The 114,870-nt window shown below is 43.1% G+C and overlaps 5 protein-coding genes and 1 long non-coding RNA gene across 13 annotated transcripts; 2 read left to right on the top strand and 4 right to left on the bottom strand.

Moving 5' to 3' along the window:
• Positions 1 to 11,113: 11,113 nt before the first annotated feature.
• On the bottom strand, positions 11,114 to 26,857 carry LOC134301127 (cilia- and flagella-associated protein 44). 2 transcript variants are annotated; one of them, XM_062985695.1, is made up of 33 exons: positions 26,826 to 26,857; positions 26,034 to 26,147; positions 25,772 to 25,949; positions 25,419 to 25,581; positions 25,151 to 25,253; positions 24,703 to 24,919; positions 24,509 to 24,623; positions 24,258 to 24,422; positions 23,672 to 23,827; positions 23,225 to 23,272; positions 23,016 to 23,115; positions 22,736 to 22,830; positions 22,406 to 22,615; positions 21,939 to 22,049; positions 21,426 to 21,578; positions 20,896 to 21,126; positions 20,162 to 20,304; positions 19,716 to 20,051; positions 19,311 to 19,473; positions 18,987 to 19,117; positions 18,685 to 18,890; positions 18,166 to 18,331; positions 17,910 to 18,087; positions 16,846 to 17,313; positions 16,470 to 16,673; positions 16,192 to 16,387; positions 15,824 to 15,940; positions 15,407 to 15,537; positions 14,462 to 14,578; positions 14,019 to 14,220; positions 13,762 to 13,922; positions 13,316 to 13,450; positions 11,114 to 13,223 (listed from the first exon to the last, which is right to left on the bottom strand). In XM_062985695.1, exons 1-33 carry the CDS (start codon positions 26,845 to 26,847, stop codon positions 12,975 to 12,977), a joined length of 5,484 nt encoding a protein of 1,827 aa, XP_062841765.1. In that variant the 5' UTR covers positions 26,848 to 26,857; the 3' UTR covers positions 11,114 to 12,974. The 2 variants fall into 2 exon arrangements, with proteins under 2 accessions (XP_062841765.1, XP_062841766.1); XM_062985696.1 differs by having other exon boundaries at positions 18,166 to 18,328.
• Positions 26,858 to 29,316: 2,459 nt separating this feature from the next.
• LOC134301366 (uncharacterized) lies at positions 29,317 to 30,013 on the top strand. The gene is made up of 3 exons (XR_010007444.1): positions 29,317 to 29,404; positions 29,683 to 29,790; positions 29,899 to 30,013. It is a non-coding gene; the product is annotated as an uncharacterized LOC134301366 (long non-coding RNA).
• Positions 30,014 to 32,999: 2,986 nt separating this feature from the next.
• On the bottom strand, positions 33,000 to 39,666 carry spice1 (spindle and centriole associated protein 1). Of its 4 annotated transcripts, none has more exons than XM_062985924.1 (18): positions 39,600 to 39,666; positions 38,664 to 38,738; positions 38,536 to 38,583; positions 38,302 to 38,442; positions 37,933 to 38,035; positions 37,698 to 37,816; positions 37,389 to 37,474; positions 37,160 to 37,278; positions 36,951 to 37,064; positions 36,595 to 36,866; positions 36,367 to 36,498; positions 35,846 to 35,969; positions 35,371 to 35,466; positions 34,948 to 35,261; positions 34,558 to 34,741; positions 34,197 to 34,278; positions 33,932 to 33,989; positions 33,000 to 33,189 (listed from the first exon to the last, which is right to left on the bottom strand). In XM_062985924.1, the coding sequence occupies exons 2-18, from the start codon at positions 38,733 to 38,735 to the stop codon at positions 33,136 to 33,138; spliced, it is 2,118 nt and encodes a 705-aa protein (XP_062841994.1). In that variant the 5' UTR covers positions 38,736 to 38,738; positions 39,600 to 39,666; the 3' UTR covers positions 33,000 to 33,135. The 4 variants fall into 4 exon arrangements, with proteins under 4 accessions (XP_062841994.1, XP_062841995.1, XP_062841997.1 ...); XM_062985925.1 differs by lacking the exon at positions 39,600 to 39,666 and adding an exon at positions 38,836 to 39,048; XM_062985926.1 differs by having other exon boundaries at positions 33,152 to 33,189; positions 33,932 to 33,984.
• A 2,130-nt stretch (positions 39,667 to 41,796) lies between these two features.
• Positions 41,797 to 48,776, top strand: LOC134301319 (protein shisa-2). Its single transcript, XM_062985977.1, has 2 exons — positions 41,797 to 42,100; positions 48,226 to 48,776. The coding sequence occupies exons 1-2, from the start codon at positions 41,797 to 41,799 to the stop codon at positions 48,774 to 48,776; spliced, it is 855 nt and encodes a 284-aa protein (XP_062842047.1).
• A 5,284-nt stretch (positions 48,777 to 54,060) lies between these two features.
• atp8a2 (ATPase phospholipid transporting 8A2) lies at positions 54,061 to 102,828 on the bottom strand. Of its 4 annotated transcripts, XM_062985721.1 has the most exons (38): positions 102,632 to 102,828; positions 96,610 to 96,711; positions 89,201 to 89,345; positions 82,366 to 82,465; positions 80,855 to 80,953; positions 80,564 to 80,609; positions 80,438 to 80,478; positions 80,062 to 80,135; positions 79,657 to 79,726; positions 78,909 to 79,036; positions 78,504 to 78,615; positions 78,223 to 78,391; positions 78,022 to 78,149; positions 77,288 to 77,365; positions 77,083 to 77,171; positions 76,881 to 76,925; positions 76,684 to 76,759; positions 76,476 to 76,581; positions 76,156 to 76,238; positions 76,012 to 76,061; positions 75,853 to 75,922; positions 75,462 to 75,546; positions 74,991 to 75,130; positions 73,672 to 73,810; positions 73,379 to 73,443; positions 69,469 to 69,641; positions 66,767 to 66,950; positions 66,500 to 66,610; positions 64,787 to 64,861; positions 63,534 to 63,656; positions 62,809 to 62,887; positions 62,097 to 62,158; positions 61,187 to 61,243; positions 60,351 to 60,458; positions 57,838 to 57,926; positions 57,647 to 57,751; positions 55,125 to 55,216; positions 54,061 to 54,726 (listed from the first exon to the last, which is right to left on the bottom strand). In XM_062985721.1, the coding sequence occupies exons 1-38, from the start codon at positions 102,672 to 102,674 to the stop codon at positions 54,632 to 54,634; spliced, it is 3,636 nt and encodes a 1,211-aa protein (XP_062841791.1). In that variant the 5' UTR covers positions 102,675 to 102,828; the 3' UTR covers positions 54,061 to 54,631. The 4 variants fall into 4 exon arrangements, with proteins under 4 accessions (XP_062841791.1, XP_062841792.1, XP_062841793.1 ...); XM_062985722.1 differs by lacking the exon at positions 96,610 to 96,711 and having other exon boundaries at positions 102,632 to 102,827; XM_062985723.1 differs by lacking the exons at positions 96,610 to 96,711; positions 102,632 to 102,828 and adding an exon at positions 91,915 to 91,977.
• Positions 102,829 to 104,253: 1,425 nt separating this feature from the next.
• Positions 104,254 to 113,895, bottom strand: rnf6 (ring finger protein (C3H2C3 type) 6). Its single transcript, XM_062985713.1, has 4 exons — positions 113,855 to 113,895; positions 110,556 to 110,711; positions 109,785 to 109,904; positions 104,254 to 109,478 (listed from the first exon to the last, which is right to left on the bottom strand). The coding sequence occupies exons 2-4, from the start codon at positions 110,695 to 110,697 to the stop codon at positions 107,767 to 107,769; spliced, it is 1,974 nt and encodes a 657-aa protein (XP_062841783.1). The 5' UTR covers positions 110,698 to 110,711; positions 113,855 to 113,895; the 3' UTR covers positions 104,254 to 107,766.
• Between the last annotated feature and the right edge of the window lie 975 nt (positions 113,896 to 114,870).

Raw genomic sequence — 114,870 nt, 5'->3', positions numbered from 1 at the left:
GGAATCTGACCCACCATCTTCCTTTTACAGCACCTCTCGGGGTTGGGCATGGGGGGAAATAGCTCCCTCCTTTCCAAAAGTCCACCATCAAGACAAAATGAACTCATCGGTATGTAAACAAACATTATGGAAAACAAGTGAATCGACTTGTGACACTGAAATACAAAATTAATTAGTTACTGCAGGTTGTTTGTTAATTTTAGTTAAAAATAAAATCTAAAACTGCTACCTAGTTAACAGTTCATCAACAATCTCACATAAAGCAAGAACTATGCTACAAACTTAAAGGTCTATGCTAAATATGCTAAATACGTTAAATAGTTTATCTGTGTTTAATATTGAAAATAAACACTATTTTGCTTGCTTTATGAATGCAAACAGATTTATCAGGATAAAACAGATACTTAATTAAGTCCTACACACATAAACACAGAGTTTTGTTTACATTAGCCTTGCTGCTGAGGTAACCTGAGTTAGCTGCGAGCTAACACAGCAACCACAGACAATAACAAAGCACAGAAATAACAACATACAGCTTTCAATTCAGTCTCTTCTAAAGTCAGATAATGTATTCAAACCTTTTAACCTCTTTGTATGAAAAAAAAAACACTTTTAGTCAAGTATGAAGAATATAAAATATTAAACTGGCACATTGCTTCAGTTAGCATACCCTCAAGTCTGGTGGCTGTTTGTAGTTAGCACTGTGCTAAGATATTAGCGTGAGCAGCAAATTGTCAGTAAAGTATGTTTACATATATTTTTAATTCGAATTAAATCCATATTTTCAGTAGATTTAAGAAAGTGTCAAACTATCACAACACACACCAGAACACACACACACACACACACACACACACACACACACACACACACACACACACACACACACACACACACACAAAACACTCCTAACAAAAGACCTTTGTAAAAAAGATTTAAAAAAAAGGTGTGCAGAAGTATTGGGATGTCGCTTAAAAGTTCAGAGCGGCACAGAAGTGCTACAACAAATCCCAACTAAACTAAATCTAAATCTGTTTAGAAGCTACATTTTAAAATTCTGTGTATGTGTTTATGTCTGAAATCCATCAATAAATATTAGGTTTATAATGCCGTCCGTATTCTCTGTGTTACGGAACTCATACAGACAAACTAACTGTTTGTTTGTTTATTAGGATTTTACCGTCATGTTTTACACTTTTGGTTATGTTCATGACAGGAAACGGTAGTTACTCATTACACAAGTTTAATATGAAACACAGTCATGGACAATTTAGTGTCTCCAATTCACCTCACTTGTATGTCTTTGGAAACCGGAGCACCCGAAGGAAACCCACGCAGACACGGGGAGAACATGCAAACCCCACACAGAAAGGACCCGGACCGCCCCGCCTGGGGATCGAACCCTGGACCTTCTTGCTGTGAGGCGACAGTGCTACCCACTAAGCCACCGTGCCGCCCGGAGTTGCAGCAGGTAGGAAAGAGCAATGCAGCAAGGGATGCAAAATACTGCAATAATTAAGCATAGATTTGTATAAAACAGTACATGATGGGTATCACCAGTAAAAACCAGAAGGGATGTGGGACGCAATTTGCTTCTTGTGCCCCCCAATTAAACAAACAGAGTAAATACATTAAAACTTGCATTTATTTGTGTTATTTGTTATGTTGGACACCATTTCGATTTAAGCTTGTAAGTATCAGAACGCTGCACCGCCTCACTTGTCATGTTTTAAGTAAGCAATTAGACAGTCATATGTTTTTCTTACCAAATATAGATTCAGCATGAGCTAATAGGGTGTGAGACCGTAGTCGTAATTTAAAAATGTTAAATATTGTAATAATTATAAATGTCTGCTGGGCACAAAGGGCTCTAGCATTGTCAGGGCTCTCTGTATGATGGGCTGACCACTTGTCTGTTGTGCTATTCATTCTGAAAAAAGGAGGGGAAATAAAATACCTGGTACATAAATATATTTCAGTAAGAAGGAATGGAGATAAAAAGCTGTGAAACCTGATGATAATCTTAACTGATCATAATAAATAGTATATCATGATATATTGTTATATCGAGCAGTCCTAAATAGCAAGCACGTACAGACATGAGATTACTCTGGACGGGTATGCAGTTGTTCCTAAAGGTGAGGGAGTAATTACACGAGGTGCGAGCAGGTTAATAATGGTAGGTGTGGGTGCAGTACGGACATGCAGAAGTTGGAAGATGTGCATATCCATGACTGTGCATGCATAAACCTGTGTGTGTGTGTGTGTGTGGTTGAATAAGACGTGGAGAGCATAAAGGCAGTAAACGTGTCTCTCTCATGAGGCCCAGAGATGAGATTTCATCTGTATGAAATTATTCGCTGGTGAGCCGAGGTGACTAAGGGCACACGGAGACGCATGAGTGTGTGCAGAACCGACGTGAGCATGTGCACACGGGGCTGCATCTCGTTAGTCACGATCGTTAAAAGCTCGCCTGTTTTACTGTTTCGCTGGCACGGCCTTCAAAGCCCGACAGCGCCTTTCATCTCGCCCTCACCTGCTCCGCCCACGAGGAAGAGGAGGACGAGGAAGAATGCTACCCCCCTCTCCAAACCCTGCACGTGCTGGCTTATACACCTCGGCCCGGCTTTGACAGCACCGAGTGTGTGTGTGTGACCCCTGACTTCTCTCTGGCTAACCCCGGTCTGTACGTGCGGACCCGGGAGAACCCGGGAGACGAGCCGCAGACCGAGATAAGAACCAGATGTGCGAGAGCGAGTATTAGCATGAGTGTGCTAGTGGAGTGGGCTGCGGGGCGTGAGTGAAGCACCGTGACCCCTGTTCACCCCTCTCAGCCCTGCAGGCAGGAAGGACTCACAATTGGCACCGGCTGTGACCCGCAGCCGCACCGTTCAGCAAGACAAACTGTTTTTGAACAGCATACGAGTGTTATTGCAGGTCTGATTTTTTAAATTGGATTAGGTTGTTTTACTTCCAGACAATGTGGTACAACATAGTAAGGGCACAAATCTAAATCTAAGACCTATGAGAATAAAAGTCTTCTTAGTAAATACGAGTGTTCTTTAAAAAGTTTCCTCACTTTTTAAAACTCTATGTATTAAGAATTTCAAAAACGTATGATTTTCAGTTGACTGCGTAGCCAGTGAGACGCCGCTGATTTCACATCATCATCACATGAAAATCTTCTTCCCCTTAAAGCTCCTTTGAGTGTCCAAAAGGGTGGAAATCAGATGGAGCTAAATCCGGACTATAAGCGTCTCTCAGTCTCTCAGACATGACCGATTACTACTCCTCCCACCCTCACCGTTTCTAACGTCTATGACGCCTGGACTCAATAAGTAAAAGTCCACATACTTTTGGCCATATGATTTAGATTGTAAAGTAGTTAAATTGGGGCGGCTTGGTGGTAGCACTGTCGCCTCACAGCAAGAAGGTCCTGGGTTTGATCCCTAGGCGGGGCGGTCCGGGTCCTTTCTGTGTGGAGATGGCATGTTCTCCCCGTGTCTGCGTGGGTTTCCTCCGGGCGCTCCGGTGTCCTTCCACAGCCCAAAAACATGCAGTCAGGTTCATTGGAGACACTAAATTGCCCTATAAGTGAATGGGTGTGTGTATGTGTATGTGTGTGTGTGTGTCTGCTCTGCGATGGACTGGCGCCCCGTCCAGGGTGTTACTGTGTGCCTTGCGCCCATTGAAAAGCTGGGATAGGCTCCAGCCCCCCGCGCGCGAGCCTAACTGGATAAGCGGTTAAGACAGTGAGTGAGTGAGTAGTTAAATTGTTGTTTTCTGCACAGCAGCACAGCAATATGAATAAATAATGTATTAATAACGTTTTTAACCTAAACAAATGATCCTTTAAACTAAAATTTTGTGTCAACCCATCAAGTCGCCATTATAGTTAAAAAAGACAAGCAATAAACTTTGATTGTACAAATGTTTTATTTATTTAGGACAGAAAAAAGTGCATCAGTGAGTAAATTCTGTTCCCAATTTGTCAGCCCCGGCTAGTTCACTTATGAACTGATTAGATCAGTAGGTCAGTAAATGTCTAGGAATGTTTTTCCTGCAGCAGAGTCCATTAAAATAAATGTACTGGGTCTTTAATTTTAATAGCAACTCTGCCACACAGCTTTCTCTGCCTTTAGGTCAAACTCAATATAAGGGGAAAAAGAGGAGGAGGAAAAAAGGGAGGAAAGGTTTCGGGGGGTTAAGGTTAAGGTGAGAAGGTAGGTGAGACGAAGGAATGAAGTGAGCGAGAACAAAGCGAATCGTAAATCAGAGAAACACCCGGAGCTTCTGGATCTGCTTATGCTGCATATTTCCTGAAATTTTTCAATAATGAACGTCTATCAAAGTCTCTCGGATGCAATAAACACGCCGCCATGGCGCCTGCGAGGACGGTTAGCGTAGCGTTACTTAGATTTTATAAAGTCCAGATCAGATCGATATGAAGTGAGCAGGCGTCTCCCGGGTCCGCCTGGTACAGCGCCCGACTGTGAGTTCACATCCCTGTCGAGGTGCCAAGCTCCCGTCTGTTCCACCATCACCAGTTTTTAGCGTCAAACTAAGCCCTGCTTTTCACCCGCCTTTCATATGTCCTCTCACTTTATTCTGCGCCCCCCTGTTCCTAATTTAGGCTGAGAAGCAGTCCAGGAGCGGGAGGATGAGTGTGTGAGTGCCAGCGTTTTGAGTGTGGAAGAGCCTGCTGGGCCAGATTAATACCGAGCGCCCGGAGGGGGGCTCCCCACCATTCACAACTGACTGATGTCCGTCCCGAATTGATTTATGGGAACGGCCCTTAATCAATTATGTGCAGAGAGAGAGAGAATGAAGAGGCAGAACAAGAGAACAGGGGGAGAGGAGAGGAATAGAGGAGAGGGAATTTTTGGCGGGGAGCTGCTGGAGGTTACAGTGGACGCTGTGGTGGGCTGAGCTGGCATGTCAGACTGCGTGTTGTACAACACTTTAACTGTGTTGTATTTGTGTGAGAGTGACACTTTATATACAAGAGTGAGTGATCTGTGCAGATAAACAAACCGCGTTTCCGGAAAAGTTGGGACGTTTTTGTAAAATCCAGTAAAAACAAGAATCTCTGATTAGTTCATTTATTTCAACATTTAACTGAAAAAAATACAGAAAAGATTTCCAGTGTTTTCACTGACCAACTTAATTGTAGTCTGTAAACATAAATAAATGTAGAATCTGATGCCAGCAACACTTTCAAAAAAGTTTGGACAAGGGCGTGTTTAACTCCTGAATGCTTTGGGAACTAAGGATCCTAAGTTTTCACTTTTGCCAGTAAATTTTGCCCATTGTTGCATGAAACAGACCTTCAGCAGTCCATGCTCATCAGGTCTGATTCTCCTATTCATGCTTCACCATACATTTTCACTAAGAGACAGATCTGGACTGCAGGCAGACCAGTCAAGCAAACGCACTCTGTGTTTATAAAGCCACGCTGTTGTAGTGCGTGCAAAATGAGACCTAAAGTAATCATGGACTTCCCAGAAAAAGATTTGTTTCTCTAAAATCTGATATAGGTCTCAACGTCAGTGGTACCTTCACACACCTGCAGATCGGGCATCATGGTGGCTCAATGGGTAGCACTGCACCTCACAGCACACCACTCCTGGGTTCGATTTCCAGGCGGAGCGGTCCGAGTCCTTTCTGTGCGGAGTTTGCATGTTCTCCCCGTGTCTGTGTGGGTCTCCTCCCACAGTCCAAAGACTTGCAAGTGAGTTGAATTGGAGATACAAAAATTGTCCATGACTGTGTTTGACATTAAAAACTTAAAGTGATGAATCTTGTGTAACCAGTAACTACCTGCGCTGTCATTAATGTAATATTTAAATGTTTATAATTACAAAATTGTTCTAAATAAAGATATTACATTTTATAACTATATATGAAGTTGAAGTTATACATCTATACAAATCTTATGCATAATATTAATAATAATAATAATAATAATAATAATGAGCTTACTAAAATTTATTTAAGGATATTGTGACATTCATGTAAATACGACTGGCCCAGTTAGGTGTCACATAGACTAGTCGACTAATACGTGGAGTAGTTGGTGCTGTGGGTTGCTGTCAGCTACTGTGGGATGTCAGCTCATGTTAGCACAAGGGAATATGCAGTGGGAAAAAACAGGAAGAGCGTTTAGGAAAACATTCCTCCATTTTCCGTTAGGTTTACTTCATTAGACGTGAAGCTTGTTTACAGCCTGTCGGGACCGACGCTGAAATACAGTCACGGATTTGAATACGTAATTCTCAAAACAACACGAGCCTGCTAGCGATTATGATTCACTGAACACGGCGGAAACGGGCTGGTCAGCATCACAGACTCCTCAGAGATGATGGATGTTCGTTTGAAAAAGATGTTTTATTAATGTCAGAGTTTGTTTTTCCTGTAACCAGGGAAAACAACTTCACTACTAGTCAAAAGTGAAGGTTTTGCAATCCATATTTTACATGCAATTACATAAAGTTCATGCTCGAAAACGCTCCAGTGTGGCTGAATTATCTGCACAGCGATGTATTGCAAATGCTTAAATGCAGTTGTTACTGTCAAGGGTGGCACAACCAGTTATAACATAACGTGGTTGGAGTTTGCATGTTCTCTCCATGTATGTGTGGGTTTCCTCCGGGAACTCCGGTTTCCTCCCACAGTACAAAGACGTGCAAGTGAGATGATTTGGAGATACAAAATTGTCCATGACGGTGTTTGATATTAAACTTATGACCTGATGAGTCTTGTGTAATGAGCAACTACCGTTTCTGTCATGAACGTAACCAAAGTGTGTAAAAGTCTCTTCATGACCCATCCATGAGATAAAGGCCGCTCTCTACACACTCTTGTGATCTGGGAGTGATACTTCAGTGACGGTGTTGTGCGGTGGGGTGTAGAGTTAAACGCCGCCGCGTTAGCCGTGAGTGATATGATACGACCGCGGCGCTTTTAGCTTTAGGACGAGGCGCTTCACAAAGCTCTTGTCAAGCCGTCTCTATTGTGTGCGCTATGATGTAGTTATGCTGTGTGTGTGAGACAGAGAGTATGGAGTGTTTTAAAAAGCTCTTGTCATGCCGGCTCTATTGTGTGCTCGACGTGGCGGGGGGTGCGAGTGTGTGTCAGTATGTGCGCCTGCGGGAGGGGTCACGCTGTGCGCTCATTTCTTCAGCCTGTCAGAACTCGATCCCAGATTCAGCCGGAACTAATCAACTCCAATAGGCCTACCCACAATGCCCTGCACCGGGCTGTAGGCTGGAATGTGGGAACAGAAGGGCGAGAGAACTCCCCCCATGACACACACACACACACACACACACACACACACTCACTCTGCAGGTCTAAACCTCTTGTGCTCGCCCGCACCACATACAACGCTCCCACTGTTTCATGCTGCCATAATAATAAACACTTGCAATAATATTTTCGTAGCAAGTAACAGCCTGTCTCAGATCAGAGCACCTCACAGCTGCACAGTCACTCACTCCATCGCCCTCAAACACATCTGCACCAAAAACACACACGTACAAACTATATCTGTATATTTCTTTTACATTATACACTTCCAAACGTCCAGACATCTCATTCCAAAAGCATGTACATTAACATGAAGTCCCTCATTCTCTACTCTAATACCCTTCACTTTTCTGAAAGGACTTTGTTTTGGAACATGACTGCAGGGATTTACTAAGGCACTGATGTTACGCAATAAGGCCGAGCCTGAAGGTACAGTAATGTTTCTGGGAAGCACTGGACCCACTGTTACCTTGATCACGATAAATTAATAATCTTGGTAAGAGTGGGTCAGGTGTTACCCAGGAGTTTGGCATGTTCCTTTTGTACAGGTACTCCAGATTCCTCTTATTTAAAAAATGCTTAATTGTCTGTATGATGACCTGTAATGGGTTGGCAATCTGTCCAGGACCTGAACTGTTTCCCAGCCCTAAACCCAGTGTTTCTATGTTATGCTCTGGACCCACTGCAACCCTTGTTAGAATAAAATATTTACTGGAGATAAATAACACACACAAACTCAATACATTTACACCATTCAGCTGATGCTTTTATCCAAAGTGACTTACAGTACTGTGACAGTATCTTGTCTAAGCAATTGAGGGCTTTGCTCAAGGGCCCAACAGTGGCAGCCTGGCAGTGGTAAGGCTTCAACCAGTGACCTTAACCACTAGGCTACAACTAAGAACTCCTACTAGAACACTTGGAACGCTCTCCTTGACCCAGACTTTGGTGTATCTTGTCTTAGCAACATGACTGCTCACCATCAACAATCATGTCGTCCATAAATCTACTTTCAAACAAGATTACTGTAGTATTTACTTCAGCCAATCAAAATACAGATTTAGTTAGTTACATCCATAACATGTGAACTATAGATCTATCTATACATTTATAAAAACAAGCTTCATCTGATGCAGCCATGATTTCCCTCTGGAATGCACGAAGATACTAAATGACGTAAATTTAGGTTCCTACTTCCGAATTCCGAGATAAGCAAATTACAGCATCCATACTTATGTGTGGTTTGGAATGCAGGATATACAACACTGTTATACGTAGAATTCAGTTATTTCACATATTCAAAATACGTAGTAAACAATAGGTGCAGCCAAGAACACCAGTCAACCGCATAAATACAACTCACCCTAGGAGTAAACTTCTATTATTTCTGCCAGTGCAAAATCTTGTTTTTGTGATATTGTGGCAAATACGTAACAACTACGAAGAAAAATCCTTTCCAGAGGTAAAAGTCAACATTAACAGCAGACTGAGCAATGCTGAACTGAGGATACAGAACCACATTTTTTCTCCTCGAGTCAGAGATGCTAAAATCAATTGTCTGGAGATGTTGTATGAAGGTGTGACATTGTTTCACAGTGTTTTGGAAATACCCTGTGAAATGCACAAGAACTGACAGCTGTCTTAAATGACCAATGTTGGATGGATGTGCACACATAGTATTTTGCATGATAAATCCTCTCAATAATAGTTTTAAACCACATTTCAAGTATCTAAGAGACTTTTTAGGTAAAACACCTCTAGTCTTTGCCTGTGGTATTTACAGACAGAAAAAAAAAACATTTAATCCCAATAATTCTTTAAAATTGTAAATTAGCAAACTGGCGCCCCCTTGTGCACCGGCGCTGCTCTGTCTTGTCTGCTACTGTTCAAATTTCAGCCTCGTTCATATAAATAACCTAGAAACATTTCCACGATTTTATTTTAATCCCTGATGAAAAAGTTATGTATGATATGATATGATATGATAAATCGTCAGAACACCGACCCTGACTCACATCTACCTCAGCTCATATACATACACACATACACGTATACACATGCAGTACTTGTTTACATCAATAATATGTGGATAATAAATCTACTTAAGAAATTTCAGTGTCTGGACAAACCAAATTAAGCTTCAATTTAAGCATCATGTGTTTATACTTGTAGATTAAGCTTGGTGTTTGTTAATGAGGCTAAAACCAAAAACTTCTACCTGAGTCAAACGTTCCTGTACTTTGGGGAGCAAGTAAACAATGACATTATAAATAATAATAATAATAATAATAAATCACAAAAATTAAAAACACTCCAAATAAGGCAGCTAAAGGAACTAAATTAATAAAGGAATTTTGATTTATAGGTTGTTATTGTTTAGGGCTAAACGCTGAATGGAAATAAATAAGGTTATCTGGCCATAAAGTCATTTGTTAATTGTCTTGTTAAAGAGTAGCTGTTTATTTATTACAGTTCAGTAACATACCCACATACAATAGTTGCATGATTATTGAGGCATTTGTCAAATATTTAACCTTTACCCCATTCACATTGCCCTGGTTCCACCAATGACATGAAATCCCCCCTCCCCTCCTTGGACCAAGTGTCCTCTTTTGTAAAAAAAAAATCCAAAAACAAAATATGGTTACCCTACTTAAATAATATCATATATTTGATTGCAGTTTGTTCATTGTTTACTGCAGAGTCAGTTCATGCAGTTGTTGTCATTTTTGGATGTATGTTAGCCGAGAACGAGACGAAAGAAATTCGAACGTCAGGCGAATGTCCAATTTAAAACTAACTAACCCACCTGTTTTCATAACCCAGCTCTATTCATAACCCACCTGTCTTCATAACCCACCTGTATTCATAGCCCGAAAACTGCAGCAAACCAGAGTTTTTGCATTTCACACCAGTAAGATGAATAGACTGCAGCACGTCTGCCTTGTTAAAAGTCTTTCCCTGATTCTGAAACAGCGTAAACAGTTCCAAATGCACATACTAACATAGAGCTACTTATCAATGCTGTGACAGAGTTTGCCTTTAATTGTTGCACTGGCTACCTGAAATTTAAGACATAAAGGCTTAAAATAGAGGTAAGATATTATTGCTGCTGTGCTGGGACACAAACATAATGACACTGAAGTTGTGTCAAAGTGTGTGGAATATTAATAACAGTCTAACCTTATCAGTGAAGTTATATCATGTCTACTCTGAAATACTGACAACAAAAGGTCAGAGTTGCCCTAAGTGCAGTTCATCAGGTCAGTGTCCACTCTTCATGAGTATTTGTTTACAATGCTCAATTGCAATCAAGTGGAGAGGGTTCCAACAGAGAGAGAGAGAGAGCAAGAGGGAGGAGGTCTGATTATATGGTCCTTCATAAAGTGGGGGCCATTTTTAAGAAAAGCTGAGCTCCCCCTCACAATGAGCTGCTTGTTGTGTTTCAATGAGTGTGTGTTTAAGTCTGTGTGAATGAACGAGGGTACACGGTGATGAGGAGCAGCATATGAGCAAAGTTTGAATGAAACAAACAAGGAGAAAGTGTTTCACAACAAGCAAAATGCTTTCATATAGTAACCACAAACTGAGGAAGTTGAATGAAACAGCTCTTATGGAGAAAAATTGTGAAAAAGTCGGTATTTTAAATGTGTATGGGATGATATTTAGCTCTTTTACTAGGCCTGCACAGTGTATCCTTGATTGAACCAGTCCTCCCAGATCCCGCTGCACCTGTAGTGTACGTATTCCATCAATAAACATTCATGTAGACGGTTTTTGCAAAACAGTTTGAGGCAAACGCCAGTTAGAGGTATTTGTAAATGAAGCTTTATTTTGTCAGGTGAAAGAATGTGTGGTTAAACATTACCAGCATAGTTGGGTGGGTCTGATCATGCATGGGTACCACAAAACTTCCCAGTATGTATTGTTACGAAACAATTCCTTATTTTAACAGACTGAGTCGGGGTGGTACAGCCCTGTAGTTCAGTGCTGGTATTTGTTTAAGGCACAGCTTGGCAATGCTATACTGGCAGCACTGGGATCATGAGCTGTTAATGTGAGACGCCACTGCAGACAGGTGTAAAAATAGACAAATTACATTGAAAATTAATTGTAAGCAAATGTGGGACTTGATCATCCTTTACACTTGTGTTGTGTTCTTTAGGATTTTTTTCCAGTCAATCAAACAAACTGAAGTGTTATTGAAGACCGTTGTTTGAACTGGTCAGGACCCACTGAGCACTGAGGGTCGACACTGTGCCAGCACTACAGGGCATCTGCACTAAGTGAAACAGAGCAGGGGCGGGACAAGACGTATAAATATCATGAATACAGAATGCTATGAAAACACAGCCAAGCCAAACGGTTTTGTAAGTTTGCGTAACCTTTAGGCGGGCCTTGGCATGGACCAGGGTTTTTCCAAACTATTTTTCAAGCAACCCAGACAACACAAAAATGCATCTAATTCTCAAGGTTAACTTTATATCCCTGTTAAAATCTGTTTATTATTATTATTATCTTTCTCTGAAAACCCTGGCACTGACCAAACCCTTATGTCTATTGTGTTCATTTTGTCTAGTCATGGTCAGTAGCCCTAGTTGTGTTCGGGTTTATTTAGTTTTGCGTGGGCTAGGCTGACCCATATTACTCTTGCTGGATTAAGGTTAGCATTAGTTTTAGGTCTAGTCGCCTCATTGCTTAGTTTCATAGAACACAGCACATAGAAATACCCATAAAGCTGGTAGTACAACACCGAGTGCGTCTGTTAAAGAGAAGCTGCCTATTGACTCTTGAATAGCCGAATTAAAGGCCAGCACATGGGAATGGGCTCTTGGCTCCTGGCAGGGGGCCACATTTAGAGCCAGTGGGATGGGGTTAATCCCCTATTCAGCCGATCCTCCACTCAACAGGGCGAGTTTCCCTGGTGACCCGAACTCACCAATTTGTGTCGTAATTCGGAGGCATTTTATAAAAGCACACAGTTGATTTGTTTATGTTTAATATTTAGCGCTTGTGATTGACTGGCGGCTCTTTGTGCAGGCTGAGTAAACTCAAGGGCTCTCACTTAGAACCATAGATCTCCCTCATCTTCAGAGGGAAAATCAATAAGTGAGACGGGTCTCTGTAAAGCAGGGTTTTTCAAAATGCATATTATCAATCAATTTTATTTAATTAGAATATTAATCTATCAATAACATCAATAACAATCTTCACTATTTGTGATGCAATATGTACGTGTGTGTATTTTAGTAAACATATAGTTTGTTAAAGTTAGTGATATTTCCTATGTGTCCAGACTTTAGGGACACCCTGTGCAATCTGGTCCCTCTGTGGTTTGTAACGTAAAGCCTCCACAAAAGGGCGTCCGCATACAAGTTTATTATTATATTATTAATATTTTTCTCTCTGTGCGACCCATTTTCAGCTTTTGAAAAACCCTGCTGTAAAGGACACCACATTTAACTAACAACAATAAGAGGAGAGAATAATAAAAGTCAATGCTGATCCAGGAATGTGCTGTAGTTAAAGACGTCACGCTCACTAAAGTAATTGTAGGAATGCATGTATAATTATTCAAGGGAATCGTGGGTGTATTTGTCTTGGAACTGGGATTTGTGTTCCAAACTGAAATGTAAACAGTTGTGTGAGACGTGAGGCGATGTAATCTACTCTACAACGTGAGTGTTGCGTCTATGGCCCAAGCTATAGTGGGTGTGTGTATGCCTGTGGGGTGCGTGCGTTGGCTTGGGTGGCAGGCAGGGCTCGCCTGGTGGCTCCACGTGACCGCCTTTGCGAGACAGTTTGCCGATCTCCTGCCGATGAGACTCGATTTTCACGGCCTGGTTGTGAACGAGCTGTTGCAGCCTTCGGTGTTCGTCTTTATCAGTCTGCTGTCGACCAGGGAACTGAGAGACCTGACACACACACACACACACACACACATACACACTTTAAATTAAATGACACACGATTTCACATCTGTGCTTTGCTCGCACACATTCATTACCATTTTCTTCTGCCTGGTGTTGAGCTTTTCCTCCAGCAGCTTCTGCTCGGTTAGCAGGCTGTTGATGACGAGCAGCCGCTCCGTTTGCTCTCTGGTCACTTTGGTCACCTCCAGCTTGGCAGCAGCCACCCTCTCCTAAACCACACACACACACACACACACTCACATCTTTAATAGCAACCAAGAACGACGTTCCCCCGGCCCTAAACAGCACATTTATTCTTGAATGATAGTACTATTGTGAACTGGTTATATTTATTTACATTTCATTGGAGTTAGATTGAATTACTCAACACCAAATGATCAACACCTGTCTTATTATGAGCAACAACCAATGGAATGCATGTCTTTACTGACACTTGCACCATTTACAGTAAGTATGCACAAATGAATAAGTGTGTCATCAGTAGGGCTCCAATATGCACCCATGTGCTTTAAGTGTGTACCTGCCAGACCCTCAGCTCCCGAGCGTGCTCGTTCTCCCGTACTTGACCCTCATGCCTCATCTCCTCCAGAGTCCTACTGCCGCTCAGAGTCTGCAGTGACTCAAGATCCACCAGCTTCCCGAACTTCATCACCATCAGCTGTTTACAGCGTTCGTCCAACTCTGTACCCAGGCACGACACACAACACAGACACAACTTCATCAAGAGCTACTGACACAGCACCACTCACACACTGAAATGGGATAAGCGAGTCGGACCCTGAATCCTGGCCTCCATGTTGGTGAGGTCATTGCTGAGCTGGACGTGCTGTTGGCGTGATTGTTTGTACAGCTCCCTCTGCTCGTTCTTCTCCTGCTGCAGCTCCTTAATGCGCTCGCCCAGGCGGTTTAGGGACGCCATGTTTAGGACCAGTGCTGCACCCATCTTAGCTGGCACCAAGCCGTTATTCAAATACTCGATCTAGTCAAAGAGAAATATAAGAAGGGCCTAGGATCAGTATACAAGGTACCAGACCCTAATTCCATCCAGAGAGTTGTGAAGAAAGTAGGATCTAGTAATAATCAGCAAGAAGCTTGTTAAAGAGAAACAGACTAAAAGCTTATATACATTATAAAAAATAATATAGCTACCACACACACACACACCCACACACACACACACCTACCCACACACACACACACACACGCACACACCCACACACCTGATGAAGTCTGAGTGGGACCACCACATCCAGCTCATTGAGTTTCTGCTGCTTCTCTCTGTTGAAGAGCTCCAGGTCGCTCTCTGCTGCTTTAAGACTGCACTGCACAATCTTTTCCTAAAGGAGGAAAACACACACACACACACACACACACACACACACACACAGACACACACGAATATAATGTAATTGTATGTACATTTTTACAAAATAATCACGACTTTCACAGCATTATGTTGCACATTAATATGTTTGTAGTTTAAAATGTAACTTAATTCCTTAAAGGTGTAAAGGTGTATATATATATATATATATATATATATATATATATATATATATATATATATATATATATATATATATATAATGTTCAAATGTGTGTATATAAATATCTCTCGGAGGAAACCCACACAGACACGGGGAGAACACACACAGAAAGGACCCAGATTGCCCCACCTGGGGATCAAACCCAGGACCTTCTTGCTGTGAGGCGACAGTGCTACCCACCGTGCCCCCCTGTTTGTAGTATAAACTGTAACTTAATTCCTTAAAGGTATATATATATATATAGACATAGACACAACATAGGTATATATATATATATATATATATATATATATAGACACAACATAATAATCACAACTTTCACAGCATTATGTTGCACATTAATATGTTCAGTTCTTTTTCTACTTTAAATTGCTATTGTGTAGTGATATTTTTTGTCAGTTCTGTATCTGTGTAAAAGTGGCTGAGCAGTCACAAAACCATTTCACTGCCAGTTGTACTGTGTATGTCTGTGTATGTGACAAATAAACCTTGATTTGATTGATTTGATGAAATCTTTTGATTGTGTGTTTGAGGCAGGGTGCAGCTGATCATGCACTGAGATTCACAGCACTACTCTACAGTAGATACAGCAAACGAGATGAGGACGAGTTCTCTCACTTTCTTGGCTAATGAGTCGCACTCTTTCTTCAGGTTGTCTGCGCTCTTCTTCTCCTCCACCAGCAGCTCCTCCACATCGAGACGATACTCTCTCAACCTCACAGTGTTCTCGAACAGCTCTGGATCACAGTCTTACACACACACACACACCTCCGCCTCAGACAAGTGATCCATAATATTATATTATATTATATTATATACATAATGCTTAAATCGATCATGTACAAAGTTGTGATGCTAAAGTTGTTTTTAATATGACAAAGTAACACCGCCGCCAGTTCCTGGTCTGAACACAAGCTGGCATAAACAATTGGCTTCATTACAGTGAAAAAAGCAAAGGTTTCAAAATACACACCAGCAGCTTATCAGTAGAAAAAGGACTATGAGACTATGTGCTCCAAATATGGTCCAACTTACTAGGTGGACACACGGTATCATCAAAAGCTCCGGCACCATTATCTGATTCTTCATCGTCCTCATCGTCCTCCCAGTCTGACTCCTCATCTGAGTCTGAGGCACTGTTTTCTGCTTCCACTGTTACAAGACAAAGAAACAAAGATTAGAGGGCGGGAGGAGGAGTAATCGGTCGTGTCTGAGAGACTGAGAGACGCATATAGTCCGGATTTAGCTCCATCTGATTTCCACCTTTTTGGACGCTCAGAGAAGTTTTAAGAGGGAGAAGATTTTCATGTGATGATGATGTGAAAGCAGCGCTGCATCAGTGGCTACACGCTCAACCCAAAACATTCATGCATTCACAAAACCCCCCAATAAACCCCCCTCACCGTCAGCTTCGGGCGATTCTTTCTTTTTCACTCGTTTGATCTTCTTTTTAAAAACTCTAGTGAGAAAATCTGCAAACTTGTTGTTTTCCCCGAGTGAAGCCTGGAAGGTGGCGCCTAGAGCTTTCTCTCTCTCATCCAGTTGAGATATTTCTCTCCTCTTCATCTCCAACTGCTGCTTACACTCCTCCAGCTTCAACTACACACACACACACACACACACATAAATACAGCTGATCTGGATTAGTGAAACTGATAGAACACACGACCCGCCGTCTCACTTTGAGCTCTCTCTCTTCCTGCTGGTGAGTGTTGAGTCTCTCCATCAGACTGTTCTCTCTCTTCTCAAACTCCTTCAGCAGCAAGAGCTCCTCAAACAGGGTGACGTGCTTGAGGTCAGCCAGCTTCATGTGGACGTCCAGGACCTGCTTGTCATGGCGCAGGATATGCAGCTCGGCATCGAAACGCCACACAGACTCCTCCATCTCCATCAGACAGACAGAGAGAGAGAGAGAGATGCAAACGTAAGAGAAAGAGACAGAAAGACTAAGAGATTAGAACCCGGGAGCTTAGAATCTCGGCGCTGGTGTGCTAGTGGATTATCCCACTGCGCCACCTAGTCGCCCTTTAGATTAATCATTCTGTTTCTACACACACCTGCTTCAGCAGTGAGTCCTGCAGGTGGAGGTTACGAATCTCCTCCACCTCTTTAATCTCCTGCTCCAGCTCACTCAGCGGCTCCGGTGTGTGTGTTCCGTTCTCCGAACTGTCACCGCAGGGTGCACGTTCCTCCTCATCACGTTTATCCTCCTCGCTCTCCTGCTGCACCAGCCTCAGCAGGTCCGGCGCCTCCTCGTGTTCGTCATACTGACCGGCGGGCATCATTTTGGCCCGGATGGCGGCGTAACGCTGTAGGGTGGGGGGGTCGTACCGTAACTTTTTCTCAGGCGTCTCCTCAGGGGCCAGGGTGGGCACGGTCGGCAAGGGGCGACGCTTTTCCGGGGGTAGACGCTCCTGAAGGGTCACCAGCTGCCGCATGTGAGAGTGAAGCTGGGTGATGAGGGCCGACTTGGAGTCACGCAGGGCGAGCACACGTGCGTTCATGTGACTTTTCTTCTGGTAGATCTGCAACAGTGTGAGCAGAAGAACACAACCACACAATAAAACCATCAAGATAAAAAGGTACAGCGCTGAGATCAAAGGGTTACATGAGATTTAGGGGACGTGTTCGTCACAAACTGTTCTTTTTTGGTCAAGATTTAAGGGTTTAGAATGTTTCATAATGTTATTGAATTATGGCGTGGCCTCCTAATTCTTCATTAGTGACTTCTCTGTGCCCATATAAACAGGGCAAGTGTAACCACACTAGTTACACAAAGCCACAAACAGTACAATGAAAACATTAAACATTTTCAACATTTCCATTCACATCATTTTACATTGACCTTATTTACAGTTTATACATTATATAAACATTGGGTCTGTCCAAAAACCTAGTGAGCCGCCTTGCTGCCTACTTCCTACCTAGGCAGCCTAAGTAGAGAGGATTCTAACGTCTCCCTCCGTGTACTGAATCTAAGAATCTAAAGAATTTAGACATGCCGTTTTCTCGGGAGCGCATGTAGTATGACGTGAAATGCATTTATGTAGAGAGATCACTAGGTTTTCGGACAGACCCATGGACTAATGAAGGACACATAAGCGCTTCGGTGCGTGCTAACCTGCTCTTCTAGCTGAACTAGCTGAGCCGTCTTCTTTTCCACGTTGCTCCTCAGATGCTCCGGCACGGTGAAGTCCTTCGCGGTCTTTAATTTAAAGTCACCGACGTTCTCCCGGGCCAGCTGGATGGCACGCACGTCCTCCTGGTCCTCACAGTCCTCGCTGGGTTTGGCAGCATAGCTGAGAGTGGAGAGAGTCTGATTGGTCTCTAGACAAGAATAGAGATAGTCTCCAGACTATGTAAGGGTAAGGACTCACAGTTCGGCCCACTCTCTCTTCCTCTTCTCTATTTTGGCTCGAGCTTTCTCTGCTTTCTCAGCTGCCTTTCGGAGTTTCTCTGCCTGCCTGCTGGCTAGTTTGCCGCCCTTCGCATGTGCCAACCGAGGCTGCAAGACTGCTGGTGATGGCAAAACCCCCTGTCCTGCTGAAAACACACACACACACACACAGCACACAATATGAGCTTACATGTCAAAGCACATTCAGTCCTAACTGGAGTCAGACCTTGACTTCCACGTGGGCCTTAAGTGTATTTTAAACAGTTCAGAAGCCGAATAACTAGCTTGTACTTCTTGTACATTAAAATATGAAGACGAATGTGACAAAAAAGGGGGGTAGAGGGGCTGCGCACACGTTGGAAGGGGCATGAAGCAGGCGAATGTACCCCCCTCGGAATCCCCAGCAGGGGAAGACTAATTGGCTGCAATAAATCGTGAGAAAAAGCATAAATAAAATGTTTAAAAAAGTACACTTTCTTCTTGTAGCAGGATATCTGACCTGTCCTGACATCAGTAAGAGGATCCTTCGGTTCTTTAAAGAGTGACGGCTCCTGAACACCACTGCCGGACTCCTGTGCTGCTTGACTCTGATCCTTCAGTTGATGGAACTTACTGGACAGAGCCAGAAGTCTGTAGGTGGAAACTTTATGATCGCTTTCAATAGCGACCACCATCACTGTATCACACACGACTGCATCCCGAAACCTACATACAACATAAAAATAGGGATGATGGGGTCCTCATGGGCTTTAAAATTTTCTATTTTATTTCAATTAAGTGGGAAAAATAAATGTAAAGCACCTCGCCTGAAGCTTACGGAGACCAATACGGTGTTTCTCTTCCTCCCAGGCCAATTCTTTCCTCACCTCTTCTACTTTCTCAGCGGTCATTCTTTCTGCATCCTCTCGGAACCGATGGTCCAACTCCAACTCCTAACCACACACACACACTTCTTTATGATAGATCACAGCTTTCAGTTCCATTCACACATAACCCCCAAGTGTTTGGGAATATTTTGTGACTTAATGACTGGAACACATGCTTCTTTGTACAAAAATACATTGTTAAGTTTTTTATCTTATTTTATTTAAAATATTGGATGTCGATGTTGTAAACTGCATGTACCGTGCGCTGCAGGCGAACATGTTCTGGCAGACTCTCGTTTTCCTGCAGCACCACTTGGAAACGACTTCGCAGTTCAGCAAGCGTCTTCCGCCGCTCCTGCTTGCGTACCTCAGCCTCCCGAAGCATCCGGTCCGATTCCAGCTTCTGCTTAGCCGTCTCTATACTGCACACACAAACACACACATATACACACACATACAAAACTAAATACCTGGAGAATACCCCTAATGGACATGGAAATAAGAACTATTGACAAAATGCACACATGAATTGGTAAATACTCCCATACCTACGCAATGGAACATGGGATGGAGTGTGTGACTGCAAATAATGCAGGACCTCAAGCATTCTATATCTATATCATTTTAAAAAGTAATAATTTTACATATCATCATCCACACTGACCTGTATGCAGCAGGGTCCTCTATATCCCGGGCTGCTGGCTCCGTGTCGAGCTCGTAACGTGGCGAGGGCACTTTGGCGCGTATCGTCCGCAGTGCCTCCTCCATCTCCTCCCGCTCCAGTAGCTTAAATGAAAAGATGTTACCGTCTGCCCCGGCGCTAAGCACATAGCTGGCATCGTGGCTGACGCGGAGGTGCTGGACGTGCCCACGCTGGTTATCGTGGGCACCGAGTGCGCAGTAGTCCTGCATTGTGCCCGGGTGAGGGTCTTCTGATTCCAAAGGATACACCTGGATACTGCCGTCCTGCATGCCACACAGCATCAGCTTCCTTGCTGAGCTGATACAGGACAAGAACAGAAAAAATATGTACACAGGACACACACACATATGTGTACAAATATATGCATTGAGTATTAATATGTATGTGTGTGTGTGTGTGTGTGTTACCTGAAGTAAACTGTGATTACAGGGTTGTGATCTGTGTGCTGAACAGGGATGTAGGCGAAAGGCTCGTCTCTCCTTTCTGAAGGGACCGAGATCTCTGCCTCCGAAAACTTACAGTGGTACAGATAACCCGAATCATATCCTCCCTGATACACAGAGAGAAGGAGAGCGTGAGAAAAGAGACGGAAGGATAAAGTAAAAGCAGAAAGAAAGGAAAAAGTAAGTAAGGAAAGAGAACGAGACAGAAAGAGAAAGTAAGAGAGGAGAGAGAATGAGACAGAAAGAGAAAGTGAGAGAGGAGAGAGAATGAGACAGAAAGAGAAAGTGAGAGAGGAGAGAATGAGACAGAAAGAGAAAGTGAGAGAGGAGAGAGAATGAGAAAGAAAGAGAACGTGAGAGAGGAGAGAGAACGAGACAGAAAGAGAAAGTGAGAGAGGAGAGAGAATGAGACAGAAAGTGAGAGAGGAGAGAAGAAGACAGAAAGAGAAAGTAACTAAGAAGAGAAAATGAGAGAAATAGAGATTGAGAGAGGAAAAAGAGACATGCTGGTGCTGGAAAGGACCTTCCCCAAACTGTGCCACAAAGTTAGAAGCAAAATATTTACTTCATATTATTGAACATGTAGTAATTCATGCGTTTGTAAAACCAGAACTAAATAATAGGGGTGTCCACATACTTTTGGTGCACAGTGTAAATCATTGTTGAGGTGAAGTGTGTGTGTGTGTGTGTGTGTGTACCACAGAGAGCCAGAAGGCTCCAGGCTGACTGGAGTAAAAGGCGTAGTGTAGAGGACTGGGAGGATCCGGGATGAAGATGGGTGGCAGCTTCTCCTCCTCCTCCTCCTCTTCCTCCTGCAGTTCTTCCTCCGTGGGCTCTCGCTCCTGCTCTCTTATCTTCTGCAGCCTGGCTTCTCGCTCCTGCTTCTTCTTCTCCTTTACTGCCTGCCTGCGTCTGATTTCTGCATCCCTCTGTACGACACACACACACACACACACACACACACACATCAAAAACTATAGAGGAGCTTTACCAAACACCCAGTACCACCCAAATGCATTGATTTTTAATCATTACTATTTTTCTACAGCAGTCTATGGTGATGGGGAGCATAAGTCTTATAGTTCTAGTCAAACTAGCCCTATTTATATGGTACACGTTGCTGTGTCTATATTGTACATGTATGTACATTGGTTCTGTTTCTGTCTGTAATGCTAGCAGGCCAAACTGAATTACAGTCAGAAGAAATGAAACGCATCCACTTTCTGACCTTAATGCGTGATTTGATGCTGTAGAAGCAGAAGTGTCTGATGGGAAGGTTTTGGAGCTGGTAGGTGCTGCCTGCATTCACACCAGTCGGGTCAGGAGCCAGAACCTCCACCACATGGCCTGTCTGACACGTCACCAACACACTGTGTCTTTCCTGTAAACACACACACACACACTAATTCCTGACCACTCATTACAAAAAACGAGTTCATTATAGAATCAAATGCATAAATGTGCAACATCTCTAAAAATTGCTCTAAAAGTGGGACGTGTCGTTAGAAAAAACAATTACAATAAAAAGGAAATGAGGATTAGGACAAAAGCAGGACAACGTTTGGCAAAATGATTAATGAATTAAGTAAAAGCTGATCATTTTTCTATACTGACTTCTATATAACACTGTAGCTTGTCAATAATTATATACATTTATTTACTGCTGCTACAGAAAAACGTTATTAATACACAGTATTAGCATTTAAAATCCATAGATCATGACTGAAAGCTTCTCACTCACTTGTGATGGAGGGGCCCACTGGAGACCCTGCACTGGCCCTGGTACTGTTACGAATCCGATGGGCTCATACCTGTCCCCGACTGCGAAGAAGAACACGGTGCAGTCCACACTCTGTCCAGATAGAACATGCACATAAAGTCAAAAGTTGAAGTTACAACTTTTAAGAGTCTTAGCATTTCTGCAACTGTTCTGATTCTGTGAATGATTGACTGGAACACACACGTCTTTATAAATTAAATCTAGGTTTTTTAAGCATACACAGAAACAAAACTAAAAGATTAAAAACAAGCAAATAATATTATAAATCTTGTGGTGCGTATAGGCATGTAACGAAACTTGCTCACTTGAAAGTGGACACAAATGTACAGTTCTAATTATTCAGTAACAGTAAAAATCACTAAAATCCCAAAACCTTTTAATTCAACTACAGAATTCATGATTCACATAAGCATAAAAACAGCTCATACCCCAGTAGCCAAAATCTGTCCATTGGGATCATAGGAGATGGCTTTGACAGGTGCATTGTGGGGTTTGAAGGCCTGTTTGAGTCTGAGCTCAGCGTCTTCAGCACGACCGCGCCCAGCCACCAGACGCAAACTTTTAGGATTATAAAGCTCTAACAGACGCACCACGCCGTCCTCAAAACCCACCGCCAGGAGACCCTCACCTTTATCCACCTACAGAGAGTAAGTACAGCAGACAGAGACACAATCTGACATTCCATACAGAAACTCCAGATAAATAGTATCAAGAGATTTTCTAGGGTTTTGGGACTTCTGCCACACAAGTGCCCGTACCACACAAGGCGCCCAGGTGAGGCAGGTTCCACCTTGTTTGTAGCAGCTGACTGTGAGCTCTTTCTTGGAGAGGAAGTCAAAAATCCTGACAGAACCTGAAGACAGAGTGAATGTAGGTGCAGCAGGATCAACTTTGCATGTTCTCATTTACAGGTCTGTAATTCAAGACTATTCAATAGTTTATATATTGACGTTTCACAACTTTAAAGCAGCTCCTCTGGCCCATATTTGCTATAATTTTACGTGGTCTTTGTTACAATATAGGTGCGATAGCTCTTACAGTCCAGTGAGGTAGTGGCCATCAGGTGACTGCTCCCAGACACGTCCATTCCCTCGATGGCACCGGCATGGAAGGAGAACAGACACTCAGGATCCTGAGTCTGTACAGACACACAAACACACACATTCAATACGGTACGACTGCAGTCAACATACGGTACTTAGAACGCTTAGCCACTTGGTTGGGACAGGAGGGCTTGTGGAACTCACAATATTAGAGAACGACAGGTCCAGTTTCCAGATTCCTCCATTAGAATCCTACATAATTACACACAGAACGTCAGACATGTTATTTACTTGCAGTAACATTGATTAGAATATGGGCTCAGTAGTGCCAACATGATAGCTGCCAAATGCCATTTGCCATTAAACTGTGGTTTACAAGGTGACCTCAAGGTAACATAAAGCCTCCACAAGTTTTTTTTTTTGATGTGCCTGTTAAAATTTGTTTATTTAATTATTATTATTTTTCTCTGTGACCCATTTTTTGGCTTTTCCCTTATATGTACATGAGTTAACAGAGGTCTGTGTTTGGTATATTCCTGGGGACAGACGATGCAGGAATTGCAGCAATAAGCCAAAACCATTCATACTGGTAATGAGTTCTTGTACTGTATGTACCCAATGGCAATCAAGAGCATTTAAATGTATGCTTACCTGTGCATACCAGATGGTAGAGTCGGGGATGGAGCTCCTGACCATGGAGGAGAGGCTCACGTTGCGGCTGATTATCAGCTCATTCATTGGCTCGAGCTCAAACAGGCCGCTGTCATCTACACAATCTGCTGTATCGATGCTCTCAAAGTCCCAACACTGTAACAGTACAGAGAGGAAGAGGCGATTACAACATTAAACGTGTGTTTTCTAAACTGCTATACACAGTAGTCGAGTGTATAAGTCAACTATTCAAGCTTTATTGCTAAAACACAGTCAATTACTCCAGTTATTATTTTCCTCCTTTTCTCTTAATTTGGTCATTTTTTAGTTTTGTTTACCATAAAGGGCTGAATGGTGGCACATGCCTCATCAAATAGCTGCCAACTGCTTAATTCAGTCAGCTGGGGTTTGTACAAAAACATACAGAGGATCACACTATGCTGTGTGTATTCCTCCACCACTACATACAGTATAAGCAAGGATGTAAATTCCGTCCAGCCTTGTGTCCCTCAGACACACTTCAATGCAAGTTGTTTCCACTGAGCGCTTGACCAGACCCAACAGCAGCTTGCGCTGATTGACTTACCCTGACTGCACCATCTGCACCAACGGTCATCAGCTCTCCTTCGTCCAAAGCAAACTGCTGGATCGGTCCGGCGTGACAGGTTCGACCCTCTTTCCGGCAGATCTCAACCTTTATCAAACCCCCGTCCCACAGCAGCATGTTCCCCCACTCTGAACCCGAGACCACCTGAAATACAGAGAAAACAAGGCGCAGTAGGAATGAGAGGGTGTATCAGAAACAATATGTGGTTATTACATGTGGTTATTACACACTTTGCCATCTGGAAGTTCCACGTATCCCTCTATGTCTGTCAGGGCTGTTTTTCCAAACCTTCCCAGTATGCCTTGCAGCTTCAAGCCAGTAAAAGTGTTTTCCATTTTCCAGAACCTGTAAACCGAATTAGTTTAGAGTTTAGAGAATGTACATTTGCATCATCCATAATATTCATTAACATATCAATACTGACTTGATGTGGCCAGAGCCGGAGGAGGTGAGCTGTCCCGGGTTATCAGGAGAGAAGGTGACCCGGTACACATCCTGAGAAAAAGCTTTATAGCGCAGCATCACCTGCTCCTGTTTCCAGTCCCACAGGGTCAGCATGTAATCCGGGGCACTGCCAACGCTCGCCAGGAGTGTGCCCTCACGGTTAAAATCCACACAGCTGTATGCATGACCTGTGCCTCCTTTATAATAAATATGACTATATTAGGAGTCTGAAGTCATGTTTACTTACAGTGACATAAAAATGTAACTTTTTGATTATCCTAAATATGTTCTTTTCTATGCTGCTGACTGATTAATAACATAAATGTTAATAAAAACATAAAGAACTGTCTCTTCTGGGCTGTGTGACCAGACATACAGAACAATAATAATACATTTCCAATAGAATATAAATACTAATGAGACTTTACCCCTGAGGATGCGGTAGGGCCTTAGTGATGGGTATTCATAAATGATTATGCTGGGCTGCTCGCCTTTCTCTGCCACTGCAAAATATCTCCTACTGGGATGAGGCTTTAAAAGCAGACACAGAGAGAAATAAATAAACCAGCACCAGTCGTTTTTAATACAAAAAAACAAAGTCAACATATGGGTGATCATGTTACTGCATTTTATGTTACTTATCTTACTCCATATTACACTATAAGTGCTTATTATTTCAGGCCTATCGTTGAGTACCATAATGGTGCCGATGCCAACTCCACTGCAGCTACGGATGTAGCGCTGCTCTTTAGTGTGGATGTCCAGGAGGACTAGCACATTTCCAGCCGCGAACGTCAGCGTACGTTCGTCCAGTAGCTGCAGGTTGGCCCGTCTCCTGCAGTCATATCCGAATGAATGCCTGGCTTCTGGTCAAGGATTATTTCTCATGGTTATTAATTGCTAGTTTAGCAAAGTGATTGTTAAAAACAACAAAATCAGTTTTCGAGTTTCATTATGGGCCACTTTTAATATGTAATCTACACACTGTGGATGAAGTTACAGCAAATTTGACATCAATAAAGTGGATCAGAATTGTTGATGAAGGATACGAGAGCTGCAGTAGATTCTGTGGGATATTGGAACCTGGTGTAGTGAATGCTCTGGAGCAGAGCTCCTCATACTCATAATACAGATCTTCCGGGATTCTGTTCTTCTGATTTTCCTCTTCTTCCCCTCCTTTGGTACTTTCATTTGTATCAACAGCTTCTGATGATGTGTACTCCAAAACTAACAAATAAAAACAACTGTGGGTCAAATCCTTCATGACATGAAATAAAGAAAATTAGAAAAATAACTAGAATAAAAACTGACCTTTACTGTTAGTTTCTTGGGGCTCCACATGCTCGTCCACAGCCTCATTCTTAGGGTTTGGATCTGCTGGTTCATCTATTTTATCAGGAGAATCCAGATATTCTGTTTCGTTACCTAAATTAAAGAATAAAGAAGTAAAGAATAGGGCCCAACAGCAGCAACCAGGTAGTGGTGGGGTTTGAACCAGCAACCTTCTGATTATTAGTCCAGTACTTTAACCATTAGTCTATGACTTGCTATTTTCCAGTACTGGTTTTTACTGGTTTAAGCTATTGCATTATCCATTATTTACTTGTCCAGACTGACATCTAGTCCAAGCAAAGGTTCTTTAAAAGCACCTTATTTAAAGTTGTTCAGGCGGCACGGTGGCTAAATGGAAGAAGGTCCTGAATTCGATCCCCAAATGGGGCGGTCCGGGGCCTTTATGTGTGGAGTTTGCATGTTCTCCCCGTGTCTGCGTGGGTTTCCTCCGGGTGCTCCGGTTTCCTCCCACAGTCCAAAGACCTGCAAGTGAGGTGAATTGGAGACACTAAATTGTCCATGACTGTGTTTGATATAATCTTGTGTAATGAGTAACTACCGTTCCTGTCATGAATGTGACCAAAGTGTAAAACATGACGTTAAAATCCTAATAAACAAAAAAATTTTAAATTGTTCAATTAATGTAGCACCTAAATTTTAGCGGCAAATAATGCATATTTTACTCAAATGTAAATTAAAGTAAACTAAGAACATTTATAGAAACTTTGATCACAGAAACGAGATTTAAAACACTTTTACAAACGATTCTACCTCGTAAGGATTCCTCTGTCATTTCTTCTAAAGGGTCCATTTTCGTTTGGACTGTTACCTTAGCAACCATAATGAGCCGACGTGCCTCGCAATGCAGTCTGGGAACTGTAGTTTATGGCTTTACCAGATAGAAACCGGTAGCCGAGAAGGAACTACAAATGTTTTTAGCGAACTTGGGTAAGTAAGAGTATCGCGGGTTCGTCGGATATGCAGGATGTCCTAAAGCTGGTCCGATAATCGGTGAGTCTGGAATTATTTACGCGAATAAACTTTTGTTCTTTCTTGTTGTTGAGCTGAAACTGGCAGGAAGTGACACTGTGAAGTTTATCGGTTGGTAAACGGCAGTAGCAGCTGGCTAATAAAGTTACAATTGCTAATAAACTGAAAATTACTGTATAAAACTGTTATTAATGTATAACAACTATAGAAACAATCATGAAATAAAACAGTCTAAACTACTTTTGTGAACTTAAGTCAATTATTTTTTTACCCTTGTAAGGGACGTGCATGTCATTTTAAGAATTCAATCATATATAGATAGATAGATAGATTATATATATATATATATATATATATATATATGTATATATATATATATATATATAGAGAGAGAGAGAGAGAGAGAGAGAGAGAGAGATAGATTATAGATAGATAGATAGATAGATAGAGAGAGATAGATTATAGATAGATAGATAGATAGATAGATAGATAGATAGATAGATAGATAGATAGATTATATATATATATATATATATATATATATATATATATATATATATATACAGAGAGAGAGAGATAGATTATAGATAGAGAGAGATAGATAGATAGACAGACAGACAGACAGATAGATAGATAGATAGATAGATAGATAGATAGATAGATAGATAGATATTTTGCTGAGCTTGAGATGGAAGAACTTGACTAGTTTGTCTTAACCTTACCTTTACCTGGTCATGGTTATCTCTGGTGCTCAAAATCTTTTGAAAATCTGACGATTTTCTGATGCCTCTCCAGAAATGAAATATAGCAGGTTTATTAAAATTCTCTCCTCATCTTGGATTTCTGTTTTTCTTATATATTTATATTGAAGCTGAACTGCTCAGATGTCCATGATGGCATCACATTCAGAGATGTGTCTTGAGTTAGGTGGGTGCTAAGACAACATGGTTAATCATTTATAATTTCCATACATTTAGGCATTTTAAAGTTTAATCAGCCAACCTTTATACGTGACTGATGTTCCACACCAGAATCAGGAGCGAGACGGACTGTAAAGACACACCTTCTGAGGTCGCAGAATCTTCTGGTGGAATCTTTGTACAATTTGGCGCCGCTGCTGGACTGCATCCTGGCTGCAGGTCTGCTGTCTCAGGATAATTACTACGAAGTGAAGGCTGAAAAGACGCCGCAGAAAAGCGCCCGAAAACTGCTGGAGATCGTTCAGGGGCAGATGGATGAAATCGGGGCCATGGGATTCTTGGCGTGCCTACGGAAATGCAAGCAGCACTACCCACGCCTGCACACCTGGCTGATTGCTGAACCAGGTACAGTATGAAAGTATTAAAGGATGATTCTTTAAGTGTTGAGTGGGGTGGCAGGGGGTAATTGTACAATGGCTGACCGTGCGCTCTTACCCCAAGCTTTCAAACAAGCTCGGATATGCGGAAAAAGAACTTCACTGTACTGTACCCATGTATGACGAATAAAGGCGTTCATCTAAGATAAGAGCATAAGCATCTGATGAATGTGTTGATTTGGTTAAGAATGTTTGCACTTTTAGTTTTAATTAAATTCCTGTAGTGTTTTACCATAGTGCACCTTTAATAAAGCCAAAGTTAAACTGTTACCAAGGTGTGCAGTTCTAGTATATGTGCATGTGCTAATTAAGACCAGGTACTTTCATTAGTTCAGGTTGCCTACTTGGTGCAGATTGCTGATTTGGAAAAGGTTCAGAATGTCGATCATTATTTTAATTGGTAATGATTGTGACTCTACGGTGTGCAGTCATGCTAGGCCTGTTAATATGAGCACAGAGAAGTCAGCAGCCATAGTCTGTCATAACCTCTACAGATGGAGAGATCAGCTTGTTTGACCTGTACATGTGTTACATGTGTTTTAAAAAAAAAATTAAACTTAATTCATTTCTTTTCTTTCAACAGGCATCTCACGTGGACCAACAGGTTTGTGTCTTTCCTAATACTTTATTAATACAATAAAGGCAACTACTATTGCTTTAAATACAGACTCTCTAGGTATAGCAAAATGTTGCATCTGTTGGCATGAACGTATAACGGTTGCATTTCTCACCCCCTTCTCACCCCCTTCAGAGCGGCGTTTACAGACCCAGTTCTCTTGCCTGTGTGGCCGGCTTGGCTCGACCGTGACGCCCGTGTCTCTGGCACTCTTCTCCAGCAGCACCATCACGCAGTTCGAGCTGGAGCAAGTTCAGGCAGCGACGACGCCCACTCAGCAAACCCAGACTCTGCTGTCTATCTGCCTTTCTAAAGGGGAGGTGGCCTGCACGAGCTTCTATACAGCTCTGTACAACGAGGACCAGCTGTTAGCTGAGGAGCTAAACGGTAGGAAGAACGATAGTCAATCCAGTACGGATTAAAGCGCAATGATGTGGCAAATTCATTCAGTCAGCTTTTATATTTTAGTATTTTTGCAAAGATGTGAAAACGTATGGACCTGTTTCCTCCTTTAACAGTTAATGATAATAAGGAAGCACATGTTCGCCTTTACTCTTGTTGACTGGTATCTGCTGTTGCGATATCGAAGACTAAACCAGTTGTTGGGAATAAATGTATCTATAGTCATCTATTGTAATGTTTTAACTCAGTATTCTGGTTTTCAGTCACTAGTTCGGTGGAGGGTCTGTCGCTGAACTGTGATGCGGTTGGCAGTGTTCCCATGGCAATAGAGGAGACAACAGACACAGCCATAGACGGCCAGCCTTATTCAGGTAACCTTATCTAAGTTCACATTCTCATAACGTAACCTGTTTTTACTTATGGATGCCGGTTCATGCTGGCCTACGAGTGTGATTTTTCTTTACCCGTTTTTTTTTTAGGAGTGTTGCAGCAGGTAAGAACCCGGCTGGGCGTGTCTGTGGGCGATGCAACCAAGCTAAATGTGTGCAAGCTAGGGGTGGCACTGGGCTTGCCACGCCGCACTGTCAGGGAGTGTCTGCTGGAGGGGGTGGGCATAAACGACTCCGCCCAGCTGGAAGCTCTGGTGAACCTGTTCATGGAAAAGACGAAGGATGCAGAACGGCTCCTGGGCAGAGTGGCCGAGCTTGAAATTCAAAGTAAGTAGGTGGTTGACGTGTAGCAGATGTTACCTCTAAGCCCACTGCACACAAACTGTATAATTGTCCCAAAGTTTGTATGAGCTTAACCCTATAACGCCAAGCGTATCACATTTGATACATAAGATTTAAAGACCTCTACATTATGTATTTTTTTCTATAGGTGTGTGGCTCTCTAAACGGGGCTGCTTACTGCTGAAGCTTCTACAGGAGGCTGAATATCTTCTGTTGAGTAGAAGCACCCCGGTTCAACTGCACGATCAAGATCAGCCTCATGGTGACAACTGTGGTGACCAATGTACACTGTGCACCATCTTTAGGTTCCTGGTGAGGGACTGCCTGGCTGAAACTGAGGAGGAGCTTGATTTGAAGCCCAGCAGTAGTATAGCTGGGATGCTGCAGCAGCTGCAGGGCTGTGCCCATGTGGAGCCGGTGCTTCTGCAGGAACTGGATCAGTGTTGGACTGAAGGAGGAGCCGAGAACCTGCTTCAGTGCGTCAGAGTTCTGGCACAGATCCTGCGAGACCTCCGTCCGTTGGAGGATCACCTCTGTGTGTCGTCACCTGTTCAGGGTTTGTATTCCTGCAGGCCTGGCAAGCTTCACAGGGTCACACAGTTTCAGGGTGTGCCTGTTAGGGTCCTCCGCAAAGCCCTACAGGACAGAACACCTCTAGATAAGCCGTACAGAGAGGTGTGTTCAAGTGTGGCATGCCTGCTAGGCTTGGTTCATCCAAAAAAGGGCGGCGATCTCGTGAACCCCACGCTCGTTCAGGTCACCCAGCATATCCGTCTTGTTTTGGCCAATCCCGCTTTCAATTCTCAACAGTTTGATGCTGGAGTTCATCAGCGCTTGTTGAGTCTGACAGAGTTTAACCCTGAGAAGCTGGGCTTGGACCCTCTCGTGCAGCTGCATCAGGAGACCTTGTCGGAATTACAGCACTATTTACGACCAGGTGATCACCACAACTTCCAGTTTGTCCTGGAGTCCGTGAAGATGCTGGGCCAGGCACGACTGATCTCAGCTGACAGCACCGGTGTGCTGGTAGCCATCGACGACGGCACGGAACAGGTCTTTCAGTTCAAAACATCCGTTCCGGGATCCTTTCTAGTGTGCCTGCACTGCGTAAACTATGAAGAAGGAAAAGAACGCCTTAAACTCTGTGAGCCACGCTGTGTTCTCGCTTCCCGGCTTAATGAAGAAGCTCTAGGTGCAATAAAGTCGTTAGCAGAAGACGTTTTAGCACAGGAGGATGATAAAATGTGGATCAGAGAAGGAAGAAACGCAGGATGGGAGAAGCTGCACTCGGTAGCACAGAAACATTCAGAACAGATTCAGGAGCTCAGCTGCTGTTTTAAGGTCACAAGTTTTGAGTCGGAGTGTGAAGTCAAGTTTATGTACAGGGATGGGAGGCTGTGGGCAGTGCCACAGAGGGCATGTGAGGTGCTCTGAGACTGTGCTTTATTATAAAAAATTATCCTAAGTGTCATTTTTGGCCACTGGATGGTACTGTGGAGCATCACAGTATACACTAGGTCCCTGAAAATTGTGTATTTTGGGCCATTCCACCGAATTTGTGCCATTTCGGTCCCCATGTACTATAAATATATATAAAAATTAACTTTAAAATGCATTTTTAATTCAGCAAAGTGTCCTGCACATTGATCTAATTGCGAATTTAGATTAAAACTCTTTATAACACTGAAAAATAGTATTTTTTATCTCCCCAGTGTCTAACACGACACTTTACACTGAAATATAACTAGTAAAATCTTTCAGAAATCCTTTTTTCCTGCATTGTTTGGTGACTCCACATCACATCTATGATTTTAATACTTATTTTCCATAAGTAATTTATAACAATGTGGTTAAAATCCATGTTTTAGTCACGTCCCCAGCCTTTCACTCAGCCCTGTTACCCCCAACATATTCTGAAAATATATTCACATGAATCAAGTCACATTTTGAACAGAAATGATCATCTGTATCTACTGAAGGTCAACGGAAGAGGATTAGTAGGTTCTCCCTATTCACCTGTATGTCTGATAATACTGTAACTGAGAAGATTCATCTCAGCGTATCTCTTTCCTGTTACCTACATTTGTTCTTAGCTGTTATGTGTTTATTTTAAAAATAACGTTTTTGATAAATCACTAGACTGTGCCCAGTGTTCTCATGCTTTTAGCATGTTCTCCATGCTGCTAGATTTCATGTATTTACTAATTCTGTGTTAAAAACACATTCTGAGTAGTTAAATGTGTGTGTTACTAGACTCAGTGTTGAACAAATATAATAAATCAAGTTTTCTATTCTATCGAGTTATTACACCCAGATGGCACCCGTTCGGTGGAATGGCCCATGTAGTGGATTATACAGTACATAGTGGTGATGTAGAACACGTTTTATCAGTGTGTTGGCAGTTCCTGGATGATGAAGCATTCTAACGTCTCATCAGGAGCATGCCCAGATGTTATCGGGAGGCATACAGGCATGTGAGGGCAACACATGCTACTGAGTCACACCAGTTGGATCAGTCTGTGATTTACATTTTTTTTTACTTCGATTTTCAGTGTGATTTTAGATCCAGACTGGTTGGTTTGGTTTCCACCGACCAGTTAAGATTTTTAACTTGAATCTTTCATTCATCGAGATCCTGTGTGTGATTTAAGTGTTTCCTTCATTTTTTTAAATCAGTGTATTTTAAGCTTTTTTTAGATCCAAAACATGAAATTACTGTGTCATATCCTGTTACGTTATTGTGTAATCCAGTACACATCATTCTATTTGATTTAATCTCTGGAATTCATAAAGTGAAAGTGTTCTCAATAAAGCGGAGCTGTTCTTGATGCATTGAACGTACAATAACGTGTTTGTGTAAAGTTTATTAGTGTGCGTGATATTAAAAAATAAAAACATGGGTGAGAACTACGTTGAGGAGTGCAGGTAACCGTGACATCACGCAGCGCCTTTGTTGAGGTGGTTTGTGGAGAGCGGTGCTGCCTGTTATCGGACGTGAGCGGACAGTGAAAACCAGCCTTCTCCTTTCAGTTTATCCACCTACACAAAACACAAACAAAAGTTAGGGACAAAATATGAGGTTTAGAATGTTTATAATCATATATGTTTATAATAAGTTCAAGAGAGGCTTTATTGTCTTTTCAGCTGTTTGTATACTTGTATGTACATATTGAAACGAAACAACATTCCTCCAGGACCAGGGTGCAACACAGAACAAAAAGTGCAAGACAATACACACAGTGCAGCTAAACAACAGTACAAGAAATACAAAAGACATTTCTAATCTTAAAAGTAATTAAAGGAGACTAGATAAGAGACAAGTGTAGTGATGGCCAGTACATGGTACTGAGTAAATGATAAGTGAGGTAAAAACATATTCTGATATACAGTTAGCAGCATAATAAGGGTTTTTATAGCAGCAGAGATATAAAAAGAGTACGGTGCAAAAGGATTAAGCACTGTGGTCTAGTGCTTGACTATACAATTGTGATCTCTGTTGTGTGGTCAAGGTGCCTACACTAGTAGTGGGTATTTGGGGAGTTGATAGCGTGTCTCTCGGTATGCGGTACGGCTCTCTGGGACACTCCACCACTGACGGAACGAAAAGATGTGACTGAAGGGGGCGTGTAATAGTCTCAGCTCTCCACTTCCAGAGCAGCAATAGGAGAATCAGCAAATTGGAAGATTTTCAAAAGAATTGGGACAACCATAACAAGGAAAGAGAGAAAAAACACATTGTTAAATGGATTTATGGTAAGAATGTGAAAGTGTCGATATGTACCTGTGAGTTACTGCTCTGCCTCAGTCCTGCAGTCTGTGGAGAAACGGCTTCAGCTGAACTGCAAAAAACCCCAAAAGAACTACAGTAAAATATTCTAATATGCTTGAACTATGAACTAACCGATTGAAAAATAAACATATTTATTGGAGTGTACAGAATTATTTCAGGTTAGTGAGGTAAAGGTTAGGTGTGGGTGTAGAGCTGGGGTTATTAGACTACAGTAATAGACATTCAATTAAGGAAGATAAACATGTGAGGGTCTCACCTCCTGTCGTTACTGCTTGTGTGAGAGGGACGGTCTCTTTCAGGTACAGACACAAAGACTTCAGGAGTCCGTCGTACAGCAACTACAAAGGACAGAGAATCAGCAACTTTATTTTAATACCACATGATCATGTGTCCAAATACTTTTGGCCTTATAGTCTACTTTATGTCATTCTGTTTATTCTGAAAAGCAAACAAACGGAACTAGAGTAGCCTCTATGGGATCTTTTCGACTATAACAGTCACTCCTCTGAGAAGGATCCTCACTAGAATTTGGAATATTTCTGTGGGAATTTGTGTATATGCAACCCTCTTTTTTTTTATCCACCTATAATGGTGATGAGAACCCTTCACACACTGACCTGCAGGTGGGCTGGTGGAGTGAGTAGGTATAGGGGAGATGGCTGGAGAGGCGCTGTGGGAGCTGCTGTTTTTCTGCTGCTCTATCAGTTCCAGCAGTTTGGTTCTGGCTGCTGAGCTCTGTCGGTTTAGCTCCTGTAGTCTGTCCTCCATTAACTTCACAGAGGAATCATCTGCACGCACACACTGCAGCGACACAAACACAACCAGTAATGACTAAAAATGGTCTCTGACAGCTCTGTAAGGTGAACAGACTGTCATTCATTAACAGTAATTTAGTAATTCTAGTTACCATTACTCTTCAAGCACACCAGAAACCAGATTTGTTTTCTTTTCCCTGGTTAACAACTTCATTAAACAAAAATTTTTTTTTTCTTTCATAAAGCCGTTACCTGTTGTGTGGTCTGATATCCAGCAGGTGGCGCTGTGTGCCCGTCTGCGCTCAGCTCTTTCGTTAACGAAGCCCCAGTAGGTGAGGTGCGGTACTGACCCAGCTGGTTTCGCATTGCTGCGTTCTGATTGGTCAAAACCGCAATCTGGTCCAACAGGACGTCCTGGGGAGGCTGGGTCAGGAGCTGGACGGTACGTGGCAAGACGCTTTCAGGCAGGCTGGCGAAGGAGGACGGCGAGCATGAGAAGTCAGACTCCGCAGCCGACCCGCTGCTGGGTGTGTTAGAGCCCTCGAAATGCAAAGAGCGGGTGCGTGCTGTCAAGAGAAGCAAAGAAAGTTCAACATTTAACATGATCAGAATTCTGGGCTGCAATGTCTCATCAAGACAGAAAGAAGCGAATCATTTGCCCTCTTTTACACTGACCTGCAGGGGGCGCTTTGGCGTCTCTCTGGCGGGGAGGAGAGAGCATTACAGCAGCAGCTTGGTCTTCTTCAGTAGGTCCAGGCTTCAGATGACCACCTATAGAATCACACAGTACAGAATACAATATACAGTATAAACAGCTTTATCCTGGTCAGGGACGCAGTGTGCCTGATTAATTGGGTGAGAGGAAGGAAACACCCCGGACAGGTCGATCACAGAGCAGACACACACGGACACTAAGAGAACATGCAAACTTCACACCGAAAGGACTCTTGCTGCCTGGCTGGGGAGTTAAACCCAGGCACTTCTTGCTTCAAAGTAACAGTGACACTCACACACTCTCATAGAAAATGACAATACTGAGTTGTGGAACAATAGGCTTATTTGCTACGACTAGCCAGTTATTATAGGCGTGTACTGTTGAGGATGAGGCATCTAGGGGCCTCTAATTCACGCGAGTGAGTCTAGTAGTTACCTGGGACATGTTCTTCTTCATCAAATTCTCCCTGTGCATTTCCATCGTTCCCCATTTCTCCCATCGTAAGGATCACCATGTCCAGTCGTTGTTCGAGTTCGGTTAGCCGTCCTCGCAGATTTGCCTGTATGAGACAAGACAATGCTGCCGTAGTTTAGTTGTAGTTCTGGCAGCACTGAGCAATGTACACAGAAATACTAATTAGGTGAAGTTAGTACATAACCGTTTAGAGCGCGACCTATGTAATATATACTATGCAGTTTGGGATACAGCACCCAAACTGTTTTTAATATACAAATATAGTGAAATCAGACTTTATATCACATAGAGTTTGTTCAGGTTGCTGCTGCCGATGTTTGATTTCATCTCACTGCACTGCCAGCTCTATAAGTGCACGTTTTGCCCAAACACACACGTCCCACAATTACCCTCCGAGGATTTGCACAAATGGAATTCGGAATAAACATAAGAAGCGATTTAGCGTTAATTAAGAGCTAAGGCGGATTGCAAAAGTGTTGGACCTGTAGGGCGGCGCTCTCCTCTCTTAGTGCGAGACACTCAGCTGTGAGGGCATCGATCAGATTCCTGTGCTCCTTCAGCTCCTCTTCCATTCGTTTCCTCACCTGTTGCTCCTTCTCTGCCTCCTCTTCTTTCTGAAAGACAGACACAGTACCCGATCAAACCGACTGAACATACCAGGCACTGGTTTTTCGTTTCCGATTTAAGGAGAGCGCCGGGTTCGTCCTCACTCGTCTCAGATGAGCGGCGATGCGACCGAGGGCACCGACAAGAGCCACGGAGAAGCCGGTGAGGCCCCGCCCGCACTGCAGCTCAGGCTGCTCCGAGTCGTCGAGATTCCCCTGCGGGTCCAGACAGGCCAGCTCGGACTCGACCTGACCCAGCATGTCCTGCAGCATCTCCAGACTCGAGTGGTTAGCGCTTCCGGAGCTAAACCCTGAGCCGTTCAGCTGTGCTTCAGAAAAATGTCCTCTAGTGTTTCTGCCAGGTCTGTTTTTACCACCTAAAACACAATGAATGTGAGATATTAACCTGATCCTGGAAATGCAGCATATATAATCCAAACTTATCAGTTTTGACAGTGTACCTAAATGAGATGGAGCAGGATTGAGAACCTGCGTAACCAGAGTGGTGGACTGATCAGCGTCCGGCTGATATTGCCTTGACTTCAAACGCTGCACAGCCACCGTAGCATTCAGGGCTTCCCAAAACAGGACAAAAATAAGAACTTGTAAACACTTTTAAACAGACACAGAGAATTCAAATACATGTGAATGGACACGTGAGTGTCTTTACCTGCCTGCTCCTCTGAACTCATGGCTGCATTACAGGGAGTCTGAGGAAGGTTCTGCTGCTGCCGTCTCTGACTTGTGGTCCAGCCAGGAGGTTTAGCTTTACATGTTTTTCTTTTTGGCCTGCAAAACATTGTAGAAAATGAGCTGATCATTGTTTCAAATAGTCACCGTCCCTTTTTTTATTCTTTAGTAGTTATGCAACATGCTAAATAGTATGTTGTTTCTTGGACCTGGGAATTTCAGTGTTGAAGCTGACCAAGTCGTCCTGATCCTGAACCCCGTGCTCTCCTACTGAATCATCAAACTCATTTAAAGCCTGAAAAAACAAGATACAGCATTATTTAATGAAAAAAAGCAACCCAAACCTCAATATTACATTTCAGTCAAATCTTAATGACATTAAAATGTTGAGCCTTGAACAGTGTCTTGAAATTTTTGCAAATGAAACATAAATAAAAGTGCAGATCATCTAAGCAATGCAAGCGTGTACATTGTAAGGAACCTGAGTGATGTTTGCACACTTCACACTAACTCTGTACCTCTTGGTCCATCATGGATTGGCTCAGTAGTGAAAGCTGTGTTGGTGGATCTGGTTTCTGGAGTACAGGAAGTTCAGAATCAGATTCACAGCCTGGAGCCATGGTAACACTGGGAAAGCCTGGAATAAATAAACACACACACACACACACACACACACACACACACACACACACTGTAACAAACGTACCCTTAAAAACCTAGTAATAATGTTGTATTGAAAAAATAATGCTATACCAGTCTGTCTGCAAGGTGCATCACCGAACAGATCTTTCACTGCCGCCAGAGCTCTGTCAGAACGTGCTAGAACATCATGGAGCTGATACTGATCTGAGAACATCTACAGAGACATCGACAAGCATCATTCAGTGCTTCAGTGATGATAATAATGAGATGCTATTAACATTGCTGCTTAGTTCAGCATTGAGAAACATTAGTGATGAAACACAACGTTCAGCTTTTTAATGCTTTTAATTTTTAGGCTAGTTTTTGGGTACTCAAGTTCCTTTACAGATGCTAAAACATGCAGAATATAAATTGCCCCTTGGTGGTTCCTGTCTCAGGAGAATAAACAAGCACCATAATCATCATTTTGAGTTTGTGTACCTCTCTGAATAATCTCAGTCTGGTTCGATCTAATCCTGGAGGGCTGGCTGACCGAGATTTCCTCGTCTTCAGTGTTTTCTCTCTCAGCTCCCACTGCGCTGCAGCTTTGTTGCGAGACATGTGCATCTCATGTCGTCTAGACTAAAGAACAAACCAAGGTTTTTAAAATATAATAGCCATAACAAGCACACACTTCAGGAAGAACATGCACATCTTTGAGAACAGGCTTCTTACAAGTTCCTCGGACGTAGGCTTGTGCATTGAGAGGTCAGTCACTGTGCTCTACATGAGAAAAGGGGAAAATTGAATAAACATTCATTCCTGGCTTGAATTAAGACTTTTTAAAAGAAATTATTACTTACCACCCATTCCTTCCTCAGAGCTGAGGATTTCTTGGTTCGTACCGGTCGCCGATTAATCCGCACAAACGACATCTTCTAAAGTAAACACCAACAAAATCAATGATAGCAACAAACTAACTTACAGCAACAGACATGCCCTGGTGTAAGTGTTTCTTTTAAAACACTTACTTACACTTATTTACAGGTAGCACTGTCACCTCACAGCAAGAAGGTCCCGGGTTCGATCCCCAGGCGGAGCGGTCCGGGTCCTTTCTGTGTGGAGTTTGCATGTTCTCACCGTGTCTGTGTGGGTTTCCTCCGGGAGCTCCGGTTTCCTCCCACAGTCCAAAGACGTGCAAGTGAGGTGAATGGAGATATAAAATTGTCCATGACTGTGTTTGATATTAAACTTGAGTTACTGTTTCTGGTAGAATGTAACCAAAGTGTAAAACATGACGTTAAAATCCTAATAAATGAAATAAAATGTATTTTTCAACACTTCGAAACATCTCAAGACACCAATCTTGTATAAATAAAATGCAAACTTTTGTTAATTACCTGAATTCATGCATAAAACTTTATATTTAAGTTTGTTTCTACCACTTTTAATAAGAACCAGTTAAGACATTAAAGTTAGAGTAAATTAAAGAGTAAATTTTACTTATCTGGCATATCATTCATTTATAAAGATTAAGTGCTTTGGTCATAAGTGATGAGTTTATAATTAATAATTATATAACGATTATAAAAGGTTTAAAATGAAATAAAGGACTGTTGCTATAGTAACCGAATTGTCAGTAATACTGAGCGTTGGATAAACAGCTAACTCTATTAGCACTGACGCTAACGAGCTCTAATCTCCTTAATCTGATTATTTCACTCCAAACGGTTTGTAATAATTATAAATAAACTACAGACAGATAACGAGTGTTAATAATAAATAAACTGTATATTTACCTCGCTTTGTATAAAAACTGTAGCTTAGCTGTAGTTGATTGATGTGAGTTTGACGGTAAATCAGTGAAAAGTGAAAACAGCAACAGATGTTTAAAATCCACCGCCACACGAACAGAGCTTCAAAATTAAAGTCCTCCAGGAGTCCTTACAAAATTAAAGTCCTCCAGGAGTCCTTACAAAATTAAAGTCGCAACTTCACAAATAGGAGAATCTTTGTGCGATTTTTGCGTACGTTCCGCAAATGTGCGCAACTTACGCACCTATACGTATGACGTTACTATAAAATGCAAAGATATTCAAAATAACAAAATCCAGACATTTTACAGGAGATAGTAGAAGTAGCAGGTGTTCACCAATACCTTGTACAACATACCTAATATCAAACTGTCCGAAATGGAAGAATCAAACGCATGCTGTCCTATTGCAACCCCCAATGTCTGATTTATTAAACTATTATACTGCTTTAAAATAAGCGCTGATTATAGAATAATTATTAATCAGTTACACATGTACATATTATTATATAATACATTACGTATTATTATTAGTTTATATAGAATTAGTTTATAAATAATAAGCGTTATCCGCTTTGTTTTGTGTACTAATGTGGTTTCTTGACAGTAACTAAGACATGTGCAAAAAATGTCCGCTAGAGGACACTGTTATACTGCTGAATTTACATATACGTACAGTTCAAGAAGCTCAAGAGTACAGTACGTGTGTGTGTGTGTGTGTGTGTGTGTGTGTGTGTGTGTGTGTGTGTGTTTTCTGTACTTGTAACTATTTTGTATATATTTTGCATATTTTTGTTCTTATTGTTATTTTTATTTTTCTCTGTAACAGCTTTGGCAATACGAATGTCTTATTTGTCATGCCAATAAAGCTTCTTTTGAGTTTGATTTTTTGAGAGAGAGAGAGAACAGGATGCAACACACACTCGCTCCATATTTTTTATGGGTGCTCCTGTATTAGGGCACAGTTGGCACAATGTTATGCCTGTTTTATCTGGACTTGGAACCGGCACAGAGAGCGCCCTGACAAGTGCACCTCGGCCACCCTTCTTAGACATAGCCAGTCACGTCTTTCTTACAATGGGCCTTACTTACCCACAAAGTTGAATCAGTTCATCTGGACACAAGTTTGTTGTAGAGATACATTCGTCACTCAATCCGAATGACTTCTTCAATAAACTTACAGTTTAGGTGGGGAGATTAAGAGTAGCCAATCCATCCAGTTGAGTGTTTTTGGTAGGTGGAATACAGACAGTAACTGGAGCTGAGGTTAAACCAGGGATACTGGAGTTGTGCTACCTGCTGCACCACTATTCTACAACAGGAGAGGGGCGGAAACCTCTAGATGAATGAGTGAATCGATGCTCATGGCTTGAATCTGAATAAATGCCTAATAAAAACGAATGGGTGAATGAAGTTCACGCACCGTTAAACTGCGCTAGTGTTGCACCCACCACACGGGGGCCTAAACAGGACACTAAACAGTCTTTCATACAGAGCTATCCAGTAACACTTGTTAGCACTGGCGACTGGTAGGGTTGTAAAAAGTCCAAAAAAGGTGGTGAGCGCACAAATGCGCCTGCGCAAATCTGTCCAGGGTGGGCATGGTGTCAGAAATACCTCCAGTCCGTCAGTGTGAGCTGGTGCGTGTTTGGCAGATGACACTCGAGGAACGAGCAGGGGGTTTTGTGGAGAGGTAAACGGTGCGTGACATGGATCAGAGAGAGGAACATCATTGTGGTGGGGAAAAAAGACGCGGAATTCGGTGAGGGCGCACAAGTGGAGCGGCTGGATTACACGCGAATCCGTCTCGGGTTTAGTCTGGCTCCGGGGGGAGGACATGTGAGAAGCGCGCTGTGAAAGACGAAAAAGTTTTGCTTTTAAGTGCGGGGATTTATGCACAAGTTAATACAGATACTTTGGATGCGTTATTGGATGTTTATATTAAATTTAAAAAAAAACAAAAAAAAAAAGTACGCAACTTTTCATTAAAATTGGCGCAAAGTGGCTGAAGGTCTCATGTTAACTCAGGACACAGCGGATACTCGTGGACCTCTTGGCAGCGCATTCATGGGTCTATTAAATTAGACCCTTGGATTTTTCTCCTTCGTCAGATGACATTCCTCTGGCGCTCTTATTCACCGGTAATCCACATTACGCGCGTTACTTCTCAGTAAAGTGGCACCATGCAGGGCGCAGGATTCCCGATGGCTCTTGCGGTTGTATTAACGCTGTTAACAGTGATGGATGTGAAGGCGAGTGGGGAGTACTGTCACGGCTGGAGGGACCAGCAGGGTGTTTGGCGTGACGGCTTCCAGTGTCCGGAGCGCTACGACGGTGCAGAAGCGATCATCTGCTGCGGGAAGTGTGAACTGCGCTACTGCTGCTCCAGTTCTGAAGCCCGCTTGGATCAGGGCACCTGCGACAACGACAAGCGGGGTCGAGAGGAGACCAACGCGGGACATGAGGAGGACAAAAACAACGCAGCAGGTAGGTTGAACAGTTCACCCACACCAGTTAAAATAACGCATCTGTAGGGAAAGTTTGGAGGTCTTAACAAACCCATAAAGGTCGTATGTGTAACCTGTTGTTCCTCTTGGATTGCGCAGTGATTCTCTGGATGGTTAAATGGTTCTTTGGTGGTTCTTTGGCTCGGTTAGAAAAAATATATAAAACACTATCTTTAATCTCTAGAATTCTTTTAGTGCTCTTGAAGAATTGGAGCTCTCAACAGAGTTGTTAGGATTTTAACGTCATGTTTTACACTTTGGTTACATTCATGACAGGAACAGTAGTTACTCATTACACAAGATTCATCAGTTCACAAGATTATATCAAACACAGTCATGGACAATTTAGTGTCTCCAATTCACCTCACTTGCTTGTCTTTGGACAGTGGGAGGAAACCCACACAGACACGGGGAGAACATGCAGACCCCACACAGAAAGGACCCGGACCGGCCCACCTGGGGATCGAACCCAGGACTTTCTTGCTGTGAGGCGACAGTGCTACCCACTTAGCCACCGTGCCGCCCAACAGAGTTGTTAACATAATATCACCTACAAAAAGTTCATAAAACCCTCGGTAACAAACAGAACATTCATTTAGAGGGACGTCCTATTTTATTAGGTTACAACAAGGTTAAACTGGTCAAATGGGGTTGTTTTATTTTGGATTTTGGAAATATCTATTAAAAGTGAATAAGTACAATTTATATAATTTACATTTACATTTTCGGCATTTGGCAGATGCCTTTATCCAAAGCGACTTACATTACAGTTACAGTATACAGTCTGAGCGTTAAGGGCCTTGCTCAAGGGCCCAACAGCAGCAACCTAGCAGTGGTGGGGCTTGAACCACCAACCTTGCATTACTAGTCCTGTGCCTTAACCACTAGACTATATCATTATAATATATATATATATATATACATTTGTATAATTTACCAATGATAATGTTTGACACATTTTTAACATTTATTTGAGCAGTTTTTAATTGTTAAGGTTAAGATTAGTGCAGGGTTAGTGTTCATACATTTACTTAAACTTTTTTTTTGACCCAAGTGGACCAGAACTCACTGTTATTGAGTATAAATACGAGTATGAGTATAAAAAATCATGTGCTATGGTCTTCACATTAGGCCTCAATCCTACTGAATCTGTACAAAATAATAATTAGATTCTTCTGAACAAGTAAATAGTACTAACTATGATTTATGGTTGCTGTTGACACCAAGACAAATATAAGAACATATAATGTGCCTGTGAATTGACTCACAAAACGGATTCCCTTAAGAGCCGCTTCTAAAGAACTGATTTGTTGCTGATTTTTCATGAGTACGGATCAGTGCATCATCTCTGTTGATCTCCACACACAGCGCTTTCTTTGTCTGCATGGAGTCGCGGCAGCGCTGCCTAACCACATTTCGCATGGACTTGATTGCTTTAATTCGGTGACATTTGGCACAGACTGCGTGGCTTAAACCAGGGGAATTTATCCTGCATAAGACCTGGTTAGAGGTTGGGGCCCTCGGGCGCCACTGTGTGCAAAACAAACCCGATAAAAAAAGGAAGTTAGGTATTGGGTTTCATGTGTCTAAGAGAAAATTAAAAGGAGTTCTTCATCCATCATATTCTGTCCTTTCTGTTGGCACAATAGTGGCCGTCTATGACAGCTGCTGTTGTATTCATGGGGGCCTGGGCAGGGTTGTCACTTTTCAGCCAGATCACCTTTAAATATGTTGAGTCTGAACTATAAATTTACCAAATAAATGTTAAACCTGAGGAAATATTAAAGCTCAATACAAAGGGCCTTTAAACAAGCGGCTCTCAAAGTACCTAAAATAAAAAAGTCGCATGCTCAAGAACTGGGAAAGGACTGTACATACACAGTTGTAAAAATTTGTGGAAACACCCGTTTGGACAGAAATGGAGTAGTATTACCTTCTACCCTCTTTGGACCACCCAATCTGGAAACCCTGCCAAGTCACACAGATTCAATGAAAGCAGTCCAAAGCGTTTTATTAAACCTGATGTCAACATCTACAACCTAATTAGAAGTAAATTAGAAGTTAATGTGCTGCGCTGGCACCATTGCTACACTAATGCGCCAACCCTGCCAGCTCGCTCACAATATTGAATCAAATCATCCCACGTGGTTATTAATAGGGAGTTTGGCAGCATTAGGATCCCGTTCGGACATGATCAGATCTCCATAGCTACTCAGCTACAACCTAAACAATGGATTATGTCTAAAGCCTGTGTGTAAATCCCCCAAACGCAGCTTCATTCAAGTGAATCTAAACTCAAGCGTGAAATGGCAGTGTGGTGGGGTTGGATCAGGTCTTAAAGCGCAGTTTCCTGTCAACACCCGAGGTTCTGAGAATGGCTTGTGTTGCTAGAAGTGCATTAAGGGACATTTTAGACTAACGTCAGTGGGCTGTGCTGCAAAACAGTTTATCTTTCAGTGCTTGAAGAGAGGGATTAACCAGATTAGTTATGAGTAGATAAAACGTTGACAAATTCATAATAGTAGTCGTCTTCACTGGGTTATACTTCTATGAGCACTGAATGTCTTTATTCAACAGGGTGGGTAGCAGCACTGCCTCACAGCAAGAAGGTCCTGGGTTCGATTCCCAGGTGGAGCGTAGCAGGTCCTTTCTGTGTGGAGTTTGCATTTTCTCCCTGTGTCTGTGTGGGTTTCCTCCGGGAGCTCTGGTTTCCTCCCACAGTCCAAAGATGTGCAAGTAAGGTGAATTGGAGACACAAAATTGTCCATGACTGTGTTTGATATTAAACTTGAACTGATGAATCTTGTGTAACCAGTAACTAACTGTCCTGTCATGAATGTAACCAAAGAGTAAAACATGACGTTAAAATCCTAATAAATAAATATAAATCTTTATTCAACACTCAGGATTTCACTAAGGGATGGGACAGTGATTGCTGTCTACATTTCAATAAATCTGTTTACTTGTACAAAAGAATTGAATTTTAGGTCACTGAAAAGCGATCTCTTCTTAAATGCTGTCCAGAGTGGAGATTTCTAAAACCTCAGATTTTTGTGTGAATGGATAAACACACTGACAGTCAGTCTGTCAACTCGTACATCAGTGCTGTTTTGTAAGTACTGAGAATGCTTTAGAACGAAATGTTCGTCAACCCAGTTATTTTGTGGTTGCTAAAATTAAGTTTAATGTTAGGGTTATGGTTTATCATCTTTACTGTATGCGTACATCATCGGGCAGACGCACCACAGTACGCTGCGCTCGGTGCTTCTCCTCAATCCAAAAGTACGCAGCAGTACTCAGTGTTCTCCAGGTGTTTGACGTCAAATATGATGACATATTATTAGGATCTATTGTGCCAACAGTTATATACAGTATAAACAGTCAATCCGTCAATGAATTCTAATAAACACTACAAATTCTTTCTTTCAGTCGACTTTGTTTATTGTTGGATTTTATGAAACCTCCTCCAGAGCGTCCTTGAGAGTTTATTGTTGCAAGGAAAAGATTAATATACACATCATGACACCTTGGCACTCAGGTGGTGCAGCGGCCTCTTTTGCTAGCCAATTATTGCATCCACATGCCGTATCCAGCTTTAAATATTATTAGAACAGGTTGAGGCGCTCGGTTGCCACAGCAGTTACATTTACATTTTCGGCATTTGTCAGACGCCTTTATCCAAAGCGACTGTGACCATATACTGTCAAGCAATTGAGGAAAAGAGCCTTGCTCAAGGGCCCAACTGCAGCAACCAGTCAGTGGTGAGGCAGCATCCTAACCACCAGGCTAAAACTGCCACAGCAGTCTGTTATGATGTTCGAATCTCAGTGGATGATATGGACAGTGATGGATTGGCACTCTGTCCAAAGTGTGTCAGCCTTGCACCAAGTAAAATGATTTAAAAAAAAAAAAAGTTACCCTGAAGCTTAAACCAGTTATCAGACCGTTTCATAAAATTATTCATCTATGACATTTTAAATAAGCGTGTATAAATACAGAGGCTTTATATCCACTTTATATCCATTATTTCCAAAATTTACAGTGCTGAAATTGGTGGGTTGAACCTTCAGAACAGTTTGCCATGGATTCAACAAGTCTCTGGAACTTGAGTGTAGGAATTCTGCGAGAATATTGTCTTTAACTGGTGTAATTATGTGTTCATTTAGATCAACTTTGTATTACTTTGCTGTGCCACTTAACCACTAAAAGAACGAGTGTACCCAATACATGCCAGAAAACCCCCCTCAAAGAATAACGGAGCCAGTGGACCCTCTGACCAACAGAAACCATGGGAAATGAGAACTAGCACAGTAAGAAGTTGTGAGTGATAACAGGGGAATATCAGCAGGCTGAAACAGAAGACAGCTGCAGTCTGAGCGCAGTGACACCGTCTGGCTCCGCGACTGCTCCCCCTGCCACCAGAATCCGAACAGAAATGCGACAGGTGTGCACTCGCATTGTGAGAAAGCACCTTTTAAGGAGACGCGAGAAGTCCAAGAGTCATCTCCTAGAGAGCGCAGGCGCCTCCGTCAACAGCCAGCCGTGCATCATCATCTCTCGAAGTTATGAATATGCCTCGCCTAAATACATCACACATTCCACTGAGGGGAAAATGAGAAACTCCGCTCGAGAGCGATAAATCTATAGCTGCTGCTTTCAATACATCACAGAGCCTGTTGTTTCTTACATTTACGTTGATTCATGCAGCAGATGCTTTAATCCAAAGGGACTTCCCACTGCGGAATGATTTTATCCAAGCATACAGTTATGGGAACAGTTCTTCAAAAATCTCATATACAAAGATTGCAAGTTAACATTTCTGTTTATTAAAAAATGTCTAAAGTGAGGGTCAAATAACAGGCAGACGGGGCCAAAAGAGGCGAATCCTTAACTAACCTCCAAAACACAAAGTTAAACAAAGATAGAAACACAGTTTTACAAAATATCCACTGGTTTTGCACTTATAATGGCTTTACTGGCTTTACTGATGATGGGACATTCACACAGTCCCATGCAGAGCCTAAATACATGGTTTACATGGTCTAACGTGAATACAAAGTACATTTCACTGGTGTCTTACTTAGAAATTATTGCCTTGAATTAAAACAAAATCTTTGCAAACAAAATTCCCAACAATGACACACACAGAACCAAGGGGCAGAGGTCATGGGTTGTTTCGGTGGATTAGAGCAGATCAGAACAATGTTAAGAGCTCTTAATGAGGAACCCCCGGGGACACGTCGGTGGAACATCTTTCCACTGCCGAGAGACTTCGTTTTCACGCTGTCACTTTCTCATGTGGGTCAGTAAGCATTATCGGGCACATCACATCGTCATAATCAACATCTTGATTATGCTGAACTAATCTGCTTGCGGTGTTTCAGTTCATTACAGCCAGGTAACTTCATGAAGCTGTTTTATTTGTTTGTTAGATAAAGTCTAAAGCCTTGTTAAAACATGAAATGTTAAAATTTGCAACCATTTATTAAACCAGTAGGTTTAATCTAAATTTAAACTAAATGCATTTCTGTAACAAATACACTCCTAAAGCGCTTAGACTGTACATAATGAATCATCTAGACTATACATAATTGGTAAGAGCTATCTGCAAGCACCTGTACACTATAAAGAAAGGCTTTGTGCTTTGTCTGGGTACAGTAGTGATGCAGATAATGTTTCACTGTTATTTACAGAGTGACAATTATAACAGGTTTACCAGCTACAATGAGAGAATAATATAACTTGTTTGAGGTGGAATTTACAGGAATCTGAGCAACACAACTTGCTGGGGCTGACTATTCAATATATTAATCACTATGGTGATTTAAAAAGCTTTATTGTTTATTAGCCGTAAACATTGGACATGGCAGTGAGGACCTACATGAAGGAATTGGGAGTTTTGATTCCTGATTAAAGCGCTAGCAGTGACCCTCAGGTAGTCCTGATATTACAACTACTGAATCTAAGACCTCACGGCCATGATGGACCCAAAAACCAACCAATTGTTTTTATTTAGATTCGACTGCACTCATGACATCCACCTTTTTGTCATATTCCTCTGAATGTTATGTTAAAAAATCTATCATTCTCTCCCTTTCTCTGTAGTACCCATCTACGTGCCCTTCCTGATCGTGGGCTCTGTCTTCGTGGCGTTCGTTTTGCTTGGCTCGGTGGTCGCTGTGTGCTGCTGTCGTTGCCTCAAACCCAAACAGGAACCCAACACGGGCGGAGGGCGTCTCTTGGAGTCTATCCCCATGATGACCTCAAGGGGCTCTTCATCCCGTCAGTCCAGTACAGCCACTTCATCCAGCTCTTCCGTCCCGGCCCCTGCACCTCGAATTGTGCCAGGCCCCATTCTGCGCACGCAGGCCTCGTGTTGCTTGCCGCCGGATGCCAGCGTCTACGTCAACATGCCTACTAACTTTTCGGTGCTGAACTGCCAACAGGCTACACAGATCATGCCCCACCAAGGCCAGTTCCTCCATCCACAGTACATCGGGTACGCTCACCCGGTTTCACCAACCCCGGCCTTTCTGGATCCTACGCAGGGTACGTACAGGCCGCTACAGTCGCCCTACCCACTGCCCACGAGTATGACTAGTATGACGAGTGTGACAAGTGTGAGTGGTGAGCAGAAGCTGCCTGTAACTCTGTGAGAGTCTCGTTCGGTGGTGATGCCCATCGACAGGGAGCAGAATCAAATCCACACAAAGGGCGCACAAGTACAGGTCCATTCAGGACCACAGTGTGTTGTACACAACAGATAAAGGTCAGCAAAGGTGCTGTGTGTGGTTCCAGGGTTTAAAGATAACAAAACCCTCAACCATGGACTTGTTGTTCAGCACACTCCAAGGAGAAAGTTACTGTAAGGACAATAGCAGTGCCAGCATATGTCCTGAATGTATGTTGTGTGAAGGTTTGTGTAATGTTTTATTTATGTTGCAAAATACCCCACAGAGACATACATGTGTCCTTCAAAGACAATCAGCATTTCTCTCAATTCAGTCATTTATAATCGTCTATTACAATGATTCCTCTGCTTACACCATCCTCACGCAGGTCGACAAGGGCCTGGAGACTAGAACCCGCCCCCTTTCCCCCCTGTAAATTTGCCTGCTGGCCTCTTTACACCAATCAGTGGTGGCCTACTGCTTACACCACCCTGACGCTGGCCAGGTAGGGCCCGCAGACTAGCACCACCCATGTGAATTTGCCAGCCAGCCTCTTTACACCAGCCAGTGGAGGAAGCTTACAGAAAGTCATAAACATATTGGCTTTTTAAATTTTTTAAGGGCTGAAATTTTATGCATTCATATTCATTGGCTGGTCAGGGATGCAATGGGTTCATCACTACATGGTATCAGGCAAAAATGCTAGGTGGCAATCTATTTCACGGCATCACACATTCACCCATTTTGTTACAGCGATTTACAGCAGCCAGTTAACTGCAGGCGATCACACACTCAGGCATCCACCTTCTGTATGTTTTTGGAGGCGAGATGAAACTGGAGTACCCAAAGTAAACCCATATAGCTACAAGGAGACCACACAAAACTCCTTACAGACACTGAATAAGGGTGAGGTTTGAATCCAGGTTCCTGGAACCAATGTTGCTGTTTAGAACCCACCCACCCACATTGCTGCACCACTGAGCCCAAAATATGCCAAAGTCTACATGACAGCTGTTTATAATACATTTATAGCAAAATAAAACTAAACATCACATAAAAAGTAACTGAATTTGAAAATATTCTGTCCATAGATTTACATCCATTTATTTTACAACAAGAAATAGGAGTGCCAGCAATCTCTTTGTACCCTTATGTTGCCCGGTAAAGTAAAGCAAAACAATCAATCTAAATGTGTAGTATGTGTAACTGGAGTACCCATGCTCTTTGTGGGTAGTGGAAAAAGTGTGTATTTAACATTGGTAATGCACTGTAAAAGTGTTATGTGGTAGTAAAAGTGTCTTACATGGGTGTTTGTACACATAAAGAGTGTTTGTGTAGTCTCCCTTCATGCTCTTCAGAACGTGGAAGTGTATGCACCGCTGTGTGAATGTGTGTGTGTGTGTGTGGTATATGTAGTAAGTAATGAGAAATGCAGGTGGTGTGATGTGAAAAGCAGCCCAGGCTCCCTGGTGGATGTTTAAATTCTAATGAAGTGAGCACGAGACACAGACTGTGATGCTCCAACCCCCTGACCAATGCCCTGACCAAACACACACACACTTTCTTAAGTGCCATAAAAGCTCAGTCAGAAACACACTGAACTCTGAAAACACAATCTAGGTGCCAGAAAAGCCATTTAACAGAAATACAAAATATATAAATATATATATACCTAAGGAAAGGTGTGTGGGTTAAACGTTGCATTTGGTTTTGGAGATCGGCAGTCTTCAGAAGACTTTATTATGCAGTTAAACTGTGTGCCAACCGTTCCCCCTCACCGCTCTCTCTTGTGAAAGAGGTGTGTGTGTGTGTGTGTGTGGGTGACTCTCTCTGGGTCTGTTAGCATAAGGTGCCCTGGAGCAGCACCAAAAAATCAAAAACTCCACAATATTTAACAGCAGTTTGCAGTCTCTGAAGAGATGCACGTTTACAGAACTGGTCTGTACTAATATTTTTACAATATTACCAATTTTGGTAACTTCTGGATGGTAATTAGAATTATTCGACTGATTTGCTGTGAATTTGGGATGTTAATGAATAACCAGCATCCACCAAGTGCCATTTTGCCTTTAAGAAACTAAAAGCTCAGGGTGGACAAACTGATCCTGAATAAGAACCGTACCCTTCACAGGAAAACATCTTACTTTTAAAAAGCTCAAAGATCTCTTTCATGTCCATGTTTTGTAATGTATGTAATGTGTGCAAGTAAAAGAATGTTTATTTTGAACTGAATGTGTCCCAATGTAAAATCTATTAATTATAATAAATATTCCAGCGTGCATGTTGGCATTCTGAGTTGTTTTTCAGCTGTGCTGACTCGCTGCATGTTCGTCAGCAGCATGTTCGACACTTCCATATGAAGAGGTGCGAGGTGTTTAAGGTGCAAGTTACGGCTATATTAAACCGAACCGACTCGAGTACACGCACTCCAACGCTGACTTCAGATCGGTTTTCAACATGTCAGTAGAATCTGTTACTAAATGAGTGATGAGCCAGAGGCCGGGAGTGCTATAATTTGCACTTCATATAGAAGCAACACGGCCAGTAATGGGGTAGGACTGACTCGGCCCACCCGGAACGCTCACAGTTCCACCCGGTTTAGGTCTGAGCGTTACAAATTAAATTTGTCTAGCCATGGATGAGAATAAATGATGGTTCCAATTTGGTGTGGTCTGGTGAAACTCAATGGAAGTCCACCTGTTGCAATATGAACTGATTGGACAAAGTGGGAAGGCACATACATGGGTTTTTAAGACCCCACAATTTAGACTGGACAAAAGCAAAGCAATCAAATCAAAGAAATAAGAAACTGTCTGTGCATCTCTGTGATTAAACTACGACAAGAGAGATCAGGGCAAGTATACGAAGCAATCTTCAAAGTCCACAGTGGCCTCAATGTTTTAATATAGAAGACGGCCACAACCTTGAAGCTTCCTAGAGTTGTCTGAACATTCAGGTCATTCAGGAACATTCAGGTCTGGTCAGGAAGGTCTTCATGGTGGACTGGCAAGACATAAGCCACTGCTGAGAAAAAGGCAAACAATACTTCATTTTCAAATTCTATCAGCCATACGAGAAGTATTTTGAAACACTTTTGAGAACTGTACAACTTAAATAACTCAACGCAACTAGTGGCCGTTATATTTGAAGCTGCTGTGGTCCCAACAGGACATTTAGAGGAGATGTCCAAACTCCCCAGCATAGCCACAGCAAACACTGAAATGCATCCACTCTCCCCTGATAATGACTTTTGAATGAAGCAGCTATAATAACACAAGAAACTAAAAAATTACACTTTCCTAACACTGAAGGGTGTATATTTCTGGCACACTCTAAAGAAATCCTGAGAGTGGGTGGAAAGCAGAGACATTAGAGGAGACCTTGAAGGGAGTTGAAACGGATCTGTGCGGCCCCTGCTGAGGCAGGACGGCACTGCGGAGGCATGGATTCCCCATTTCTGAGGCGCTGGAACAAGATGGAATTGGGTCGGTTCCAAGCGGCTGGGCATGGGCTTTCCAGAACTGATCCAGCGTGGAGAGGATGAAGAGACATTTAGACAGGTTCCATACGAGTGTCAATTTTATATCAATTTGTCTACACGCAATAATAATTTAGGAAAGTATGTCAAGACACTCATAACTCACGACCTGTTATGAAGTGAGGTCAGCTGGGTGGTCTGTTCTGTAATTTCTCTCGACACACAGATTTATGGCTCACACTCGCTCCTTCACGACTGTACGGTGTGTTTTTTGGACGGGACGTAAGCTGAAAGCACCCATCATACAGAGTTTAATATTATGCTTAAGATTTACACATGCTTCAATGTGTTAGTCATATCATATTCCTGCCTTTAATCGTATGATGTCATATATAAACACATCATTCACCCATTTCCTTTCTCAAACGTCTTTTAACACATCTAAAAAAAAAACAGAAGTACAAACCAGATGGTTGAGTAGTGTAACTCTGACTAACATAAGAAGGATTATAATTTGTAACCAGGGTGGCATGGTGGTGCAGTTGGTAGTAGTTGGTGATAAGTTTTATTTTGGATGTGCCTGTTTTCTTCCACGAACCAAAACTACACGTAATCTAGCTGCTTAAAACTGTCCAAGATCTAAGAGTCTGAGGACCACTGTCCAGGATGATTCCTCTCGTGTCCAGCGATTCCAAATGACATCAGACACACAGTCACTCTGATCAGCAAACACTGGTGACGTATAAATAAAAGATCTATAATCTATAACAAAAGGAGAAAGATACTGAAGTTCTTTTTATTGGACAGAACAGTCAAGGCAGAAAGTGCTTGAAAATCAGACCAGCGCGGATCACTCGCTTACTCGTACCTGCAGCCATTTCCGGGAGGAGAGAAAGGGAAACGAGTGAGAAAATGAGGGGGTGATGATCCCGACAAAGCTGGAAAGACAAGTGTCTGTAAGTAACGAGGGGATCTGTGGGTCTGTGCATGAACAGGTCTGAACCAGTTAGTGTTTTAAACCACATTAACATATCAAATAAAAATAGAAATTAGAATGGAATAGTCCAACGACTACATTTATATGTACACACTTTTATATTGTGGTTATAAACGGTGAGGGCGGGAGGAGGAGTAATCGGTCGTGTCTGAGAGACGCTTATAGTCCCGATTTACCGCCATCTGATTTCCACCTTTTTGGACACTCGAAGAAGCTTTAAGGGGAAGAAGATTTTCATGTGATGATGATGTGAAAGCAGCGCTGCATCAGTGGCTACACGCTCAACCAAAACATTTTTTTGCTGATGACACTGGGAGGTGACTGTGTAGAAAAGGGATGTGATTTGTTTTTGAAATTCTTAAGAAATAGAGAACCAGCAACCTTATGATTACTAATCCAGTACCTTAACCACTAGGCTACAACTGCCCAACAACTGGTTAAAAGGGTTGTTTAAAAAAACTATAATAGCCATCGATGTGTTTTGGTGGGTTTTGTATATTTTTTGTAATTTGGACATAACCTTAATTTCCTTCAGGATCAACCAAGTATCCATCCATCCATCCATCCATCCATCTATCTATAACATACTTTTGTTTTATTACAGCATGTTTACCTTCTTATTCATTAATTTGCAAAAATGTATTGACTGGTTGTGACATTAAATCATTATAATAGTTTCTACTCTGTCAAAACATCACTTAAACTCTAACGTGCCGTGCATACACACCCACATACCCATACAGACCCCCCCCCCACACACACACACACACACTATGAAAGGAATTCATCCAGACTGCAGGTTTAATGTTTATTTTCGAGTTCTTCTCCAGCATCACGCTGGTGATGACAGACAGGCTGAACTCCAAGCTCAAGAGACAGAGATGAGAGGGAATGGTCAATACTTAAACAAACACACACACACACACACACACATATAGGTTCCCTCAACATGAAACATGAACGCACACATACACAAACACATCCACACATACAGACGTGTGTATACGCACATGCATGACGACATCCACGGGGCTGTGTAGCGCAGCGATAGTTACAGTCAGAAACACCACCGTCTCTGATTTCCATGCATCATGTCTGGATGCTGATTGGCTCCTAATGCCCATCTGTCTCAGTATGCCCCGCCCCATCTCCCCTCCCCTTCCCACCCACTTATTTCCCCTCTAGTCCAGTCTTTTCTGGAAAGGCCTGGTTATGAAAAGTGAGACCCGATTCAGTGCAGGCCAGGTCCACTTCAGTCCTGTTCGTTTGAGAGGTCCAGTAAGGCCACAGCAGGCTTATGGGGGCAGAAATGCCCTGAAAAAAGTCTGTCAGCTGCCGCCCTTGCATTTTTGAGGTGTGGTGTGGCTACAGGCTGGGCCGCTGGCGGGTGGTGTCATAGGAGCGCACGACCTGGGATTGGGAAACGACCCCGTGCTCTTCTTGGGAGAATGCATAGCCATCTGTGGAGAAAAACGGAGAGGATCAGACGTAGTAAATCATAAATTTACAAGGGCAGTACAAAAGCAAACAACTGGGGCGCAACTAAGGATAGATTTGTAACAATGTGACGCTAATGCTAGCTTTTCTTTTCTATAGTTTAGCAACCTTAGCCAAGCATGCTATATAAACTGAGAACTTCACTAATAATAGCCAAAACACATAATGACAATTTTAAAATGGCAAATCACTACTGAGCTTCGTGACACTGGCCTCTCGGTTATATTATGCAATCAAAACCAAAAGCAAGCTAGCAAACATTATGTTAATCATATCATAATTAAAGGTAAAACCATTAGCCAAACTAAAAACTAAATTCAAAATAAATTCATGTTCAGTAATACACAGTTATAACACTTACGTGTGACCGTCTGCTGCACAGAGTTGGAGCGGCCCACGCTGGACGGCGTCTTCCTGAACACCCGGGTCAGCAGGTGGGCGCGCTCGTTCAGACTGACCGGAGAAACAGAGACAGACGAGTTACTCATCAGCCAGAGCTCAGAATCGCTAACAAGCTAATCAGCTACACCACTCAGAGATCAAAGCACACAGGGAAATCTACTCGCTGGTTCTGAGGATGCAAATGAAGCTTTTTACTGAGCGTCAAGATCGAGATTAGGGTTAAACCGCATCCATAAAACCAGCTCGAGGTGAACAGCAGGTTAAAGATTAAATCACGGTGCCACTAGGCTACAGCTGCCCTACATCAGCTGTACTTTTATTTAATAAGTAATAAATAAAGAAGAAGGAATTCTCTTTAAATCTGGGCCAATATGGAAACGTTACATTTCAGTTGCGAGCGCTCTAAATGGAATTTTAATATCATTTCCCACACAAAGACACCCTGGGGAACTGACCCCATGATTAACAGACTGTAAATGGTAAAGCGATAAGTCTTCGTGATGATCCGTATGATGACACACTGATGTCTCGTCCTAAATCAGATGAAAGCGATTCCCGCTCCATATCCGTCACGAGAGGGCTATGATCTAAATCCCAGCCGGAATGGAGGGAGGCCAAGCCGCTCAAGGTTAGAGCTCGAGCGCACGGCGTAGAGCGGAGGAACCGGGGGCGACATGCAATACTCGCGCTGGAATGGGGCCTCGATATGTTTGGCATCGTCATTAAAGCGGAGTGCCACTGTAACCGTGGCGTGACGGGTCAGACGGCCAAAGAAAATTCTCCCTGTTAAACACATGAGCGGTCAAATAGGGCTGGAGATGGAGCGATAAATAAAGAAATAAACAAGCGCCCGGCTTATACATTTCAATAGAAAGCTGAGATCTGAGCTGAATTCCTCCTGTGGAGTTTCCAGAAGTCTAAAGGGGAATGGCGCATTTGGGCATTTTACACAGATCCTTTTTCATTTTGCAAGTAAGCTCTTTGTATCTAAAGCTGAAGAATTCGAGCATGTGAAAACGTGGCAAAGCTCGGGAGTCTTCCCCACCGTAACACAGTCCCGTTATCCGACTGTTTACTGAGCTAAATGGGCTGAAGCTGCATCCTCTCAAACAGTGCATCAAATCAGCATCCGCCCTCGTTAGAAAGCTCTGGCCACCCAGAAAACTCTTCAGCTCTCTTCCAATCACTGCCGCAGTCGCTCGGTAAACATAAACAGCAATTTCATCAGAAAATAAAAGTCCTCTTGTGCTGAGAAAAGAACGAATAACCTGTTCAATAACAAACAATACGGATCTGAAGTTTGAGCGTCCACATACTTTTGGCCAGGGAAACTCACAGCTATGGTCTTGTTTCAAAAACTAGAGGTTTAACAAGTTTATTTAGGTAGGGTGGCCATACGTCCTCTTTTTGTCCTTGACAAGTCCTCTTTTTTGGACCTAAAAAATGCGTCCGAGTGGGACCAGTTCAGCAAAACCAGTTCAGCAAAACACAAAACTGCTTTTGTTAGTTGTCTTGTTAAAAAGTAGCTGTTTATTCATTAAAAAATAATAATATAGTTGCATGGATATTAATGTGTTTGTCAAATACTGTAATTAAACCCCTAATTTATACACATTTCTATGGTACAGACCCAGTTCCCTCCCGCGCCCTTCCTTAACCTGCCATCCTGCCAAGTGTCAAGTCATTTTTGAAAACCAAAACACCAAAATGGTCACCCTAGTTTAGGAAAGGTTTACACGTCACGATAGTGCGTTCTACTCCGAAAACACGTACACGCACTACACAGAGCTACAGTTCCACCAACCTGACCAGCTCACGGCCGCCTGACAATGAGAAGATGTAAAGGAACAAAGAGAAACCAGTCAAACCAGTTAAAATAAAGAAATGGCAAGCAGGAAAAAGGGGTGGGGTGCGTGGGAGAATTGAGAAGAGAAGGAGACAGGTTAGCACTCTATATGAAAGAGCACACAGGGGCAGGTGGGATCTACCTGCAGGGATCTGGCTCTGGCCCTGCTGGGACCTACGAGCCTGCAGCCTTGGGCCTGTGGACCATCAGCGTTGGGTTAAACAGACATCATATACAAACTGACCACGAACAAGTACTGCAAGCAATGAACACATTTATTGTAAGTGTAGGGTAGCACTGTCGCCTCATAGCAGGAAGGTCCTGGGTTCGATTCCCAGACAGAGCGAACTAAATCCTTTCTGTGTGGAGTTTGCATGTTCTCTCAGTGTCTGTGTGGGTTTCCTGCGGGAGCTCCGGTTTTCTCCCACAGTCCAAAGACGTCCAAGTGAGGTGAATTGGAGATACAAAATTGTTTATGACTGTGTTTGACATTAAAAACTTGAACTGATGAATCATGGGTAATGAGTAACTACCTGTCCGGTCATGAAAGTTACTAAAGTGTGTAAAACACGACGTTAAAATCCTAATAAATGAATAAATAATGCTCATTTTAGCATCTAGAGTGTCACACGTACCTGCGGCCGCTGGAATCCCTAAGTACAGCCGCGCCAGGATCAACAGCCCGCGCCTCCAACTCCTGCACCTCCTCCATGAGAGACTTCCGAACTGTGCGCCTCCCTCTGAACACAAATACACATCAGTGAGAAAATAATATTCAATATTCACTCAACATGTTCTTTTCTAAGCGAGTGTGTTCGTTACTCACGCGTTCCATGCCACGTCTTTGAGCAGGCATGATGCTGGCACCAGTATCAGTCCCAGCCAGAAGCTCCAGCACTGCAAGACCTTGCCAGCCTGAAGAGAAAGAAAAAAAAAGACCAACAGTATTACAGAAACACTACTACACCACTGATACACCATAAATCAATAAACGTCAGCTAAACAGCAGCAGCTGGAGACAGTGACCTCTGACCCCGTCAGTGTGGGATGTTTATTATCACATCATGTATCCGGAGTCACTGTCTCTCCTCTTCTGTTCCTGCTCATCACACCCTCACCCTGTCGTCCCACCCCCCATACTGTGGTTCCTATTCCACCATATCTACTAATGTACTAATGTGTCAATAAAACAAAACAGAACCCTTTGATACCCAGAAAAGATCCAGGAACCTAAAGACATTAAAGTCTTAAAGCTTTCAGTGTGTGCTGGTACCCAGAATCCTCTGTAGATGTGTCCTAACTGGTTGACTTATAAAACTGAGCTTTGTATAACCCAGCACTTTATTTTATGTATTTTTTTTTAGTTAGAAAAATTGCCCACCAGCACCTTCCTAAGGGGAAATAAATGGCACCTAATGTTTTGAACTTGTAACTGTAAAGCGTTCCGTAAAAACGGAATTAAAGATGATGAATGTTGTGTTGTTTTGTGTGATGTTTATTGTGCATTATTAAAGTTGGAAGCCTAAGAGAGAATAACTGGCCTTGTTTTCTGGGAGGGAGGGACTTGGTTCCTGCGTCTCTTGTTAATGAAATCAACGCTGGCCAACTGAGAGCGCGTGGACGCTCACGTTTATGCAGCAGGGCAGATCGTCCTGCCAAGTTTACTGTAACAGCTGTCAGCACGTTCATCCTCATTTTACAGCATGACAGGTGACTAGGTCAGCTAGAAAGAGGAGTTTAAGGCCCAGAAAATAGTTAAACAGGGTTCACGAGGGCGCTCGGGTGGTGCGGTGGTCTAATGCGCTAGGATTTTAGGCTCGAGCTTGTGAACACGATTGCCTGTGTCTGAGGGAAGGGGGTCGGACAGGGTTCCATGGCTTTGCATGTACATACATGATACATAGCTTTGTGAGACGGCGCCTCTGGGAGCTGGAAGTGTGTTGGCATTGTTGGAGTTGCCCCACACAACAGCATGTGACTCGTATCAGTCAGTGAGGGCATCACGGACCCCCAAACCCCCCAAAAAAACTACTAAATAACATTTTTTTACAAGGTGACTTTGGAGCAGCAGAACTAATAGATGCTGTAAAGCCACTTTGTACAAAATGAGTTCTATAAAGAAGCTTAAACCTAGCTCTGTGCTGACCCGGGGGCGACCCGTCACCCCATTACCCAACCTTAAAGTGAAACATATTTCTGATAAATGCATTCTCCAACCCACACACCGACCGTTACACTGAGCGATCGGTATCATTAGGACAGACTGATGGGAGAAACAGACGTACACGAGGAAATGAACGCACGGCTAAAGAGACGAACAGAGACACGACCAATATGCCATATCCCCCTCGCCCCCCTTCACCCCACCCCGTTCAGAAAGAGCAGCTGCGGGGTTACTCGAGTACGTTCCTGATTTGACATAAATTAAACCGAAAGACTTTTGGAAAACCCAAATCCTTCATCATCCAGGGACTCGGGATTCTGATTTAACCCCATATATAAAACTTACACCTAGATATTACACACCCACGTGAACGGACACACCGCAAATACATCGCAAGGGAAAAGCAGACGGCGTTTAGTGGGTCCTCAGACGGCAGGTTTAAGCCCCGGCAGTAAAGCTTGTGGGCTCGGGTGACAGTGCGGCAGGTGCTGGGGTATCTACACCTGGCCGGAGGGATATAAATCGGCCCCGGTGCTCCGGCCGTGCTGACACAGAACACCCAGAGAGCGCTGGCAGGGGGCAGCTGCGGGGGGCGTGTTGGTGTGTGAAAACACCATAAAAATGCTTGTGTGTCAGAGCCGGCAGCAGAAGTATTGAGAAGGACCTACTTTTAATACTTTCATATTTAGGGTCCTAGTAATTTCAAGTTTTAAGCAAATAAGGGTTAAGGGCCTTGCTCAGGGACCCAACAGTGAACCGGCAACCTTCTGATTGCTTGTCCAGTATCTTAACCACTGAGCTACCACTGATATTGCTCATAGATAACACAGTTAAAGCTGACCAGGGCAGCTCTAGCAGGGCAGAAATGAACTGACTGGATAAAAAGTGGTCTCCACTATGATAAAAACTCACTAGACTCTTCATTAGACTCTTTAGAACTGACGTCAAATGAATCATTTAAATGAATACAAGGGTCAGTCGGCTACTGAAGGGCCCTTAAACGAGGCCACTCTGAAATAAAGCATCTTAGGGTGGTGACATGAGACATGTGCACAACTGTTATTCAGGGCGGCTGGTAGGCCCGGCCCCTTAATGTCCGCCCACGGCGCCAGGGAAGGTGTGCGTGTGTGAGTGTGTGTGTGTGTGTGTGTGTGTGCGTGCAAGTGTGTACTTGCCTGGCCCAGCATGTCCGGAGCTATGGGAATGTGCGGCCAGATGAAAGAATACACGGCAAAGAAGAGCATCCAGAGCACCATGCTGCCCCACACGGCCAAATGAGAGAACTGTACAGAGAGAGAGAGAGAGAGAGAGAGAGAGAGAGAGAGAGAGAGGACAAAAATTAGTCATGGTCATTCTCAGACGTACTGAATATAGACCCACTGCAGACGGGGCCTCCCCTGGTCTTTTTTCTTTCTGTAACAAGACCCTGTGTGAATTCTTTAGGGAGTCTGCCGCATTATGGGGGCTCGAGTGTGCGGACAGCTGAACGGACAGGCGGCATCGACGCCCCCCCCGTCCCTCTCGCATCTACGGTGGTGGATTATATAGGTGCAATGGGACGGACCGTCTATCTAAAGAACCGGCGGATGGCTGACACGTCCTGGCTGCGGCTCAGAGAGCGCCTGACAGCTGAACGATCACGGAAAACGTTTCATGTCAATGTACAGTATTTGTCATGAGGTGATCTCACAGCGCTTCAGAAGTCTTGACAGGCTTGACCTAAAAAAATGAGCTTTAATTTCATCCAGTTACTACATGCAACCGGCCCCTAGATTCTTTCTACCAGCTGAAGATTTAAAAAATTTTCCTGTCCCAATATTTATGGATCATGCTGCAGACATAATTTTAGAACAGCTTGTTTTTGAAGTGTCTATGGTGAAATACAGGTCAAACTGGTACAAATCACTGCTTTTTTTGGTTTAATTGGCATTTCACATGCTGTCCCAACTTTTCTGGAATTGAGATATATGTTAGAAGGTGTGTTTGTGTGTATTTGCGTAGAGAAACATACCCTTGTCCATGCTGTGGTCTCCATCCCAGCTTTCAGACACACCGTAACCACCACATACTGCAGAAAGAGACCAGGGGGTTAGAGGGGTACACGGGGCAATAAATAATAGTAATGACACTCACTTATCAACCAACAGTCAGGGTGAAGTGTTCACACGGATAACAATTACTATCGCCTTCAGGCACAAAACAGCAGTGCTTCCAAAACAGTCGCACACACACACAAACACACACACACACACTCAAACAGACAATAGACAGACAGACAGACCCAAGTCTCATGAATACAATTTATTAAGGCTTTAAGAGAGCTGGTGTCTGGCATCCAACATCATTATATTTCAGCCAGTCTGGCAGTATGACACACACACACACTGCTGCTTCTCAAGAATGAAACACAGCCCTGACAGCACAGCAGCAAAGCTAATAAAGGCAGGAAGTCTCGTCATAAAAAGCAAGCGTTTGGACTGGAAGTGCAGACTCTAATCCAAACCATGCAGGAGAAGTTCTGCACCACCACCCGGAGGAAACCGATTAACATCCTAATAACAAACGGCAGGTCGTCGTTAAACCGGAGCTTCTACAAGAGGAGATCAGGACTGTGCTTTACACTGAGAGAAGTATGTACTTCACTGATTAAAGATTCTTATCACAAAGTGTCCATCAGTTCTCCACATAAATTCAATTCAACCGTTTTCACTTCACCTATAGCTTTTATTGGTGTTCTTCATTCCAAGTCCTCTTCCATGCTTAATAAAATATACTTAATACTGACAATTATCTAAAGATTATTTAATACATTTTACAGCAAACACTGTGAAAAATGTGAAGTCTGTGCATGTGAAGCAGTGTGTGATCTTTGATTGAAAGTTGTGGCTTTGATTTAATGAAGACTGATCTTTGGTGCTCACCGTGTAGACGATGTTTCCTATGAACAGGTAGTCGACGCTGTTGCCGTTGTTAAATGGAGTGTCTGAGGACATACACAGGAGAGGTGAGAGGCAAGACAGAGATAATTCCGATCTTCAGTGGATGTAAAATGTATTTTAACATTGAGGAGTGCTTTCAAATTCCTTGTTTAAGACTCTTCAATGTGATAATGATTCGCAGGAGAAGATGAAAATGTGAATGTATTAGCGTTGGCCTTCATTCTTAGGTACAATTCAGCTGCATTCCATACACAAACGTTTGCGTTATTCAAGAAATTAGAAAACGGTTGCCAAACCCCCATTTATCCCCATGTATTAAATGATTATTTGACTTGGGGTGGACAGATTTTTTATGTATATTAAAACATACGTATACGTTCCCTATTTGACTGTATAATCAGCATTGTCTTTGTGTAATAGGTGTTGCTCAAGGTACCGAATTATTGGACGTCTTTGGACTGTGGGAGGAAACCCACACAGACACGAGAGGATCATCCAAACTCCACACAGAAAGGACCCAGACTGTCCACATGGGAATCAAACCCTGGACCTTCTTGCTGTGAGGCGACTGCGCCACCCATCGAGCCACCGTGCCGTCCCCCAAAGTACCGAATTAAGGGTGCAAATATTTCGATGTGGGTGGTTTGTGTATGTGTGTGTGTGTGTGTGTGTTGAGGTAGAATGAGGTAGTTACCATGTTCCAGTACTTTCAGCGGAAACCAGAAGAGAATGATGGAATGGATAAGAGCATTTATACAGTGACCCCAAAACACCTGAGAAGAGAGAGAGAGAGAGAGAGAGAGAGAGAGAGAGAGAGAGAGAGATAGAGAGAGAGAGAGAGCAAATGAATGAGAGAAATACAGAGAGAGAGTGAGAGAGAGTGAGAGACTAGGGCCAACTGAGAATTGACACTGCCAAGAAATACACAGCCCACACAAACAGCATCTCTACAGATATACAACCAGCTCAGTGTCCTCACTGTTACCCCTATTAACACACATGCACACACACGCTGTGGCCTCCCCCTCAAATGAATAACTTCCTTATTCTGTCTCCAATCGCATCGTAATCGCTATGGTAACGGCACCATCTCCCTGTAGCGCTGTTTACGCAGATTATCACTCGATCACTGAGTCAACATCAGACCTGAGCGGTTACAGCCGAGGCCTGTTCACAGGAGCGCCCAGACTGCGCCGCGTTCACCGTTCACTGCTCGGTATTCATCCGATGGCTCCACATGAGCACGGCTCTTTCTGGTCACCCAGAACGTGATGCACCCTTCACCATGCCTCACACTTTCACTGCTGGTTGGTTGTCATGATTTTTTTTTACCTTTCAAGCTACAGAAAGGTCACAAACTGTTTCCTGGACGTATGTATAGGATATGTTGAAGTGAACGGCGTGTATGAGCGGCAGTACTTTGGTGTTGAATCCGTCCGCGTTCTGTGTGATGCGGTACAGCTGTGGGAAGCGGAGCATGTTCTGCTGGCTGCACGGTCGATCGAAAATCCCCAACGTGAAGGGAGGCAGCGCTGTGAAGATCTGGAACACACACACATCAACACGACACTCTGTTATTACTTCTACATGCACTTTAAATTCCTAAGCATCGTGTACAACACTAATTAGCCACATCATTAGGATCACCCCCAAATGTGCACAGTAATGACTATTTCATATTTTAGTAGACAGAAGTTACTCATAATTTATGTGTTAAATGCAGCAGATATGAACAGAGCTATAGATCTAAGTGACCTTGAAAGACAAGTCACAAACCGCCGACAGGTTGTTGGGTGGCCAAGACTTGACTTGATTCCAGAAAACATAAAGGCTATGGGGTAAGGTACCCCTGTATATACAGGGCTGCACAGTCACAGAAGAGTCAAAGCGGCCACACCAACTCTACAATGGCCATGCAGGCATTGGAAACGAGTCCTGTTCTCCAAGGTGGTATGGATGGCTGGGTATGTGTTTACCCATGTAAGAGATGGCACTGGGATGCACTGTAGGACGCTCCACCTCGCAGCGTAAAGCAGCTAAAGTTAATGCTGGTAACGTTCTAGAACCAGATACCACAGGAGTCCATCTTTTGGTGGTTTAGAGCCGCTTTGACGGCATACCTGGTGAGTGGTCCTAATGTTTTGGCTCATGGGTGGTACCTCAGCACTTAAGGTACTGGACTAGTAATCAGAAGGCTGCCAGTTCAAGCCACCTTTGGGCCCTTGAGAAAGGCCATTAACCCTCAGTTGCTTGTTTAGAAGCTGGGGTGAGAGTGCAGGGTCAGCCATTGTACTACACCCCTGAAGCAGAGAGGGTTAAGGGCCTTACTCAAGGGCCCAACAGTAAATGCAAAGTAAATGTAAACATAAGATGCCTCTCAGGTGATTGGTTCACAAGTGGTCAGCCCTGAAGGTATAAAGAGGGTCAAATGACTTCTGAGGTGGTCAGACTATTATGAATATCTGCTACCTGCCCTCTGGTTTGATGGACGGCTAAGAAAGCATCAGCTTTCCCGACCCTAGTTTCAAGTTACTCTCGACCTCACGTCCGAGGCAACATATCGGAGATGTTAGTGCCGAAAATGATGTCAAATAATAACTGGTCAGTTCTGGCTTTATCAAGGTCACTTTCCATTCATTTATAAGAAGCATGAGCAGTAGAGAGGAACTCACCACGTTGTACAGGCCGATGCACCAGCGCTCGAACAGAATCTGCCCAGAGAAACCATTCACAAAGGCGAACCACAGCTGGAGGAGAGCGGGGGGCGAGAGAGGTGTGGACATGGACAGGACACAGAAAGAGAGAGAGAGGCCGTGAACTGTGAGTCCACTAGTAAAGACATTCAAGATAACATCAAAACACTTTAACCCTGATGTCCACTCTGACAGGACTCTCTCACACACACACACACACACACTTCACATGCCATCCATCCCCCTTCACAAAGACAGTCTCTGAACCTTGACCTCAAAAGCTATTACCTGCAAGCAGCTAATCCTCACTAATAACCGCACATCATCCTACCTCACATACACACTCATTAATACAGATGTACACACACAGTGCACAAAATATGCCTGGGTAAACACACAGTGGTTTCCCACCACCATGCACCTCAACACAGTGTTTCCCATGGCATGTACAGTCATGCTGTACCACCCACTGTCCAACACACACACACACACACACACACACACCCTCACACACACACGTCTGATTATTTAAAACTGATTAATTACACAGATTAATTACAGTGTTTGTAGAGTCCACGATGTTTATTCACCATATTATCGACAAGGTGTGAGTGAGTGCATGTGTCACCTACACCAAGAGAACGGTACAGACTTGATTGCTTGACCTCTATTGTTATATTGCAATATGCATATACATAATATGCAATATCAGCCGTAGCGCATTCACAATCAGGAATTAGAAACGACTAAATTGGGAGATAAAGGGAGGAAATTGAGTTAAATAAAATGTATCAGACCACTGAATTACCCCCCTCACACACTGACACACACACACACACACACCCACACGAAAGTCACAGGGGAGGTGGGTCATGCTGTAGCACCTGCTAGCATTTTTAAAAGCATGAACAGCTGAGAAATGCCCCACTAGACACGAGATGTGTGTGTGTGTGTGTGTGTGTGTGACAGAAAGCAGACCGGAGGTTGTTTCTCATCCATCACTGTCACACACTTCTACAAACAGCTGCAAAATGTCTCACTTTATATACACAAGGGTGTGACGTTGTACCTGCGAGTGTGTGTGTGTGTGTCTTTGTGTTGTCACATTAACAAAATCCACAAGCTACCCTACAGTGCCGAAAGTATGTGGACACCAAACCAATTCTCATTCATTCAGCCACAAGAGCATAATTGGGATTGGGTACGATTGCTGATGATAAGGCAAAGGCCTGGTTTGCAGTCAGGTTTCCGATTCATCCTAAACTTGTCAGTCGGAGTTGGGGGTAGGTGCTTTGGGCAGGGCAAATTTCACACCTCCCCTACACACCGTCCTCACCTACTGTTCAACATTATAGTCATGTGCTTCTCATTAACTAAGAGAATGCACGCTCAGTGCTCCGGAATCCAATGGCAGTGTGCTGTACACCACTCCTGTCGCCTGAAACTCATCTTAAGGCTTGAATGTGAGAACAGGGAACCCAAGTAGCGCAGTGATTCCAAACCCCCAGTCTGCTGTGTGGAAGAAGACCGTGACTCTCCATGCGCAAGACCGGCCTCACGTTCAGTATTAAGAAGGGGTCGGTGGGGGCACGTGTCAGGCAAATATACCCTCCTCGGACGCGATCAGGGTCCACTGCAGCTGAAAACGAACTGGCTATGCTAAACTGGGAGAAAAAAGGGAAGCGAGCGTACCTCTATGATGTACAGCACCACATTCTTGTAGAAACAGTACAGGATGCATTTAGTGACTCGAGTGTAGCTCCAGGCTCCATGTACCAGCAACAGCTTCTCCAGGTACGAGAACTGCACACACACACACACACACACACACACAGAAAGAATGAACCTCCTGTGGATTCTGTACCAGAGCAACACGTGTAAGCTATTAGTACAGAAGCACCCGGATAACCCAACACCGGAGGCACTGTGTGTGTGTGTGTGTATGTGTGTAAGAGAGACCTGGGCTATAGAGTAGTCGGATGAGTTGGTAGCCTGCATGCCCTCGTTGCCACTGATGCCCACACCCACGTGTGCAGTCTGGATCATTCCGACGTCGTTGGCGCCGTCACCGATGGCCAGCGTGATTGCCTTTACGTGCTTCTTCACCATGTCCACTATCTCCGATTTCTGCAGCGGAGAGACCCTGCACGCACGCACACACACACACACACACAAAGATATTTCGTTCCTGTTAAATGAAACATCGAAGTCAGCAGTGCTTTTTGAATCAACTGACCACTTAAGTCAAGCAGTCACCGATTCTAAACACTGACCCCAGATTCAAGAAACTAATTAAGATGCTAATAATAAAAGTTGTTGAGATATACACATTATGGCCAAAAGTATTTGGACACCTGATCATGAGCTTGTTGGACATTACAGATCAAATACACGCGGTGTTAAAATAAAGTGACCTCTATGTGATGTTTTCAGTTAGAACAACAGCCACACAGGCTGTTTGAAGCATGTCTGTAAGAATCTGTGCCCTTTCAGTCTAAAGGTGGCAGCATGTGTATGGCTGGGCACTGATGTTGGTCAAGAAAGCTTCAATTCATGTTCCAGTTCATTTCAAAACTGTTGAGTGGTGCTGAGGTCAGGGCTCTGTGCACTGGAGGACACTGGGGTTTCTTTAAACCGAGCATTTCTATATGTATTTATAGAGCTTGCTTTATAAAGGAACAAAAAATGAGCACATGAATGCGCACACATCAGAGGGAGTGTGCATCAGGCAAATATACACCCTCCTTGGACGCTGTTGGGGATTTCCTACACTAAATTTGGAGAATAAGGGGGTAAAATGCATGAAATAATAAAAAAAAAAATAAGAGGGTTGCGTCAGAAAGGGCATCCGGAGTAAAAACTGTGCCAAGTCTGGTATACGGACCAAGTCCACTGTGGCGACCCTTTAATAAACATACAGGAGCAGCCGAAAAAACTGGACGTGAATTCCTGCAGTCGTTTTTAAAAATCTAGTGTGAATCGTAAAGGAAGGTATCGAGGCTGATTGATATGAGCGTCCACGTTGCGTGTTTTTTGGATGTGATGTTCTGTGATGTGAGTGCTGGGAGTCAGCAAACATTTTTCTGATTCCTCCATCATTTCCGTTCTCTCATGGCCCATTTGCTGACACGCCTGTATGAAGTCTATGAAGCATTAAAACAGACACGATCTTGCCAGAATCGCACTCAGACTACTGGGTGGCCTTATACTCTCTCTCTCTCTCTCTCTCTCTGTGTCTCTCTCTCTGTCGGAAAGCCCCAGCGAAAAACAAGAGATCAGCGACGTGCTTTCATTCTTCTCGCTGCAGAAAAGGTGTGTAAGTGCATCTGAGCTGGCTCGCGCTCTCTCGCTCTCTTCCGAGATCTCCCGAAATCTCTTTCCCTTTGAACGCGTTGCTCACGCTCGCACCGCGGCGGGGAGATGAAAGACTGAGGAATGAACTCCGTGGCGGGGTAGAGCACAAAATGAAGCGCACAAAGTGGTGTTTAAATAAACAGTGTGAAGTCAGGAACTGGGAGTGCGCACAAACACACACACGCATGATTTGTACAGAGTACACCCTCTAGCACCCCATTTTAAGGTCAGCGACTCATTTTGCCATTTCGGACACTGCCGCTGCCTTAGGTTACGTAACTGGACATGTAATGAGGCACCTACGTACATGGCCCACATGTTCAACTACTCAGGGTTGAAGTGGGAATACATTCGGAAATAGCGCTCACGCTCACACACATTCGCTCAATTACTAGCGGAAATATAAAGCAGCCAATCAGGCAACCAAAAATTGGACTAGAAATCATCTAGTGTGCACTAAACTTAGTGAGAGGCTTAGGTGTGTGTGTGTGTGTGTGGGTTGGGGGGTGTCGCTCACGCAGCCGGGTGGTTTAGCCGGTTTGCAAGGCCTGAGAGACTCCACTCCGGATATAGGATTTACACAACGTGAGACAATTATTCCCCCTTGAACACAGACCCACACACACACACACACACACACATGTACACACACCACATGGCTCTACGGCTTGTTTTTTAATCATACGTGCAACCAGCTAATACAAGCTTATTAGGAGCCAACTGTAAACCCAACAGTACACACGCACGACAGAGTGTGTGTGTGTGTGTGTGTGTGTGTGTGAATGTGTGTGTGTGTGTGTGTGTTTGGGGATAATCGCAGCAAATGAGTCAGTAGGTTGACATTTGAACACAACTCAGGGTTTTAAATTACCCTGCACAGAGCGCTGTGTTGTGCATGCCAAGCTTCCATTAGCGCTATTTGTTTACTTACCCCAGGCGGCACCAAACCTTTACTTCCCCACACACACACACACACACATACTGAATTCTTAGTAGTATGGTGGCTTTTTTTAACAATTGTAAATATTTATTGAAGTAAGTCATTCCCGACCATTCCGCATTCAAATCGAAAGTGAGCTCAGGCACTGATGCTGATCTGACCAAGCCTGGCGGTTGGTATTCCGATTCATCCCAAAGGTTCTGAATTACTATCACCAGACAGAGGAATGTGTTTAGTGATAGACTGCTGTCTCTGTCCTGCTCTACAGACAGGCTGAGAAAGTCTTTTGTACCCCAGGCAGGCGGTCAGACTGTTTAACGCCACGTGACGGCGTATTTGTACTGTACGTGTGTGTGTGTGTGTGTACCTGCAGCAGATGACAGCCTTGCAGGACAGGGCTAGCTCGAGGAAGGTCTGGCGCACTTCGAACGAGAGCGCGTATTTGAGCGTCTGGCCGTCGATGATCAGCGCTAGATCGTTCTCCTTCCCCAGAGAATCTCCTAAAGACGAGCAGTGTCTGACCAGCGTGGCTCGAGTGTCCTGCAGTGGAGAGAAATTACACCTCATAATCACAACACACACTTAAAATACACACAGTCCAGTAGTGATGTTACGACACAGTGAGCGTTTTGCCAGCCTGTGCTCGCAGTGTTTCAGCCAGTGGAGTTTAATGTACTAAAGCTGTAGCTGCTGTGAAACAGTGAAAATAATCAACCATATGGCTTGACATACATGTACCGAGATATTGCACACACACACACACACCTCAGGCTAAGTGTGTAACGCCTATAAAAGTTCAGGGCCATGTTTAAGTGGTTCTCTCCCTCACATCCATCTGTTCTAAATCAACCCGTCACTCATAAGATGACCACAACGGCCTCAAGATCCTGAACTACAGGCTTATGGGTTCCTGTTTAAAATCACGATCCACTTGTACCATAATCATGAAATGTGTGAACCATTTGTGTGTGTGTGTGTGCATGCACAGATCACTTCTTTTCACCTGCAAGTGGGGTCATGCACTGCTATCTGTGATCAGCCGCCCCCCATGCAGGCGCCTCGACCGACCAGGAGAGGCCGCACTTGCAACGATAACAAAGAACCCTGTTTCAGGCATTGTCCCTCCCCTTACAAACACACAGCTAATCACAAGTCTGTGTAGGCGCCCGGGCTGCTCGGAATATTCCGCCAGCACACCAGCGCTGAGATTCTAAACACAGGTTCGAATCTCGGCTCTGCTACCGGTCGGCTGGGCGCCATCTAGCGGGCACAACTGGCAGTGCCTGCAGCAGACAAATTGGCCACCGAGTCTTCTGTGTGGGAAAAGGCCGGACTAAGTGGGCGGGGTCGCTGTGCAAGGACTCTGGGTAGCAGACTGAGGCGCCTGTGCAGAAAAAGATGAGCCTCATGATGAGCATGGGCGAAAAAGAAGGGGTTGAGGGTGTGGAGCAGGCAAATATACCCTCCACAAATGCAACTGGGATTCCCAGCAGCGGAAGACTAACTGGCTATGCTAAATTGGGAGAAAAAGGGAGAGAATCAGGTTCTTTCTTTGAACAAATGACCCACACACCCACCAACCCACACACACAGTTATCTGACCGCTTGATCGATCACCTGGACATTTTTCATTAGACGGAATAAACGCCATGGCAACCGCCAAGCCGAACCTCACATACCTCTCCGCCACCTCTGGATCCTCCAGTCGCTATCAGATCTCGGATCACATCCTGAACTCGGATCCTGCTCAACTGAGCCTTTCTATCCTCACATCACCCTGGAGAAAGTGCAACCTTCCTGCACACCTGAATCGCTCTTTGTGTGTGTGTGTGTGTGTGTGTGTGTTGAGCTCTAAATCACTGTAGTTTATCTTTTTAAACAGGAATTCCTGTTCCACTCACCTTCCCGGTGAAAAAAGTGGGAAAGCAAAACACAGAACGGAACAGACAGATTATCAGATACTGCAGATGTCAGGAGTGCTGAAAAGTAAACCATGTGTGAGTGAGAGTGTGAGTGTGTGTGTGTGTGTGTGTAGTGGCTGGATGGTGGAAGAGAAACGTTTACTGGTAACCTATTACAGCTTGTCTTGAAATGGAAAACTCTCCTGCATTTCCTGTTAAGTCGCACATTCTAATCCAGCTGCAGTCTAATACAGCTGTGGTTAAATGCAACTAATAATGCCATTCATTACAGATCATAAATCACTAAGATTTGGGACACCGACTACTGCCTTTACATAAGAGCCACGCTGCTGGTACCTGGGTGCCTGGGTTCCAGGGGTTCGAATCACGAATTAGGCTTACAATTACAGAAGGCACATGGTGTTATGTAAATCTAGCTATTACTGGGGGGTGGGGGTGGCACACATGTCAGTGCACCCTTAGTGCCTGTCCCAAGCCCGGATAAGTAGGAGTGTTGTGTCAGGAATGGCATCCAGTGTTAAGGGTCTCTGATACGTGTGTGTACTTTATGATTCATGATCCAAGCCGAATGTTATTTTCAGCCGCTTCACAGCTGGGAACCGAATGAAATCTATGTTCACACAAACGTGATAAGTCACACACACATATTCGGTATATATATATATATACACACACACACACACTCTGGTACAGTGGCTGGTGAATGTATTCTCACATCTAATCTTATCGCGTTTATATTTTGAGTAACGTACACACACGACTGCTGGGACGTATCACCGGTTGGTTCTCTAATCACGGTCAGTGTGAGATTACGATCGTGCCTTTGTCCACACAAAGCAGTGCTAGTTCACACACTCACACACACCAATACATGGCCGAAAATATATGTACACCTCTGTAATTTAATGAATTCAGGTGTTTTAGCCTCCCCAGCTGACCCATCGGATGATCCCTCTGCACATCCGCTAAGTTTACGATGTAATTTTGCACCGTCCACTATCGCTAGGGTTGCTGTGAGAATCAGTGATCTGAGAAGCATTTTTCCATCTATCAGGACATCCAGTGTAAACATACCCTGACTGAACTGATCCATGTGAGTGAGAAAACATAACCAATCAAACAATTATACAAGAGAGAGAGAAAGAGAGACAGAGAGAGAGAGAGAGGGCGAGGGAGGAATGAGATTTGATTTGTCTGTACAACTGTGACTATATTCTTCTCACGCATCAGCAGCTGTTGCGCCACACACACACACACACACACACAGCTCTGCAGGGATTTTCCAGTGAAATGAGCTGCTCTTTACAGCCCCCCTCTCGTCAAGGGGTCACTCGGTCAAATATCTGACATATCTGAGATACATACTGTATGTTTCATTAAATTACACCGATGAACCAAATAAATGTGATTTATTTATATATAATTTTCTTAATTTCTCAAGATTTTCAAGACAAATGGAGGCTGTTATAGATGCAAACAGGTGGAAAGGGTGGACAATCCATGCACAACAACATGGGTACTAGAGCTCTGGGTTTCCTCTGGGTGCTCTGGTTTCCGTCTGCCCCCTTCGGCATATAGCGGACGCTTTTATCCAGAGCGACGGTATACAATCTAAGCAACTGAGGGCCAACAGTGGCAAGCTGGCAGTGGTGGGCTTGAACCGGCAACCTTCTGATTACTGGTCCAGTACCTTAACCGCTAGGATGGACTGGCTGTTCTGATTAGCCTCTAGGTGTGAGCGAGTGTGTGTGTGTGTGTGTGTGTGATGCTCTGCAATAAGCTGGCACCCTGACCAGTGTTTTATAGGTAGCACCAGACTCACTTTGACCTTGACCAGGATTAAGCAGTTAGTGCAAATAAATGGATGAATGAATGTCCTAGACTTGGGTCAGAATTTAGTTTGGATAGCCGTAGTATGCGCACACACACACACACACAGGGGCCAAGGCATACCTCAGTACAAATCCCGCTGTGTGACTACACAAATCTGCAAATAATTAACATAGAAGCTGCACTTGGTAAAGTGTGTGTGTGTGTGTGTGTTTGTGTGTGTGTGTGTGCAGTTTGTCTGCTTGTTTCAATCAATGAACAACCACAATCACACTGCCGACTGCTTCTGCTACTACACGCCACAGTGTGTGTACGCCTTCCGTGGGAATACAGACTGCAGTGTGTGTGTGTGGTGTGTGCGCTTGTCTTTCATCGTGCTTTCACTGATGACACCAGACACCCTAATTACCTCGAACCTGCACAAAGAAACAAAGGAACACACCCACGTTTGGACCCACCGCCCTGCTTTCCACACACACACACACACACACACACACACACACACTCACTAGCACAAACACTTACATCCAGAGTGTCTTCGTTGATGATGATTAGGGACATCCCGTGTGTCACCAGTCGACAGGAGTAACCTAGAAAAGCAAAGTCGAAATGTTACAAAAGTATTGGGACGCCCTACCTTTCTAATGAAAGACTTCATGTGTTTCAGCCACGACAACTGCTTAAAAAGGGCTATAAATCTACTATATACAAGTAATGACATGCTTTTAACTTTGCAGCAACAGTTTAAGGAAGGCCCTGTGCACGAAGCGATACACACGCAAGCACCGGAAGCTTTCTTGACCAACAAGCACACACACCGATGTTGATGGCCGTCTCCTGCTTGTCTCCGGTCAGGACCCAGATCTTGATGTCCGCCCTGATGAGCGTGGCAATGGTCTCGGGGACGCCGGACTGCAAGCGGTCCTCTATAGCGGTAGCACCGAGCAACAGTAAGTCCTGCGAAAGGTAAGAGTGGACTCATCAAAGAGGCTTGTCCACTTGTTTTTGGTCATTAATATACGGATAGTGAGCGCTGAGGTCTAGGGTTCGAAACGAGTTGCTATGGGCCGGTCATGTCTGACTGTGTCTGAGCAGGGAAGGCCGAAGCCATGAGATGAATTGGCTTCCTGTCTGGGGTGTGTTCATGCATTACGCTCAGTGACCCACAGCAACCCTGATCAAGCTAAACCGGTAGTAAAACATACAAATAAAACTAAAGATTTGATACGTGTGCTTATTAATGCATCATTTTTGCTGATATTTATGAGCACAAAGCGAGGATGCTTCTTGATTTCCCATGACTCCCTGCTCCCGGTGTGTGTGCGGGTGCGTGAGAAAGACGAACAGAAAGACAGTGTGTGTGTTGGTAACATGGTGGTGTTGTTGACTTTAGTTTTATGAGGCTCTTGGCAGACCGGTGCAGGTAATTATCCCCGCTGTGGTCTACCTACCCCCTCCACCATCCCCTCCCTGCTCATCTGGGAATGAGCTTTAATATATACATACACACACACACACACCAAAATACTCATCCTGTCGAGTGTAAGTGTGTGCATGTGTGCATAAGTAAATGAACCAAACTGTTACTGTCATCACTAGTCTCCATCTGCACGGTTAATCCAATAATCTGATATGTAGAACCACAGCGCCCACTGCTGGCACTGTTTGGCATACACATCAATAACATGACCGTTAAGCTGCATTTCCATACCCTTGCCACTTGACAACTATTATCAGAAGTCCAAACACTAAAAGATCCCATTTTCATTTATTCATGGTCTGTTTTACTACTGCTTTATCCTATTCAGGGTCATATCTGATGCAATTCACCGAGCAAAAGGTAGGAAACACCTCAGACAATTGGCAAGTCCATTACAGGGCATTAAACACCGTATAAGCACAAATTTGGGCTCTAATCAGACATTTCCCACCCACAACAGTCACCAATTCGAGCGAGCTAGCATGTGCTTCACCGACTACATGTTTATGAACTGCAGCTCACTGGCGACACCAATGTGTCTCGGAAGAAGCCCCATACATGAGGGCTTATAGACGCCCGAGATTGGCTGGCATTGCACGATCAGCGGGTGAGACAGGAAGCCCCACACTGACGTTCACCAGAGCTTGTTTCCGTTACCTTCTCCAGCAGTTCGTAGCATTCCTCTAGTTTCTGTGCTCGGTCCTTTATTATTGTGCTAGCGACGTTATAAGCTTTCAGCCACTCCTGATACGCGTTCTCCTCCAGATCCACGTAGGCAAAGCACAGCGTCCGCAAACCTGCACACACATGCACAAAACACACACGTATATGAACACACATGAACACACATGCACACTATAAACTTAGTGAATGCCCCACCATTAGTGCAGTGCCTTGACCAGACAGCAGGGGTCACAATTTTACAACGGCAATAAAGCCCAGTTTCATTGGCTGTTGTCTGTTTGGATGCCTGAGCAGGTCTAAAGCACCGCCTGGGATTCAAGCTGAGCTATGAACTCAAGCGTCTGACTTGGACAATTTCACTTCCCATCCACCTTCTAAGCAAACCAGGCCCCAAGAGACTTGGTGATACCATGTATAATATAATATATTAAGAATACGTCTCACCTTCAGTTGCAAACTGTTCCAGGTGAGTTATGGTCAGATCTTTATACTGAGAGGATTCATGCAGTCGCTCAAATATCACATTATCCTACAGACAAAACACAGACATGTAAACATCATCACTGTGAGCAAACACTGAACCAGGATGTGCAGGATGTGAAATCACATGGTATCACTTTCTTTTCTCATACCACAGCACAACAAACAAATGTATTTTGTGTTGCATTTCCACCCCTTTTCTCCCAATCTAGTTGTTTCCAGCCCCCCTTATTACTCTCATTAGGGCTGGGGAGAGGCACAGACCAGAGTCACACTGTGCTCCACTGACCAGTCCTTAGAATCACTAGGTTTATAAACAGACCCGTAGTGTGAATGCACAGTTTAAGCTCCTTACAGCTCCTTTGCAGTACAGGCGCAGTTTTCCTGACGGAATTCTCACCACCACCGACATTCGCTTCCGATTGCTATCGGAGATGAAATGATGCTGATTAGAAACAAAAAGATTCATGTGAATTATTCATAACACTGTTGATCGAACGTTCTGCGTCCGTACCTGGAAAATTCGAGGACGTTGAGCAGCTCGTACGACAGCTCTTTTTCCCGCTGCGTTAAAACAAATCACAATTACGGCCTGAAACGGCTGATTTATTTATAGTTAAATATGTTTAGACACATTCTGGTGTTAGAACACACTGACCGCTTCTATGATGACCGAACGTGGAGTTCTTGCAGTGAACACGAAGCCCAGACTTTTGGCTCCTTTCACCAGCGCTCCTTCATCTAAACACATCAAGAACATCAACACCAGAATTCCGGCATCATCAGGGACTGACTGATGTAAAATGCTTTTATATGATATTAATGCTTTATAGACTTGTTAACGTTTACATGCATCACACGATGGTCAAATGTTCTACACGGAAATCCATTTATAATCTGAACACGATGCTATTTTGAAGATAAAAATGAAATAAATGATGTGCTGGTGTGCTGGCGGACACCTTTTTTTTGACATACCTGGTGAGGAGGCCTGATAGATAATCTGGTTTCCGTCTCGCTCAGGAACAACGGTGTGACACACAGCCATCATGGTCAGGAACTCACAGATCTGAGGAGAGGTTACCTACAAATAAAGAAAGAAAACAAGGTAAAAATTTAATCTGATCATAAGATGTGGGTTAAATTAGTGAGATTAGTAATTTAATAAAAGAATAAGAGCATCTACATGTTCCTTCTCGATGTTCTGAATGAGAGCAGGATCGTCAAACTCCGTCGAGTTGTGGCTGTTTGAAGGAAGGTGACTGAGATGAAGACAGAGATAAAACAGATGATTAGATTATAAAATTATTGCTTTATTTATAACCCCCGGTTCCCTTTCTAACCCAGAATTAGCGCTGCAGCGGAGACAGCGCGGCTCCTCACCTGAAATCCTCCATGGATCGATCCGCCTCCAGATCTGGAAAGTGCCTGCAGATTGATCAGTGGCCCCAGATGGACGCAAATATGAACACAGACCAACAGTTCAATATTCCGTTAGCTAAGAAAGCCCTGAAAATTGCAAGGCACACAAATAATCTGCTGATGCGGGAAGATAAATATAAAAGGCATCGAGCCGGACGCTTACCCGTACGTGATGCCGGCGATGGTGCACTTTTTGAAGTTCATGACGTTACAGGTCAGAGTGCCCGTCTTGTCTGAGAACAGATATTTCACCTGGGAGAGACATGAACAAGAAAGCGCTTTTTAATTGAACTTAAACGAAACAAATGTTGGAATTTTATGAAGCGCAGTGCTTGGTTTGAAGAACGCAGGACGGGGCGTCTGCTCACCTGGCCGAGCTCTTCGTTTAAGTTCGATGTTCGAGCCATTGCGGGCGTGTCCGTTTCTGCATAGTACATCTCTCTGTCCTAAAAAAGTGAAGGAAATAATACATAGATTAAGGAATCGACTCTGAATCGATTCTTTGTATGGAGTTGATTCAAAGAGTCAATTCCACACAAGGCTGGATGAACCATGTTCAATTGGGGCAAGTCCAAAACAGTTTAGGGAAGGTCCTTTTCTGTTCCAGCATGACTGTGCCCTTGTGCTTAGCCCTACTGAACAGCTTTGAAATGAAGTGGAACATCAGTTAGGGCTTTCTTGACCAACATCAGCTCTAGCTAGCAGCTATAAAGAACACATAGAGGTCACTCTATTTTAATACCATGGGTCTGTCCAAAAATCTAATGAGCTGCCTACCTAGGCAGCCTAAGTAGAAAGGATTCTATTGACATTGACTCATAAGGCAGATTATTTAGATGCACTACATTACGTCACTGCAGTTTTAGCTTACTAAACGAACACAGTTAGCCACAGGCCATTCAAACCAACGGGCTGAGGCAGGACAATCGACTAGCAAGCAAGCTAACGTCTCCCTCCGTGAACCGAAAACGATTCAACTGTCCATGACGAGCCCTAAGCTCATCGACATGCCCTCTTCTCGGGAGTGTAGGATGACGTAAAATGCGTCTATGCAGAGAGATCACTGGGTTTTCGGACAGACTTCGTGTGTTTTTGAACGTACCCAGTTAATGAAGAGCGCCTGTGTGAATTTGACCACCTCCAGTGTGACCAGCAGGCTGATGGGAATCAAGTTGTTGTACAGAATGATGAAGGTCAGCAGATTGTACCAGAAGTTCAAAGAGATGTCACCTACAAGCAAACACAAACGTTACACACTTACAGCTGTTAAAAATGCTGATGTGTGCATGTAGTTCGTACATACCAGTCCGTGAGAGGTACCAGCAGGCTTCATTGGTGTGCTGCTTGTTCCAGATGGCAGCACCAATAGAGCTAACCAGCGCCATCACCAGCAATATGCAGAACAGCACCAGGATCTGAACGTTAGTCACCCGTTCTACGTTAGACCGCTTCAGAGGAGCTTTAGTGGAGTTCTGCAGGAGGAAACGTCAGTACTGGTTTAAAGACAATTTATTAGTTGCTGACACAAAGCACACAGTCCGTATTTATACGTCCAATACAATGTGTGTATTTAATAAAACCAACCTGCATGAGTTTGGAGTCATGGCCAGTGTAGACAACAATACCCACGACCCACTGTGTGTTTCTGATCTGGGCACCACGGAGCAAAACCTGGTCCGGTCCAAGAGGAACAGGGCTGCAAAGTACAAAATAATAAGGTTTACAGAGTGTATGATGCTCCGGTTGGTGTATATAATGTCCTATATCATGTATTAAGTGTAGCTGTTTTTATTGAATGGGCACAAATTCCCACAGGCACACTCCAAACCCTTGCAGAAATCCACAAGAGCGAAGTCTGTTACGGCTACAAGGTGGGGAAGTCCATATTAAATCCCACACTCATGGTCAGTGCATGGTCATGATCCAGTGTAAGACAAGCGTATGAAAATAAGTGTGTGTGTGTGTGTGTGTGTGTGTGTGTATACGTACTTATGGTTGTCCAGACGCAGTGTACCAGTGAAGTCATACAGGTGTCTGTTGGGCCCCTCACACTCCAGCCGACCAGACAGAGTGACCAGCTCCTCCAGAGACTGCAGACTGGCCGTGAGAGAGAGACCCTACACACACACACACATATATTACACACACACATATTACACACACACATGTATTACACACACACATATTACACACACACACATTACACACACACATGCACATTTTACACACAAAACCATCACACATATACTCATACAAAAAACACACACACACACACACACGTACATGTACACACATACAAATTTCACATACACACATGCACAAAAGAATTACACACACACATTACACACACATATTATACACAAAAGCACAATATACACACATATTACACACAAGCGCGCACACACACACATACACATATTATACACAAAAGCATCACACACACACATTACACACAAGCGCACACACACACATACACATATACACAAAAGCACAATATACACACATATTACACACAAAAGCACCACACACACACACATATTACACACATAATCATACCAAACATTACACACAAAAATGTGTGCACACACACACATGTATGTGTAGATACACACAGATTTTACATACACACATGCACAAAAAAATTACAAAACCATCACATACACAAACATCACATAAGCACATAAACACACACACACACAAACTGCCAAACTAAAATGGTAGTGGTAACTAATCTGACCTGTCGGATCTTCAGGTTTGTCTCTCCGTCCAGGTTGGAGGTCTCAGTGTAGCACATGGCCTGAGGTTCACTGTGACAGAGACAGCAAAGCTTTCATAACGTTCCCACAACATTAATACAACATCAATATAACATAAATTAATCATGTGAATAACTGCAAAAACAACACTAGGCTTTAAACTTAGTCCAGATGTAGTTGATCAGCCCAAACGTTTGCTAAAAAAAGTTAATCTTACAAACACCTAAACATCCAGGCTGATCAACTACATTGACCTTCGATTTTACCCAAACCCTTAATGCAGATCCTACTTATCATCATCAAAATCATACAAAATATACCAAAAAAAAAATATAAACATACATAATCACAAACACACACATACATAAACACACAGTGTTGCTGACCTGGACGACACTATGACCATGTCAGCGGGGAGATGCTGCCCATTGGTCACCTTCACTATGTCTCCCACTGCCACCTAGTGGGCAGGTGCAGCATTGCGACAGCGTGAGGGGGGGAGATCCAGAATGAGAACGAGTGCAGGAGAAAGAGAAGGAGAGACAGACATACGAAGAGGAAGGAAGGAGGACAGGCGGGGGAGAGGAACAGAGAGAGAGAGAACATGGAGAATGTGAGCTGACAGGTCCGTGCACTTCAGGCTGGTGATGGAAACGTTGTTATGGGCGGCAAAGCAACTACAACAGGCATCGATGGAATGGAAGATAGGGTAGGAATAGGGGAGGAGGGTTGAAGTGGGTGGGAAAAAAGGATGGGGGTTACCTGTTTCCAAATTATGGTCTGCCATGCGTTATTCCGGAGAACTGGGAACAAGAGACATGGTCAGAAAAACAGAATTTAATAAATAAAATTATTTATTACACATAATACGTGAGCAAGATACTCAACCTGTCGTCTTCTTTTTGTTCACTGTGTTGTCCGCCTTGTGTCTCTTCTGTGGAAATAAAGTCGCAGTTAGATGCTTCAGACATAACAAGCTTTCTGCCTGTGTTGCCAGATTGAATTAAATCCACTAATTACACTATTAATATTCACTTCGGTTGTGGAAAATGGCTTTGGCAGCATGTTTAGGTCTGCACAATGTATGTTTACTTCTCTATACACAATTGTAAAGACATTTTAATACATAATACGCATAATATAACACATAAGGCTTCAGCAGATGGCACTCGTACTCACATAGTCCTCAATGATCTCCTTGATCCCAGCCACCGTCAGGATGAAGATGAGAGGCACCAGCGTGGTGTAGCGACCCGTCGGTGAGACATCCGGGATTTGCTGCAGATATAAAATACAATCATGAACATTTACATTATTCATCCATTCCATTTTAGAAATGGGTCCAACAACCCGAACCAAAGTAAATAAACACAAAATCTAGAAATAAAAAGACGCATCGGATGAACTTTCCTGCAGCTGGAGATAACTGAGACTAATGCACCCGGGTCCTACAGGCGCACGGCAGCTATAAAAGAGCATCAGACCAGACTCCTTAATGTGAGATCAACGAGGCACGTGGGAGCACTACAGGACGAGCTTCTTCACACCATGATGGATTTCTCTTTGCTCGTAGATGAAAAGAAAACACCTTGAAGAAAGACTGAGCCGTAAACGTTCTGTGTCTTAGAACAGACCGTCCATCATTACACCTAAAAGAGGCAAGCAGCGTCCGAAAGAAGGTTGCAGTTTCGTAGTCATTTTAACAGATGTCGCATCTGGCATCTTGTGGCACCCAGAAACTCTGGGTTCAAAGCAAAAACCCATTCTGACCAGTGCTAATCCATCACAAGCCTGAACACCCACACTCACACGTTCACTTATTTATTAGCACCTGGAGACAATTAAGAGCAGCCAATCCACCTGACGCAAATTTCTGGAGAGTAAAATAAAGCAGTACCACTGTGTCACCTTTATTCAAGATGAAATTTCATAATAAGATCGTACCTGATAATCACACAGAATGAATTTATACTTGATTTATATATAATTAAAAGTTCTTCTATGCAGATCATCACCCGTGTTGTAGTATGAAGGTTTTGTTCTCCCGTACTGACCAGTATAAGTATATGAGTAGGTTTATACGAGAGTGTTCCCGGTCTTCCAGATCTAACCTTGATTTGTTACGGTTCCACTTGACTGCTGTAGCTTAATGACATCTCAGACAGTGGAAATTAAAGCTACAAGTGATTTTAAAGATCCTTGCTGAGCTGCTTCAAGGGGTCGATGGTATTATTATCTGTGTATATACCAGGGATGTCCATGTTTGAAACGGCTCGCCAGGTATTTTAGAAATAAAATTAGTAAAATAAAGTTGGCTGCTTTTAAGAAGGTTTTAAAATAACAACTTGAACATTACTGTTACATATACACAAATTTCTGGATAGAACAAGAAGAAACAAAAACAAAGTTCAGAGGGAAGTGGGTATGCTTAATTTAAACAAGTATCATAATCTTCCCATTAGGATTATAAACTAGTTTACACAAGACTGTCCATAGATCAATAGATCATTAATCACTCAAGTAAAAAAGAAGTGGAATTGATAGTAATCAGGGAGCTCTGTTATATTTCTGTTTGGTTTATTACAAGATTTTGGGAATCATGTTTTCATATATTTACTCCATCTGGCCCCCACTAAGAAAATTCGGACACCCCTGGTATACCCTGGTATGTATGATTATATGAGTCGTACCTGCATTAGGGCGATGAAGAGGAAGAAAGCATTGGCAGCTCGTCTGATCTGCTCATACAGGAAGCGAGGCAGGAAGGTGAAGATCCCATACTTGGTTGTGCTGCCAAGAAAGAAAAGAAAGATCTCGTATAAATCGATCTCATCATCCCAGCGGTCAGACCGACGCGGATCTGTATCACATCGTACCGCCAGTGAGACCGAAGTGAAGAGATCAAGGCCGTGTTTTCAAAAGCTGCATTTTCACGTTAATGAAAATCAACTAAACGCCACTTAAGTCAATAAAGGTCAATAAAGGTCAATAAAAAACACCAGCGTTCCTTTAGATGTTCGCAATTAAGAAAATACAGGATCGTTAAAATCGCATTATTCTGCATCTAAAAGCAGAGCAGATCTAAATTTACCAGGATCGATCACACTTCAGATGACTCTAAAAAGCTTCTGATTGTGTTTATCTAACGCGCGCTGAACCAATAAAGCCCTGACGTGATTCTTTACTCCGCATCTTCAAACGCTGCAAAAAATAAGGCTAAAAATACAAGCGTGGACCTTTGGTGTCAGTCACTGAGGTCCACTGGGTATCAGTGAGTGGCCCTTAAATAGCTCAGTCATCCATCAATATCTGTTTAAACCCCTAAATATAAACCAAAACATCAATCTCGAGGTTTTACATCAATTATTCCAAACAGAGCGAAACGTCGTTGTGTTTAACTACGTCCTTTTATACATATGAAATGACAATTAAGCCTAATGACTACTTAAGTGTTCATAAAATTTCAGTATGAATAGGAACGTCGATAGTATCATGTACAAGCGGCCGTGACAGAGCACCTCTGACCATTATGACTTCTTTAGCATTGATTACAGATTACAGTTTGAGCATTCAGCAATCTTCCGGGATCTGACCCCATTTATCTATTAGACTAAAAGATAGTGAAATGTGATTTAGAGTGCCCCGGAGTCCAGTGGGAAAGTGCTTTACATCAAGGTTTTTTACCACTTAGGCAACACAAACAAGGCATCAAAACGCAATACACTTAATTATTAAAAATGGTCCCAATCTGCAGTTGTACACTTGCGGTTAAGGTACTTGACTAATAATCGAAAGGTCACTGGTTCAAGCCCTACCACTGCTAGGTTGCCACTGTTGGGCCCTTGAGCAAGGCCCTTAACCCTCAATTGCTTAGACGATATACAGTATTTTAAGTCGCTTTGGATAAAACTGTCCGCTAAATCGAAAACGTAAATGTAATTCAATCTGGTCCCACTGTGGTTTACAAGATGTGACGTACAGCCTCCACAAGGGGGCATTCATGTACAAGGTCATTTTGTGTTTATACGCCTGTTAAAATTAGTTTATTTTCCATTTTTTACAGCATAAATTACATTCTAGATCTTTCTGCACCGAAGACGATTATAATTCAAGTTGCTCTTTAATTATTGACCTAAAATAGCTTCAATAAACTTTAAAAAAGTTTTTATTTATTTACTCCATTTCATAAAGTTTGGGTTTAGATAAAACAGATATAAAACACTCCTGCGCTGACTTTAATGACCCGTAAAAGTGAAAGTAATCTTTCGACCTCAGCTGTTATTGTGCGTTTGTTTTTACTCGACGTGAACATGGTGCAAGTTCACAGCCCAACACACACTGCAACCAACACAACGACACCAAACACCCGCTCAGGAGCTGACCTGGAAACGTGTCCGGCTAGCTCAGATATCAGAGTGTGTTCATCCGATCATCGTTCTCTAATCACACACACACACTGTAGGTTCAGTGTTACTACTGCCGTGTATGTAGCTACGGTCAGGTCTGTTATACGTGATGCCTGTTGCCACGGTGACACAGCGACGGACAAGCCGCGGTGACGCGAAGGGAAGCCGAAACCCAGCCGTGAATAAAACATGGAGGTGGAGAGGAAGGTAAAGCGTGTGCGCTGTGGTTTGAGTAAACAAGCCATTACTCTCCCGGAGATCAATTTCCATGATGACCGGCGGCCACGTGAACAGGAAGCTGGTGCGATATACAGCATCCATTCTCACCGAATAAGCCAATCAAACGCAAGAACAGGACTCTGTAATACCAGTAATTCGATTTAGAGTAAGTCCAACACACGGGCGGATCATGTGTGTTAATGCACTCTGATACATGAGACGCGCTTTCTGAGAAATGACGCCCACCGCGCTGAAATGGAAGCTAATATGGAAAGAATCAGATTTCTGATCCGTGATAAATTAATCGCCGTCTGGTTAAAAAAAACTTGAGCTTTTCAGGAACACAAACCACAATGTTAACACTACACAGTCAAAGGGTTCGACTCTTTTAGCCACACCCGTCTCTAACAGGTACATACAGTCCTGCATACAACCATTCAAGCTCCGAAGACAAACACTGGCACTACAATGGCAGCAAAACAGGTTGAGCTCAGGCTGTAGACAGTAGGTGACTTTTCTGTGCCCGTAGGTAAAGAAATAGATTGGCTGCCCCCCATTAGACTGAGCTAATTCTAAAAACCTCTATCATAGATTAACCAAAGTCAGGAATGTCACATAAAGCCTCTTCTTAACATATTTAAAAACAGGCAACAGTCTGGAAGTAGAAAATACATGGAACAGTGGTCTCTTACAGGGGTCAGGAAGAAAACCCAAACAATCAGCTAATGCTAAAAGCATTTTTTTCAGAGTGGTCAGACATAAACCAAAAAATGAGTCTGAAAAAATTAGAATGAAACCCTGCTGGAATACAAGTGTCAGTGTCAGTGTCCACAGTCAAGCAAGCTTTAAGTCACCATGGGATCAGAGGTCACAGTGTAAGAAAGAGGCCTAAAGCTTGTTATAGATCAAGTGGACTAAGTAAACAAATACAGACGTACCTTGTAACTCGACATTCCCTAAAATAGCCTAAAATATATGCAGTTCCACAAGACAACAGAACGCATTAACAGGTTTCCTATACATCCTTATGGGGAAAAAATACCTTGAAACTCAACGCCTTTTAAACTCAACGCCACTCCTAGAACCAACTGAAGTCGAGTTTCAAGGTACCGCTGTATGAGGTCATTTGGCCATTGTAAATAGAAGTATGTGAGGCATTTATACCCAACAATACTGTACCTACTGGCAAGCATATTGGTAGGATAGTTACGCTCTGGACTGTTTGGCTGCCAGTAAAACTGGTGCTATTGCAGATAGTGGAAAAAATAATCTTATTTAAAGTTCTTAAAATTCTTGAACATTTTAAACACAAACTTAATCTTAATCCTGCGAGAACATGCAACCCGAGTTAAAAAGTCAAGTAGGTGCCAGTAAACCAGTGACAGAGGGATCAAAAATCCAAACTAACTGGTATCACTGGGAATAGAACAGGACATTGCATGTTGGTGCTCAGATGATTTGTGGTCTGGTCAGAAAGCCTTGGCAGGATTTACGTGGCCATTAGCAGGTGATCCTGCAGCTCTCAGGAGCTACTAAATACACCGGTAAATATAAAAGAACTCCCGGGGGTGAAGCACACACAACACACACAACACACACAGCATACACAACTCTGTCTGAGAGAAGAAGCATTAAGCATGGATAATACTGACTACATCAGACAGTCCAGCTACGTGTGCTGAGTCTGCTCATAGACGTCTATACCTATCAGCCCACCCCCCTCCAAAAAGAGCACAGAAATAACACGACTCCTCAGCCATAACTGCATTAAATGACCAATCAAGATGTGCAGGTGAATTTCAATCTTAAATATGAGTTACTCTTTTACTCTTGGAACAAAAACACATTCTTCATTACACTGTTATGACCATGAATTAATATTCTAATTATTACAGTAATTAAAGAAAACACAGTTTGCGGCTCTTGGTCTCACCGGCCAATCGAATTTGAAGAACACTGTCCATCATTTTTGCTTTGGTGCTGAGCGAGACCTCCACTACAGGTCGAAATGTCTTGGTTTCTCTCCAGTAATTGAATTACACTAGTCATGTCATCAAAAAGTCCTGCTGGAAATGTTTGTCTACAGGGATGTTTATAAAATACAGATACGTCTAAAGATACAGAAAAGTGGATCAGCCGGTTCCTAAACACGTTCTGTCATGTCTTATGAGTGACTCTGCAAATAAAACTAATCCAACATTACCTTATCTGTCTGTCTGTCTATTCTTTACACAGATCAAAAAAGCTCTGCGACTTCAAGGGTTCGATCTAAAATCTTGGCTCTGGGGGAAAATCACCTACTAGATTTTTGTAAACGTAAATATGTCTAAATAACTAATATAACAAATATAAAATAACTGTAATATAAATATAAAATAACTGTAATATAACAAATACAAGCAGTAGGATGTTAATCAGGAGTCAAGGTGTTTCTCTTTTAATACTACACTATCATTAAGTAATATTTAATATATGGTTCAAGCATTTGCGTCAATAGAAATATAAAGCTTGCTTGACTGAGGACAGTATGACCTCTGTTTCAGCAGCTTATTTACAACTGACCTGTTTCCTGTAGTTATTGGAGAACATCTGACCAGCCTGACCAGCAGTCAAATGGCAGTTTTTATCTGTACCTTGGCAAATATACCACTGTTCCATGAAATATTTTTGAACTTGCTTCACGTACAGGGGCACAATCCTGCTGGAACAGGAAAGAGCCTTCCCTAAACTGGAACCATATTTATTTGATTCAACTGACTTTGTACACACACACAATACAACATAAGAACACACACAACACAACAGAACAACACACGCAATACAACACAACACACAGCACATACACAACACAACAGAATACAACACACACAATACACCACACACAACACACAACACACAGCACATACACAATACAACACCAGAACACACAACACAACACACAATACAACACACAACAGAACACACAACACACACACAATACAACACACACAATACAACACACACAACACAGCACACACACAATACAACACCAGAACACACACAAAACAACACACAATACAACACACAACAGAACACACAACACACACACAATACAATACACAAAACACACAATACAACAGAATACAACACACACAATACAACACACATTACAACACACACAATACACACACAACACAGCACACACACAATACAACATCAAAACACACACAACACACACAATACAGCACACAACAGAACACACAACACATACAACACACACAATACAACACAATACAACACACAAAACACTCAATACAATACACACACAATACGATACACACACAATACAACACACACAAAACAACACCAGTAAGCAATAGGTGTGACTGAAACACCTGAACTCAGTTAGAAGCAGGGGTGTCCACACACGTTTAGCCATTTGTTCAGTTGTATTATTATTCACTGCTTTGATATCTCAGCAATATTAAAGTATATAATCACGTCATGTTGGAAACATATACACACTAGATTTAAAAGCAACAATAAAATAATAAATAAAAGTGCAATAACTGCACATTAAGAAATACATTTCATTACATTTTCTGAGTTTCGTTTCACTGTCACTGTGAATTACTGTGACATTTTGCTATTTCCTGAGTTTCTTTTTTATGAGAAAGTAGTTCCACTGATCTCACAGGGCAGAAATTGCAAAATGGACAAGAAGTTTCTGATAAAACATTAATAAATAATAAAGGCAGCCATGAAAAATCGACTCTTCAATTGGTAGTAATGGATGCAGATATCGACTGATGTGAGGACAAAGTCAATTTTCATGCCATATTTCTTTTTAATGGGTTTTGATAGAGCCAATGCTCAGACTCATATTAAAAAATAATCAAACAAAAAAAGCACGTTCGATTAAAAATTGCAGGCGGATTTGATTGAACGGGAGGGTCTCGCAGAGGAAACTGATGCTCAGTGATGTTTAGTGATGCTCAGCAAGGAGAAACAAAAAACAAACACCAGATCATCTCAGCAACACCTCAGAGATCAGCCAGCCATCGAAAGTTTACACACACATCTAAGTGACACGTATGTCATGGCAAAGTTGGGATTTAACTGATCTCTACAACAGGGTTTTTCTGTGGCTGAACAGTTAAAACATACAAAAATGTTCATCAGTTTTTTATGCGTTTATTGTCTGCTTTCTAAAAATATGAAACAATCTCATAACTCCATAATGTAAAAAACTCTACTTTGTAGCATGGCCTCCTACGTTTTTGCTCAGATTATGATTGACTACAGTTAGTGACTTCTCAGTGCCCATTTAAATAGAGTAAGTTTGCCTGCACTCATAAAACAAGAAGAAAAAAATGACAGGTAGGTAATTAGGTGGTTTGGTATTTAGATAATTAAGCGGTTGGGTAGGCAGGTACTTAGGTGGAAGTGTAGGTAGGTAATTAGGTGGTTGCGTAGGTAATAAGGTAGTTGGGTAGGTTGGTAATTACGGGGATTGGGTAGGTAGGTAGGTAGGTAGTAAGGTGGGAGTATGGGTAGGAAATTAGGTAGTTGGGTAAGTACTTAGATAGTTGGGTAGGTAGGTAATTAGGTAGTTGGGTAGGTAGTAAGGTGGAAGTGTGGGTAGGTAATTGGGTGGTTTGGTAGGTAATAAGGTAGTTGGAGAGGTTGGTAATTAGGGAGTTGGGTAGGTAGTAGGAGTGTAGATAGGTAATTAGGTGGGAGTGTAGGTAAGTAATTACATGGTTGGGTAGGTAGGTAGTAAGGTGGGAGTATCGGTAGGTAATTAGGTAGTCGGGTAGGTAGGTAGTAAGGTTAGGGTGTAGGTAGGTAATTAGGTTGATGGGTAGATAGGTAGTAAGTGGGGTGTAGTTAGATAATTAGGTAATAAATAGAGCTTTACCTGACGTGGTTATCACAGAACTTGGTAATCTGAGGCCGGTTGAGGAACACCGTGCGTGCCGTGCTGTCTGCGGGCTCCGCCTGGGACGTGCTGGCCGACATCTCGTCTTCTGCCCTGCGGTAACCAGCGGACGAGCACACGGGTCCTACACGGGTCAGAGCCCAGGCACAAGAGAGGGAGAAAGTAAGAGATGAGAGAGCGGGACAGAGAAAGAGAAAGCTCTGGCGAATGAGAGTGAGACACAGAGAGAGAGACTGCTCAATTGTCTACAAGCCCCACCCCTGACCCCCTCCCTCACACCTCCCAGCAGAGACACGCCCTCCGCAGAGACCCCCCTTCACCTCCCCATCACCTCCCCCTACATCTATAGAAAGTGCTGATAAGCGCAACTTCACTGAAAAGCCATTTCAGCATTTGCTTAATGTATAAAATACAGAAAAATACAAAATAATACACTTTATTTATTCATTCATTCATCTAGTTATGGGTCATCCTGATCAGGGTCGCAGTGACTCGGTATTACCCAGGAACACAGAGCACAAGGCAGGAATACAGCATGGGCAAGATGCCAGTTCAACACCGGGCATCAAACACCTACCAGTTCAGGAACTCACTCACACCTAGGGGTAATATGGGGCAGCTAATAAAATTCTGCATGTTTCTGGACACAGGAGGTCAAACCTTTCACAAACACTGACCATCGTCTAGGTTTAAACCCAGGTCACCAGAACCCTGCACAGTACAGTACTCACGTTTCCATTGTTTTTATTTTTTCTTAAGCTTTTAGGTGAAGGGTAGCAGGTTCTAAAGAGGTTCTAAGCTCTGATTTATATTGTGCACCATAAGGTTATGCACCCACCACCATATTTTACAGTAGGCAGGGTGTTCCATTTCTGATGCACCTGCTTTTACTTTCTGTTTCAGTAAGAATTATGCGCTGACAAAGAGGCCAAACAACCCTGGGCTGTTTAAAGTTTACAGAACATAAAGCAACCACAGCTGCACACAGCATGTTTGCCGTTGTCTGCTTAATTTCTTCATAATGCACCATGCATTTTCAATTTGAGACAGATCTGGACTGCAGGCAGGCCGGTCAAGCACACACACACACTCTGTGTCTACAAAGCCACACTCTTGTACCAGGTGCACAATGTTGCATGGCATTGTTATGCAGAAATAACAATGGACTTCTCTGGAAAAGGTGTCACCTCGATGGCAGCATATGTTGCTGAAAGATGGTGAAAGACCTGAATGGTTTGTTTTTGAAATTATTGACAATTCTCTTACAAAGTTTGGGATAAAGTAGTGAGCCATCTTTGATACCCCTAAAAATCTCTCAACCACAATAGTTTGTTGTAAGCATTATATTTAAAAAGTTGGTCAGCCAGAACATCCAGCCATTTCTCTGTACTTCTGTTTTTAATGCATTTTCTTGTCCCAACTTGTCCGAAAATAAGCTTAGTAGTGACTAGAGTGACCATACGTCCTCTTTTTTTCCGGACATGTCCTCTTTTTGAGATCTTTTAAGGAGTGCATCTGTTTTGTTAAAATAAGTCTGATTTTCACGTGCACGTACTAACACAGAGGCTCTTGTCAACACCATGATGTCGGTGCATTCTGTGGAAATTGCTCAGCAAGCACTACAAGACACACCTTACTGCTGGGTTTATACTGATGGGAGCAAGTAATTAAAACGAATCAAATTAAAGTTAAAAACACTTCTAATAAGTCGGCTGATACAATTGTACAATACATCAAAGAAACTAAAAAATTTACATTTACATTTTCAGCATTTAGCAGACGCCTTTATCCAAAACGACTTACATTACAGTTACAGGATTCAATCTGAGCAATCGAGGGTTAAGGGTCTTGCTCAAGGGCCCAACAGCAGCAACCTGGCAGTGGTGAGGCTTGAACCAGCAACCTTTTGATTACTAGTCCAGTACCCTAACCACTAGGCTACAGCTTGCCCAAAAAATAAAAAATAAAGGGATTTTTATTTATAGGTGACAACTGTTTTTAATGTGTTGTTATTATTGTTTAGGGCTTAACGCTGAATGTGAAGGAATAAGATTATCTGACCATAAAGGCCCTTGTTAAAGAGCAGCTGTACATTTATTACAGTTCAGTAACACAGCTGGATGGTTATTGACTCATTTGTCAACTATTTAAACCTCTACCCCATACACATTGCCATGGTGTCACCAACGACATTAAATAACCCCCTTCCTTGCAGGCGTCCTCTTTTTTAAGAACCAAAATATGGTCACCCTACTAGTAACAGATCATTATGTTTTCAGAAAAGATGCTCATGAAGTGCCGCAAACCTTCTCCTATTCTCCACACAGTGCACATGTTGCATGTTCATGTCTGGAAGCAAGCATGCACATCTCAACCTTAAAATATTCTGACATACTGCAATAATTGAGTGTCCTGTTATTGCAGCACAGTGCACATGTTGCATGTTCGTGTCTGGAAGCAAGCATGCACACGCACATCTCAACCTTATAATAATAATTGAGTGTCCTGTTATTGCAGCACGGTGCACGCAGAGCACCCCAGAGTAACGCAGGTGGGTGTAAACAAGGGAACACGGTGCAATTTAAGATTTACGCGGATGCAACAAAAGCCAAGCGAAGCTGGATCAGGCAGGCAAATGCGCATTTTCCGTGCGCAATAAATAATGCAGGAAAGGAGGGAGTGATGAAGTTTACCCAGCTGGTGCGGTGAACACGAATGCGGGCGGTGATGAAGGATGGGGAGGATGGATGGATGGAGCGGGATGATGATGGTGATGGTCCTCGTTCTCCTCCCCAGGCCTCACTGATTCGCAACGGTAAACACAAACCCGTCCGCCGTCGTCTCAACGGTTCGGCTCTGGCTACTTGACCATGCTTTTTGACCCGATCGAGAGGTTATTCCACCTGACACATGTCCATGTTTCCTCCCTGCTCTCTGGTAACTACACTTCTCACCCACTTGCGTTGCATTTAAAGCAACAGCGCCTCTGACCAGGTTGCCAGATTGCGCCCAATCCCTCATTAAGAATTTGAGTTGCGTTAGCTCGCTAATGCTCTCACTGTTTGTCAAAAATAAAAGTATATTATTTGTAAAGCTTTTTGTCGTTCGTACTCATAAGTACGGGATGTTTAAATGCACTAAACATATAATATATAGTCAAAAGTACGTGGACATACCTCCAAATAAAGAAGTTAGTGTGTTTCCTACAAGAAAATTAGCTAGCCCACACAGACCCCAAACACCAACCACATTCAACACTTTTGGGACAAATTTAGACCTTTTTATTTTGTAAGTTTTGTTAATATTAAAGTCATAATGTCACAGTCCTGCTTTTTTTTTTAACATTAAGCTGTTTACCTTAACATATAAGGTAACGTATATGCTAGGCCATGTTAGCATGCTCTTCACATCCTTCTGTTTATTTATTTGTTATCTGTTTAATCCTGATCAGGATCACAGTGGATCCAGTCCTGCTTTGAAGCACTGTCGCAAACTGATGTGCCAGTGAAGTGTGTGCGACATACACACGTACTTACACACACACTCTTTTGGCTTGTTTTTGAGAGGTTGGGAAGCCAGAGAGAAGAGAAAACACACACAGACAAGAGGAGAACGTACAAAACTCCTCACAGACAAGAAGGGGAAAAAACGAGGACCGAATTCAGACCCTTAAGAGCCACGTCGGTGCCCCACTGTACCAACTTCACCGCTGTGACGCCTCGGTGAACCGAGAAAGCCAAAAATATTCGTTCAAATTAAAATATGATAAATTGTGCGGCTTGTAGAAAACAAAATATGTGAAAATCATATCAACAATTTATAATAAGCAAAACCACCGTAAACAACATAATAAAATAAATGTAAAAATATTAGTGTTGTTAGTGTTATTAGTGAGAATTACATTAGCTATCTGTCATTAGGAGTCGAGCCAGAGAATCAGACCGAACCTCATCCTGTTACACAGTTACGCTAAAGCCATTACGCTGTAGCACACACACACCCACACACACACACACACACACACACACACATTTCCCTGGAACTGCATTTTACTGGAACCACAACTCATGCTTAGGTCTCAATGTGACTTCTAATACCGCACGGTCAATCAGCTCACGGTAACGATCGCACGGTACGTCCTGCCTCATAAAATCCATTTTCCTGCAGGACAGAGAGTCCTCACCTGGAGCAGGTAATCCCTTCAAGCCCCCCCCCCCCCCCCCCAAAATACAGGCCACAGGCCAAAGTGCAAGCGCCTCATCTAAACTGGATTTACGCCGCAGAGAAGGACGACGCAGAATCAACTCTTCCGCCCTCGACTCCTGACCTTCTTGGTGCTGCTGGTCTCTCCTCTCGCATCTCTCTTGGGCCCACCACTGAGACGATCGATAACGACGGCTCCTCCGAACAGCTGTAATTTGTTGAGAGACTGATCGATTCTTCGGTTGCTCATCGATGACGGAGCTCATTAGCGAGTGATTAATGGCGTCGAGCTTCACGTGGAGCAATTTATCAACACATGTATGTTGTAGAAGAGAGCAGAGAGCAGGTCGCTTATCACAATACTTTCAGATCAACAGAGTAGCAAAGAGGTTCTCAACCCTTTTTTTGCTTAGTGACCCCAATTTAAGTCCACCATCTCCACTGCTCAACCTGTGGCCTACTGTTCCAATGCAGTAGATTCTTGTTATTAAGGAGTAGTGCCCACTACTGCTAAGATCCAGGCTTCAAAACTCAGTGGTGCTGTCGGCCGGTCAGGCCTATTGAAAGGTTTGTTTGCTTGTTCCTCCTGTGTCTATGTAGCTTTATTCCAGGTACTCTGGTTACTTTCTACCTCCAAAATATCTTCCTTGATGTGTATTGATTTCAACAAATCTTTCGACATTATCACACTGTATTTATTATTATTAAAAAGTATTAACTAGGTATCAATACTGGTAAAATTATCATTGGTGCAGATCTTATTTATTGTACTGTATTATAACCCATGATTATAGATGAAATACGGCCTCCGTTTGTCTACAACAAGGTGGATTAAACACAATAAAGCACTTAAGATTGAACCATAGAGGCTGGATCAGCAGCTGTTGAGGGCAATAACAGCTGGCCTTGCTGCTCAGTCCCCGTGGGCGCCATTGAAAGTACCCAGTGTTTGCAGTGCGTGGATTATCCTCAAGGACATCTCTTTCACCATCTACAACAATTCCCAGCATGCTCTGCAGCTCAAAAACAAAGAAAACACCCACCCATACATGCACAAACACTTAACCAACACTATAAATACATGCAATAAAGTACATGGACGCATAACCAACCATTGCTGGCCCATACTTTGCGGATGTCACAGCCTACTCTGTTCTGAGATGGCTTTAATATGTGTCTGTAGGAATTTGTGCCCATGAGAGCACTTGTTGGTAACCATACCAACCAACAACAGCACACAAAGATTAAACCTTGATAATTTCAGTTTACAGCTTGCACGTGCATGACCAGTGCCCAGCGGTCAGTCCAGTCTGAAACTCCAGCTCCGCTTCACATTTAGCGCTGTGTGATGTTTGTACGTGAGGTCGGGTCACCGCTTGGCGACCGGCCCAACTTACATTACGCAAAAACAGGCCATACTTCTGAATAATGAATGAAGTCGAGCTGCATTATTCATTCGGATGGTGCATCGTGTACTCTCTGTACATCACAACACAGCGGGAACCCGGCAGCACCGTTTGCTAATTAGCCTGACTGTAATCGTGGTATTTTCAGAGGTAATATAAGACAGCGATGCAGGCTAGCACTGAGCCACGGCTGAAACAGCAGAGCGTGTGTGATATTCCCTGGAGAAATCCTGACCATCTCACAGCTAGTCCAATAGCATCAGAAGTTACGTATGGAGCCCCGCCTGGTCCGCGTCTGCCCCCTTCTTGCCATCGCACATCCGACCGGTTTGGGATGTTCCCCGGTTTGGGACGCACCGTGGATAAAAAGGCTGAGCGAGGACCAAGAGGCCTGAGTAATCCTCTATCTGTCGGCTCTGCAACTTTACCACGTCTAATCTTCACCCAGGGTAATCCTGCGTCACGTAAAAGCAGGCCAGCAAGCAACCAGGACCCTCATGCACCAGCCATCTAGCATGCAACCTGCTAAACCGCTAACTAAGCAGATACAAATAAAAATGTATTATATCTAGTTAGAACTCCATGCATGTGGGTGCATCATTCATGCAAGGGTCAGCCCTTTTTTTTTTTTGCCACCTGTATGGCCAAAATAATGTGGACACCCAAACTAAGCCCCAAAATAAGTGTATTAAAAATCTCACTTCTGGTTCTCCTCCCTGGAGATCTTTTTTTTTACAGATTTTAAAACATGACTGCAGGGATTTACTTCCACTCAGGTGCATGTGCATTTTTGAGAATGGACATTGATGTCAGGGAATGATACCTGATCTCATGGTCAGCGTTCCAATTCATCCCAAATGATGGATAATGTTTAGTTCTGAGTTTAGTCCAGGAAAGCCAACTTTTTCCACACTGAACTTGACAGACCCTTCGCAAAAAAGAACATACTACTGCTGCTTTCACATCATCATCACATGAAAATCTTCTTCCCCCTAAAGCTTCTCTGAGTGTCCAAAAAGGTGGAAATCAGATGGTGTATTAGTATTGTATTAGTATGTAGCAGCAGTGCAGGCACCGACCAGGAGCTTCACTTAATGGCCACGTTATACATCAAAACTAGGAAAATGTAACCCGAGCGGCTTCGACGACGGTCGCTGGTGCCAGACGGGCTGGCTTACACGCAAATCAGAACCTGCGGATCTCCAGAGGTTTCTGTGCACGGCGGTCAATAAACCACTCGATCACGGCGAGCGGAAAAGCCTTGTAAACATCGCAGTATGTTAAACCTGGAGGCAGAAAAGCTTCATCTGTGAAAGATCACAATCAGTTTCGCACCAGCTGGACAAGAAAATGGTATTTCCTCAGAACTGCATGACATTGATGACATGCATAAGTTGAAAATCAGGAGATCTGGCAACGTTTTCCAATCTTTAGCTGTGAATTTGTGCCTTCAGGTTTCAGATTTGACCTGATACATATTTCAAGGCTGTGTGTATGATTTTAAATGTTCCCATTTCCATAAACGATAATAAAGTGTGCAGTGAGTGTGTTTAGTAGTGTAATAATCATACAATTATGTCCCATCGGTGCCTCTGAGCGTGCGGGTCGATGAATGTAGGCCATTCAAAGGTTTCTAAACCATAATCTACGCATGCAGAGTCAACAAGTAAAGCAAACAGGAAACAGCAGCAGGTCATGCACCAAATGCACCAAGCAGCAGGGAAAAAAGAGAGGGTTCGGGGGTGTCTGGGCAGCAGCCTGCGTAAGGGAAGGACTCACTTTTCTCAAATCTGTCTGCCAGACAGGGGTGCATGTTGGAGTTCATGGGCTGGTCCGGCTGGCAGTCTGACTCCTGGCTAAGAGGGGTCAGGACTAAATGTTCTGGAGGGGCCGGCAGGAGAGAACAACACACAACACACAGCAGTCGGTCAGCAAGACGTGGTTTTCTACACACTACAAGTACACACATGTGTTACAGCCATGGTTACATGGTTATTATAATACAAACCCTAATTCCAAAAAAAGTTGGGACAGTTTGTAACATGCTTTAAAATGCAGTGATTTGTTTTACATTATGAACTTGTAAATACATGCTTATTACATATATTTATTCCAGCAAAGCATGTTTACCCTGTTACCTATCACCTTAACACTTAAAAACACTGTATGATGCTCCAAAATGTGTAAATACCCCTGCCATGGGTGCAACACATCCCCCATTCTTTAACAGATACCGGCTTTATTTACACTGGTAACATAAATCTTTCATATCATATCTTCTTTGGCTCAAAGACACAATATCCATTATTTCCAAGAATAATCTTAAATGCTGACGTTTCTGGACATTGTTGATGAACGACTTTACTGGAATTAGTGATTGTGTTTGTTAGAAACAGTTTGTTACACTCGGCCCATGACTCTCGCACTACATTCTGTAAATCATCAATCATTTATCAATCAGGTGCCTTGATTAGCCAGAACCCGTTTGACCGTCCCCCCTCAGGCACATCCAACTGTGGCTTTTGGATACCCAGCCTGGTCAACAGCAAGGCTGGAATCTGAACCCAAGAGCTCAGCAGCAGTTGTGTTGAACCGCTGCACCACCCTGGTGCCTAATTAGTCCAGCGGTGACTGCAGTGACTCAGTGTTTGTGTTACGAGCTGTATTATGTCTGTGAGCGTGTCGGCTCGATTAAATCTTTCATTCAGTCTAAAAATGCCTGATGCCACCCCGCCCGGTGCGTGGGCACCTGCATCGTTTTCACTATAAATTATGTGTGTGATGGCATGCACGAGTCATCCGGTAAAATGATACATGAATAATGTACCCGAGAGGCTTTACAATCTTACTAATGGCAGCGAGGAGGACAGTCGTATCAGACTGAGTGCTGCGTGTTTTTATATGTGTAGAAGAGCGTATTTGGACTGAATACACAATATGACCAAATTGTCAATGTCCAAATTGTCCAATATTTGGACGCCAACATTTTTTTTTAAATAAAAAAGACCTTTATGTGATCTTTTCATTTATAACAACAGACGCTCTTCTGAGAACTTTGAAGTATGTCTGTGGGAATTTGTGCCCAATCAATCAAAAGAGCGTCACTTATGTTGGTCAAAAAGCTTCAAACGATGTTCCATGATGTTGAATAGGAAATAGCCTTCCCTAAACTATTGCTGCAAAATTAAAAGATATAATTTCCTGCATATAACTGATGTTTTACACGTTAGCAACTGCTGTGGCTAAAATGAATTAATTACACAAATTAGAAGGGGTGTCCCAATACTTTTGTCCAAATAGTGTAATTACGCACAGTGGGAGTCAAAAGTCTAAGAGCACTAATTTGCATTTACATTTTCGGCATTTAGTAGATGCTGTTATCTAAAACGACTTACAGTACTGTGACAGTGTATTGTCTAAGCAATTGAGGATTAAGGGCCTCGCTTAATGGCCCAGCAGTGGCCACCTGGCAGTTGTGGGGCTTGAACCAGCAACCTTTCGATTGCTAGTCCAGTACCTTAAGAACTAGGCTACATGTCCCACATGACAATGCTTCTATTTTGCATTTTTCTTGTAAATCATACACAGTTTTTAATTCGAAATCTTGATTTGATCGATTATTATCGTTTATATTAAAACAGTTATTGCTGGTACAAGTGCGACCTCTGCTGGTTGGTTTAGGCACTGAGTTACAATCAAGGAGTTGAATAAATCTAGATTCTGAGGCTTTATTTGTAATGGCATATTGTACGATTACAATATTGTATCTGTTTTTTATTATTTAAATACATTCTTTAATGTGATTACTATGTTTTTATTAATTAAATTATTAAATAGTGTGGTATTAGAGCCGCTGCTTCTCTTTGTGTGGTAAATGCTGCTCTCTTGTGGCCACATCATGTAACTACAGCTACAGTGGTTAAACAGATCGATGCAAAGGTTTCACGTTTTGTTTGATTTCTAGGCACAAAATGTAGAAATAAAACTTCAAATTGTATTTTACAAGTACTGGGTGGCTTGTGGAAACATGTAAAGATTTTTCAGTGTGTTAAATTCAGCAGATAAATAAACATTTCCGTGCTATTTCCGTTTGTTAGCCTTAGATGTGCTGACTCGTTTTTATAAAACATGGAATTCAACCAGAGGTGTTTAAACTTTTGCATAAGACACAAAGTATGAAAGTAGCTTCTGTTCAAAATGTAAAAATAATAAAGCTCACCTGTCCTGTTATACTAACCACACCAATCCCCCCCTTACTAGCTAATGTTTTTAGATTTAATGTGACAGACATGAGCTCACGTCACGTTACATCACAGTCGATTATCATTTTCTTTAATAAACTTCATTTCATAAACTTCAGACACATTGGACCCAAGAAACAAATCGGCTCACTCATACTACGGGGCAATTTCAAGCAGGCAATCCACCCTCTGCAAGATTTTGGGTAGGAAAAACCACATAGACATGGGGAGAACACGTGACCATAATGTATGACCAAAAGACAAGGACCACACCCAGATTCCCAGGACCCATATTGCTGTGCGACCCCCACTTCATTTCCCATGTATGCAAATATTAACGTGGCTGACAGGACATCATATTTTACAATCGCTCTATCTTAGTCAGGGTTGCGGTGGGTACAGCTTTGCCCGAAATCACTGGGCACAACGCAGTACAGACCCATGACAGGACGGTAATCTATCAAGGGGTCTCAGCCATCCCCTTCTCAGACATAGCCGTTCATGTCTTGTATGTAGATGCCTGACCGCCTGATAACACTGCGTGTGTATGAAAACAAAAGTCTAAATTCACAGAGTCGGAGAATTCACTGCTCAAGCTCGAATCTCCAGCAAAATGAAAGAGTTAATTTAACAATTTGTAAGTTTCAACTTTTTGTTCATGTATTTTTTGGGTTTTTCTTTATCTTGAGCTGGGTTGTGGTGGGTCTGGTTCACTGGGAAACACTGGGCGCGAGGTAGTACCAGAGACTGTCTCCCAATCACGTCTGGCACACCTAAGATTCAAACCCAGATCTCAGCACTAGTGGGCTAGCTTTTTTCTTTTCTTTTGTTTGTTTATTTATTTATTTATTTTGCTTTGTGACTTGCTTTACTGACCGTAAATCTCTTCGAGCCATCTAAAGGAGTCAGCAGCTGTCGGTTTTGTGTGTAGGTGTGGCAGCGTGAGTGGATTAATTAAAAGATCCGGCCGCAGCACTCGGAGATAAAGAGAACAAAAATAAAGTGGCGATTTGAAGGAACAGCTTAGGTCAGGAGAAGTAAACTGCTGCTGCTGCTGCTGCATCGAGCGCTTTATCAGGAGGGGAATTTGCCTAAGTGTTGTTTTGGCTGATTACAGAGAGGAAACGATCACATTTGCCAGTAATTAAATTATTCTCTGGATAAAAAGCCGTTCATAATGACAGCGAGTCTGTGTTCTAATTCTGGAACGTGATCATGAATGAGCAGCTGGTTGAGACCTCGGAATGACGGGGAGCCCGACTGTGCTCTATCACGGCCAGCACATTTTTACACCGAGCATCTGGTCATAGGGTGGCACGGTGGGCAGCACTGTCCCCTCATAGCAAGAATGTCCTGGGTTCGAATCCCAGGTGTGAAGGTCCAGGTCCTATTTGTGTGTAGTTTGCATGTTCTCCCCATGTCTGTGTGGGTTTCCTCCGGCAGCTCTGGTTTCCTCCCACAGTCCAAAAACATGCTAGTGAGATGAATTGGAGATACAAAGTTGTTCATGACTTGTTAACTGATGAATCTTGTGTAAAACATGATGTTAAAATCCTAATAAAATAAATAAAATGTTAATACTGGCCAAGAAGAAACAGTGACCTCCAGCACAAATTCCTGGATCAAAGTTTACACACACGTGAGAGATCAGCACTTCTCTTATCTGTGAGTGAATGATGGTAACATACAACCGATCCTGGTTGTACATTTTAGTGATTATTAAATGACATCTGACCATCTATACAAACTTCCCCCACCATAAACAGTTTGTCTCTTTCTCCCAGACCTTGACCAAGAGACCACTGTTCTTTAAATGCACCTCATGTATATTAACAACCCGGGTTTCAGCGTTCACAATCAACTCCCACTGATCAGGTCAGCGAGATTAGAACAGAGCTGTTAAGAGTACGTTAAGGAGTTGTGTAATGTATAGTGTTACGTAATGCTTCCCAACCCCTGTCCTGGAGATAACATGCTATAGTAAGATATCCACCCTCCCCCAGCAAGCGTTTAACGTCATGACGGACGAGTTGATCAGCCAGTGTGTTTTCACACCCAAAAAGCCTTAGCAAGTGCCAGTGCAAATGTTTGGTAGGATCAAGATGCATTTGCACTGTTATTTGGTGTTGCAAATAATAACCTTTACAATAATACCATTTACCAGACGCCTAACAATAGTGAGCAATTAAGGGTTAAGGGTTTTGCTCAAGGGTTCAACAGACAACTCGGCAGTGGTGGGGCTTTAACCAATGACCTTCTTTTCACTAGTTCAGTACCTCTGCCCTTACAAGATGATGTTTCTGTCATAAACCTTTAGATAAATAATCACGTCATTTACGCTTGACTGATATGCTGAATATGCTGGATTTCCTCCCCAACACGTGTTGTTTTTTAATTTTTTTATATAATGTAGATTTAAATACCTTCCAAAACTTAGAACTTAAGAGAAGTTTTATGTTTGGGGTGTGTATCTGTGCCCCTTCTTCAGTTTCTTGCACAGCAGTTTCTAAGCTCATGTTGAAGCTTGTTAGACTGTGAACAGCGTCATCTGTGTCCCAACAGCTTCTAACTAACTAACTAACTAACTAATTACCTAACTAACTGCATCTGTCAGGTCTATTTGTGAATCAACCACAACCTGCTGGAGTCAGTATGGAATCTGTGCATTATGCATTGGGATTTGGATATGTGATACCACATCTTACCTTCCCTTTCTCAAGACACGGCCAGCTGTGCCTGTAGAGCACCCGGCAAGGCCGACAGCCCCAAGACTTGCCACTAGACTTTATATACGTTTTAAGGGACTTTGAAGCAAACAGATTATAGTTGTTTTCTCATTTACATTTTCAGCATTCAGCAGACGCTTTTATCCCAAGTGACTTACAGTACAGTTACAGTATATTGTCTGAGCAATTGAGGGTTAAGGGCCTTGCTCAAGGACCCAACAGTGGCAACCTGGCTGTGGTGGGGCTTGAACCGGGAACCTTCTGATTACTGGACCAGTACCTTAACAACTAGGCTACAGCTGTTTTCTCAGTACTGAAAACGTGAGGAAATCCTTGTCTGTGGTATAAACATCCTTACTGAAGTGGTGGGATAAAAAACATTGTTTTATGAGTATCAGTTTAATGAGCTGATTATTCAGGTGTACAAAAGCTGAAAATAAAATATAAAATATAAATATATGAAATTATAACTGTCTACTTATTTATGCTGCGTTTACATCATGATTCAGATTAAATTCTTTATAATTGTAATAAATAACAACAGAACGAACCGCGTATCAGCAGGGAAGCTGATGTTTACACCACAATAAGGACCGGACACGCAGTGGTACCGACCTGCCCCCGTCCTGGTGCGGATGAACAGGCCGTTATGTGACAGCCACGGGCCGCACCGTGGAAAAACAGCGCTCGTTTGCGCGGCGCGCTTTGCGTAACACCGGCGCATTCACAGCCGGCCGCGTCCGTCCACTGACTAATCGCCCCCCACGCGCGCCACCCTTCACCCCGGACCCCGAGCATCTCCGTGGGCAGGACTGACGAGGCCGCAGCGCTTACCTCCCTCACTGTGGATCTTCTTCGATCTCCGGTTGAAGTACATCCTGCACCGGCGGCTGTGGAGCGTCCCAGCACGGCGGGAGCACGGAGAGCATAGCCGAGGACCAGAAGTCCAGCTCAAGACGGACAGACGGTCCGCACACGGTGCCGCTTACCGACGGATTGATCCTGCGCGCTCACGTCAGGTCATTCACAGACGGCGCATCGGAACGGGAGCGCGCACAGCACGCTGTTAATCCTCCACATGCGCGTCACCGCGGCTGTCACTCAAGCTCCGCCCACAGCGCTCGAATAATTTTGTTTATTTTATTTATTGTAATTTCTGTCTGTAAACATGTTGGTTATAAGAGTAAAATCAACCTACACCAACTAATAAACCTCTTTTAATTGTTTAAGAAACAGAAACTAAGTTTATTATCTCATTTTGCCTCCTTTTATATGCTTTTAATCAAAATATGTATCAAAATTTACGTTTTGTAACTAAAAATTAATCAAAACAAATATTTAATCTTTAATGAATGCAATATAATAAATATATAAAAATTAAACATTGTGTTTTTAATTTTTATATTAAAAATATTTTAATAATGTATTTATTATTTTTAAAATTTATATATATATATATATATATATATATATATATATTATTTATTATAGTGTATGTCTGTAAACATGTTGGTTAAAGTAATTTGCTCATTTTCCCTCCTTTTATATGCTTTTAATCAAAACGGTATTGGTAAATTTACGTTTTGTAACTAAAAATTAATCAAAACAAATATTAAATCAAATATTTAATCTTTTAATGTGTATATATATACAGTATATATACACATTCACTTTCATACCCGATTCTTTCGTATTCAGGGTCACAATGACTGTAGCGAAGAAAAAAGGGGAACACATTTACTCACACCTAGGGACAATTTAAAGCAGCCAGTACACCTAAGGTCATGCTTTCATCACAGCCCATCACCAGTGAAAAGATCAAACCCAGGTCCTCAAGGCTCCAAATATCTATCAGGTTCAAGTCAGTTTGTTGACACTACAAAATTTCCATTCTGTTCGTCATCGGCACGTATATAAGGAATATCTTATATTTAAAGATGTCTCAATGCACGACGTTGACTGTAAGGTTCATGAAGAGTGAGAGGTCAACAGTTCAGACTGTGGTGATGGTGTAATTATGTGGGGAAAGTCTTGTTTAAATGCCACTTGCTTTATAAATATTACTAGATAATTAGGAATATGTGCATTCATAAACGGTCACAGTTTAGCGTCTTGTAACGGCGAGTAAACATGAGATTGCATTATACAAGTCATGTCAAGCTATATTTCAGGCAATGAGTTCTAAAGACTTTAGGAGGCTTCCCGGTCACCACACAGGGATCCAACCTTTAATGGATCCATAGAATTACTTACTGCACTGACTTCAGCATGGAATCTGTTCTGAGAGCAAAACAGCCCCAATCCAGTATTTGTATGGCATTTCTAATAAAGTGTCAAGCGAGTGATAGTCTGTACACCGAATACATGGTTTAAAACAAAAGGCCGAAGGTCAGATCAGAAAGAAACCCAAAAAACTACTCTTATTGTGGACAATTATAGAGACATAACAAACCTAATTTAATTTTAGGAGCAGAAAAGTGATTTGCTCATTTAATTACATCGTAACATAATAACATATTCGTAACTGTTTTAGCATCACATTAGAACATAATACATAGTCATATTACAAGGTCATTTCTTGCCCCTTTAAATAAGAACGAAATAAATCATTCTGCATTTAGTGGCCAAAGGCCTCATCATACTTTCTGTCTGACATTCATACACACGCACGCGCGCGCACACACACATACATACATACACAAAATAAGAATTTTCTGCCAAAAAACAAAATAAACAGAATAATACAGAAATGTCATCTTTCCTAGTGCTTCAATTAAATGAAACTAAAACTTAAGAGGCTTGTTTAAAACAACAAAAAATAATAAGGGGGAATAAAACAATGTACCATCTCATCTTCTTGGAAATAAACAAAACGAGCCACTTTAAGGTTGAAGTTGAGTCCAGTCAGCTGTGTGTGTTCAGTACGACCCCGATCATGCAGGATAGCAATACAGACTCTATAATGGTGCTTAAAATGCCCTTTAAGTGCTTCTCCATCACTACAGGTCTCTGTGATTGCTCTCGTTTGTTAACATACACCGTCACAATGATGTCCGCATTGCACAATCGTGTCATTACATATCAGTAAACGTGTAAAACTTTGTGGGGTCTATTATTAAAAGAAAGGAGTCTGGATGAAAAACCAGTGGAACTAAAACATTCCAACAACTTAGTAATGAGGTTTGGCAAAGAGCTGAAGAACCTGACAGGACAATATTGAAGAAATCTAACTGAGCCTTGAAATAAATCTGAAGTGTGTGTGTTATTACCACAAACAATCATTTTGAAAGAAAAGAGCACTTAAAGAGCTTAATTATTAATGAAATTAAAAGTTTAGATACACCTATAAGGGGCGTGTGTCTCTTGAAAGTCTTTGGACGTCACTGATTTTCAGAACTGCTCTTTTTTGTTTTGGGACTGAACGATTGGTAAACAATTCGTCACCCAAAAACTTTCCCTTTCAATCTGACGTCCTTCCGGAGTGTTCTGTGGGTTTTTCAGAAAAATCTGGCAGCAGTTTCAATTATTGATTCAATGGTTGCATACACCTTGCATCACAGGGGAAGAAAACGGTCACCATGACCGAAAAACATCGCCTGATTCCCTTCAGTACAGAGAAATCTTACCACTGGCCATTTTATTAGGAACCCCTGCATGTTCATGTAACTGTCCTGTCATGAACCAGAAGCACAAAGTATAAAATCATACAAGCAAGCACAAGAACTTCACCTCAAACATCAAACATCAGACCAGAACACATGTGATCTGAGGGACTTGGATGGTCACAGTCTGCCACACAAAAACATCTAGTGAGCGGCAGTTGATGGAAACGTTAACTGAAGCGCCTGACCCGTCTGTATAACTGTACATACTGCACTAAAGCCACACGACTGGCTGATAGAGTATTAACATGAAAGAGCAGGTGTACACGTGGGTAGTTGGACAAAACTCATGTTTGTGGTAATAACTCGTTCACAGCAGATGATGTGGATAAAGATTTAAGCTGAAATGAAAACAATTGCAGGAAATCAGCGATGATAAAAACAAAAAGGACCTAAAACTAATCATCACGATCATCTCATTTATTTCCTTCCACTCATCATATCATTGCACAACCCACAAAAAACTATAAAAAATAATTAATTATCCCTCAATTTAAATATTGTGACCTGCATTTCGGTTCTAACAAAGCTCCATCATGTTATCATCTGTCTACAAACCAAAAGAAATAACACATGCACTCGATGGATCAGACAGTTAAGGGGTTTTATAAGCAAATAGGTTCATGTATAACTAGTGCAGGAAGAAATGGCTTCATTGTCATTCTTCATTCTGTCATGGCTTCATTTACTTTGATTTACACCCTCCATAAAACTGATTATCATATTACAGCATTCGAGCAAAAGTGCAAAATCTACATGGGTAATTCTACAGACATCTAAGCTTTACTGGGGGGAGGAAGTGGTTCACCAATGACTTGGATTTAGGTCAAAACGTGTACCGCTTTGAAACAGTTGACTATCTCAGTGTTGAGTTTTTATACAGCTTTTTGCTTTATGATTTCAAAAATCTACCCCAGAATATATATTTCATTCATAAATTGTACATCTGTAGCTCCCACACCAACACGCAACTATCTAGTGCTGAGATCTTGGGTCATGGACAATTCTGTATCTCCAATTCACCTCACTTGCACGTCTTTGGGCTTCTGGAGGAAACCCACACAGACACTGGGAGAACATGCAAACTCCACACAGAAAGGACACGGACCGCTTCAGCTGGGAAACGAACCCAGGACCTTCTTGCTGTGAGGCGACAGCGCTATCCACTGTTTAGGGCCTTGCTCACAGGGGCTTAGTGCAGTAACACAAACCGCAAAGAGATAAAACTGATATTTTGAAGGGTTGACCCGAGCTACAAACAGATCGAAGAGAAATCCTTTGACATAGAAGTGATGTAAATATGATTTATATGAACTACAGTCACCTTAAATAATTCAAATCTTTTTATATTATTATTATTCATCAGCTCTAATCTTCACAGTGATGGACAATTTTGTCTCTCCACTTCACCTCACTTGGACGTCTTTGGACTGTGGGAGGAAACCCATGCAGACACGGGGAGAACATGCAAACTCCACACAGAAAGGACCCAGGACCTTCTTGCTGTGAGGCAACAGTGCCGCCCACCAAGCCACCGTGCCACCCCAAATCTTTTTATATATATATAACTGTGATTTGGCGACTGTGAGATAACTCTGACAGGACTGCCTAATAACGGCATGAATTTCACACTGACTGTCACTTTTGCTGCATATTACTGTAATATGATGGTTAATTTCATTAAGGGTACATACAAAAGTAAATAAAAATGTCTTGTCGTGACCCTGGTACGTATCCTCTATGTAGTGTTTAGTGGCTCTTCAATAAAACAAACAAAGAAAGTTTAAAAATACAAATTGGATATGGAGCAGATCTCCATGATCATTATCAGCCAATAGGAGCTTAAAATGGAAGATTTAGTTTTTTGTTTTGCAATAAGAGCTTTAAAATGAACTTTAAAAGACATTTTTTTTTTTCAACGGAAGTTTAAATAACCATCTACACCGAGTCTCATCGCGGGACCTCAGAAGCACAAGCGTTCATATTTACACATGGACAGAGTCTCGCACGTACAGTTCATCCTATAAAATCGCTTCTGTGAAATCAAACGCGGCGTAAAGTGAGACTGATTAGCTTTTGCTAACACTGATTCATCACAGTTAACGTGTGTTAACGAGGGCGGGGTGACGGAGAGGAGACTACGCGGAGCAGAAAATAAAAGTCTAAAAAAATAAAGCTTTGTTAATTCTCTGTTGTATTCGTATTTCTTTTTTTCCTTTCGGTTCTAACTACAGCTGAAGAGAGCGGATCTGGATGAGCGGGCACGTCGACCGGGGCGCTATGTACAGGCGCGGTACCAGAGGGGAATCAGTCCTGGTGGCTGGAGAGGATGGGCTGCCTGCAGATGGGGCACGTGTTGTTCTCCGACAGCCAGCGGTCGATGCAGTGGATGTGGAACTCGTGGGCGCAGGGCAGGCTGCGCAGCTTGTTGCCCTGCGCGTACTCGTTGATGCACACGCTGCAGGCGCGGCCCTGCTCGCCCTCCAGGCTGGCCTGGCCGTAGGTGCGCGTGGCCAGATTGTCGATCTGCTCCTTGGTGAGGCCGCGCGGGTGCTCGTCGTCGTCCTCGTCGTTGAGCAAGAAGAAGTGCGCCAGCCGCAGGATGGGCAGCGTCCCGTTCTCCACTAAATTGTTGGTGTCTCGTCCGCCGGCGGCCACCCTCGCCTGTCCCGCCTCGCCCACGGGTCCACCGTCTTGTCGTGAGTCCGTAGTAGCGGCTGTCCCCTCGCCCTCCTGCGCCCGATTCGTTCCGGGGTCGACGGCGACGTTCGGTCCGGCGACGGCGCCGCTCTCCGAGTCGGCCTCGGTCTCCATCAGGGAGCTCAGCTCGCCGAACCCGGTCATGATCTGCCGCAGGATGGAGCGAAGCGCCGTGGAGCTCGGCTCGCTCAGACCGGTCTCGGAGATGCGGCGCAGGGGAATACGAATGGTGCTCACGTAGGTGCGGATGCCAGCACGCTCCGAACGAGAAATGGTCCTCCGGAAACCTCCGCTGTCGCTCTCGAAGGTCACGGTGTTCTCGGCGGCGCGGGCGCGCGATCGCGTACGGCTAGCGATACTGTCCCTGTCGCGGTTCTCGCCGGGTCGGATGCGGCGCACCTGCAGGTCGAGCATGATGGTCGGGTGCCGGCGTACGCCTCCGGATGCGCCCGATCCCTGCGGCTCGCCCTCCTCCGCGCTGGCGTCCGGAGCGGCTTCTGCAGGAGCGACCGTTTCCACAGACGCTTCACTCGTCTCCATAGCGACAGATGTGTTCACACTGGGCTCGGCAGCGGGAGGAGGGTTGCTCGGGGCGGGGCTAACACTTTGGGCAGAGTTTCTATCTAGAGGGGAGCGGCTGCGTAACGCAGACCGGGACGGAGCCGCCCGGCGCACCCGGCCGCGCGTACGAGTCCTGGCGCGTGCCTCGCGGCTAGCTCCCGCCCCCTGCGGGCCGGTTTGAGACACAGCATCCGTAGAGTCCAGACCTTCATTATCAGCATCCGTGGCTTCTGTATTATTAAGCAACGTGGGCGAGGCTTGTACTTCGCCCACGACACTGGCACTATACTGCTCTTGCGTTTGGGAAGTGGACGGGCTCTGTACAGAAACGGGCGCCAGCTGAGGCAGAACGAGGTTCCTTCTTAGACTCGTATAAGGTGCATGAGAGATTAGGGGCGGAGTTATGGGTGGGGTAGTGCTACTACGAGTGCGCCGTGCCTGCGCCCTTCTCCCCAAAGCGGGGTACGGCGGCGGAGGCCGAGGGGGAGCGCGTAAAGACACGGAGGCCCTCTGGGGGACGGGGGATTCGGCGGGTTCAGGGGCGTCGTTGTGCTCGCCGGGCTCGGGCTGCTCGTGGTTGATGTTGATCTCCAGGCTGAAGCGGAACTCGCCGCTGTTCGGGTTCGTGCGGCTGACGGCCCGCCACGTCTGGTTGCCGCTCTGGCCGCTGCGGGTGGCGTTGCCCGTGCGCCGAAACGTGTTCAGCCACTCCAGCAAGGAGTCTCCGTTGGTGCTCTCGGCCCCGGGCTCGACGGCACCTGCACAAACACAAGGGAAACGACAGAGAATTTATTTATTTATTTATTAGGATTTAACGTCACGTTTCACATGCTTTGGTTACATGACAGGACAGGTAGTTACTGGTCACACAAGATTCATCAGTCAGTTATGGACAAATTTGTATCTTTAATTCACCTCACTTGCACGTCTTTGTACTGTGGGAGGAAACCCACACAGACACGGGGAGAACATGCAAACTCCACACAGAAAGGACCCGGATTCGCGCAACTAATAAAACTCTTTTCAAGTGAAGCTTTCGTGCCGGTCTGTACGCTCGTACTCACCGCTGCTGCCCTCGTTTCCTGCCTCGCTGTTCTGAGGACGTGTTTCGGCTTGAGGCTGGGAGGAGACTCGCTCCTTTGCTCCGTCCAGTCGCTGCCTCAGTTCCTCAGCTGTGACTTCACCTTTCAGAATGAATAATGATTGTCAGCTTGTTAAACTAACTATTTGTGACAATATAAAGCAAATGCTAATGATAAAAGATAATTACATTTACATTTTCGACATTTAGGAGACGCTTTTATTCAAAGCGACTTACAGTACTACGACAGCATACTGTCCAAACAATTGGAGGTTAAGGGCCTTGCTCAAGGGCTCAACAGTGACAATCTGGCAGTGGTGGGGCTTGAACCAGCAACCTTTTGATTACTAGTCCAGCACCTTAACCACTAAGCTGTAACTGCCCTAGTATTCCCTCTTAACAAATCTTTAGCTGAACAGTGTTTGTAGATTGTCGTCTATTTGTACTAGATTAAGGAACTTAAACATCACAAGCGCAATTTCAGCCGAGATTATGATAAGAATCGGGCTAAAGACCAGCACCAGCCAATTAGATTCCGATTTGTGGCTAAACAGACATCATAACAAACAAAACAGGCAGACATGGACAAGCTGGGTCAGTTCTACATAGAACAAGCTTTTAATTAATATACGGGATGATGCATCCCCATAAAAGCCCAAATAAAAACACTTCTGCCACAATATGTAACACAGCAGTCATGTGACGGCTTTTAAATAAGGAGCTTTTGTGGAGGTGAAGGTCTATGAGAAATTACCTGGCGTGCCCAGCAGGTTACTGTCTCTCATCAAGCGATACTCCTCCTCGCTCAGCTCATCGATGAAGTGGTAGTAAGCCTCCTCCCGTCGAAGACGTTCAGCCTGACGCCGACGTTCATCTCGCCCGCCGGGAGGGTCCATCACCACCAAAACCGCTGTTCGCCGTCACCCCAGAGAGGAGAAAAACGTCAGTGCTGTTAGCGCCGTTATACTCACCTGCTAACGGAACAGCAAACGGAACTCTGCACAACCGTACAGTTTATATATGTTGGATTACATAATCAAACACCAATCAATCAAAACGGAAATGATTACAGAATGACTGCATATCACCGAGGGACAAATTATAAACTGCTTATGATATTAATGAGCAGAGAACTCGAGCACCTGAATTTGTGCAAATCTCATTAATATTTGACTGTGAAATTATATGCTCGCTTGATTGGGTTTAACAATTATTAATACATATTTGACAATATACGAGAAGTGTGAAGCATTTATTTGTGTCTTTGTTAACCATGAGTATGATAATTTGTATGCATGTGTAAGCAACAAGTATGACTCAAACATCTAAAAGCAACAGGAAGGATGTCATCATACTTTTAGCCACATAATGTATATTAATGAACGCCTTTTATTTATAAAGCACCTTTCACCGTCTCAAGGTCGCTTTACAGGAGAGGAGGAACTAAAATACTGTTTAAAAAGGAAAGACGAAGTAGAAGAGCAATCTCGCAGGGATGAGGTGGAGAGTTCCAGAGCTGAGGAGCAACAGCACTGAAAGATCTGCTCCCATTGAGGACAGTTTAGTCAGAGGCGTAGAGAGAAACCTTTAGGACCTTAAGCTGGGGCCAGACCATGGAGAGCTTTAAAAGTAAAAAGCAGAATTTTATGTGTGATGTGATCAGAAGCATAATTATTTTTGCTTTTATTTGCAAATTGATAAACCAGGTGTCATGTGATTAATCCAACTACATTCCTTTTATTTGCTAAATTTGACCTTTTTTTGCATTTTAGGGAAAAGAAACAAGACAAAAATTATACTGAGCCAACACAGAGTGCAAAAGTGTGAAATGTTTGTCCCTCTGCAGACATCAGGTGGTAAATCGGTTTCACTTTTACAGCTGTAGTGTTCTGTATAATGTCCTGCCTGTGTGTGTGTGTGTGTGTGTGTGTGTTTACAGCAATGCATTCTTCACATCCTGTCAGAAACAGATTTCGGAGTCGCAGTCGGAGTTTGGTCATTACTCAAACACCCCAGAGGAATGTAAATCAGCTGTCAGTTTCCTTAAACATTACCAAGCAAGTGCAAAGCAGAAAATGAAATGAAATGACTCCAACAAGACGAAATAACAATAACTAAATAATACGCAAGCAGCTACTGGTGCTTCTAAATCTGTTATACAACCTTTAATCTGCGATAAACTTCTGGACAACCACAGACTAGTGGTCAGGAATCTGTGGTTCAAGTGTAACCACTGCCAAGTTCCAACTGATGGGACTCTGATCAATACCCCTAACCCACAGCAGCTTGCAGTTCATTCTGTCACAAGTGCAAGTCACTAAGGATAAAAAGCATCTGTTAAATGTTGTAAATATGCCCATATTTAGGGAGGTTCTCCTTGCCTCTGTCACCCTGGGCCTTCTCGTTAGAGTGTTTCGCTCATTAATGGTCATTGAAACCTACACAAAACACAAAACAATACACTTTGGCTAAGTGGGTGGCACTGTCGCCTCACAGCAAGAAGGTCCTGGGTTCGATCCCCAGGCGGGGCGGTCCGGATCCTTTCGGTGTGGAGTTTGCATGTTCTCTCCGTGTCCGCGTGGGTTTCCTCCCACAGTCCAAAGACATCCAAGTGAGGTGAATTAGAGATACAAAATTGTCCATGACTGTGATTAATAAACTTGTGAACTGATAAATCTTGTGTAACGAGTAACTACCGTTCCTGTCATGAATGTAACCAAAGTGTAAAACATGACGTTAAAATCCTAATAAACAAACAAACCTTGTCGGTTTAGAGAAAATATAGAACATACAAATGTAGTATTTTATATACAAGTTGAAGATGATATATTTTATTTGTCATAAATACATATACAGGTGTACAGTACAATTAAATTCTCTGTTCGCATATCCCAGCTTGTCTGGAAGCCGGGGTCAGAGCGCAGGGTCAGCCATCGTACGGCGCCCCTGGAGCAGACAGGATTAAGGGCCTTGCTCAAGGACCCAACAGTGGCTGCATAGCAGAGCCTGGATTTGAACTCCCAATCTTCCGGTTGATAGCCCAAAGCTCTACCCACTAGGCTACCACTGTCCCTAATATTGTAGCGGTAACTTGAAATTTCCTAAAACACCCATTACTGGGGAAAGATGTGCATTAAAATCTATGTAAATAGAGGCATTTGTAGCCTAGTGGTTAGGGTACTGGACTAGCAATCGAAAGGTTACTGGTTCAAGTCCCACTGATTCCAGGCTGCCATTGTTGGGCACTTGAGCAAGGCCCTTAACCCTTAATTGCTTAGACTGGATGTACTTTGGATAAAAGCGTCTGCTAAATAAATTAAATGTCAATGTAGGGAATATGCATTAGCTCTGAATATGTACATTTCTGAGCACAATACATATTAATACTGCATGCATAATATAGACAAGCGAATGATGTGTGTATATATATATATATATATATATATATATATATATATATATATATATATATATATATATATATATATATATATATATATAATATATATAAATATATATAAAAACATTATAGTGTAAATTTAATCTTTTATATAAAACTGTAGGCCATGGTGAAGAATGCAAAAGCTAGCGGAGCGTTGACTGGCACTGTCAGAGCATCCACCAATCACAGGCAGAGAATTCATGATTGACGCATAAGCCGTCCAACCAAAACAATCCGGGGGCGGGACAAGACCCCGAAAACGTCTAACACGGTGTAAACTAGCACTAACCGAGACACAATGAAGAACAGTTGTTTCCTTTTAAAAGAGTGTTCAATACTAAATGTAATTCACTAACAGCGAATCGGAGCGTTAAAATCCAGCAGTAAGTGACAATGTAAAATAGCAGACTGTCATTGTGTGAACGCGAGGCAATTCTTAATGATGTCGACAAGCAAGCCGACATGCTAAACCGCTAACGAAAAAGCCGTTTGTCATTTGTCACACGAAAAGCATAATGAATAAATAAATATACCCAGCAAAACACCAACAAGACTGACATTTTGCGTATTAAACACGAGCAGCCATTACACAATAAATAAACTGTGACTACCTGAAACAGCAGCTGTAATATGGACGAGTCCTTTCCTCTCCGCTCTGATTACAAATGTAGTATGGATGCGTTATCTTTTCTTCACACCCGTATTACAACACAAATCCCACCTCCTTCGCGTTGATTGGCTATAACCGCCCGGCCTTTTGCGCAACCATAGGCTCGCAGCTCGTAGTCCCAGGTCATTGTCCAATCATAGCGTAGAATTGCGCAATGCTAGCCAATCATAAAGGGGACGACAGATATTTCGGAATACGGGTAGTAAAAGCTAAAAAACGAGCACCAATGTAACTACAAAAATAACTGTCCGAGCAGCTACTTTTACAGAAAACACGTTCCGCTTTAAACCGAGCTGGATTGTTTCATAACAGTGAATCAGCTGAGGACCCTGGGTTCCAATCTTAACTCTGGTCACTGTCAGACTGTTATATTTACATTTACATTTCTTGCATTTAGCAGACAGCAAGAAGGTCCTGGGTTCGATCCCCAGGTGGGGCGGTCCGGGTCCGTTCTGTGTGGAGTTTGCATGTTCTCCCCGTGTCTGCGTGGGTTTCCTCCGGGTGCTCCGGTTTCCTCCCACAGTCCAAAGACGTGCAAGTGAGGTGAAGTGGAGATACAAAATTGACCATGACTGTTTGATATTAAACCTTGTGAACTGATGAGTCTTGTGTAATGAGTAACTACCTGTCCGGTCATGAATGTAACCAAAGTGTAAAACACGACGTTAAAATCCTAATAAACAAACAAACAAACAAACATTTAACAGACGCTTTTATCCAAAGCGACTAACAATACTGTGAGAGTATATTGTCTAAGCAACTGAGGGAGAAGGGCCTTGCACAAGGGCCCAACAGCAGCAACCTGGCAATGGTGGGGCTTGAACCAGCAACCTTCTGATTACTAGTCCAGTACCCTACCACTAGGCTACAATATACTGTTGCCACTGTTGGGCCCTTGAGCAAGGCCCTCAAACCTCAATTGCTTAGACAATATACTGTCACAGTACTGTAAGTCGC

This window comes from Trichomycterus rosablanca, chromosome 23 (genome assembly GCF_030014385.1).
Source record: "Trichomycterus rosablanca isolate fTriRos1 chromosome 23, fTriRos1.hap1, whole genome shotgun sequence".
Taxonomy (NCBI): Eukaryota; Metazoa; Chordata; class Actinopteri; order Siluriformes; family Trichomycteridae; genus Trichomycterus; species Trichomycterus rosablanca.
Note: the sequence above shows the minus strand (reverse complement) of the source record. Positions and strands in the feature narration are given on the sequence as shown.

What these genes read in the sequence shown, in the direction of transcription:
- rnf6 (XM_062985713.1), bottom strand. Translation starts at nt 110,697, where the DNA reads ATGGACCCTCCCGGCGGGCGAGATGAACGTCGGCGTCAGGCTGAACGT. An exon ending in TAACCTGCTGGGCACGCCAG is followed by an intron (nt 109,905 to 110,555) that starts GTAATTTCTCAT and finishes TCATTCTGAAAG; the next exon opens with GTGAAGTCACAGCTGAGGAA. An exon ending in AGGAAACGAGGGCAGCAGCG is followed by an intron (nt 109,479 to 109,784) that starts GTGAGTACGAGC and finishes GTGTTTGTGCAG; the next exon opens with GTGCCGTCGAGCCCGGGGCC.
- atp8a2 (XM_062985721.1), bottom strand. Translation starts at nt 102,674, where the DNA reads ATGTACTTCAACCGGAGATCGAAGAAGATCCACAGTGAGGGAG. An exon ending in GCTACGAACTGCTGGAGAAG is followed by an intron (nt 73,811 to 74,990) that starts GTAACGGAAACA and finishes TACCTTTCGCAG; the next exon opens with GACTTACTGTTGCTCGGTGC. An exon ending in CCGACTACTCTATAGCCCAG is followed by an intron (nt 66,611 to 66,766) that starts GTCTCTCTTACA and finishes GTGTGTGTGCAG; the next exon opens with TTCTCGTACCTGGAGAAGCT.
- LOC134301127 (XM_062985695.1), bottom strand. Translation starts at nt 26,847, where the DNA reads ATGACAGAGGAATCCTTACGAG. An exon ending in CCAAGAAACTAACAGTAAAG is followed by an intron (nt 25,950 to 26,033) that starts GTCAGTTTTTAT and finishes TTTATTTGTTAG; the next exon opens with TTTTGGAGTACACATCATCA. An exon ending in GACAGATTTTGGCTACTGGG is followed by an intron (nt 22,050 to 22,405) that starts GTATGAGCTGTT and finishes CTATCTGGACAG; the next exon opens with AGTGTGGACTGCACCGTGTT.
- LOC134301319 (XM_062985977.1), top strand. Translation starts at nt 41,797, where the DNA reads ATGCAGGGCGCAGGATTCCCGATGGCTCTTGCGGTTGTATTAACGCTG. An exon ending in GGACAAAAACAACGCAGCAG is followed by an intron (nt 42,101 to 48,225) that starts GTAGGTTGAACA and finishes CTTTCTCTGTAG; the next exon opens with TACCCATCTACGTGCCCTTC.
- spice1 (XM_062985924.1), bottom strand. Translation starts at nt 38,735, where the DNA reads ATGTCGTTTGTGCGGATTAATCGGCGACCGGTACGAACCAAGAAATCC. An exon ending in TTCAACACTGAAATTCCCAG is followed by an intron (nt 37,279 to 37,388) that starts GTCCAAGAAACA and finishes AATGTTTTGCAG; the next exon opens with GCCAAAAAGAAAAACATGTA. An exon ending in GATATCAGACCACACAACAG is followed by an intron (nt 34,742 to 34,947) that starts GTAACGGCTTTA and finishes GTGTCGCTGCAG; the next exon opens with TGTGTGCGTGCAGATGATTC.